The 127,630-nt window shown below is 39.1% G+C and overlaps 3 protein-coding genes across 7 annotated transcripts in view; 1 reads left to right on the forward strand and 2 right to left on the reverse strand.

The window, feature by feature from the left end:
• Nucleotides 1-24,176, forward strand: part of ST7 (suppression of tumorigenicity 7) — a 300,688-nt gene extending 276,512 nt beyond the window's left edge. For 3 of the 5 annotated variants that reach the window (XM_049771031.1, XM_049771032.1, XM_049771033.1), the window contains 4 exons: nucleotides 3,172-3,322; nucleotides 13,884-13,976; nucleotides 16,641-16,780; nucleotides 23,826-24,176. In XM_049771031.1, coding sequence (XP_049626988.1) covers nucleotides 3,172-3,322; nucleotides 13,884-13,976; nucleotides 16,641-16,780; nucleotides 23,826-23,921 — 480 coding nt within the window. In that variant the 3' untranslated portion in view covers nucleotides 23,922-24,176. Of the gene's footprint in view, nucleotides 1-3,171; nucleotides 3,323-13,883; nucleotides 13,977-16,640; nucleotides 16,781-17,484; nucleotides 17,708-23,825 lie in introns of those variants that run through there. The other 2 variants (XM_049771034.1, XM_049771035.1) reach the window with 1 other exon arrangement.
• A 35,425-nt stretch (nucleotides 24,177-59,601) lies between these two features.
• On the reverse strand, nucleotides 59,602-109,490 carry WNT2 (Wnt family member 2). The gene is made up of 5 exons (XM_049771036.1): nucleotides 109,270-109,490; nucleotides 106,912-107,138; nucleotides 100,136-100,413; nucleotides 82,127-82,391; nucleotides 59,602-62,443 (listed from the first exon to the last, which is right to left on the reverse strand). The coding sequence occupies exons 1-5, from the start codon at nucleotides 109,353-109,355 to the stop codon at nucleotides 62,214-62,216; spliced, it is 1,086 nt and encodes a 361-aa protein (XP_049626993.1). The 5' UTR covers nucleotides 109,356-109,490; the 3' UTR covers nucleotides 59,602-62,213.
• A 797-nt stretch (nucleotides 109,491-110,287) lies between these two features.
• On the reverse strand, nucleotides 110,288-120,956 carry LOC126016170 (basic proline-rich protein-like). Its single transcript, XM_049778763.1, has 2 exons — nucleotides 120,916-120,956; nucleotides 110,288-111,164 (listed from the first exon to the last, which is right to left on the reverse strand). Exons 1-2 carry the CDS (start codon nucleotides 120,954-120,956, stop codon nucleotides 110,288-110,290), a joined length of 918 nt encoding a protein of 305 aa, XP_049634720.1.
• Nucleotides 120,957-127,630: the final 6,674 nt, after the last annotated feature.

The following is a 127,630-nucleotide window of genomic DNA, read 5'->3' on the forward strand; positions in this document are numbered from 1 at the left end:
TGCCCCAAGTCAGGAGCAATTTCTGAGTGCATAGCCAGGAGTAACCCCTGAGAGTCACCAGGTTTGGCCAAAACCAAAAAAAAAAAAAAAAATAGTATTCATGTAAATCACAATGGTTTCAATAAAATAAAACTTTTTAAAGTTGTCTTCATTACTTGAAGATTGAGAATTTCTGTTACCTACAACAGTGCTATCTAATGGAACATTTTGTAATGTTGGAAATACACTCTTCATTATTGAGTATAATTGTCACTTTTGTAGCTCTCTTGAGGACTTGAAATATGACTCGGTGAACCAATGAACTTTTTATTTTATATTAACTGACGAAAGTGTAGTACTTGAAGTGCACAACCTGTGGCTGAGGATTTCAGATATGATAACACAAACTTATATTGTCCTATAGTTAATTCTCTAATATCTTCCTCATCTCCTGATACATACATACACATGCACACCACACAGTTCTTCTCTCTGTCTCTCTCTCACACACACACACCATCCTAATTTTCTTGACTTCAGCATATAGATAGCAGGCTGATATTTTCACAGATATTAGTTCTAAAAGTTTCTGAAGTCAAGAGAAGGCTTGTGTGTGTAAATACTTAATTGAAATTATTATATTTAATAGTCTTTCCTAATTATACAAACAGAGGCATTGTAATACACAATTTTGTTCCAGCCACTGATCCTTAGGAGCCTTGAAGGCTGTTCTCTGAATCCTAGATACATGTGTTAGTGATCTTCATATTGAGTTGGTGTCAACATTTATATATGATCCTTATTTAATAGCTGACCATTTGAGACCAAAGAAACTATAGGAATTAAGGCACTTGCCTTGCATATAGCCATCTCCTGTTCCTTCTCTGGCACCATATATGGTACCCTGAACATCACCGCGAGTGATCTTCCAGCACAGAACCAGGATTAAACCCTGGTGTGACCCAACCTAAATAGATAACTTGGCAGGAGGTATGAATCTAGTAATTTTTAGAAACTCAGAAATAAAAATATTACTCTAGGACTGTCTAGAGGGAAAAAAAAGTTCCATTTCTTGCCTGATGATTCTTAAAAGTAACAGAAAGTTATTCTTTCTCTAATTCTCTCCCTCTTTCTCTCTGAAACAATTAAAAGAGCCCATAGTACTGTATAAGTTCTATGTCTTTCTCATGACTCATAGCCTTGAAGTCTCTTGTGATCGTCATGTGCAATAACAACATATATTGTATTGGTTTCTGTTAAGGGACCAAAATTGCAATAGGATCTAGGTATAAATTCCATCTTTCTAATTATGATTGATATTTATTGTAAATATAATGGTAGTGGCTTTACTGAAATAATTCAAAAGTGGTGATTTTCCCCACCATATTTTTTTGTCTTTTATTGTTTTAAAAGGAGATGTAGGAGGAAACTAATAACTTGTAGCAACCAAAACAATCATATAACCTTAAAGTTTTTTTAGAGTGCATGCCTGCAGAGTTCTCATCCAGATCATAAACTCCTTTCATGGACTGTGGCTGGGGAGAGAGAAGAGTTCTTTCTGGACAGATCACCCATTGGGAAGTCCTTTTCTGCCGCTCACTTCCACATGCGTGGGCCGTGTCACAGTTCTTCTACACTCTGGGTTGTTTCTTTCTCTTCCCAACTCTTTCTGCTTTGAAAACAGATGTTTAGACATTTAAACATGAAACCCAGAGTGAGGGAAGCTTGTTTTTGAACCATATTATCAGAATGTGTCCTCCAGATCCTTCCTGACTCCCAAATGTGTCAACTGGAGAGGAGCTCCAGTTGTATTAAGTGTATTAAGTCCACTACTGAACAGTGCAATGTCCTTTGTGTCTTGGATATCAAGGCTCTCCGTTCCTCACAATCTTTCTTAAGCTTCCAGTCAAATTGGCTCTACAAACAGTGATTTCTCTCTGGCTGTTTCTTTTCATAGCACTTTTGTCTGGTTTTATTAAACTTGTCGCTTATCACCTGCTAAATTTCATTGTAAAGGAAAAGTGGTGGTGACTGTTGGTGGTGTAATCTATGTATGTGTTGAGGATATATCAGGGAGATAATGAGGAATAGGGAGGAAAAGAAATGCCAGCAACAAAGGATAGGTATTTTCAAATATAAAAAGCAATCCTACAGGCCAGAGCAGTGGCTCAGGGCATAAGGTGTCTGCCTTGCCTGTGCTAGCCTAGGATGGACCTCAGTTCAATCCCCTGGTGTCCCCCAAGCCAGGAGCGATTTCTGAACGCATAGCCAAGCATAATCCCTGAGTGTCACTAGGTGTGGCCCAAAAACCAAAAAAAGGAGGGCAAACCTAAATTAGTTTTATTTTTTTTTAAAGAGGTAGGTGCATATGGGGGCCACCCTCAGAAAATTCATGGCTTACTCCTGGTTCTGTGCTCAGGGATCAGTGCTTGATGGACTGTGTATAGGTAGGTGGCAGGGTTCAAACTAGATCACTGTTATGTTTGGGATGCTCTTCACCTGCTGTACTAGTTCTCCCTAATTTCCCTTTGAATTCTATGGAAAGACATATTCTCGCCTTATACTACCATGTCTACAATAGTTAAGAATAAAGAGCTAGCAATTGAAATATTCTCTGGTTAATGGAAAAGCATCTGAAAGAACTTTGTGATTTGATTCTCCATGAATCCCTCTCTCATGTCTTTCTGTGCTCAGGCTTCTTCCTCCTGCTCTTTTCAGAGAAGTTGGTCCTTTTCCTTGATAACTTGCTATAGAAAAGAAACAGTGGCTGGGATAGTAAATATGCAATATCTATAGTGCTGCTGATTTAGTTATAAGATTTCTTAACCTTCTTAATTTTGCATAGTTTGTATATCTTCATTATACTTATAAAATGTCACATTAATGTGCTCTACAGTTTCTTTTGCTCTGTGTATATGTATAAGTATATAAATGTATGTTATCATTTATAGTGTCACTATATTATATAATTACATATATATATCTTTGATCAGAGTATCTTTACCTAAAAACATCAGATCATCACAATAGGAAATTATACTATCATCAGTGATCAGGCCAAACAGTAGATTTCTGGGTGACTTAGGAATTGCCTTGTATAGTTGCAGGCTTGATGAGTGGTAGCTTCAGGGAAATCAGCCTCTATTTTTATTACTATGTATTAATGAATCTCTCCTCTGTAATTTGTTCCAGTATCTACTAGAAATGAAAAGCTTAATCCTACCCCCAGAACATATCCTGAAGAGAGGGGACAGTGAAGCAATAGCATATGCGTTCTTCCATCTGGCACACTGGAAGCGGGTAGAAGGAGCTTTGAATCTTTTGCATTGTACGTGGGAAGGCAGTAAGTAATTTTCCTTTTTTTGAAACAGTTTTTTAAGAGCATGAAAAGATACTGAGACTGTTCTCATCTGAGTGTTCATGATGAATAATGAAGATTTGCCAATTTATAGTGCTTCTCTGTGAAGTTCATCCCTGAAAACTGGGTACTTACTTAAATATTCCATCCTGCTTCCCAGTTGTGGTAGTTTTTGCTGTGATGATGCAATTGCTACAGCTCAAAAAGACATATTTAAACATGGATGGGATTAATCTGGACTGTTCAAACTAAGGGGCACTTTGCAGTTTTAAACCTTTGAGAATTGGACTGGAACTGGCTTGGAATTAGACTTTACCTGAGCTCTGATTACCCCCTCTTGATAGTTTTCTGAGAGGGTTGGCAGGTAAACTACAATATTCTCTACTAGAGGAGCTAGATTAGCTAGGTACAAAGGAACATAGTTATTCTTCCAAACAAGTGCAAATGATAAGAAACCTTTGGAATTCATATTCATGTTCAGTATAGGTATAGATCATATTTTGTTTGTTTGTTTTTGGGCCATACCCATTTGATGCTCAGGGGTTACTCCTGGCTTGGTGCTCAGAAATTGCCCCTGGCTTGGGGGGACCATATGGAATGCCGGGGGATCGAACTGCGGTCCTTCTTGGCTAGCGCTTGCAAGGCAAACAACTTACCTCTAGCGCCACCTCATCGGCCCCTAAATCATATTTTTGAAGTAAATAACTTTGATGAATATAATAATAAGTCTATCCAAGTACATGCTTTTTATAAGGGCCATCATTGTTTGTAGGAAGAGGTTCACATGGCAGGTAAGACATGTTTCCTTTCCTGTATAGGCACCTCCTCTAGTTCAGAGAAATAACCAATAGCACGTAGCAGCTGCCCAGTGATTTTTTTCTATAGGTGATAAATCTACAGGGTAGAGTAATTATGAGTCATCATATGAGTAATAGGAAATTCAAGCCATGCCCTGAAGAACTCAGTATTATAAGCGAGTGTACATATGTGACAATATGCTACCTTATGGATTTTTTCGGGAAAATGTAAATTGAAGTAAGATCCAAAAGATCTTTGGACACCATGTGCATAGACACTGTTATCATGGATTTAAACTGAACAAGCATAACATGTAGCATGGGCGTTATTTTTCCTCTCCTTGGGAAACAAAGCAATAAATGTTAGGAATCTTCTGACATTTTCTTCCTTAGCTCACCCTTATTCTGGTCAGCCTCACAAATGAATGTCTTTTTAATCCTTTAACTCTTATTTATCTTTGCTGCTTCCATTTTCATTTTGATAATATTTAGCTCCTCCCTTTTCCTGCCCTTCCCTAATCCAGCAGGAATCCAAATTGGTGCAGGAAGGGAGCAAGGGTAGCCAAAAGGGATGGGGTAAAAGTAAGTTGACAGAGGTGGGACCCGAGCTGATTAAGTTTTTTGTTTCTTTGTTTCAAAAGTATTTCTCCAGCAAGTTAGTAGTGGGTCTGCTTAAATCACTGTAACTGAAGTAGTTGATTTGATCAGGATTTCTACCCCCACCCAATGAATGTAAGAACATCCTCCAGGTGTCTTAGGCCTGGTATTTGGAAATGTTGAGACACACATACACTGCTCAGGGCATGTATGGGCGTGTGTACAAACCCCTCTGGCTTGGGTTTATTGTTGGGTTTAAGGTGTTCTTCAAATGAGACAAAAGGACTTTTTTTATTTAAACATAAGAAAAAGACAGAAATGGCCCAGCAAGATGGAACACGAGAAGCCTTACCTAAGAATAGTTATGGAAAGAATCAAATAAACAGATTGGCTCACCTCATAAGAACATACTTATAGATTGACGTCTTAGAAACATAGCTGTAGAAACTTATCAACAGTTGATCTGATTGAAAGTTATCAGACTCTTAGGAAGATTCAAAATATGAAGGCCCTGGGAGGGGGGGAGAGAGGGAGAGAAAAAAAGAGATAGATCAAGTATTTGGAATAGGAGAACATGAAATAAATACACAAGGAATGTATTATGAGGAATAGTTGGAAATAGTGCATAGAAATACAGTAATATAAACCAACAACAATGGGAATAGTGCTCCCAAAATTGGGAAGGAGAATAAGATTTCTGAAAAATGTAAAGTGGCAGAGTGGGCTCGCAAATCAAGTAGGGTGTGGTAGTATTGGGGTGGGAATAGGAATAATTACTTTAGATGGGCAGCAAGCTTTACAGGGATTAAGAAAAAAGGGAGGTGGCTTTTGGGATATAAAACAGTTGAGTTGGAAAATTCTGATTTGATCTGTCCAGATAAATAGGAACCACTCTGGGAACATTACATTAGTTGTTCAGGTTGACAAAGAGAGCCAGGCCATCCCATTTTAGACAGGAGCACTAGAAAGAGTGCTTATAGATATCAGAGCCTGGGATAAACCAAGATCCATGCCTTGTACTTGCCCTGCTGATTAGGTTTTCTGAGGGTTTTCCCTTCCCATTTGCTCCCATATAGGCCTGATAGAGTTGGCGCTCTTCCTTAAGAGCTGAAGAGATGCATCATGATAAGCAACTGAGTGGTGGGTAGCCCTCTGTTGGTAGCTCCCACCCAGAAATACTTGTTTGCTTTTTCCTCCTTGTTCTTTTCTGCAACACCATCTGCTTAGCCTTTGCAGAGTAGGTTTTCTCTTTTTGTTTTTGTTGTGTTGTGTGGGGGGTACACCTGGATGTGCACAAAAATAACTTCTGGTTCTACAGTCAGGAATCACTCCTGGTGAACTTGGGAGACCATATGGGATGCCGGAAATGGAACCTCAGGTTGGCCATATGCAAGGCAAATACTCTACCCCTTGTGCTGTCACTCAGCCCCACTTTGCTGAGTAGTTTAAACATAAGTAGATCTGTCATTTCTGAGGCATTTGCTTTGATGGCCCAGTACATACCACAGCCTACAAGTAAAGGTATTACATTTGGTCTCTTTCTAATGTTTAGAAAGCAAATCATGTTATCTGAGACTACTTTTGTTACTATTGACTTGAACATTTAAAAAATAGAACGAGCCTGTTTCTCTTTTCTAAAATTCTCTGTAGAAGCAATGCGACTAGAACTAGACCTTTATTATAACACAGGGGCCGGAGCGATAATGCAGCTGTAGGGCGTTTGTCTTGCATGCGGCTGACCCAGGATGGACTTGTGTTTGATCCCTAGCACCCCATTCGGTCCCACAAGCCAGGAGCAATTTTTTTGTTTTGTTTTTGGGCCACACCCGGCGGTGCTCAGGGGTTACTCCTGGCTGTCTGCTCAGAAATAGCTCCTGGCAGGCACGGGGGACCATATGGGACACCGGGATTCAAACCAACCACCTTTGGTCCTGGATCGGCTGCTTGCAAGGCAAACGCCGCTGTGCTATCTCCTGCCCGAGCCAGGAGCAATTTCTGAGTGCATAGCCAGGAGTAAACCCAGAGCGTCACTGGTTGTGGCCCAGAAACCAAAAATTAAAAAAAAATTAATAACATACATTCATAATCTATATGTTTGTATTAATATATATATTTCTACAGACAAATATCTGCAGACAAATATCTGAATATGTGTCCCACTTGTGAGAAAAGGCATCCCTCATTAACATTTTGAGCCTTTCTTAAAAAGAAAGCCATTTTAAGAAAGAGCTAGCATGCTAACTTCAGACAGTTGTGTGCAGTCCTTGACATCCACTCTAGTTCTATTTTCATGTAACTTAAATGAAACAGGCATCAGAGCTCTGGCTTTTAAATCGAAGACTTGGACCATTAGATTGACCCAGTTATGTTCGAGTGCAGTTTATGTCACTAAAACAGATTTTTGAAAACTGCAAGATTCCGGTGCTATATCACTGTCCTTTCCCGGGTTGATGGGCTTCAGAGCTGGTTCAGGGAGAAGAGTAGGGACAGGACCGGAATCCTCCCCTGTCCCAGAAGCCTCCAGGCCTGATTCCCCAATGCTGTGCTTATGCACAGGGACTGCACTTTCATCACTATACCACTTGGTGGCGCCTTTTCACATCTGCAGCTTCAAGGTTTAGGTTTTCTCCTTTAAATCATTTTTGTCATTCCAAAATTTAAGGCCATTTCCCAACTCCCTTCCAGCTATTCTTTTTTCATTGGAAAGGAAATTCAGGTGAGGAAAGTAATTGTGCCTAATTTTACCTTATGCTTACCAAGCTTACCAGGTTATATGTAAAAAATGATTATTCCTTTTGTTTGTCCTTTGGAGATTAAACAATGTACCTTATATCTGGCAAGAGTTAGTCTTAAGGCTGGAGACGAAGGTGGATTTTTTCCTGGATTTTTCGATGAGTTTTTTATGTTGGAGCATTACTCATATCATGGAATTAAGTGAATTTCCCACCAATCAGACCGAAATAATGCACTTTTTTTTTTTAATAAAACCCCAAACTCCAGCTGATGCATAGAAGATATTGTTTGGGTTTGAAACATATGGTGGTTCAAGGAAAAAAAAGTTCTCAACAAATACATCAGCATTTCAAAGGTTTCTAAAATGTTTGATTCATCACTGCCCCAGCCCTGAAATTACACAATATGTTCTTCAAAGGCAAGATAATCAAGAAAGGGGAAAAGTTTTAATTTACACAATTTCAAAATAAGCTTTTTAGTATATTACAGACTTGCTGCCTTATCTGAATTATATTTAAACACTGTAGGCTCTGGTTATCCTCATACACACATATATACACCAGCACACATCTGAGTAGAATATAAAAAACATATATGAATTAGGAATTCACTTGATCTGGATCTTATTTACAACAGTATTGTGCCTTATTGGGCACTATTTTAAATGGCACATTTTCTGTTTACCTGCATTAAATACTGATGTGGTCTTACCTCCCTCCTACCTTGATTTTTACAGAGCTCTCTTTTGCCTGTATTTATTTTATAAAGTGGCTCGTCTGCTGACCGAAACCATGAACTTTGAGATTTAATTCTCAACTTCTATATATCAGAGGGTCGGTATTCCATGGGGTAAATCACTTAGCCTTTCTTTGTTTCCATTTTTTTTTCCATTTGACCAAGTAAAACTCTTTATTTTCTTTTTGGAGATTCCCCACCACCACTACCATCCCCCACCCACCCCAAGAACTTACTACATAATGTATAAGATTTGAAGATGGTATTTTTTAGTGGGTCACAAAGTATTTCATTTAAGAATAGAAAATGGGCCATTGTTACAGCAAAGGCTGAAATTCTGATTCTAATTTATTCTCTTTGAACCTAATGATAAAGGCTACTCGCTGTAAGAGAGGTGATCCTTTGGGCATTTCCTCTAACCAAACCTTCCCTCCAAAAGACTGGCATCATTTGGACAGCTAAAGAGAAATTCCTACCCTCACACCAGAATCCCATAGATTTAAGTCTGAATTTTACAACTTGGAAAAAAGCAATGGTTGCCTAATTGTGATTCTGGTCATAGCTAATGTACATAATTTTTATTTATGGTCCAATGATGCTTCCATGCTGACTGCCTAGTAGAACCAACTAGCTTCTTTTATTGATTTGGTCTTGGTGATTGACCACAGTTTGAAATTTTTATTTATTCCTGATTGTACTTTAATCAATAAGCTTGCATTGATTCTTCTGTATGACAAAACATGGCATTGTTTTGGAAATACCAAAATTAATAAGATCCTGAAGTGCTGTGGAAGAAACATGTGTTTGTCTACACTCTCATAAACCTGCAAACACACAAACATATATTTACATATATTCATACATGTGTGCATGTAGTATGGAGAGAATCAGCACTGTTGTGGAAGGACAGAACGTTAGAGCATTGAGAGTCTGAAAGTCAATGACAAAAATTATCGAATCTTCTACAAAACTCTAGAATTTCTTTGTAGAATTGGAATGGAATGTCATGTAGACTAACCAAGAGAAAGCAATTTTCCAATAACCCAAAACTAGATAGTGAAAGCATAGATCACCCAAGCTTTTGCCTTCTGAAATATCACCACTGTTGCACTCAGATATTTCACTGAAGACAAATAATCTTCACCTGTAGTTACCGGCAGTGCACTCACAAATGGGAATGTAAAATTTGTTCCTTTTTTTATTTTAGTTTTTGGCCCACACCCAGAAGTCCTCTGGGATTGCTCCTGGCTCTGCACTCAGAAATCACACCTGGCAGGCACAGGGGACCAAATAGGATGCTGGGACTAGAACCCGGTTCGTCCCAGATTGGCTGCACTCTGGCCCCAATATGTTATCTTTTATCATTATTTTCTGTGCTATTATTTACATTTCTAATAGTTTAGGAAAGCACAGCATTTTTTAAATAAGAGGATTAAATAGGAAGTTTAAATTGAGTCTAAAGAGAAGATAAAGGGAAAACTTTTTGTGCCATCAGATACTGTGTTTGGACACCTGGATCTGTGCTGTCACACCTTTGATGATCTCTCCACCTCTCTAGCATTCTCGTTGGCCCTGACTCAGAGACTGGACACAGATTAATGACTTGCTGAAAGTCATAGATGTCCTTAGCTTGTCTCTGTTCTACTTCTTCTCCAGCTGTCACCTCTGCTCTCCCACTCATTGATGGGCACAGCCCCAGGCAGTCTCCTTGAGTGAACTGCTTCAGGTATTTTTGTGATTATTGAACCAGCTCTATTGTTTGTTAGGGTAGAACCCTGCTGGGTATAGACTATATCAGAACAGAGACTATGTGTGTTCAGCTCTCCTTCCCAACTCTGGTGCCATTGGAACACCTTCCTATCTTGATGAGTTAGAGTTAAGATTCAGACTCAGTTTTTGTTGTTGTTGTTGTTGTTATTTTCTTTTTTTTTTTTTTTCATTTTTTGATCACATACATGGCATTGTTTTGGGCTTACTCCTGGCTCTATTCTCAGGCATCACTCCTGGTAGCTCTCAAGGAACCATATAGAATGCCAGGGATGGATGGAACCCAGGTTGACCATGTGCAAAACAAGCACCCTGTCTGCTGTACTATTAACCTACCCCTCAAACTCATTTCTTATGGCAAAGTGACCAGTCTATAAAGTTCTCTGTGATCCTCTTTGAAGAGGGAGAATAAAATTAAAATTTCATTTAAAAATAAAATATCAATTAAAAGAAAATACCAACATCACCTCCTATCCTTGTTTCTAGTAGTATGTTCCTTAAGATGACAGATCTTTAGTGGTCTGTGAGGAGAGATAGGGAAATCATTTATTAATGCATCCATTCTGTCAGTTCTTCCTTTAGTTTAGTTGATTCTTTCTCCATTATTTGTAGCCAGTTTCTGCAGGACATGGCACTGTTGGTATTGGAACAGGTGCCTGATCAGGAACAGAAGATACTTTTCATTAACTAGATCATCCAAGTTTCATTTTGACCATTGAATGAAACATACCAAAGATCAGGATTGGGGGGGGGGGGGCGGTGGACCATAAAGGAAAAAGTAGAAATGGCATTTCTTTACCAGAGAGTAGCTATTAGTAGGCAAATCTTTTCGTTAATTTGCTGCATTTCTAACCCAATGCATTAATATTTTAAGTTTCATTGAAATATTTGGGTATTTTTTTTCATTTGGAGGAAGTTTATAATCATTTAGATTATTTTATATAATTTATCAGGTGAAATTCACAAAATAATGAAATCACCTTTTTCCATCGTATTTGCACTGTCAAGTCTGTGGGTTCATACTGGCTCTTGCAAGTTTTCAGCCCAAGTCCTAGATTCTCTGGGAAAGGCCACATGTCTCTGCATTGAGAGGAACCAGGAGTTGGGTGGTGAAGCTGGCAAGACCTTCTTCTGATCTCTCCAGCTTCTGCTTATCTCACACTTTGCTGGAACCTACACAGCAGGGTGGGTAAAGGATAGAATTGCCAACAGAAATTATATTTACTTTTGTTTAGTGATGCCAGAAGTCTTAATATTTTTAAGAACTAAATGTAAATGACAACTGATATGAAATATTTCAAAAGCATCATAATAAGCATATTTTTCATTTGAGGGTGGAAGTTATGCAGTATGTGGAGTGCATGTTCTCTTTAAATTCATAAATAATCAAAATCTCCCTCCACCCTCTTCAAATGAACTGATTAGAAAAAGAGAAAGACTTAATTTCACACACAAAATTCTGTCTGCAAATCAAATACTGGAGTAAGAAAATGTTGGGATCTAATAAAACAAACAAACAAAACAAACAGCCATTTGGTGTCTATACAAGATTCACAAGATCTTGTATTCCTTTATTTTATTTCAAAATTTGCTCCCTGACATGCAGACTTATATCCATTTTGAACAAAGTTTAGCATTCAACATTTAAAACTTTGAAAATGGGTGGTTTTCTTCTGTCCTTGAAATCTAGTTTTTTGTTTGTTTGTTTGTTTTTGGTTTTTGGGCCACACCCAGTGATGCCCAGGGGTTACTCCAGGCTATGTGCTCAGAAATCACTCCTGGCTCACGGGACCATATGGGACACCGGGGATTGAACCTAGGGCCATCTTGGGTCAGCCATGTGCAAGGCAAACGCCCTGCCACTGTTTTATCGTTCCGGCCCCTTACTAGATTCTTAATGACAGCATCCCGGTTGCACTTGGAGAAAATGGTTTAAAAACAAACAACAACTTCCACATAAGTATTTTCATATTAGAGGGGTGCTTTCATAGTGCCATCATTTATGACAGCGGTATTAACCCCCACCAGGTTGCAGTTCAAATATGTCATGATTCATAGGGGAGATTTTAACTTTACCCTATAAAGGCACTGCAAATATTGGGGGGAGGGTTGTTTTATTGTGTATTCTGTCTTGTTTTTCTTTCTCTTGAAAACCTCCTTCTACTGAAACTGGGTAGTGTTCTTGGAGGGCTGAAAACCAGTGCAGGGGGTTCTTTTCTTATTCTCAATGGTGGGCAAAAGTCATCTTTGTTTGCATAAAAGCAAAGTGCTGATGAACTAGGGTGAGCCCTTCATTTTAAGACGGGTAAGTCCCGGGTGTTTTTAATGTTTTAATCTGTGTTTAAGAGGTTTCTGTAATGAGAGGAAAATTGATAACACTTTTACCTCAGCAAACTGCCAGCAAACTAGCTCTGCTCTAATCCCACGTTTCTAGTGATTTATATTCTCCGTGGCAATGTGCTGTAACCTCAGAGTGATACCGCTGTGGTGCAGATTGACTGCATTCCAAATGCTGGAATCACATACATAATGTTTTTACTTTTAAATAATATTCAGACACCAGAATAAATACCATATGTGCACTGATGCCTGGTTACAATAGAACCTTGTCATTTCTTGGGAGGGAGAACATTCTTTGTTTCGAATTCCTGTTTGAAATGAGTATGCAAAAGATAAATATGGACAGTGACAACATTTGGAGACGGGCTTAGGTTAATCACACATTCAAGGAGGTAGTGGCTAGTCCTTGAAGGGGAGCATTTACCACAGCAAAGATTGCTGTGCTGCCTAACTCTTGGACGCCAGGAAGATAAGGGTTGTTACCCAGCCTTCCCAAGGCAAGGGCACAACTCTATGTTTTCTATCTACAGTGTGCTGCCATGAAGGGTGTCTGTGGAAGAAAAATCACCTCCCTAACGCTGTTCTTAGGAACAGTGAGACTTACATGCTGATGACATTGTACCAGGGAGAGAAAGGACCGTGAGAATGGGAAGAGATGGAGTGATGGGAATTCCTTCATTCAGTGTGAGACTGAATGTTATCTGATGCCACCAAAGCAGAGTTTAGGTGCCCTGACACCATCAAAATTCAGATAATCAATCTCTCCAGAACCGCTTTTTGTCCCACATGATAGTGAAGATTCAAATGTTTCATAAGGTTTAGAAATACCTCCTAAGCCCTATGTTTTTTAGGTTTCTGTTTTTATCCATGTCTGTTGGAATTCTAACCCAACTAGATGCAATTTTTAAAAAATGAAAAACATGGGGCCGGAGAGATAGCATGGAGGTTAGACGTTTGCCTTGCATGCAGAAGTATGGTGGTTCGAATCCCGGCATTCCTTATGGTGCCCCTAGCCTGCCAGGAGCGATTTCTGAGCGTAGAGCCAGGAGTAACCCATGAGCACTGCCGGGTGTGACCCAAAAACCAAAAATAAAAATAAAAAAACAGACATGCTAGAGTGCTTTTCTTATTTCTACATCTGTATCAAGCTCCAAGAAGTCAATCTGTATTTGCTTCTTGAGGGAGCGTTCCCATCCAGCCTTGTGTTATTACCGTCAACTAAGCTCTACTGAATTAGTGCTTGTAACATTTTAATAATATTTTGTAAATGAGGGAACCCTGGGCATTGGAATTGATGGCTTTCCTATTCCTTTGCACCCCCAACCCCACCCAATTCTGTGAGGTTTGCCCAGAATATATAGTGTGAGATTAATGTGTGAGTCATTCATCCTAATGCATCTCTCACAGTTTATCTGGAACATGACTCAGGATTTGGGTAAGCTCTGCATCCTTCCCAGGAGTTATTGGTAGAAGTCTTTTCCATTACTAAAAAATTGCTGCAAAGCCTCCTTTTTTTTGAAGTTAAGAAATTACAAGGCAAATATTGAATCTCTAACCTTATTGTCTTTCCTCTTCAGCTTTCCGGATGATCCCTTATCCTTTGGAAAAGGGACACCTTTTTTATCCTTATCCAATCTGTACAGAAACAGCAGACCGAGAGTTGCTTCCATGTAAGTCCCACTTCACTGTTCTCCTCACTACAGCCTGCTGGATGGTGTGTGTGCCTGAAGGTGGGGCTGGGGAGAGGTGGGAATGATAAATGTTTATAATGTTCCTTGTCTTTTATTGCTCTTCTCCCAGTCCTGTCCTCATTTGATAGCCTGTGCATTAAAGTGAATTATGTGAGTGGGTTTGGCTTCCTGCTCCTCCAAGTCTCTCTAGCTTCATAAAAGGAAAGGCCCCAGAGGCCTCAAGTGTAGATGAAGAGGCATCACGTCCTGCTTGGCCTAAATGCAGAGTTCTGATTGTGGGGAGTGGAGGGTAAGGGGGAGGTTGTGGAGAAGATAGTTGCAGGGGGCTGGTCGAAAGACAGAGCTCAGCCTCATCTCCAGCTGATGCACAGATTGGCACTGGAGAAGCATGAGCTAACTGCAATGGGGAGCTGCAGATGAGTCTAGAATTGGAAGGGGGGCAGCCCCAGGAAGCTGGCATCATAGCCTGAGGTGGCAGCATGTGGCCAGTCTGCTCTCTCTGGTGCAGCATTGCTCTTGGCCAGAGGAGTTTCTCAAGGGCATGAAGGGAACTGTGTGGTCTGTGCAGGGAGAACCCTGCATTCAAGGTCCTCATAATGGAGTGGTCGATGCCCCTCACCACATGTGGAAAGTGTGATTTCTTCGACTCTGAGACAACCGTGTTTGGGCAATTGTAGCTAAATAGTCATTATCAAATCAGACTGTGTAAAGGATCATGTCCAGGCTTTTCATGTGGCCATGACTTAGTACATAGTTTTCTCCCTCAAATAATAAGCTCCAAACTTTGTTCTGTCATCACTGTCTTCTCCTTCTCTCACATTCCCTCCCTCATAGCAGCCTCAGTTATGGCCATAATATATAGAAATATTTTACTCAGAGCAAAAGAGTAACTTTGGAGTTCTGGGACCTAGTGAATTAGTTGGCCAGTTGTAAATCACCAATATGGTGAGGCTCTGTGTACAAAAGGAGTTGTAGCCTGGGAGTAGTAGGAGGCAGTGATGTCTGGTTAGTGAGTCCTAGTATGACATGTCCAAAGAAGGGACAGGGAACTAAAAAGACCCAAAACAGTCATGTACTGTTTCTCACAAAGCTTGATAGGAGTCTAGTACCTCCCACTGCCCTGCGGATGATTCCAGAAATCCCTTTTTATGGAACTTAACTTGAACTTCGGATATCTCCTTCCCACCCACCCCTACTTCCAGTGAACTCTTGGAGAAGTTGGAGTTATTTTGGAAAAATGTACCCTTTCTGATGGTTTAATGGAGTCTACTCAAGTTTGCATAAGGATAGAGAGGAAATGATTATAATTATTCAAAGAAACTGTAGGAATAACCTGCATAAACCTGAAATAGAAAATTATAAAATGCAGTGAGCCATGTCTAAGCACCCCTTCAACTCTCTCAGATTGGGGCTTGGCTCTTTCACAGCCATGCACTTTTGCAACTGCTAGATCTGAATACTATTCAGGGGTCTGCATATACTGCTGAATCCCAGTGGGCTGAGTTCCCTGGATATTTGCTTTCTTGAGTTGTATGACTTCTGGCCCAATGCATCTCAGTTCAAAGCTTGGGTGATTGGTTAGGATTCCACATAACAGGAGCTTAGTGATGAGGAAAGCTCATTAGATCTTTGATCTCCTGAGGGAAAGAAAACTTTTGGATTCTTTTGGTTTAGGTGGCAGAATCCTCACTTATAGACAGAGAAACAGACACACAGGTATATATAGTGCCTCAGTCTTGCCTCCCCTACTTGACACTTCCAGAGTCTGAGTGAGCAGAGAGTCAGAACACTTGGCTTTTATAAAGGAATATTTTCTTCTCAATTTTGTATCTGAAACATCAAATTATGAAAGACATTCTAAAGAGAACCAGCTCTTTATTTTGGGGGAGTGGTTATACATTGATCATTAAGAGTTTCCCTGGGCTGGGGATAGAGCAAGATAGTATAGTGGACAGGCATTTGCCTTGCCCACTGCTCATCCTGGTTCATTTCTCAGTATCCCATATGGTCCCCTGAACTCCACTAGGAGTGATCGCTGAGCTCAGAGCTAGAGTAAGCCCTGAGCATTGTTAGGTGTGGCCCATAAAAAGGAAAAAAGGCATTTCCCTGTTTTTTTCCAGATAATGCTCACAGTCCTGTTCCCAGCCCTTGGTCACTGACCAGGCCAGCATAGAGGTCCTGGCAGAAGGATTTTCTATCAGGGCTGTACCCTTCACTGTCATTCTTAGATAAACAAGGAAAAGATAGAAGATAAACTCAGAGCACCTCATTAAAAAATGATAGGACGTGAAAATCTGGAGAGAGGGTTTTCCTACAACCCCCTTTGGTTTGCTGGTTTGTCTGTTTGTTTTTTCAGATTTGTGGTCAGTTAAATGAAGTTGCATTTTATTATTATTCACTTTGAAGTAAGGCTATTGCTTAGAATAGACATGATTACTGGCCCTGCCAGGACTGTGCAACTGTTCTAGTCAGTCTGTGCCTTCCTTGCTTAGAGCGCAATGTTGGACATAGGCTCAGGACAAGCAGAGAGGCAGCCAGGGCTGTTTTCTCTCCTGTTTTATTTTTCCTGGGGAGCTCAGGATGTTCTGTCCCTGAGAAAACACTGGTCCTCCCACCCTAATAGTTCCCCTTTTTTCTTCACAGCTTTCCATGAAGTCTCAGTTTACCCAAAGAAGGAGCTTCCCTTCTTTATTCTCTTTACTGCTGGACTGTGTTCCTTCACAGCTATGCTGGCCCTCTTGACACACCAGTTTCCAGAACTTATGGGGGTCTTCGCAAAAGCTGTGAGTATTTGCCCAGGTGGCGTAAGTTCATGGAGGGGCAGAAGAGGCTATGGGAATGGAGGGAGCATCAGAGAATTGGGAGTTGTTACATAAAAATGGAAGTGCCTCTGTGATCACTGTTCAGTATCATTCTCAATGGAATCAGAGGGTTGAAGGGCGAATGAGAAATGGAGGAGGGTTGTTAACGCACGTCTTGCCTCATTTCATTCACACACAAGGTTTTTAGGCATTTCTCCAAATGCTTGAGGTCCAAAAGGATTAAAGAAATAATTAGGGGACTCCTGGAAAATGTAAAATATGTGAGGAATTACTTAATTTTGGATACATCTAACAACATCTGACTTTTAGATATCTGAGGTCTTTCCTTCCAAAAGGGTGAGATTTACATTTTCAAAGAGAATTCAAGAGTTTTTTTTAATAGATTGTTTGGGAAATAAACTGAGATAGTATAAAGGCTGATAGTGTTAAGAAGATGCACTTACACTTAGACATATATTAATATGGAGTTTCTTTAAGAGTCTTAAAGGAAGATTGTGGAAAGGAACTTTAATAAGAAAAGAAATCTGCACTGACAGCCAAGATCCACTGTTTCCTTGTTGAAAACTGTACCTTTGAGCCTGCTTGTGCCGTGAGGATGATTCAAGAAGAGTAGAGTTAGAAAGGATGATTTCTAACTTGGCTGAGTTGATTTAATCCCTTTCCAGATGATTGACATTTTCTGCTCGGCAGAGTTCAGGGACTGGAATTGCAAGAGTATTTTCATGCGTGTTGAAGATGAATTGAAAATCCCACCGGACTCTCAATCTCAACATTCCCAAAACTGAACTCATCACCCTTCCCCTACCACCAAAACTACTCCTCTTCCTGTAGGTCCGACCTCTGCCAGTGGCATTGCCTGCCATCCACCCAATCGCTCCAACCAGAAACTCTGAAATTTATATATATTCCCTTTCACATCCCCATATTCCCATATCTGTGGGTTCTAACCTCCAAGCCTCTAAGCATTCAGTAAGTGTCATTTTTCTCTTCTTCCACTCTCTTTTCTTATGATCTCTCTCTTAGTTTATGTTTTTGTTTTCTCTTGCCTGGGTTCCTACAAGTGTATTTATTAGCCACTTTACATCTAGTCTTAGCCACTGTTGATTTTCCTTACTTTCATAACTGACTCAAATATGGTCTTTCTAAATTGTAAATCTGAGCATGTTACTCCCCTGTTTAAATCTCTCCATCGGTGTCCCCACCAACTTCATTAGCCTATCCCAACTCTTCAGCATGCCAGGTCCTTAAATAATCTGACCCGTACTTGTCTTTTTAACCTCATCTCGCCCAACTCTTACAGAGCCTCTCCTTAGTGGATTGCTCACCAGTCTCAGATGCACCAGGCCTTTAGACAGCACTGTCCCTTGGCACCTGCTTTTTACTCTGCATGGAATGCCTTCTCCATCACCAATCTACCTGCCCACTCTACTAATTCTTCTTTATTCTCTTATACTTGACTTTATTTCTAGAATTCCCCTGAGTTGAGTTAGATGTCTCTCCCCACAATAAGCCCACTGTATTCCATGAATACCTATATTACATTTATTGTACTGTACTATAAATGTTGAAAAGTTGCCTTGCCCTTTTAGAATGTAAGCTCTTAGAGAGCAGGACTGTGTCCTCCTCATCTCTGTACCCCTGAGGCTTTGCACATGGTAGGTTTTTCAATAAATGATTATTAAATAAATAAATGGTAATGGTTTCTGCAGAAAGAATTCCTATAAAATCAGGTATAGCTTAGTATTGCTTTTCTTCTTTCCTACTTTGAATCATAGACTCTTGAATTTACTCTCGTTTACCTTCAACAGTGACATAAAGAAGGTCAGAAATACTGCTTTGAATACTTGTAACCTTGGGAACCTGACTATTGTAACATCGAAACCCATCTTGTTGAATCAGAACTTTTATTCTGTTCTGATAGACTCTGACTCCCTTTAAGTTCCTCTTAATGTTCAGTTCTACTCATTGAAACTACACTGAAAGCATTTACAGCTACTTCTGACTCTTTTTTCTATAACTTTTTTCTTTTCTTAACTTCCCTTAAGATTTTTATATATGATATGACTTCGAAACCTAGGTTTAGTCAAATTGTTTCCTTGTATTACTGCCTGTTTTATGGTTCTTTGTGACTTATTGTCCTCTATCCCAATTCCAAGCTGTTAGCAAAATTAGCTGCCAAAAAATTGAGAATAATGATTAAATAATTATATACTTACATATATAATTTTTCTTCTTCCTTTTACCTTCCTAGTTTGTGTGTGTGTGTATGTGTGTGTGTGTGTGTGTGTGTGTGTGTGTGTGTGTGTATTGGTTCTGTATCCACTAAATGAGCATAGTGTACTTGGTAGCAGTTTGGAGGAAGAATAGATCTTCAACCAAACACTGTCTCTGTCAGCAAATTCTTGAGTGCCCCCCGAAATTCATTTAGTCTCTACACCACTGCATTCAAGGAAGCTGAACCTTTGAGCAGCCATAGAAAATAGTGGTCTGTGAGATGTGAGGGAAATGCTTCTACCCCGTCTGAATCTTGGGATCATCTGGGAGTTTAAAGATCATTGCTGCCTACCTTCCTCTTCCCCAATACTGACTTGGCTGATTTGGGGAGGCAGCATGGTCATTGGGTTTTTTCAGAGTGTCCCCAATGGTGTGGGCCTATAAACCAAGACATTGAGAACCCATGCAAGATCATGATTAAGGGCTTAAAACACTTTCTCCAGGAAAGTTAGGGGGAGTGGGGCTCAGTAACAGAATACAAGTGGAGGTGTTTACTCAGAAAACCTACACAGTTTCCAGAACTTCCAAAAGAGATGTTTCTTATGGATATTATACAAGGGCCCACTCTCCATTTATTATTTCCAAAACCTTATTCATTGACATAAAAAAAGATACATTAGCTTTTATGATCTTCCTATTTGACATTCCTCCAAGGAGTAGTAGTTTGGTCTGCTAAATGCAATTTTTCAAATGTTATTTAGAAAGATTTTCTTTTAAACCTCTGTCTGAAGGTTCACATTGATTTTGCCCTTCATTAAGATTTAGCAGTTCCCAAAATGTCTAGAGAGACTTGGTGGGAAGGAAGATAAATGCCCTCTTCAGCTCTTCTCCACACCAGCCCTCCCACATTTTCACCCTCATCACTTCATCACATCATCCCTTCATCTAGCCCTTTTCCAATCCCTCCATCACCCCACCTCCAGCCCCCACAGTTTATCACTGTGACATGGTAGGCTGCCTGCAGCCATTTTCAACTTGTGAAAGTGATTTTCTCAGCCATTGCCTGAGATAAATAAGGTCCCGGAGATAGGAGATAATGACTTACTCAGTGAAGAGAGTTCCTAGTCCCTACCTGTACCACTGTGCAGCTTGGGAACCCTGTGAATGTTTACATATTGCCTATAAAGCAGCCCACAGTGAAGTAAAAGCCACTGGGAAACTAAAATGCAATGTGTCCATTACCTTCACCCCTCTAATCTAATCTACCTCAATGATTTGGGACTAGCTCTTCCTAGAATGTTTGGCTAGCAAGATAAGCTTGCTCATATAAATAGATTATCATTTGAAATCCAGCCCCTCACAGAATGTGGGAAGGTTGGCGCCCTAACCTCTTTGGCCATCAGGGGCCCTGTCTTGACTCCTCTAGCCTCCTGTCCTTTCCTGGGCTGATCCTTTTGACTTCTGACTCTCATCTTTGGAGTCTGATATTGATTTCAGTGAAATGTCAATTTTCTGGTTGCAATAGTACACCTGGAACTTATACAGATAAGCAGAGGTGTTATACATGGTATTGAAGGCCCTTGGGAGCCATGACCCTCTTTTTAGTGATGGAGTTTCTGAAAGAGGTACATCAAGCTATTGAAATGTCACTCTTGCCTTTTTTTTTTTTTATACTACTTTCGGTGCTTTTTTCTCATCCCAAGACAGTGATTGAACAGGGGTGCATTGTAGACCACATTTCTGTGACCCCTGGGCAGAAGTTTTGTACATGGAGATAGATGAGTTCAGGGTTGCCTGGTGTTTCTCATTCAGACTTAACTTCTTAGATAATCAGTGTCTAAAAATTTGCATGTTATTTCTCTTCAAGCCTTGATTGGATTTCTGGCCACAGAGAAATACAACTAGGCATCACCAAGTATGGTGAATTTCATGAAATGTTATTTGTTTTAATACCTTCTGATAAGAAGAAGCCACTGACCTTTATCTGATTCCTAAATAAAATGACTTAATGGTTTCTGGCACCTAATTACACTGTCTGCTTCTTCCATAGAGACAAGGGGATGGGAAAGCAAGAGATGCTAAAGAAGAAAGTAACACAGTGATAAAGAGTAAACATCTCAACTGGGATCCTAGGAGAGAATTAGGCTCTATAGGAAAAGATTCAAGAAATTCTTTTATAATCCTCCCAAGAATATAATACTGAAGATGCAACTCAGAACTATAAACAGAGACTTGCTTCTCTTACTGGTTGTGAAGGGTAGGTGTGATCCAGGGAGCCAGTGCAATGAAGGAATGGGACCAATTCCACACATCCAGCTAGACTGATTTCCAGAGGTCTGAGCTTTTTATTAAAGTCAGGTCAGGACTGAAAACAAAGCAGACGAGCAAGCAAATAGACCTTTGTGTTCAGCCAACTTGGCCACAGCATCTTCACTCATCCTGCTAACCAAAGTGGCATTCCCTGATACCCCATGTTCTAGAGCATGAAGCCACCCAGAGTTTGTACACATGCTTTCCTCCTAATTGCATTCATTCAGCCCACACATAAAAGGTCCTTCTTCCCTCTGAAATGCAGCAGGCAGGGAATCCAAAGCAGCCTGGGATCAAGGTCTTTAAAGATTTGATCACTGTTGCAATATTACCTTAATTCATGACCCCTATCTTCCAAGCCTTGTCAGAATTTCTGTTTAACCAGAACAGTGATTTAACTTCTAATTCCTCTTTATAGAACTGAGTATTAGAGATAAATGCTGTGTTTCATGGTTAGCTGCGGTGATACATGAATAAGTAAATAATAATGTGTATATTATTTCAACATGTTGAATTAATGCAATCAGTAGACTTACTTCATATTCTCTTATAAACTGGATTTTTTTCAAGTCCATTCAGAAGCAAAGAGACAGTCATTCATTCATTCATTCATTCATTCATTGGTGTGCCCAGTCTCTTACAAGGCTTTCTTACTAGATGTATAGGTGGCACCCAATACAGTTCTATATGGAAAAGGCAGGTAACCTGTTCTGTGGGTGCACATTCTATATTCTATCCTCTCTGAATGGGCCATTTCAGAAGCTTATAGAAACCTTAATTCTGAATAGAAAGAGCAGGGAAATCATCTGACCAACTCCCACTTGAAAGAAAGACTCATCTACTGTTGCTTAAGTATTCTTATGACCGTTTATTAACTGTGACTCTAGCCTGGCATTTGAGGCCCTCCTTAGAGTTATCCTAGTCACTTTTAGCTCTAGCTCCATCTCATCCAGCTCACTTCATGTCCTAGTTTCTAGTCAGCCAAGGTACTTATCCATTGATGTTCCATCTATTATAGTAGAGTCTAAAGGACTCACTTGCTTATATTTTTTCTCTTACCACTCTAACTTCATTTCTGTCTTTTAATTTCCAGTCATCCAGTAGGGTCTCTTTGTGTTACCCCAGTTCAAGTTTTTCCTCATCCTTTTCTCCCTTTTCTGATTCCCTCTGCTATGGATGATTCCAAATCTTATCATTATCTTGAATTTCCTTTATACACATCTTACACTTGATGGTCTGGATGAATTCTGTTCTTCTCAGGCCTTCTCAGTTTGCATTTGACTGATTCTTAACAAAAAAAAAAAAAGAAGAAGAAAAAGAAGAAGAAGGAGGAAATACGATTCTGAGCTCAAATGACTGAGTTGTGGGTCCACAGTTTATAAAACAAACAGTAGGGGAGTCTTCTTTAGCTTCTTTAAATGTACAGTCCATCAATTACTTGAACTCAAAACAGTATTCTTCCTCTGAAAAGAAGTTTAGTGTATTCACATCCTTCACTACACTTTGGAAAATTGCTGCTGGTGTATAAGGAACAGGTATTGAGCATTAGCCAGAAGATACCTCAGTTCTAAACAGGCAGAGCAGAGAAAACATCACTGCACAACAAGGTTGGGACATAACCTTTTCCAGTTGAGTGGTTAGTGGTAGGAAACCAATTTTTCATAAGAACATAATCAGAATAGATTTGAGATTATCCTAAAATGATCTCAAACTAGGTATTAGTCTTTCTTAAGAGGTACAGTTCATGGTATTTTTCTCTACCTGAAAAGCACAAAATAATTTAGAGACCAAGTGAAGTTCTCACAGATCTCTGAGCAGTTCTTGTCAATCTATGGAGTGGCCACTTACTGCTTTCCTCCAGCCTCCAATGATGCTCTCCTTTCCCTACTAATTAGGTAGTATAGAAATCAATATGGACTGCCTAGGTGTTTAGTTAAACAATAGGACCCCAAGGCAGTTTACAGTTATATTTAAAGTACTTTTATTTCAATTATTTTCCTTTTGTACTTACAATTCTGTGGGCGATGGAAGGCTTATCAGGCAAACAGATGAGCTAAGTTGTCATCATTTTTTTTAAATCATTTTTTTAAACTAACTACTTACCACCCTCTGTCAGTCTTTCTAAGGTCATTAGTCTTCTGCAGAGGCTGCCAGCAGCTCCTGAAGATTATGGTTAGACTTAGAACTGAAGGCTGACTGTCAAAAGGGGAAGGAGACTGTCTGCAGACATGTCACCTTATCAATACAAGCTCTAGTGGGTGGGTGCTGGAATCCAGGTACCTTCTTCTGTTGATGTTTTCTGCAAACTTAAATATGACATTGTATATAGGAGCTCTTTGAGACTTTTATAGTGTAGAAGCTTAAGACATAAGCCAGGGTTGGAGAGGGTCATGGTATAGTCTTGAATGAGATATCACCTGACTTCTATGCCTTTCTGTTTTTGTCCTTTTGTTGTTGTTGTTGTTGTTTTGTCTTTTTGCAGTTTCTTAGCACTTTGTTTGCCCCCTTAAACTTTGTCATGGATAAAGTGGAAAGCATACTGCCATCCAGTTTGTGGCACCAGCTGACGCGGATCTAGGGAAGCTGCGCATCCTTCTACTCACATCACCCAGTGGGCTGCTGCCGCCTCTTCTGTGCCAATGCGTCATGGACGAGAGAAAGCATGACTTTGAAAAAGGGAAGCCATTCCGAGGTTTTAAGATGTTCATGGACAGTCTATTCCATATTAAAAGCGGTTTTTGTTGTACAAAATCCATTGATGTTCAGTTCTATTATATTTTGCCTTCAGAAAAGACAAAAAAATTAAAAATAAACATTTTGTGTATTGCAGCAACTAGTTGTGTTTTCCTGAGTCTTTCAGTTCTAAAGAGTTGCTGGCCTAAATACGCTGGTGGGTTTATGTTTAAGCTAAGTGGGACCCAGGCCTGCCAATTGCCCCGTTAGGTTTTCTTTGAGGATGGATCTCATTTCAGCATACCCCGAGTTACTGCTAACACTGGTAGCTTAGAAAATGGCATCTTCATGCCCCCCAAAAGTACTATCTTGTGTGTGTGTGTGTGTGTGTGTGTGTGTGTGTGTATGTGTGTGTGTGGTTTTTGGGTCATACCCGGCAGTGCTCAGGGGTTATTCCTGGCTCCATGTTTAGAAATTGCTCCTGGCAGGCACGGGGGACCATATGGGGCACTGGGATTCGAACCGATGACCTTTTGCATGAAAGGCAAATGCCTTACCTCCATGCTATCTCTCTGGCCCCCAAAAGTACTATCTTTTAAAGCTCCCAAACACATCTTCAAATACTCAAAAAATGTTTGCAAAATGAATCCCAGTAAGCAAAATGATTGAGATGAAATATATGTGCCATTGTAAGTTGTTCTAGTTCAGAGACTCAACTCACTGACTAAACTATAGTTCTGGGAGTCAATTAGCTTTATGTTTTGAAATTTTGTTGTGAGAACTTTTTAAATTTTAATTTGGTTACTATAACTTAGGTTACATGATTACAATACTATTAATGTTATGTTTTGATATACCTAGATACCACACCTCATAACCAGCAAAATATCCAAGACACCTGCCCCCCCCCACACACACATGCATACACACACACTCCCCCAATTGTTGATTTTCTCATTTTTGTAATCAGGGGTAAGGGTTTGTCATCATTTGATACTATTTTGTGAGAACTTTGATAAAATGCTGTATACCCCCAACACTCTGTGAAGAAACCTACTATTTTTAAATGCTGCTATTGGGGGGGGGGGGATGGAGTCAGATTGCCCTTTTAGTGCTTGAATGGATGAGCATTCTTTGAGTATTTTAATTATCTGATCCAAAATGATCATTTGTTCTACCTCCTTTGAAAGTCTGATGAATATGTGGCTTAAACAAAAGATAAAAAGTTATTATCTTTAATTCTCTATGAAGTGAATTCTCTGTAAAATGAATTCTCTATGGGTTCTCTATGAAGTACCTTTACTTAAAAATCTCAGCATTTAAAAATGTAGGATGGGGCTGGAGAGATAGCACAGCGGTAGGGCATTTGCCTTGCATGCAGAAGGACTGTGGTTCGAATCCCAACATCCCATATGGTCCCCCAACCTGCCGGGGGCGATTGCTGAGCGTAGTGCCAGGAATAGCCCCTGAGCGCTGCCAGGTGTGACCCAAAAACAAAAAAAAAAGAAAAAAATGTAGGACTGTCCTTTACCTGGTTTGTTTGCCTTTTAATTTAGAATCTTAAAGTAGGCTTTGTGCAAGAAAAGCACAGTTCTGTATCTCCTTCCTGGTTGCACTTTCTGAAGTATCTCAGGGGTCTCAAACTCGCGGCCCTCTGTACAACATTTTGTGGCCCTGCCCTAGAGGAATCTTTTTTTGTTTTATTTTGTTTTAGTTGTTTGGGTCACACTCCCCAATGTTCAAGGCTTACAACTGACTTTGAACTCAAGGATCATCCCGACTTTGCCTCCTGTGGCCCCCAGGTAAATTGAGTTTGAGTCTTTGTCCAGAGCAAAATCATATGGGCAGGTAATGCTTAGGCATACTAGATGTTTTTATGTCTTGGGAAGCTTTATATCACCTTTGTTTAAAGCTCATATAGGAATATGTTGCTGACTCCTACTCTTTAGAAATCATGGTAATGTCTTAAATAAGTGGGATAAGGGAGAGATTAAGCCCCTTATTCATACCAGTAGGGCTGCTTTTGATAGTAGAGGTCATAACTGTCTTATTTGCCTCTTAACTTTTTTCCTTGGTGGGATTGCATTAAACCTGTACAATGCTTTGGTCAGTTTTTACCATTTTAAATAATGTTAATCCTTCCAATCCATGAACAGGGTATATATCTCCATTTCCTAGTGTCCTCTTATTTTCTGAAGCAGCATTTTGTAGTTTTCTTTGCAAAGGTTTTTTTTTTTTTTTACCTCTTTAATTAAGTTGTCTCCAAAGTATTTGAGTTTCTGTGGTACTATTATGAATGGGATATTTTAATGTCTATTTCTTCTCTATCGTTATTTGTATATAAGGCCATTGATTTTTGTGTGTTAATTTTGTAACTGCCACTTTGTGTAAATCTATTGTTTCTAGAAGCTTTTTGTAGAGTCTTTAGTATTTTCTAAATATAGTATCCTGTCATCTACGAACAGTGAGAACTTGACTTCTTCTTTTTCTATCTGGATGCCCTTAATAGCTTTTTCTTGTCTGATTGCTATGGCAAGAACTTTGAGTACTGTGTTGAGATCTGGCAAGAGGGGGAAACCTTGTCTTGTGTCAAATTTTAGAGAAAAGGCTTTTCGTTTTTCCCCATTGAGTATAATATTTGCCATGGACTTGTGGTAAATAGCCTTGATTATAATATTTGCCATGGACTTGTGGTAAATAGCCTTGATTATACTGAGAAAAGTTCCTTCTATTCCCATCTTCTTGAGAGCTTTTGTCCTGAGTGGGTGTTGGACCTTATCAGATACTTTCTTTGCATCTAGTGATATGATCATATGATTTTTATTTTTCCCTTTGCTGATATGGTGCTTTATGTTGATAGACTTACATATGTTAAACTATCTTTGCATCCTTGGAAGTCTACGTAGTCATGGTGTATGACCTTCTTGATGAGCCATTGAATCCTATTTACTAGAAATTTTATTGAAGATCTTTGCATCTGGGATGTTCATCTGGGATGTTGATCTGTAATTTTCTTTTCTTTTCTTTTCTTTTTTTTTGTGACATCTCTGTCTGCTCTTGGTATCAGGGTGATATTAGCTTTGCAAAAAAAAAAAAACTATTTGGGTGTGTTTCTGTTTCTTCAATTTTTTTGGAAGAGCCTGAAAAGGACTGGAAGTAGGTTCTCTTTAAAGGTTTGAAAGAATTTGCTTTCATCTGGTTCATCTGGGTCTGGGCTTTTGTTTTTGGAAAGACATTATTATTTTAATTTCCTCAATAGCAAGGTGTCTGTTTAGATATGGTAGATTATCTTGATTCAACCTTGGGAGGTTATAAGAGTCCAAGAATTTACCCATTTCTTTTCCTCTTAGCACCGTTTTTGCCGTATTCCACAATTTCTGATAATGTGTGTCTTTGTTCTTGTTTGTTTACAGGAATCTTTTGATTTCCTCTTTAATTTTGTCTCTGATCCACTGGTTGTTCAGTAGTGAGCTGTTTAATATTCAGGTGTCAAAGTTTCCTCTGTGACTGTTTGTAATTCACTTCTAATTTCAGTACATTATGATCTGAGAAGGTAGTTTGTACAATTTCTATCCTCTTGATTTTTTTATGGAGTTATGTTTTATGGGCCAGCATGTTTATCTTAGAGAGTGACTGATTTGCATTGGGGAAGATGTTATCCAGTTTTCTGGGAATGGAGAGCCCTATATATATTTACTAAGCCACTCTCTTTTATTTCTCCCTTTAGAGACAGTACATTCTTGTTGGGTTTTAGCCTGGTTGACTATTGAGGGTCATATTAAGCTACTAATGTCTTCTTTCAAATTTATCAGCAATCATTTTAAATATTTTGCTGGTCCCTCATTGGGAACATATATGTTTTAGGGGTTGAATTCTGCCAAGTTTAGTATATTCCTTGATTTTTAAGAAATGTCTAGCTCTATCCCTTATAACCTTTTTAAGTCTAAAGGCTGTGTAATCTGTTAACAGTATAGCCACCCTAGACTTTTTAAGGGAGTTGATTGCTTAATAATTGTTCTCTAACCTTTGACTTTGAGTCTATGTTTTCTCTATTTATTCAGTGGTATTTATTGTAGGCAATAAAACATTGGATTCAACTTTTTTTGGGGGGTGGGTCACATGCGGTGATACACAGGAGTTATTCCTGGCTCTATGCTCAGAAATCGCTCCTGGAAGGCTCAGGGGGACCAGATGCTGGGATGCGAACCACCGTCCTTCTGCATGCAAGGCAAACGCCCTACCTCCCATTCTATCTCACCGGCCCTGGGATTCAATTTTTTGACCATTTTGCCATTCTGTATCTTTAACTGGGCATATTTAGTCCATTGACATTGAGAGAGATATTGTCATGGGATTTAGTGTCATCTTTTGGTGTGTCTGTTGGGTCCTGTTTTGTCCTTAAAGTAGAATTTTCAATTCTTCTCTTAAGACTGGGTGAGTCTGTAAAGTTATTGACTGTGTTTATCCATGAATCTGTGTATCCTTCCTTTAAACCTAAATGTAAGTATGACTGGTTGAAGTACTCTTTGTGAAGCATCCATTTCACTGAGTTTTGTCAGGCCTTGAGAGTTGCTTGTGACAAAACCACTATATATCTTAAGGATGCTACTCTGAATGAAATTTTCCTTTCTGGGGTTCATTGACTAGAGGATATGCATGCTATGGAATGGAGCAGCTGCAGTGTTTTTGATGCACAGGTCTTGCTGGGTCCCATCTGGGTTGCGGGCCATGTCCTTCGCTGCCACCTCTGGGACCAGAAGGAGCTCACTAAGCCCTTCTGGTCAGCCCTCCTGCTGGTTCCCTTCAGGACCACCTGCTAGTTCCAGTTTTTGCTGCCATCAGTGACTGGGAGAACTCATCACTCCGCTTGCTGGTCAGCCTTCTTACTGCTTCCATTCTGAACTCCAGACTGGGCACTGGTCACTGCCACCTCTGGGGGAGCTCACCACACCACTGATTAGCCTTCCTGCTGGTTTCCTTCAGGGCCAAGGGTCAGACACTAGTTGCTGCCACCTCTGAGCTCCAGTGGAGCTTACCATGTCTCTGTAGGCAGAATATCGAGGTTCATTTTCACTGACTGTTTATTCCTTTGGGTTTTAATTAATATAAAGGAAAAAACCACATTCATGAGATAATCTGGTATTTGTCCTCCTTATGACTTAATTTAGCATGCTGCCCTCCAAATATATTTAATCTCAATGAACAGTAAGTTTCATTGTTTCTCCCCATATACAGATACACTTTTTTTTTTTTTTTTTTTGGTTTTTGGGCCACACCCAGCTGAGCTCAGGGATTACTCCTGGCTCTGCTCTCAGGCTGGGAACCATTTGGGATGCCAGGAATTGAACCCGGGCTGGCCACATGCAAGGCAAATGCCCTACCTCTGTGCCATCTCTATGGCCCCACACACACCCATTTTTATTGAGGTACCATAAATACTACTAATGCAGTTTTTTTTTTTGTTTTTTGTTTTTTTTTTTTTTGGTTTTTGGGCCACACCCGGTGACGCTCAGGGGTTACTCCTGGCTATGCGCTCAGAAGTCGCTCCTGGCTTGGGGGACCATATGGGACGCCGGGGGATCGAACCGAGGTCCGTCTCCTAGGCTAGCGCAGGTAAGGCAGGCACCTTATCTCGAGCGCCACCGCCCGGCCCCTACTAATGCAGTTTTACAAATATATCATTTGTGATATGTTCCATCAGTATGCCCACCAACATAGTATCTTCTGTTCTCCACCATTGTTCCAGGGACCCCTCCCACACCAGGTAAGCTCAGCTTTGTGAAACTTCATCTAGCCCAATGACTTGGTGAATTTTTCTTTACATTATAAAAATGAGAGATAAAATTCTGTATCTGCCCCTCTCCTGACTTCACTCAGCATGATTCCTGTAAGTTTGTCCATGTAATGCATTTTGAATGTCATTATCTTTCTTCATAACTGAGGTGTATTACACTGTACACGTAGATCACTATTTTTCTACTTAGTCATCTGTGACCCAACATAAATCTTGACCTAGAATTGGTATGCAAATGATTTATTGAAGGGATTGTTTCATAGATAATAGGTGCAAATAAACTACTATTCACTCTCAGAGAAGGGAGACTCTCTCTCAGCAGAGAAGGACCAGGCTTAGAATTATAATATTGGTCTGAGGGGCCAGAGTAGTAGAGCAAGTGTAGGGCATTTGCCTTGCACGTGCTAACCTAGGACAGATTGTGGTTTGATCCCCCAATATCCCATATGGTCCCCCGAGCCAGGAACAATTGCTGAGCACATAGCCAGGAATGGTACCCGAGCATCGTCAGGTGTGGCCCCAAAATAAAAACAAACAAAAATAATGATATTGGTCTGAAAGAAAAATAGTATTTAATATAATTATATGATTTAATTAATGGGAAAACTGGGGTTGTATAGTACAGCAAGTAAAATGTTTACCTTGTACGTGGCCAATCTGAGTTCAATCCCTGAACCCCATGTGATCCCCTGAGCTTGCCAGCAATGATCCCTGAGAACAGAGCCTGGAATAAGCCCTGAGAAATTGCATCTTGAATTGAAGCAGTTAGCACACTATATTTCACTTGTATAAGCAAGTGCCTGTCTTCCACTAAACCACCAGGAATCTGAACTTCACATTATAGTCTTATCAACACTGACTAGTCTACATTTAAGAATATTAAATAAATGTTGGTAGGAATGGCAGACTAGAAGAGAAGACGTCACTAAACCATCAGCATTGTTGTACAAATCAAGGAAAGATTACTAAAATGAAATCAAATCTATTATCAGAAGAGCAGCTAAATGTGTTCTGTGTGTTTTCCTGAAATCTTGACCAAATTATGTTATATAGCTTAAGATATTTCAGCGATTAAGGTACTTATTTTGTATGCAGCTGAATCCAGTTTGGTCACTTATACTGCATGTATTGGAGGTTATTTCTGAGCATTGAGCCAGGAGTAATCCCTGAGATTACTGGGTGTGACCAAAGAAAGACCCCCCCCCAAATTAATAAAGTTAGAAAAATATATAAAGAAACTATTCTTAAAAAAGAAAAAGTTGCCAAATTAATACTTTATCTAGGGAAATATTATTTGTAACCTGTACATTCTCTAAGAAATCATAAAAGTTATGTTTGAGTAAAGAAGCATGAGCAAATGAATATATTTTGAGAAAGATTATCTGTGATAGAGGGGCAACATATTGTTGAAATGTTAATTTGTATTTTCTCCCCACATCTTCCTTTGTCATTTCACTGGTAGTCCAGATTTTGTCCTTCATACTCCACTATGTGCCAGATACTACCCAGTTACTTAATGTGTATTGCCTTTATAAGTCTCCAAACCATCCTGGAAACAATCCAGATATCATTATCTTTGAGAGCTATGGGAGTAAGGAACTAGGTTTGAACACCAACTATCAAGCACTCAGCCATAGGGTACAAGCTCATCTGCTCATTACTCCACACTCATATTGTCTTTTCAGTAGAAACTGATCAAGGCATCAGCTGACATTTAGGCCTGTGCAGCTGTCCACCAGTAGACCCTGCCTCTCAAAATACTCCTGAAAAGTCAACAGGTTTCAAAAGGCAAGTCAGACCTCACACTCTTCAGCAAACTCCATTCATTTAGGTAAAAATAAGAGACAGTAAACGAATGATTCTCCATAAGATCATGGCAGCATAAATATAAGTTCAATGCTGTGTGTGGACTTGAAAAAAGAAGAATAACCCCAAAACTAATTCCACATTAGGAAGCACAGGTCCAGAAAAATGGCTTGGTGAGAGATAAATGGCAACCCTTACTCTTTTCTTGGAAATCCTATGTCAGAAACCCTAAGAAATCCCATAAAAATTGTTTAACGAAGTACTTAAAATCATACGATATCATCCCTTCTATAAAGAATCCTCCCCAACATTACACAACAGTCCTTTTGGAAGGCTTTGGACCAGACCAATGCCGAGCCAGTAGGAAGGTTGCACAAACAAGTTGCATGTTCTCATCTATCATGACCAAGAGAATTCCTAATTCCTGTCAGAGAGGATTCCAAGAGAAATCAGACTCATTCAACCATGGAACTCAGCTGTGCTCCTAACAGGGCACCAATGCCCTAGGTCCACTCCAAGACTGCTTAGAAGTTCCATTTGGTGATTATTGTGGACCCCCAGGAGGATCTCCCTAGACCCTGTCCATTGATAGCAACAGATGAACAAAGTGAAAAAATGAAGATTGGGAGCAGCTGTCTTAATTCAAGTCTTCTATTTTCTCTTTGGTCATCCAAGAAAAATGATAATCCATCAAGATGCAGTGACAATGCCTGAGAGAGCCTATTAGGAGCTGGTTTCAGATTGTGGTAGCCAGACAGCAACTAATATTCTATGAGTGCCCCCGTGGCACTGACCCCCACAAGTTAAATTTTCAACCATCTCAGACCTATGGATCTTCTTTTGAATCAGCTTTATTTTACTTTATATATATATATAAAGCTGGTTAGTAACAAGCAAAATGGTCCTCCTACTATCAGAATCTGATGTCAGAGTGAGAAAATCCCCTGTTTGCTGTAAACTCCCATGTCCCTCATTCTCTATCAATGATATTTATTCTCCTCATTGTTCTATTCTTAAAAAATAGCTCCCCTGGTTGCAATGTTATGTTAAGCATATTACATATTACTCCAAAATCAGTTCATATATTACAGCTCGTTACACTCTTGGGCATATGTTTCAGAATAGCTCTGATTCCACAGTTAGAATTCCATGTTAAATATGGGCTGCCATAAGTTGGCCTAAAAGAGTTATCTGTTCCTTCCTGGCTCCATGTTTTTCCTAGAAGTTTGCTTCCCTTTCTATTCTATACCCTGTAACTAGGACATGGCTTTCAGTAAGAAAGGCTACCTGGGCAAGGGAAATAATATTGGCATTCTCTTAGAGTAGAGAGAGAGAGAGAGAGAGATCTAGAAGGTACAGCTGTTTGGAACTATTTGTAACCTGCGGGTGATAATTTAGAACACGCGTAGCCTCCTTGACCAGGGAAGGTGATTTGGAATTGGGAAAAAGGACAATGGTATCAGAATCTATCAATGGTACCACAATCCATGGACAAAACACCATAACCTCCTTCATTTTGAAATGTTCAAAGAAATTTGTTCTCTACACTCATTTATTTCTGTCTTCATGGCTAGTGTGCTCTTAAACATCTATTTTTTAGTATCATGAATAGAACAGTTTAGAAATTTCACATGACAGTCATTTCAATAAGACCTACAATGATGATTATTTTTATTTCTAATTGTTTGAAGACCCATGCACAAAGTTGAGCCACAAGCTTTTTTCTTTGCTCAAATTACTCATTTAGTAATTTATCCAACATATACCATATATTCCCTTTCATTAAGAAGGAAAAATCAAGTTTATTTCTAGCCTTTGGTGAAGGATAAAATCTTCTGGGAGAAAAGGTCATATAGGTAGTTCCTAGACTGGGATTCTCAAGTAGCATCTGATATGAGGTATCACCAGTAACTCCTTCGCATTAACTGTTTCAGGGAGTAAATACAATTGGACATACAGTATTGTTATACCCTAGCGGCCTTATAATAGTATTCCCAGAGGTGAATGTGCCAAGAGCCACTTTTCTCCTCTTCAATTTTGCCAGCTCTGTTATCCTCTTATGTCTCTTTCAGAGTCTCTTTGCCATGACCCAACACAGTGTGACAAGCACCAGACACTTCTGTTCCCTCAGATAAGGAGGAATATTCAGTGGAAAAGGGACTGCACTGGACAGGGCACTGCCACCTCCCTCTGCTGCAAAGGCAAAAGCCTGGGACCCTTGAGAAATGAGAAGGAGATTGTGTCCAAAATACATCTCAATCTCTGGGGTTGTCTTGTAGCCATTTTAGGAGCTGGTCAAGAGCTATTTATCAGAAAAGTTCTTGAGGGCAAAGAGAACCTACAGGGCACTTCAGTTAGCTGAACAGTACCTGGCTCAGCTCTGATGTGTCTACAGCTGTCACCAGGAGGGGTATCAGCTATTCAAATGACACTATTGCAACTTCATATATAAGGATTCCTTTTTTTATTTCTTCACTCCTGCGAGCATCTTTTCCCATATTTGTCCTAAGTCCTGGACTCTAGGAAAAGATAAGTTCCAAAAGTAAACAAATTACAAGCAAGTTGGTATTTTGATCACCCATTTTATCAAAGTGTCAAATGTGACACTTAATGGTATCTTAATGGTCACGGATCATCATAGTCAGAGACATATCTCAAAAAGATCATTCAATGGGGCCGGAGCAATAGCGCATCAGTAGGGTGTTTACCTTGCACACGGCAAGGATGGACCTGGGTTCAATCAATCTCCGGCATCCCATATGGTCCCCCAAGCCAGGAGCGATTTCTAAGTGAAAAGCCAGGAGTAACCCCAGAGTGTCAGGTGATCCACCTGCTTTATCCAATGATCCAAACAAAAACAGAGTGAGCTAATGTCACCAGCTCCTAATATCTCTGACTGGTTCTAGGTTTATGTTTATAAGAACAGATCTAAATCACGGGCCCTTTAATATGTACAGCAAGACTACTAAATTTCATTTGGGTCACAATTTTTATATTTGTATACTTTGGACTTAAATATGTTTGCCTTCAAAATTATATTTATGGCCAGAGAAATAGCACAGGGAGTTAAGTTTCTTGTTTTACATGCAAATAAGCAAAGTTCAATCCTCAGCACACAAATGGCTCATTTCCTGAACACTGCCAAGAGTAAGCTCTGAATGGCTAAAATATATATGTGTCTATATATGTATGTATGCATATATATGTATTTTAAATTGAAAATATCTTACCAGATACTTATAAATAACACTGAAATTCTTAAATAGGTTTATATTATAACAGCCAGTTTTTTCTACCATAAAAATAGATGTCTAGACCAAATTTTGTGAAATTTATTTATATCTAATCCAAGTTGTTTTCTTATTTCTTCTATAAAATATCTGAACCCTAAAATCTAATGTGATGTCCTCTGTTATGTGTAGGAAAATTTTTCAAAATTTTTTCCTTCCATTAAAAGAAGTTAAAATTCTATCTGTTAATGTAAAGTGATCAATGTTAATATAGCTCTATCGTCCTCACCACTTATGGCCTCATGATTGTATATCTTTTTGTAATCGTTTCATTGGTGGTGGTTGGTAAGTATTGAGCAAATAGAGGGAGGGGAGAGGGAAGAGGGAATGTATCTTATAACTTCTAAGCTTCAGGTGAGATTTTAACTTCCTAGGGTTTAACTGGGTACCAATACATTTGTAAATGTAGTTTGGTTATTGGCATTAAAATATTTTCCTAGAACTATTCACAGCCAATTCATAGTTCCACATGAAAAATCTCTTCATGTGTGTATTTATTAATACTTGAGAGAATTAATGAGTTCCTATTAAGTTCAATAGGCTATAAACTCTGGTCATCCTTGATTTCAATGCTCAAACTGTACCACATTTTGCTAGAATGAATCCATTCAGTCTGGTTTATGTCATTTTGACATATCCTCATAATTTTTAGATCATTTTCTTGCTTTCTGGCAAAACAAGATAGTCTGTTTATTTTGTACTTTCTTTGCACCTGAAAGGGGCTCTGGTTCCTTTTAGTAGAAAATATAGTATTTTTAGAACCAGCATGTTTGTTCTTGCATATGGTCCAGACTGTTGTGACCATGTCTCTCTTCTACTTCTCTCAATCTGTCCATATGCTTTGTTATTACCAACACATACCATCTCTATTTTTGCTTTGCCTTCACATGACCATTCTGTTTCTGTGTTGCTATCTGGAAGCAGTAACATTGTAAAACAAGCAGCTACCACATGATAGCAGTCCCGTGTCCTGCATACTTTCATAGTTTCACAGGCCAGCCTGGAATAGGCAGATAAAATGACTAGTTTGGGAAACCAGACCCAGGGAAGGTAATATAAATGGGTGTAAATATCTGAAACTGTATGAATCATTCCCTGGAAGAAGGGAGGGTCAGGACCACTGGTTGAGTTGAGAGGTCATACTGTGTCAAATCATTTTCTAGTTTGTCAACACTTTTATTTTGGGAAGTTTTTTTTTTTTTTTACCAGATCTTGCATTTATTCTCTTTTTTTTTTTTTTTTTTGGTTTTTGGGCCACACCCTGTGACGCTCAGGGGTTACTCCTGGCTATGCGCTCAGAAGTTGCTCCTGGCTTCTTGGGGGACCATATGGGACGCCGGGGGATCGAACCGCGGTCCGTCCTAGGCTAGCGCAGGCAAGGCAGGCACCTTACCTCCAGCGCCACCGCCCGGCCCCGCATTTATTCTCTTTAAGGAAAACATTGAAAGAACTTTCATCTTAACTTTACCCTTGGACAAGGATGCTCATTTCCTTCAAAGTTGTGAATGGATCTGTAGGCAGTCCTGGTTAGATATCAGACATAATTGCCTCCATACAGTTCACCATTCCCTCTCCAGCCCAGTCCCCATGACAATTGCAGAAGTAGAATCACCATCCAGATGATATTTTTTTTCCTCTCTGACTCCCTGTCCCTTGAAAATCTTCCCTTGAATCTATTTCATTACGCACTTCCTGGATATGCTTTTAATACCTGCTCTACCCCAGAATTGAATTAAGTTTTGACTTTTGAATAACACGTAACCACGTTTCTGTTATCAAATATAGTCTCTAGGTTGTGGACTTGGGTCCTATGGAATTTCCCGGAGGGTAAACACCTGACAATCAGATTGTCAACCAGGCCCTTGATATGCCTAATACAAAAGCTTAGCTCTTTTCTTTCATTAAACAAGATGGAAGAGAAGGAGAGCAACGAAAGTGTAAATCCAGGATAAAGAATTGGTTTCCACAGTTAGGTGAGACCATATGAAATTTAAAGGAGTTAAGGGAGAGGCTAAGGTGGAGTAAAAGGTGATGTGTGGAAAGAAACAGAGAAGCCATCAAAGTGAAAGAAACAAATCAAGAGTTGATATAATAATCACCCTTTTCATTTTCATTTTTCTCTTTATATCTCTCTTTGCTTCCAATGTTGTGCTTAGTATTTCTAGGACTACTATGGGGAATATTTCACAGTGGCTATGCAGATACAATGGTTCAAAATTCCACCCTAGAGTACAAGGGTCAAAATTGAAACTTTGTCCATGCCAGGCCATTTGAACTATTTCTTTCTCTTTCCTATGCAATCAACATTTGTGTTGAAATGTCAGTTCATCTGAATCAGTTACACTTTGTTTCCTTTTTGTTTTGTTTTTGGATCACAACCGGCAGAGCTCAGGGGTCACTCCTGGCTCTATGCTCAGAAATCGCCCCTAGCAGACTCGGCGGGATTTGAACCACCGTCCTTCTGCATGCAAGGCAAACACTTTACCATCATGCTATTTCTGCAGCCCTTGTCCAGAATTTTTGAATGAATTTCTACTTGTTGTCACCAAAACAGTCTTTGTTTGTTTGTTTGTTTTGTTTTTGGATCACACACATCTGGCAGCGCTCAGGGGTTACTCCTGGTTCTGTGCTCAGAAATCACTCCTGGCTGGCTCCGGGAACAATATGGGATGTCAGGATTCGAACCACTATCCTTCTGCATGCAAGGCAAACGCCCTACCTCCATACTATCTCTCCAGCCTTTTTTTGTTTGTTGTTTTTGTTTTTGTTTTGGGGTCACACCAGCATTGCTCAGGTGTTACTCCTGGCTCTATGCTCAGAAATCACTCCTGGCAGGTTCAGGGGACCATATAGGATGCCGGAATTCAAACCACCGACCTTCTGCATGAAAGGCAAATGCCTTACCTCTATGCTATCTCTCCGGCCCCTAAAACAGCCTTTTTAAAACATTATTGATGACAGCTTTTTCTTTGTGATCCATCATGTGGAGATTGTTCTTGTCCAAGGAAAAGGACCCATATTCCCCTTAGTCTACAGCGCCGTTTCCCAAATATTTATGCAACACTTTTGTGAACAAACCAATTGAAACAAATTTAGGTTCATGTGCATCATTCTCTTTTCTATAATATTGGATAGTTTTTCATGTTCTCCAATAAACAGAGAAAGTTCTCTCATCCCTTCCTTTGTCATCATTCTGAACTAACTCACTATATGTACCAAACGAACCCTCCAGTTTCTTGACCTGCCAATTTTTTAAATAATGATGAAAACAACACATAAAACATTTAAGATTTTCCCAGATAGATCTGAATTAGCTTTTATTTCTAAACCCTCAAAGTATAGTCAGAGAGTCATAACCATTTAATCACTTCATTTCCAAAGACTGGAAACTTATTTTACTTTTAATAGCAGAGGCCTTAGCTATCTACAAATTTCCTTTTTAGTTCTGCTGGGACCCCAGGCTTGGCCATTAAAATACTACACTAAGGGGCCGGAGAGATAGTACAGTGTTAGGGGGTTTGACTTGCATGCAGCAGACCCAGGACGGATGGTGATTCGAATCCCGGCATCCCATATTGTCCCTTGAGCCTGCCAGGAGCAATTCCTGAGCACAAAGCCAAGAGTAACCCCTAAGTGCCACCGGGTGTGACCCCAAAACAATCAAAAAATGCGACACTAAGGGCCAGAAAGAACAGTTAGGGTGCTTATATTGTATACAGTCAACCCTAGATCAGTTCATCGTATGGCCCCATGCGCACCATAAGGGATCACTCTTGAGCACAGAGTGAGGAATATTCCCTAAGCACTGCTGGGTATATCCCACCCTTTCCAAAATAAATAAATAAGATAAAATATTACATGACCAGTTATAGGACCTTCTATTTTCAGTCTCCAGGAAGTCATTGCTTTAAAAATATTTATTTTTTTATGTATTTATTTCCCTATTTCAAGTCTAATTTCTTCTTTTACTTGCACTCTTAATCTCCTTGTTCCAGTCTCCTCCAGGAAATGAGAATGTTCGTATTTCCCTTTTTTCTATTTTATTTATTTGCAGATCTTCATTTTATTGAATAGTCAAGTGAGTTTTTATGCTGAAAATAAATGAACCCATCTTCAATATCTCTTCTCCCCAATTGTTATACTTTGCTTTTTCCCTACACTCTTCCTGGAATTTGTATGCATCTCTCTTTTCTTTCTGTCTCCTCTCTTTCTCTTTCTCTCTCTCTCGCTCTTTCATTTCATATCTTCTCACAGATTCTCTCTTTAGCCTTCCATATAATTCTAACAGATTTATTTTATTTATTTATTTATTTTTTTTTTTTAGTTTTTGGGCCACACCCTGTGACGCTCAGGGGTTACTCCTGGCTATGTGCTCAGAAGTTGCTCCTGGCTTCTTGGGGGACCATATGGGACGCCGGGGGATCGAACCGCGGTCCGTCCTAGGCTAGCGCAGGCAAGGCAGGCACCTTACCTCCAGCGCCACCGCCCGGCCCCAACAGATTTATTTTAAACTGGGAATGAATTCTAATTGCAATTTTATAACATAAACCTGGAAACTTTCTTCTTTTGACCATGATGACCCCTATACCCTGATTCTTTTTATTATTTGTTCCTCCAATATTGGTTCCTTCAGCTTAGAAGATATTTTGCTTTATCTTCTGCTAATCTGAATATTCCCATATATCAAAGCTTAGATCATTGACCCTCTCTTTTGTGAAACTTCTTTAATCTTCCCTGGACAGAATTAGTCCTTCTGGTGTTCCTTAGAGCATTGTTTTTATGGGATCTGCCTTGAATAATAAATTTGTATTGCTATCTCTGCCCAGAAGTAGTTTATTCACAACAATTAAAACAAGTGTAACTTATGCTCTTTACCATAACTGTTTTCCTTGGCATTGCTGTTTTCCTTTGCCAAGGAGGGAATTGTGGATAAAAGATCACACAACTGGAATGTAGAAGATATAAAACAGGAATCTGGATCAAGAGTTTACTGAGGGGCTGGAGAGATAGCACAGCAGTAAGGCGTTTGCCTTGCATGTAGAAGGTCGCTGGTTCGAATCCCGGTATCCCATGTGGTCCCCCTAGCCTTCCGGGGGTGATTTCTGAGCATAGAGCCAGGAATAACCCCTGAGCATTGCTGGGTGTGACCCCCCCCAAAAAAGTGTGTTTTGGGGCCGGGAAGGTGGCGCTAGAGGTAAGGTGTCTGCCTTGCAAGTGGACGGACCGCGGTTCGATCCCCCAGTGTCCCATATGGTCCCCCCAAGCCTGGGGCAATTTCTGAGTGCATAGCCAGTAGTAACCCCTGAGCGTCAAACGGGTGTGGCCCAAAAACCAAAAAAAAAAAAAAGAGTTTACTGTAAAACTCGTCTCCTTTATGTGAGTTCATTGTTCCCTAATCTTCACAGTATGCTGAAATCACTTGTGGGGATGCCCAATTATTTTCTGATTGAAGTCATATATATAAAATTATAATAATGTAATCAGGGTTCTTCATTTAACTTGTAAAATTTCTGAGGTGATTCAACCTCAGAGTTTAAGTGCTCTGGGTCAGAAGATCCTTCAGTGTCAGGCAAACATTATGCTGAAAACATGTTTTTCACTGTCCATTTTTATTATTTTATTATTTTATTTTTTCCTTTTTTTTTTTTTTTTTGGTTTTTGAGCCACACCCAGTGACGCTCAGGGGTTACTAACTCTGGTTATGCACTCAGAAATCAATAGAATATTACTATACTATAAGAGAAGATGAACTCATACAATTTGATACTACATAATGGATCTAGAGAGTATTCTGCAGAGTGAGGTAGTCTGGAGGAAAGAGACAAATATAGAATGATCTCTCTCATCTGTTAGATATAAAGAAACAATATGGAAAAAACAAATTCCCAAAATTCAAAACTGGTTGTCAGTAGGAAGCTAGTAGTGGAGAAAGGGGGCATTCAGATGGGAAGCAGGATGGCAGGGGATAATGGAAAAATGGTGCTGAAATGGTTTATTCATGAAAGCCTTTTATTATTAATATTATTATTATATTGTGTATATGTACTTTAGCTTTTTTATTCAGTCATTGGTTCTTGGATACGTTAGTTTTCATATTTGCCTGTTGTGAATAGTGTTGCAGTGAACGTAGGAATGTGGACATCTTTTCTAAATGGAAGTTTGGGGTCCTTGAGGTAGAAGCCAAGTAGAATTGCTGAGTCATGTTCAATTCCTATTAGTTTGAAGTGTGCTCATATTGTTCTACCAAAAGTTTGGGCCAATCAATATTCTAACTAGTAACAAATAAAGGACTTTTTCCCCCTCTCCCACCACCATCATGCCAACACTGGTTTTGTTATTTGTGATATGTGACAATATCACTGGTGTAAGATGATATCTCATTGTTTTGATTGCATTTTCTTAATGATAACTGATGCATATCACTTTTTCATATACTTTTTTTTTTACCATCTTTGTGTCTTCTTCAAGGAAGTTTTTATTCATCACTTTTCTTTCTCATTTTTAATGTTTTTCTTTTAAGGTTCTATCAGTGCTTTATAGATCTTGTCCTTTAACACTTTACCATTAATAGTAGGCAGATATTCTCTCCCTACCTGTACGTCTTTTTATTCGAATCATGTTTCTTTTGCGGTACAAAAACATTTTTCTTGAGTTAGTCTGGTTGCTTCTGTTAGCTTGACTAATGGCACTGAATCAATAAAACTGCCTCTAGTTTCAATGTCATGAAGAGTTCTATGATTGTCTTCCTTAAAATTGTCTTCCTCAATGACTCACAAATTCAGGTATAATTGATGTTATTAGTCCATTTTGATTTGGCTTTTATACATATGTCAGAAAGGAATTTGAATTCATTTTTTAAATGTGGCTGACCAGTTTTTTTTGTTGAAGAGGTTTTTCTTGCTCCACTTTATATTGCTTGCCTCTTTATCAAAGATAAATTATTAATGATGATTTGACTCTGGAATCCCAAGTCGACTCCATTGGTCTGAGAGTATGTCCTTATTCTAATATCATGCTATTTTGTTTATTACAATTTTAATTACAAAATTAATTATAATTTGAAGTTGGGTAAAGAAGTTTCCCATCTTATTTTTTCCTAAGATTGCTTTGGGGGTTTTATTATGCCATATAAATTTCAACAGTGTTTTATATTTGTCTTTAGAAAAATGTCATGGGTATTGTTTTGTTTGAGGAGGCTATACTCAGTAATGCTCAGGGTTCTGTGCTCAAGGATCAGACCTAGTAGATTTGGTGGGCTGTATGGGATTCCAGTGATCTAATCCATGTCAGCCACATGCAAGGCAAACACCCCACACACTGCTCTATTGCTCTGGCCCCAGTCATAGGTATTTTTGTAGGGCAAATATTGGATCTGTATAATTCTTTGGGCAACATTGTCAATTTGTCTATATTAATCCATCCAATCTATGCACAGGGGATGTGTTAAGGAACCATAGTTTACAAAGTTATTTATAATAAAAATTTAAGTTACCATAGTTCAACACCAATTCTATCTACCAGTGGTCAATTTGGTACCAAGTGGCTCCCTAAGAGTACCAAAGTTCTATGATACGATAAACATACTACTCATATGGAGCACGCGCACAGAATACTACATGGGAACTACATGGAAGAACAGACACATTATGTTGAAGTGATCCAAACCCTAGTTAAGCTCATTTTACAGAAAAGATATTAAGTAGTAAGCCACCTCTAAGACAAATCGAAACTTGCCCCTAGAATTTCCCTATAAAGATCTGAAGATAGTGGAACTCTACTTTCACTGTTCAACAGACGTTCTACTAGACTGGAAACAGATGGCTGATTCTCCGTGGAGCCTTTATTGTGGGTAGTTAATTTATTTTTAAAAGGTGATTTGTACTACAGATCAAATCTTTAAATAGGAAGTGTGGAGAGCTGAGAAGATCATAAGAAGAGGCAAGAAGGACAAGGTTCTGAGTTGTCATCTAGTGAGCTCTCCTTTGAAAGTAGAAGGCACAGAATAGCCTTTTTTAAACTAATTTGTCTGTATATGGTATAGACATTTAAGTATAGAAAAAAGAAGAGCGCAATGAGTTTGGAGCAGAATTTTATCAGTACTACATGTACACCCTGTCTTACTTATGCTAATATAAGGACCTCTCCCCTCTCTTGCCCAAGGGATGAAAATGTAACAGCATTATTTAAAAAATTCTTGTGGTTCCTGGTTTGCAAAAAGCCCCAAAGACTGTCAGGAAAGAGTGTGAGACTCTGTTGAAATGGAGAGAAACCTGTTACTAAGAGTATGGCACTAACAAATGCCTGCGGGCAGAGGGTATTCCAGAGCTCCAAAGGGGAATTCTTTTTGAGGAATCTGCCAGTGAACTTGAGATGTCTTCAGCAAAATCTGTAGTGACACAGAAATCACCACACATAGCTACCAAAACCGTCAGTCTCTCACAATGGCCAAATATGGCAACTGTACATTGGAACCCCAAGTATGAGGCATTGCGTGGTCTGGACCAGAAGGCTCTCTATCTCCTGATCTCTGACCCAGAGTCCTCATGACTTTATAGGATTTATATTCAAGGATGGCAGATAACTATCTATAAAAGTCACAGAAGTGGGTCCAGAGCAATAGAACAGTGTTTGTCTTGCATGAGGCCAACCTGGATTCCATCCCCCAAATTCCATATGGTCTTCTGAACCTACTAGGAGTGATTCCTGAGCTCAGAGCCAGGAATAACCTCTGAGAGCAGCTGGGTGTGGCCCCAAAACAAAACCAAAAATAAACAAAAAAAGTGTTACATAAATGTTGATGTAAACAAGAAGAACATTTCCAGCTAGTTTCTTTACAAGTACTGAGCCATCTGAGATTAGTAAATCCTGGGATGTTTTGACAATGGAATCCTTTCAAATGGGAGTGGAGAGAGAGGGTGCGGGGAGAGAAGAGAGGGAGAGAGAAGAGAGAGGGAGAGAAAGAGAGGGAGAGAAAGAAAGAAAGAGAGGGAGAAAGAGAAAGAGAGGGAGAGAGAAGAGAGGGAGAGAGAAGAAGGAGGGAGAAAGAGAAGAGGAGGAGGAGAGAGAGAAGAGAATAGAGAGTGGAGGGAGGAAGAAAGAGTACGTGCTTTGCAAGCAAGAGACCTGGATTTGATACCTGGAAACACATTATAACCTGAACACCACAGGAAATATATCTCTAAACACCAGCAGTTGTGACCCCAAAACAAACAAGCAAATAGAAACTTTAAGTGTGAGACATAGAGAGAAACTCAATTACTGCTAATTAGAATATTATACACAAGCAGTAACTTGGAGGAAAAGCTAGCATAGAATTGTACTATCTTTGATATTTCCTACTTATGTTGTAATAGACGTTGGGACAAAGATGAGGGGAACAAATATCTTAGTAATACATTTATCTATTTAAAAGACAACTAGTCCTCAGGAACCATGATATCTTTAAGATTTTGCTTAAGTATCTGCAGGATTACTTTTTAAATAGAGGCTAGCTTTTGCTAAGTAGGGAGGGGACCTGGGGCCTACATTCCATGATGCTCCTTATTTTGTAGCTCTCAACTTCTGCTCGGGACCCTATGGACCCTCTAGACTCTACGCTTATGATTGTGCTCAGGAGTCTATTAAGGGATAGGGATTTAACCAGAATCTGACACATGCTGAGCAGTTCAACCATTTGCACTTATCTACTACCAAATCTATAAGAAATTTTATCCAACTTAAATTTCTGACACTTTCATGAGTGAATCATTATATCTATACTGATTTTATGTATGTAGATTTGTGTATATATACACATATATATGCCTAAAGATCACCTGATAATTTCAGCCACATGACAAATGAGAAGATACTAGAAGTTTATTGGCCTTGAGAGGTATTTAGAAAGTAAAAATAGTAGTCTGATCTTATATTTTTATTTGTGTGGATTATTTTAATCAGATTAGCAGTAAGGTTCAATATTGTCATCTATTTGCATTTCTCAGGAATACTTTTACAGTATTTTCCAATTGCAATCAAACCCTACAATGTCCTTGGCAAGAACTCTGTTTACATACTTATACAAAAATTCATAGCTGAGGATTACTTTTATGTACTGTGTATCATACTTGGTGAGAATTTTTGAGAGCACAATATGAATTGTTCACAGAACACTTGAATCATTTATTTATTCATTATTTTCTTTTTTAATAGGGGCCATGCCCAACAGAATTCCAGGAACCCAGGGACCATTCTGAGTGGGGTGCTCAGTGACTACCAGGGCTACACCCAGTGGTTTAGGGGAGGCCACGTGATGCCTGGGATTGAACTCATATCCTGGAACATGTTAGGTATGTGTTCTTGCCACTTGAGCTATCTCCCCAACCACTACTCATTCCTCTATTTTAAGAGTATATTATTATTGAATATTTGCTGCTTGACTGGTACTCTAGTTGAACACTTAGTGAAATGGGGATAGAGATACTGGTGTAGAAAAAGGAAAAGACAGTCTACTTAAGGGAAGCAATTACCATCATCTTTGGTTGTCTTGAATTGGACTTGTAACTTTATAAATCATTTTTAGTAAAAAGCTGACATTTTACAATAGATCTTTCTATCATAGTTCCTCTATTCAAAATATTTTTATCTCTGTTTAAAAACATCTGTATCATTTTGTGTATATGCATATTGCTTATTTCTAGATATTTTACTTTTTATAATAAACAGTAGAATCATAACCAATTTATTTGAATTTTTTCATTTTACATTTATTTTATTTAAAGACAGTTCATCTGGATATAATGGTATATTGTTTATATTGTTCAAGGTTTTAAAAATAGTCCATTGTTAAGATTTTATCATTAACTTGGAGAAATTTGCCTTTTTGCTATTTTTCAGCTTTGGACCATATCAAGCTGTGCTCAGGTTTTACTCTCGGTTCTATATTTTGGAATCACTCTTAGAAGGACACAGGGGAACACATGTGATGCCAGGGATATAATGGACTTAGCTGCCTTTGAGACAAGTGCCTTACTTCTTATACTATTTTTCTGGCCTCTCTGACTTTTTTGGGGGGAGGGGACTAAATATGTTTGCTCTCTGGTAGCTTTGATACCTATCAGTACTTTCCTTATGATATACTTTGGTATAGTTTTTTTTACACTATTTTGAATTTGTACTTATTGAGATTAAAGCTTCATTTATACATTCTTTGTTTATTCTGGATGTGAAACTTTTCCCTTTATTTTTCCTTTCTTTTTGGAATTCTTATTGTAAGATTATGACAATTTTATAATATACTTCATGTTTCTTAACTTTATTCCCTTTTCTGCTTCTTATATTTTATGCATAATTAAGGATAATTTTCTTAGATTAATTTTCCAATTCACTAGCTGTGCCTATTGTTTTCTTTATTATCATGTTTAGCAATAAACATGTGACAAAAAGAACCTACATTAAAGCCTTGAATTTGCACAGAACAAATCAAAAATGCCTATTTTTTCATTAGTCACATATATTATTCTAATCACTCCCCTTTCCCACAGTAGTTTCTAAAGCATTTCTTTCTTAAAGAGGCTCAGTGCAGTGCTGGAGCTATAGTATAGCCAGTAAGGCATTTGCCTTGTTTGCTGCCAACCCTGGTTCAATCTCCAGCATCCCATAAATTCCCCAGACCCTGCCAGGAGTAATTTCTGAGAACAGAGCCAAGAGTAAGTCCTGAGCACCACCAGGTGTGACCCCAAAACAAAAAAAGTTAGGAGCTCAGTGCATAAAACAAAACAAAAGTCTATAACAAATGGTGCTAAGGAAACTGGCCAGTTAAGGAAGGAAGGAAGGAAGGAAGGAAGGAAGGAAGGAAGGAAGGAAGGAAGGAAGGAAGGAAGGAAGGAGGAAGGAAGGAAAAGAGAGAGAGAAAGGAAGGAAGGAGGAAGGAAGGGAGAATGAAAGAAAGAGAGAAAAAGAAAGAAGAAAGAAAGAAAGAAAGCAAGAAAGAAAGAAAGAGAAAGAAAGAAAGAGGAAGAGAAAGAAAGAAGAAAGAAAGAAAGAAAGAAAGAAAGAAAGAAAGAAAGAAAAGGAAAGAAAGAAAGAAAGAAAGAAAGAAAGAAAGAAAGAAAGAAAAAAAAAAAGAAAGAAAAAAAGAAAGAAAGAAAGAGAAAAAGAAAGAAAGAAATAAAGAAAGGAAAAGAAAGAAAGAAGAAAGAAATAAAGAAAGAAAGAGGAGAAAGAAAGAAAGAAGAAAGAAAGAAAGAAAGAAAGAAAGAAAGAAAGAAAGAAAGAAAGAAAGAAAGAAAGAAAGAAAGAAAGAAAGAAAGAAAGAAAGAAAGAAAGAAAGAAAGAAAGAAGAAACTAGAGTCTTCTTATATCATACATATGTACCTTCCTCAAAGGGGTTTAACACATGAAGTGGAGCAAAGAAAGTCTTTTCCAATGGTGCTGGGAAAAATATATTATCAATATCATCTCCTATATGATATTCACTATTATCCTCCTTAACACCAGCAGACATCTTTTTTATAGGTCACAGGGCAGATGGTCTTTGAAATCTTGAGATAGTCCTATTTGGTTCCACAATTCTTCATGACTGTATCTCTTTAGAGTATATGACAAACCCAAAGCTTCTTGGGTGTTTAGTGTTTGGATTTTGTGTTACCAAACAATCTATGTTCATTCCCTATGGCTCAAAATGGCTGCTATGTTTCAACATGTGAGTTTTACAATCCATGAGCATGAAATATTTTCCCATATCTTTTTGCTTTTTCTTTTGCTTCTTTTTTTTTCTATTTTCTTTTTTTTTTTAATTTTTTATTTTTTTAGCCATGGCCAAGTTTATTGAGCACCATCTATATCCCCAGCCTTGGCAGAGATATACCCAGTTAATATGCATAATTTCAAGGCAAAAAATTCACCATTTTTCTAAAGGAGGAGTGTGATATTAAATGATAGCATACCATAAGAAAACAAAAACAATGCAAAAATGCCTTCTGCACACCTATATTCATTGCAGCACTATATATAATAGCCAGAATCTGGAAACAACCCAGATGTTCTTCAACAGATGAATGGCTAAACTGTGGTACATATACACAGTGGCATACCATGCAGCTGTCAGGAGAGATGACGTTATGAAATTTTTCTATACATGGACATACATGGAAATTATTATGCTGAGTGAAATAAGTCAGAGGGAGAGAAACACAGAATAGTCCCACTCATCTATGGTATTTAAAAAAATAAGACATTAAAAAAACAGCAGTAAGTGGCAGGTCAAGAATTAAATCCAGGTCTACTTGATTCCAGAATCTGTGATCTTAGCCATACACATACCAAAGGCCTACAAGTCAAGAGGTAATAAGTGGGAGTGGTGTAGGTCACAAGGCTCATAAGAAAATGAAAATAGGGGCTGGAGTGGTAGCATAGTGCTTCTTTTAATTATAATTGTTTTTTTTTTTCAATAAATTAGCCTTTTGCCTTCTTTGCTAAGTTGATTCCTACATAATGATTTTTTAAATGATTTTTATTGTGACTAAAGTGAATAACAAATCTTTCACAGTAATATTTAAGGTACATAGTGACAATGAATCAGGGCCAATCCCACCACCAAGGTTGTCCTCCCTCCACCCTTTTTCCAGCATGTGTCCCATATCTCCCTCTTTTGCCCCCAGCCCGGAGTGCTAGTGTAACTAGCACTCTATGTATAGCACTCTATGTATAGCTTGTTTGAAGATTGGCTATCGATTCTGTTGTCTTTGACTTTGGGTTTGGTGTTTAAGTCTGATCATTTTTTATTTCCACTCAGTGTTTATATGGCTGTTTGGTCCTGGTACCATTCATTTTTATTTCCCCCTCAATTCATAAGGCAGAACAAGATGATTCAAGTTGTGTGGTTTTGTTGGAAGAAGATAGGAAAAAAAGATAGAAAAAAAAGAAGAAAAACAACAAAAACCAACAAACAACAATAAAAAAAATTGAAAAAGTAACTACCAAAACCCAACAAACAACAATAAAAAATAAAAAAAGTAACTACCAAAAAAAAAAAAAAAGCACCCAGCAACGAAAAATTATCACCAAATAATAACCACAAGAGTGAAAAAGATAAAAATAAGAAGAAAAAAGAAATAAATAAAAGGAGAAAAGAAAAAAGAAAAAAGTGCTGGTGTGCAAGGTTTTGTGCTTCCTTTTTTTTTTTTTTGCATAGGCACAGTAAGTATTAGGGAAATAAGAAAGGGAATTCTCTTGGCCTAAGAAATTCAGGTTTTCTCCATCATTGTTTGCATGTAAAAGTGTAACAGACTTTTTATGCTTTAATTTTGTAGTTTACCACTTTGCTGTGTAGTTTTATTGTTTTTAGGAACATTTATTTTGGAGTCTGTAAATGTTATGTATTATATTATTATTGCAAGTCGTGCTAATTTGACTTCTTTTTCTAATTTGAATTTCTTCATTTGCTTCTCCTTGACTCATTTCTTTGAAGTAATGAGTTAAATTCAAATACTCTGTTGGGTGATGATACTAAAGTGAACATTGTATTAAAACGAATCTTAGAGGAAAGGCTTTCAGTTTATTTTCTGTTTGTTTTTATTGGCTTTCTGTTTTTCATAACTGAATAGAGTGGGTTTATTGAAATAAGTTCCTTCTATTTTTTTATTTGCATATTTTTTGGTCGTGGCTGTTTATAAGCCTCACCAAGAAGTGTTTAAGGCTTACTTCTTTTTTTTTTTTTTTGTGGTTTTTGGGTCACACCCGGCAGTGCTCAGGGGTTACTCCTGGCTCCATGCTCAGAAATTGCTCCTGGCAGGCACGGGGGACCATATGGGACGCTGGGATTCGAACCGATGACCTCTTGCATGAAAGGCAAACACCTTACCTCCATGCTATCTCTCCAGCCCCAAGGCTTACTTCTGGTTCTGTGACCAGGGATCACTCTTGGCTGTTCTCAGAGAACCACGTGTGATGTTGGGGAGCAAATCCAAATAACTATCTCTCCAGCCCAAGTTTTTTTCTTTCTTTATTTTAGAGTTGTAACAATTATTATAAATGAATAATAAATCTCACCCAAAGCTTTCTAAATTGAGATGATCATTTAAAATTTTAATTTATTTTATTTTATTTATATTATATATCACACTAATTGCACATATTGAACCATCATTGCATCCTTAAAATAAATCCTTCCTGATAGCAATGTATGATTCTTTGAATGCATTCATTTAATGCATACATTAATTTTAATGCATATACTTAAATGCATATATTTTATATTTTTGGGTGTTCTTTTTGTATATTTTTAAAATATAATTTATATTGATAATTTTACTTTAAGAATTATGAATATTTTTTACATTTTATTCATTTTCAATTTTATCATTCCTAAACATCTAAGTATAAAATGATATTTAATTATACTATCTTATGTTTGGGTTTTGTTGTTGTTATTTTGGGCCACTTTGTGATGCTCAGGGGTTACTTCTGGCTATGACCTCAGGAATCGCTCCTGGCTCGGGGTGGCGGGGGGACCATATGGATCGTGGGGAATCAAATCACAGTTTGTCCTAGGTCAGCTACGTGAAAGGCAAATGCCCTACTGCTGCACCACCACTCCGGCCCCTATTATATTATGTTCTAAGAACCAAGCAAATATTAATTTTGTGGTATGTTTTGTGTTTTTAGATTATGAACTCAGGTTTTGTTTTGATTTGTTTTGATTTTGGGACCTCACCCGGCAGCACTCAGGGGTTACTCCTGGCTCTGTGCTCAGAAATCACTCCTGGCCAGCTCAGGGGACCATATGGGATACCGGGATTGAACCCAGGCCCGTTCCGGGTTGGCCATGTTAAAGGCCATGTTAAATACTGCTGTGCTATCACTCCAGCCCCGAACTCAGGTTTTATTAAGCTTTCTCTGTAAGAATCTTTAGTTATCTTTTGAGTATCTCAAAGATCTATTTATTATTATATCTGCTAGGCACCTATTTTTTGCTTGTTTTTCAATTGGGTGTTGATTAATTGATTAGGAAATTCCTGGAACATAAAATTTATGTACATTGTAAACTGAGGTGAGGAGATGCTAGTCAGAGATGCTAGTCAGAGCTGTAAATTATTTTTTAAAAAATTTGTCCTGCTTAATTCAATTTCGTAATAGTTTAGATCTGAGTTGATTCCTTGTGCTAGTCATCAGTTATTTTTTCTTTAATGATTTGTTAGCCCTTTGGATGTTCTAACTTTATGTGGGAAGGAATAGAAATTTTGTCTTCATTCTAATTCCTTCTTTCTGGAAGGCTTAAGACATTATTTTGTGGCTGGACATGGACTTAAATCCTAAATTTCCACACTGGGTGATTAGTCATTCTCTACTAGGGTTCTAAAACTTGAGCTTACATAGTTCTCTTTATTTTTGGACATTCAAGATTACTGTCATTTGAGAGTAATAATGAGTTATGTAAGACAGAGATTGCTAATTTTATCTTAAAGTAAATTTTTGGGCATTTTTGTCACAGGAACCTTATTTTTTTCTTTTTAAAGATATGCAATCTGCCATATTAGCAAAAAGAGGAGTTTCATTTACTTCATTTGCCTTATTCAATCTGTTTCCCCAACACATAAATACTTTCCCCCAATCACGTGATAAATTGTAAACTTTGCCAAATATTTTAATATAATTAATTTTTGATTTAAGGAATTTGAAAACAAGATAGATAAATTTGAAAACGAACTTTCAGAAGACATTTTATTAATTCCCATATAACATTGGTAAGGATGAGGATTTTATGTGTCTTCAAAGATAGTTGAAGGAAAGTTATATTTGGAGATAAATTCTCTCTTATTGTTGTCAATATAATCTACCTAGGGATCTGATTCTACCACACTTTTCTTAAAGAAAAATATTTATGTTACAGGAAAATTGTCTTTGCTCATTGTCACTTTCTATTTATTGCTTCAAAGGAATGACTCACATTCTAAATGGGATTAGCTTCGCTAGATTTTTTTTTAAATATATTTATCTTAATGATCACCTTTCTGTGAGCTCATTTTGGCAGCTTTATCCCAAATTAAACTGGATATTTTTTTCATTATGAATAAACATGAATATAATGTATTTCATACACTCAGAATAATTGTAAACTGATAAGAAATCACTCCACCTTCTCCCTTGACCTAACATTTAAGACTCCATTTAGGCAAAGATTTTTCTCTTAATCTCCTACATTCCTCACCTAGTCATGTCAAGACGTGTCATGCCTTCTTTTCATTTTGAAAGACTTTGCTTTGGCTAATATGACCGCCATTTGAAATAGTCTTAATCACAAGGTGGTACTGAGAAGTCATATAAAGACCAAGTGGGGTCAGTCCTAGCCATGTGTATGGATTAGATCCTCTGAGAAAGTATTTCTAATTTAGAATAGAGAGGAACCATCAGTTTTGGCTCCTAGAACACCACTGAATAACCTACATTATTTAATAATCTAGGATTATACAAAGACAACCCTACTTTATGATAAATGATGAGAAATTCTGTTTTTACTAATAATATACTCATTTAGCTAAATGTTAATTTATAGGACTTTTGGGAGTTATTTTGGGGGTTTGGGGAGAGTTTTGGTTGTTGTTATTTTGTTTTGCTTTTATTTTGGGGTCACCCTGCACTCAGGTATTACTTTTTTGCTCTGCACTCAAAAATCACTCATGACAGACTCAAAGACCATATGGGATGTCCATGTTCAAAGTCAGATTGTCTGCTTGCTGGTCAAATGCCTTCCTACTGTGTTATTGCTTTAGCCTCATTTTAAAGGTTTTAAAATAGTTGAAAGGCCAGAGAGATAACTCAAGTGGTCTTGAGATCTTACTCAAGCAGATGCCTAGCATATACCATATTTTTTGCTATATAAGATGCACCTGACCATAAGATGCACATATTTTTTAGATGCTTCCCCCCAATCCCTGCATCAAGCTTCAGTTCCTGGTGGCATTAGCTCCATAGGATGCATCTTTTGGGGTAAAAAAAAAAGTGTGTCTTGTGGTACAAAAAATACAGTACATACGTGTAAGAGCCTGGGTTTGATCCCTTGCACCAAAAGTCCCCTATTACCTGACCCCAAAACTATTAAGGGAAATTCTGGTAGTTCCCCGCTATCATCCCAGCCAGAGCCTTGTTGACCACTCAAGCTGAGTTCTGTTGAAAGTGGCTCTTATGGAAGAATCTAAGTAAAAATATTTAAGAAGCTATTGTCACATTTGAACACAAACCTGCAAAATATTTTTGTAAGTATTGATGCTAAGAAGATTTTCACTGACTTCCCTCTTTCGTTAAGAAAGGAGGGCATTATAAAAATGATTTCCCCCGGGATTGGAGTGATAGCACAGTGGGTAAGGCATTTGCATCCCATCTGGTCCTATTTTACCACCACCACCACCCAGCATCGCCATAATGACCCCTGAGTTCAGAGCCAGGAGTAACCCCTAAGCATCGCTGGGTGTGCCTCAAAACCAAAAGAAAAAATTATTAACCCCTTTCCTTTTCAGTGATGGTCTCACACTGGAACTGCACTGCACTGTAGATTACCAGGGATCTCAGTGACACTGATGCTCACATTCAATCATGTGGAAAACGGACAAGAATTAAGCTCTTTAATCTTTGGCCTCATGTCATTAAGGCAAATGAGCTGCCATTGAACTTCAACTCCAGGTCCTCCTTATTTTTGTTTGTTTGTTTTAACACAAACATAATCAGGGCCAAAGTGAGACTACAGTGGGGAGGATACTTGCCTTGCAAGTGCCTGCCCAGAATTTGATCCCCAGATGGCCTCCTGAACCCTGCAGGAGTGATTCCTATGCACAAGACTCAGGAGTAGCCCTAGAGCATCTTGGGTATGGCCCAAAAATCTAAATAAAGAAAAAAAAGAAAAGAAAAATATTCATATAACCCTGAGCAATTAATAGATAGAAATTAGTATTACACCCCCTCACCCCAGATACTGGGATCAAAACCATGGTGTAAAACATGCAAGGGAAGTGTACTACTGTTGAGCTCCATCCCTGGCCCAAAACTCATAAATTGTGTTTCATACCATGTTTGAATGGATACATACTGTATTAAACTATTTTCAATTGTGGATGGAATCTTCATATGGCAGTGGAAGTACATTTTTTATGATTAAAAAGTTCAGATATTCTACGAGCATCTCGTCTATTTTTATTTTAAATAAAAGTGCTTTGTAAAATGTGTATCTACACATAATTTGCTATCTGGATCACATATAAATAAAAGCTGGAATCACTGACATTCTTTGGCAATCCACAGCTGCACTGTCATTTGGAAAATATGGTCATGGAACCAGCTAAGTCATTTCCAATAGCCTACTGGCCAGAACACTTCTCATTGGGTTTTAATCAGAAGGAGTTCTGGCATACTGGACAGGACACTGGAATGCACACTGGAAGACAAAGATGGGCTTGGGTGAATTATTAAATATCTCTGAAACTTGCCTTATATTCAAGAAGAATAATCATATTTACATTTAAAGCTGGTTCTGAGCACCAATTACCAGCACCAATTATGAACGTTGAAATACTTGTAAGATACACATGTTTGGTGTTAGCCCTCCCAGAAGTCTCTGAGCAAGAGGGCCATCTTTCTTAATCACTATTGCATTTCCAGTATGTAGTACAACACTTGAGTCATAGGAGATATTCAATACAGACTGATTGAATGAATAATAACTGTTCGTCCCTAAAAATGATTCAGAATGCCTTGCTTACATCAGAGTCTGAACGATGAAATGTCTTTGTTTTCCCATGAATAGTATGTGGATGTTGAGATAAATTATGTGTATTGTTCCTTTCAAGTGTGACAATCTGTGAATCCATAAATATTCACTGTCAAGATCCTTGAAGTGTCGCACAACCTCATTGCTCTATTGAAGCACCATGTACATATGGCTGAACACCTTGAACTGCTTAATTGCATGTCTGTCATATGAAAATGAGGGGATCATCTTGATGCATTCTGCCAGTTGAAGGAAGAAGAAAGATTGAATGAATAGCTGGAGGAAACATTCAAATGCACTTGTCTAGATAAACAGAAATTCTAATTCTAGTTATTAAACCACGTACATGAGGAAAATTTCTCATCTGTGATTCATGCATCTAATAAAAATCTCTAAGGACCCTTGTACACGCTTTATAAAATATGACTGCTTATTATTTCATGAGAGTTTTCTCATGAAATGCTGAGAAGATAAGGCATTGTTTATAGTTACAACAACATATAGGAAAATTAAATCTGTACTCAGTTCTAGTCATGCTCTTCAGTTGGAAATATTTGTCTCGATTAAACACTATTCCACAATGACGGCTCAGAGTTCAAGGCCTTTCATGAAGTCTTTATTTCTATTGGAGTATAATGAACAAGGGACACACACAAACACACACACATATACATACATATATGTAAGCTTCAATGCTTTTGGAGATGACAATTCTTTTTTCTTGCTTTCTACATTTTTCTGCTTTTTTTTTTAATATTTACAGATAGGATTTTCAGTGTTTTCTCTGCTGAAACAATGGAAATGAGCAGTCCGTTGATGCTGAGAGGAGGCTGGATCTATCTTTGTCATTTTTTAAATTATTTGAATTGGGCTTATGGGCAGTAATGTGATTGTTCTAATCTGTGGAACCAAGGACATCCCACACAATGCTATTAAAATAGAATAGGGAGAAATTTAGAGGCTGAGTTTCAGCTACAAAGGTCAGAACTCAAAATTACGTAATGAGTTAAAAGTCCAAAAGGAGTCTACATGTTAAAATGAGCATGTTTGTCAGATTTTATCCCAGAGATGTTATCCAGAACTAGAAAATAACATGAAGTAAAAAGGAAGAAATACTTGTTTATCCAAGTAATTTCTATCTGCTCATTTTTAAAAAAGCATTTCATCAATGTAAAATTACAAAGTTATTTATGATTGAGTTTAAAGCATACATTGTTGTAGTACTGTCCCTTCACCAATCTCCTCTTCCAACTACCAATCCTCACTCCCATTACCCTCCTACACACCAGTCTGCCTATAAGAAGGGCATTATGTTGTGTGTGTGTGTGTGTGTGTGTGTGTGTGTGTTGGTACTGTGCTTTACAGTAGTTTTGCTGATAGGTTTTATGCATAACACTTTACCATCTTTCAGTACCATCTCCTCCTCCTTTTGATTGAATTATTTCCTACACCATGGCATTTCCCTCCCTTTCCTATCCAATGGTCCCCTCAGGTGGCATGTATACTATACCATACCAGTTTTCATGGTGTTTGTTCCATTGTTTTAGGGCATTTATTATTCCATTGTAATATTTCTTTATATATCCCACATATGAGAGAGATCATTCTATATATCATCCACATATGAGAGAGGTCTCTCTCCCTCTGACTAACCACTCAGCATTATGTTCTCCAGGTCCCTCCATATAGCAGCAAATTGCATGATTCTATCTTTTCTTAACCTATCTACTTTTTTAAAGGAAACCTGAAATATTAATTATTTGGTCCATGAAAATTTGTCAATTAATAGAAGACAGGCTTTTGTATTTCTTCTTTCACCAAGTGTCATTAAGCCTCAAGTTCTCCAGCCAGCTAGAATTACATTTATCTATCTCTTCTCTTTTTCTTCACTTCATCTTCTGTCCATGTCCCTTCCTATTCAGTACTTTGTGCCACTCTTTAAAACACAAGTTGCTGATTTTGTGTGTGTGTGTGTGTGGTGTGTGTGTGTGTGTGTGTGTGTAAAAAAGTACATATGAAAGAGTTACCTTACTACTCCTTCCTTCCTTCCTTCCTTCCTTCCTTCCTTCCTTCCTTCCTTCCTTCCTTCCTTCCTTCCTTCCTTCCTTCCTTCCTTCCTTCCTTCCTTCCTTCCTCTCTCATCAATTAATACCTGATCTGGCATTACAGTTCAAGTTCTGTCTTCATGTTAACTTGAAAACTTGGACTTTCTATGTTTTGCAATGGTCCTTCCTGTCTATTGTGACTCTATTCTGTTCCAAGAAACTCAAAATTGCTCAGCTCTTTTGTGCAGACTCAAAATGTTCTAACTCTTTGTCTTGTGCAGACCATAGCCTGAGGTTCCTGCCCAACCCACAATGAATGTGGTGATATTCTGGAGTTCCTAAAAGAACTTCTGTCTTTAGCTTGTATGATCACATTACAGTTTCTTTTTGCTAACTCCTCTGCCTTTGGGCTCCCAGTTGATTCCTATATCCAAAATTCAGGAGAGCCAGCTTTCCCACAGTCAGGTTACAGTACACAATGTGGACACCAGAATGAGGGTCAAGACTAAGCCTTTCTCATCCAGCTTCTTTCCATGATAAAAAGGTATCCTATGACCTTAATATTTCCCAGATATTTCTTCCTAACTGCTCTAAAAAGTGCATACTAAAAATATAGACCTTAGGAGCTTCAGGACAGAAACGTCTTATATTCCCAGTCTGGTGCAGCTCACTGAAAATGACAGGAATTAGAGATATAGATATGCATACAAGAACTCAATTGGTTTTTTCATTAATGATTTTTTTCAGTGATTTGTCAGGGTTTATACTATTAAGGAGTTTACTTATTGCACTCAGTGTTCATACATGTAATTATCACCACCCCATCACTGAAGTTTTGTATTCTAATGACTCACTCCTCAAAGGTAGGTTGTGGTTCTCAACAAATATCACCATCACTCCTTGTCTCACAGGGACAAATGGTCCAGTCTAAGGACACATCTGGGTGGTAGGGAAATTGCTTCTGTCAACTAGGGAATAGAGAAATATCAGAGTTGTCTCTGAAGTATTGAGAGCTCTCTCACACAAAGGGATAGGTAAAGGGAAATTTCATTGACACTCTTTGGGATGAAATATTTGGTGGGAAATTTTGAAGCAAATTCTCTTGAAAGACACAGAGGCATAAGCTACTATGTCTTCTTCAGCACCATCAAGTATGGAAATTTCTAATGGAAGGCCAAAATACCCAAAGATAAGGAGCTTGACTATGGGGTCACTTGGGTATCTTTAGGTCAGAGTCAGTATATCCTCTACTCAGGTTGCCCTGAATCATAGAAGAAAATGGGGGGTGGGGTGTATTTCCTGTGGGAGGTTATTTTCATTTTGTGAGCTTTTGATGCTAGTCTATAAATAGTACATACAATTAGGAAGACAATCTCATTAAAGAGGTGAAGGATGTTATATGCTTCTAATCAAGCTAAGAAGTACCATTTCAGGCAAGAGAAGGCATTTACATGGAAAGCAGTAATTTGAAGAAGTTGGTGGGAGTGTCTGTCTAGTGTTATAGGGAAGAATTTGAATTCATATAAACTGCCAAGCATGCTGGCAATGGGAGAGGGCATACACAGAGATGGTAACCCCAAAGTAGATAAGCTAAAAGTTGGAAATAATTTCTCAAAAAGTGATTCCTGTACGTCTGCCTAATGATATAACAGTAGTAATTAGGATGGTAAGACAGTTGTCTTCTTGCCTTCCCTGCAAATTGTTACAAACATGAAGATACTTCTTATTCAAGCTGTGTTAAGTGTGATCTTTAGAAAAGACAAGGGAATAGTTCTCATAATCTACAGGGATTTCTTTTTACCAGATGCTTTGGCAAGATCATCACAAGTTTAAAATAATAAAGTCAACACTGAAAACTCACTTTATTATGTTTTGATTTAACAGAAAATGTAGACTTGTAAATAACAATAGTTCTTTGTAACAATCTGCTGTGACACTTTTATTAGTTTGTGGAGGTGGGAGGTTTGGTTAAACAGGAATTCATGTGAACATCATGAAAAAGAAAAAAACAAAACAAGAGTTGGAACAACTACGGTTTAGAAAAATAATGATCATGTTGAGCTTTGCAATCTACCTGTCACCTCACTGATCCTCAGAAAAAAAAGTAAAGAACATTCTCATGGATGAGTGAAAATTTTCTCTGACTAGGTAAGGAGAAGGTCAAAATAAGTATATCTGAGCTGTCAGCTCATACTGGCAGATTGCTTTTCAGAAGGTCAGCACACACCTGACAAAAGCAACTTACCAGCTTGGGAGCTGGTGAGGTCTATTTGTTAAGAATACAACTCTTGTTCTTAAGACAAAGAAACCCAGATTGTAATACAGTAAATATTCACAAAATAGTGGTTCTGGTCCATTGGACACCCTTCTGAGTCTTTATTTTGAGAGCAGGTAAGAGGAGAGATGTGTATTTTTCACCAAGCAAGACAGCAGCAGCCCCAGGCTGGCCTTCAAGAAAATGAAAACAACAAAATCCTGGCCTTCGAATGTCATCCATTACACAAGCCTGCATAGTCATGCTGCTGCTCCTGGGAGAAAGGACTACATTGGGTCTTGTAGAGCCAATGCAGGATTTTTTAATAGATGAGTAAAACCATGAAATGGCCATGCGAGGCTGGATGATCTAAGTGTGGAATGGACACTGGGGGCTTTTGTGCATGAGCTGAAGCTGTTGGTAGGAATACAAAGGAATACAAAACCCAAGGCAGGGTTTTGACTTGTTCCAAGCCCAAAAGGCTACCCAGGCTGCAGTGATAAGGATGCAGCCTAACAAAGCCTGGTTACAGGATCCAGAAAATACCTAATGGCACTTCAGAGTAATTTAAGAAGATGGATCTGTTGAGGCAAACAACCCATTCACTATGACTCAAAGTCACAGAAAGATCATGTCTTTATTATAGAAAATGCTAGTCAAGATCTCCTATTGTGTGGAACTACTTCAAATATCACAGAAAATAAATGAATATTACCTGTGCCTATGTTTATCTTTATCTTTTTATTTCTTCTGAGAGGAACTTTACAAGAGAATTTGACCTGAGTGTATTCTCTCATTCTCTAATTTTGAATCATTAGTGCCATATATTCTTTTAAAAGACCCAGATAATCAAGGGCCTAGCTATAGAATCATGGGTTACTGAGCCGCTACCAAACTCTAAAGAGGATGAGTTAAAAATGATCTTCACAAAATGTGTATTTCCACTAACAAAGAGATCCTGTTTCAGAAGTAGAAGTAGAAACTAATAACTCACTTTCTTCCCTTGCCTTTCACAGTGCTTGCTCCCACTACCCCTTGAGATGGTTGCCATAGGCTCCCTTATCCAGCAGATAGTCTGTGCAAGTTTCTGCATGGATATATCTGGTCCCCTAGTTCCTTATCAGGAATGATAAATTCAGTGTAAAAGAGAAATAAGATCTGAACTGACCTAGGAATAAAAGGAAGAGACAGAAAAGAGAAAACAATGAACATCCCATTGGAAGCTAATATTATTTAGAAGCGTTGTGTTAATTCTGAAACAAACTCATTTCTTTACTATATTAAAGTGCTTCACTGTTGGAGACAGAGCATGGGATCATGGGGTGATGGGGTCATGGTGGCTATCTGCTTAGATTCCTCCACCTCCCAGTATCAGTTTCCTTAGATATGAACTGAGAGCTGAGGTGTCCTCTGAATGTTTCTTTATCTCACTATCTCCATTAATTTATTACAGCTGATGGCTTTGGGACCCAAGGAGAAACTATCATCCCGAAGCAAAATTCAGTGTGACTCAGGCTAAACCCACAAGCCAGGCCTCCACTTTTCCCCCACTTCCTCACCATGGGCCTACACTGAGCTCAGAGCAGCGACTCACCCTCCACTGTTCCCACACTCCAACTCTACAGAATCGAAAGAGGAAAGAGCCACTTTGGAATTATTAGACAGCTAATTCTGAGGTCTGGAGTGGGAAAGAAGAATAATCTGCCGTTTTTTAAGAGAACAGATGAGAAGGCAAATATGATAAGAAAGTACTTCAGCAAGATGTTTCCTGCAAGCCTCTGTCTTGATGTCCTGCTATAAAGCAAGGGAGAGAGATAGCAAAGACTCAAGAATTAAGAGAATGAGCTAGCATCAAGAGGTTGAAACCAGACACATATTATGAAGGAGACTGTTAGCTCTGTAAGGAATCACATTGAGAACAAGAGCCTATTTTGGTGAGGGGATAAGAACTAAGTATCCACTTCACCTTTCTCTCATTAAATCTACAGAATGAGGCGGCAGCTTCTCTGTTCTCCCTAGATGTCATCTTTTGGCTCAAGACAGAGGCTGACCACAATTTGTATACTGAGTTCTCATAATTACAGCTGGATCTTTTAATGATAGTCTCCCTCTCATGATGTGCTTGTAACACAATATGCTGGGGTTCCTAACTTTATACACAAAGCTCTGTGCCATTTGCTTGAGCCACAGTATCTTGTCATCTTATAAGCAACAGATGAACACAATTAACTATGACAGGACTTTATAATGTGCTGGAAGGGTAATGGGTACTAGCTGATGCTCCTCTACCCATGTGGCCAACTTCTTTTAGGCCTCTGCTTATGGGACAGTTTCCAGGCCTCAACTCAGCTTAGGAAATGTCTCTATCAGCTTTCAGTTTCCCTGATCATGCCCAGTGTTTGCATTCTCAGTTTCAGTTACAGAATTCCACAGGTCACCTGCATAGTTCTGTAAAGACACATTTTCTACTTTTTCACAAAGTAATTTTCCTCTATATTCTTGAGAGAAATAGAGAAAACTGCCAGCTCATCAATCTTCTGTTTAAATGCCCTTCAGATCCTAAGCAAGAAGGAAGTTTCACTCCTCAAGGTTTTTCCTATCGAAAAGGAAGCAATGCCAATAATCACTTCCTGGCATTTCTACTATTACATTGATTCAAAACTGTTCCAGAGGGTAACGGTCCTGCTTTGTGACATCAAATTACTATGGAAGTAAACTTTGGGTCTTGAAAAAGATACATTCCTAAGCTATAGCTTTTTCAAAGATATCATTCTTGAGGCAATTACCAACTACTCCTGGAGGTTGTTCAGGCAAAAGCTTTGCTGGCTCTTTTTAAGAATTTAATTTCATTTAATGGTAACAACTACTTCCTTTTCTCTGCCCTCCAGATAAAGGAAGAGTTTCTGAAGTGTAAGCATTTGTTGGAAGACCCCGAGAGAGCTCCATTGATGTGTTCTCCCTCTGGTCAACAGCTCTAGAAAGAGAAAACTTCTGGGGTGGGGTAAGGGTGGAGTCAGAGATTTGGTCCCACCCTTCATCTCTCTAACAGCCTATCAGGACCCTAGAATGCCGAAAGTCAGAGAGACAGGGCAGGCATTGCATACCACATGTGGCATCAGTCTTGGGCCCACAGGAAGGGAGAGGCTTTCTGCAGACAAAGGTCATATGCTTTGGAAATATCTCCCTAGACAACCCAAAGGCCCAGTGTCCTTGCAGATCCATTGGCGTCCTTTTGGGAGGAGGAATGGTGGATGATGACCTTCACTGGGATCATGTGGGAGTTGCCCACTCAGCGCTCTTGGGGGCCTTACATGTGTGCACATCCAGGGACTCTAGGCAGTCCTGGCAGCGCACGGCACAGCACCAGTGGAACTTGCACTCGCACTTGGTCATCCGGGTGACTCGGGAGGTGTCATAGCCTCTCCCGCAGCACATAACTTCACAGCTGTCCATGCCTCGGGAAGTCAGGTTGCACACACGGCCTGCGGTACCCAGGGAGCCTGGAAGACAAGCCAGGGAGTTGTCACTAATACTTGTAGGTGATATACAGTAGATCATGGAAAAGAATCATGCCTACTACTCTGGTGCAAGGCACCTCTTCTGAGGAGACACTCAGGATGGGTCATCTCTGGGAGTCAGCTGCAGCCATCCTACTAATGCCTAGGAAATCAAGTCCAGGAAGGCTCCAGCTTGGCCTTTGCCACCTGACTCCAGTATGCCCATTACTAAGTTGTTTAACCTTTTGAACTGAACCTTGCCCAGCCTTGAACTGATAGATCATTGGGAAATAGATAGATCATTCTAGCAAGACCAGATCAGAATTAAAGAGGTATCTCCCATTTCTTCCAACCTTGAACCATTCAGAAAGCAGTAAAGCCAAAGTAGAGTCTCAAAATGTGTCAGGGTGTGAATACCTCAGAGGGAAGTTATGCTGTATCTTCAGACATGACTTCACTGAAAAAGAACAATTCTAGTGGTGAAGGGGTGATGTGGTAATCATTTAGATAACCCCTGAGGAAGGAACAACATTCAGCTATTTACCCCCCTCATGCCTTGGGCCATACAGATAGATATGTTGGAGACTCCTGCTGAAGCCAAAATAGACTTTGAATGAACAAGACTATCATTAAACACATCTTAGAAATGACCACCAGACACCACCTTAGTTACCAAGGGTTTGCTCAGTAGCAATATATATCATGTGTTTGTTTCTGAAAAAGAAGCTCAAAGATGTTCTAGACCTAGAGAAGTGCTCAAAATTCTTCTATAAACACGTTATCTGATTACGAAAAGAAGTGTAGTCAACGTTGTTGAAGAGTCAGCTTGGCTTGCAATGATTGTGCTTTCCCTCCTGCTCAGAGAGGTGCTTGTAGCCCTGAAGAGCAAAAACACCCAGCTGGGCAGGTAGTTGCGATTGGACCAAGGGTGGATACCTGACTCATACTGGGAGAATTAGATTTCCTTGGAGATGTGTGGTTTTAATGAAGAATATCACTCTCAAATATAAGCTCCTTCATAGTCATCTGCAGCCACACTGAAATCTGAGGACTAGAGGAAATACAGAAAGAGACCAGAACAAGGCATGGGTGCAGAGAGGGTACCAAGACATAGAAGACAAAAGTCGCCCAGTTTCCAACTATTTAAATGATGATTTGGTCCTGCTTCCAATTCTTCCTGAGGCCTATCTGCATTCCAACATTGGGGATTCTTTACCTCCTGAATAAACTTCTGTTTTTAGGTTAAATCACTCCAAGTTCTATTACTAACAATCAACAATTTGCAGTAATTTACAAACCTAGATTAACTAAAGTCTTTATTAAAACAAGAGTAATTTCTCTCAGTGGGAAAAATAGTGATTAATTAATCGATCAATTAATTAATAAGTCACTTAATTTATTTCCAGTTCTGCAATCATTTAACTAGGAATTTACGCCACTTCAAATTCCTTACTTGCCTCGTGACTGCATTTATCACAATCCACAGTGTGTTGGAATTATTTATATAATTGCCATGCTGCCTTGCCTGTCAAGAAGGACCAGGGAAGCAGCCAGGTTCAAGAGGAACAAGGGGTCAAAAAGAACAGAGGGTTAGGCAGAAACTTCTCCGCATGATCAGGCCATCGACAGCAGGAAGGCAGGCAAGGGAATATCATGAAGACAGGAAGGATGGCAAAGGTCAGGGGTCAGGGTAGAGGGTGGGTCAGCCAGGGATGGCTCTGAGTCTGTGATGTGCTGAAGAAGCAAAGGGCTAGAGGAGACAGCAGCAGGGAAGCATACATGGAGGGCAACTATCAGAATAGTTCAGAGGATGATTGCACAAAAACACTCACTGCCAAATGCTGCCTCTTAACAGCACACCCATTATTTCATTCTATAAACATCTGGTGAACACAAACATGTTGCAAATAAATCATTGTTTGGGGTTTGGGTGGTGGGGAAATAAGATAGCTAGGATTCAGTTCCTCTTCTCAGCGAACTCAATAAATATAATGAATAAGTAAATATGTAAAGAGATTACCATTGCTTTGAAATAATGGTTCTATTTGATGTATATCTATTGTAACCAACAGTAGTTTTGTGGCAAATTCTATTGCAGACCAAGCATAAAGATAGTAATGAAATATGGTTGTTTAGAACTTGGACAAATTTGGGTTCAAATCCCACTTTTACCACCTATTAAATGTGTGACCTTGGGGAAGCTACTTAATCTCATTAAGCTTCAGCTTCCTTTCATGAAAAATTTGATTAAAAAAAACAGTTCCTTCCTCATAAGCTGCCACGAGGATAGAATAAGATAATGAACGGAAACGTGAGGAGTAATAAGTGCTCAATAAATGTTAACCACTTATGAACATAACAAGAACTCCTTGAATACTTACTATATGCAGAAAACAGTGTAGGGAACTTGGAATTTATCTGTGAAAAAAACAAAGGTTCTTCCCTAAAAGCTTGTTTTTGTTTTCTGGGGGGGGGCAGTGGTTAAACAAAAGAAAGTTTTAAATAGTGAGGCTTAAGAGAGGAGATGGCATTAGAGAAATGACATAAAGGGTGAGCAGAAGGGACCAGAGCAATAGCACAGCAGTAGGGTGTTTACTTTGCATGCGGCCGATCCAGCACAGACATTAATTTGATCCCCGGCATCCCATATGGTCCTGCAAGCCAGGAATAATTTCTGAGTACATAGCCAGAAGTAATTCCTGAGCATCACCAGGGTAAGTAAGTAAATAGACAAATAAAAATGCTGAACAAAATCTTTGAGGGGAGAATGGAATGGCAGGCATTCAGGTCAGGACCTGGTAGAGATGTTTGGAGGACAGTTTCATTAGTCAATGTAGAGTCTGCCCATGAAAGGGAGGCAGCAGCAAAAGGAGGTTCAGAAATCTTCCTTTCTTGCTACAGTTGAGATCTTTAATTTCACAGCAGGAGTTGGGCCAGTCCAGATTTCTAGTGAAGGAAAACAGTGGAAATGATCAATATGGAAGAGTCTTAGAGCAGAGAGGTATCCTGGATGAGTTCAGGTCAGAGATAATGCATATGGTAGAATCAGGGCAAACACAGGGCAAGCTGAAGAAAGAGAATAAAGGGCCTGAGAGATAGAACAATGACAAGGTGCTTGCCTTGTACATGGCCAAGCTGGATACAATTTCTTGCACAATGCAGAATTCTCTGAGCTCACCAAGAGTGATCCCTGAGTACTGTAGAGTATGGTCCAAAATCCAGAAAGATTTGAAAAAGTAAAGAGGACTTGGTGTTTCACTGACTTAGAGGATGTGTCAAATTATAGAAGATAAAATGGTTTATATTTGGGTCCTGAGTAAAAATGAACTTCTTTGGAGGATAGGGGTCAGTGAATTGCCTATTGACTAGAAGGTAGGGAAGCACTGTAAGTGAGAATGATTTTCCACTGTATGTGAGAAGAAGTTTAAGGAGGTCTGAAGCCCATGATGGGGGTGTGTATGTGTTTTTATTTCTGTAGGTCTCATGGAACTAGATGGGTGGTTTGTTATGGAGCCAGAGATAGCCAGCATGATTCTGCAGGCTTTATTTAGCAGGTTAAAAATGAATCAATGGCATGAATGCTTTAAAAGGCAATGATTTATTTTGGGGGTAGCAGTAATAAAGGCATGATAAGGAAGCTTTTAGTAGTCTGATCATCTTCAGGTTCTTAATCAGGGCCAGGTTAAATGGGTGTGCTAATTTGAGACAATTCACTGAAGGAGATACATATGTCCTTGAACTTTTCTGAATGTCCTTTCTATCTTCATTTTTTTTTGTTGTTTTGTTTGGGAGACACCCAGCTTTGCTCAGGAATTACTTCTGTTCGTGCAATCAGGGATCACTTCTGGCAGGGTTTAGAGGGGACCATATGGGATGGCAGGAATTTTACCCATATTGTCCATGTGCAAGGCAAGCACCCTTTTCACTGTGGTATAAAACTCTCTGTATACCTTTTATTTATCTCAAGAAGAAAAGGGAGAAAGAGGAGGAATGCAACATGTAAAAAGATAAGGCAATCTAGAGGAGCAGAAAGCTGTTCAATGTAGCTTGAATGTAATGTTCAAAGGAGCAAATGGTAAAAGATAAGCTGTTATAAAGAGATGAAGGGGTCTAACATTTAACCCAAGGACAATGGAAAACTATTTGGTTTTGTCCCAAAAGGGCTATATAACTTGATTTGAGTTTCAGGAAACTTTTACATGTGTTGTCCTGGGGTTGAAGGAATTGAAGCCAAGGAGTCAAGTTGAAAACCAAAGAGTGATTTGGGCAGGGCAGATTGTGGCTGGCTGCAGACAGTGGTGGGGGAATGGGAAAAGTGAATGAATTCCAGAAAAAAGGAGGCAGGAATGATAGTACCCAGTGATATCTGACTTCTTGGGTGAGTGGGTGAGAACAGTGGGACTGAGTGGCTGGATCAGTATTGGTGTTATTCTCTGTGTTTGGGAATTTCTGGTTAGGACTTTGAGAAAAGAGAAGTATTTTAGATCTCAGTATGTATAGTTTTATGTGGCCTGGGTTATCAAGGAGGAAATTTTCAGATATCCTCTGACACTCAGGAGAGAGGACAAGAAGATGATGCCAAATATGAAATCTTTTGGCCAAAAGTGGGCACTGATGTCACAAGTGTGAATGAGACACCCTTCCACACCCACACTCCCAATCATTTTCTCTAGATACCTGAAGCTTAAAGAGGGTTATGCTCACCATCTTTCTCAGCCTTGAGTAACCATTGAATGCAAAAATCTGAACTAGAGCAGAAAAGACTAATTGAAGTAGAGATCATCAGGCAATGAGATGTCTCAAAGGTTCAATGTACAGTTATAAAATACTGGACAGCATGATTAATCTGGGCACATACACTCCACATTCTACTCAAAAAAAAAAAAAAGAATGAAGGTCCACAGGAAGCGAGATGAGTAAGAATATTTGAAGGTTGCGAGTCAGTGATATGAGTGCCTGGAAGGGTTGTGAGCACCTCTGAAGTATCACCAGCATCTGGAATGTGTCAACTGAGAGGGGAAGGGTAGGCTCTAAGGTCTAGAAATAGGATAAGGCTGCACTATGAGAGATAACACTTTGGCCCTCTTTTGGGGCAGATCCATTAGATTCCATTAGATCTCACTAGATATAATGACAAGAAGGATAGTTTTGACTACTTTTGTCATTTGCTGTGATTTGAGCAGAACAGTTATTTCATCAAAGCCCCGAAAAGATTCTTTTTAGAGTGCAAATAAAATTTGTTAGCATATTTCCTTCATCAAAATTCTAGTAAAGAATAATTTACTAGAGAAATGAATCAGAGAGAGAAAGATAGACATAAAATGACTGCATATGTTTGTGGAATATGAAAAAAAGATAGTATAATAGTAATATTTAGAGACAGTAGAGATGAGGGCCAGGAGGAACATGGTAGTAAGCTTGCCACAAAGAGCAGGGTAGTGCAGTTAGGGCAGAGAAGAGAGCACTATGACAGTGATAGTTGAAAAATGATCACTCTGCCACTCTGGACAAGAACTGAGTGCTGAAAGGAGAGAAGGTGATGTGCATGATACCCTTCATTAACAATATTGTAAACTACAGTGTCAAAAAGGAAAAATAAAGAGAAAGAAAGAGAGAGTGATAGAGAAGAAAAACGTCTGCCACAGAGTCAGGCAGGGTAGGCGGGGGGGGGGGGGGGGGGGGAAGGGAGGGAAACTGGGGTCATTGGTGGTGGAAATTATGCACTTGAGAATGATGTTGCGTGTGTATATGTGTGTGTGTATATGTGTGTGTATGAAGTATATAGCCAAAATTCAACTCAATCATGAGCAACTTTATAATTGTGAAAAAATGTATTATGAACAGCCTTGTAAATCACAGTATTTAAATAAAGTAATTTTAAAAATTAAAAAGATCATTTGCTTGTTTTAATTGGGGGATCACACCCAACGAGGCTCAGGGCTACTCCAAGCATGTAGTTCTTGGATGAAGGTGTATACCTGATAGTGTGCCAGCCCTTTGAGCTATCTTCCTGACCCATGAAGGCACATTCTTTTTGAGAGGTTTAGGGTTGGACTGTTTTAGGGCCCATCAATCAGCCTTTCCTAAACAAACATCTCCATTATTCTTAAAAGATAAGAATCAAGATTATGCATATGTGTGCACACTCACACATCATTTTTGTTGTGGTGCCACAATGAGTGGTGCTTGGGTCAAGTTGGTACTCCTGGTAAGCTCAGAGGACCATATGGGCTGCAGAGAATCAAACCCAGGTCAGCCACATGCAAGGCAAGAGCCCTATCCACTGTACTATCATCTGGCCCAACACCCACACATCTTTTATAGAAGGAGTCATTAATTTTAAGATATGTATGTTTGCTTTTTTCTGAATAGCTGGGTCACATTCTTATAGGTAGATTATAGAGATAATATACCAGCTATTTATCACTAATGAGTCATAAATTGTAAATCACAATGGGGACCATAGGGCTATAAAAGCGGCTCCCACATCAGCCATAATAAATTTATAAGCACCAGTTTTCAAAATTAGATAGAAATGAAGAGCACCGGGGCCAGAGAGATAGCACAGCGGCGCTTGCCTTGCAAGCAGCCGATCCAGGACCAAAGGTGGTTGGTTCAAATCCCGGTGTCCCATATGGTCCCCCGTGCCTGCCAGGAGCTATTTCTGAGCAGACAGCCAGGAGTAACCCCTGAGCACCGCCGGGTGTGACCCAAAAAAAACAAACAAAAAAAAAGAAATGAAGAGCACCATCTCTGCTTTTACTTTTTCCCTCTTCCATTCTCCCCATTTTTTATCTTATTTTTTTAATTTTATTGTATGGTTCATCCTTAGAGAATCAGTATTTATGGATTAAGTCTTGTGACAAGCATTTTGAACATTCTGTCAGTTGATTCTCATAAGTTTATAAGGTAGGTTCTTTTATTTTCCCTATTTTGGAAACAAGAAAATAGAATTTCAGAGAGTTGCCCAATGAGAGGCAATTCTGGGATGTGAAGCCAGCTTGTCTAACTACAAAGTTTGACTGTGAGGATATTGGATATTCAGCAAGTGCTCAGGTCCAGAGCTCTACTAGGCTGCCGACAGCAGGCTCACAGGCGTGTCATCAGCTCATTAGCATCTTTCTTGCTCTCTCCCTTAATCATTTTATCAGGTGAAAAACTTGCCAAGATCCTGACACAGAACTTTGGGGAAAGAGACCTTTTTGTCCTGCTCCTGTTCTGCCATAAGCAATGAAGTCAACTACAGTTATGTGAGAAAAGGAAGATAGTATTCATTAATATGGTCTTAATGGTGCTCATTATACTCTTGCTGTACAGATATTCCTGTTGAATTCCTGATATCTGTATGAAGAGTAAAATTCAAATTCTTTCTTTAAATTCTTTTTAATTTAATTAAAAATTTTATATAGTCATCATGAAATTACAAAGTTATTAATGACTAGGTTTCAGCCATAATGTTTCAACACAGATCCCTTCACTAGTCTTGATAGGGTTTAAAATTTTAATTTTAAAATTTAATGAAAAAGCTATCGTTTACAAAGTTATTGATAGTCAAGTTAAAGTATATACTATGTCAACACCACTCCCATCACCAGTGCTCCCATAGTCCATCATCCCCCACCCCACAACCAACCTCCCCAACTTCCTACCTGCCACCATAGTAAGCACATTAAAATTTGGTGGTTTCAACTTAGATCTCATGTTTTCAGTGTTGTGGAGTCCAAGCTTTGGATATATTGCTATTCTCATTCTTCCACATCTCCAGTATAACCCAATATAATGCTCATCCATTATTTTCCTTTCTCTTCTTTTCTGCTTTGCTTTTTTTCTTCTCTATCCTTTTCTATAGGCTCTGGAGTCTTAGGCATTCACTCCTTACTACATTATATTTCCTAATACAATTATTTTATACATCACAGGTTAGTGAGATCATCCTGTGTTTGTCTTTCTTATTCTGGCTTACTACATTCAACATGATGTCTTCCAGTTCCATGAAATTAAATTCTTTACAAGACCAGAATGTATACCTCCATGAGTACTCCCAGGGTGGGTTAAGTGTATGTCACACACAAATGAACAGACTTGGAATTGGTAAGAACCAAGAACTTTTTGGTTCAGGAAAGCAGTAGTCATGCATATTTCCATATAAAAGAAATTATTTGAGCGCAAGAGCAATAGTAGAGGTGGTAGGGCACTTGTCTTGCACACAGCTGACCTAGGTTCAATCCCTGGAATCCCATATGATCCCCCAAGCCCTGTCAGGAGTTATTCCTGAGCACAGAGTCAGGTGTAAGTCCTATTTTGACGTGATCCCCAAAACAAATACAAACAAAAAGAAATGACTTGAGCTTACTCGTTACTGATCTACCTACAGGATTTTATTTTAAGGTCCTCTTAGCCATATGCAAAAGCCAGACAGATTCTGATCAGTCAAATATTCTCATTATTCAGTAGCCATTAAAATGTGTCTAGTCCTAAAAGAAATCATCTAAAGAAAATGACCATATAATCATTTTCCTCAATATTTTCAAAAAATACACACAATGTTGGAATATTTTGGAATATTACACATAACATTTACCTAAAAAATGATCCCCCTATTGCTTTATATTGTTTCCTTTTACTGTTCTTTGGCTTACACAGTGCATCTGAGAGAGGAGTGACGGGTTGATGCTCATTTAACTTTTAGTTGGAAAATGTGTCCCTATGTGTGGCACACATGAAAAAATCACAGTCTCAAGAATGTGACAGATTTAGGCCCAATGAGCCCAAACTTCTTTGTCATCTTCACTTCATACTGCCATGAGTTCTCAGCCTGAAACCAGTGGTGATGGGCAATGCAGGATCCATACCAACTCAACCCCTCAATGTAAGTGCTTTTCTCACACTAATTATCATGGGAACCCACATATGTAGAAGAAAAAGGAGTCACTAAATAGCCTAAGTTTGGGGCCACATAACCCACTGGTGGAATCAGGCTGAGGGACTTGACAGACATGAGCATCCCATCCCCAGAGTTATAAAATTAATAGTGGAGTCAGGTTCCCAGTGCCAAAACATTTCTGTCTCCAGCAACATGCATCTTCCTGACAGCAGAGGAGGAATAAGGGCTTTTGTTAATAGTTCCCAGATCCATTCTTCTGGGACCTGGAGGGAGAGCGCTCTCTCTTTCTTTCTCTTTCTCCTTTGTTTTCTTCTTTCTATCTCTTTCTTCTTTCTATCTCTTCTTTCTTTCTTTCTTTCTTTTTCTTTCTTTCTTTCTTTCTTTCTTTCTTTCTTTCTTTCTTTCTTTCTTTCTTTCTTTCTTTCTTTCTTTCTTTCTTTCTTTCTTTCTTTCTTTCTTTCTTTCTTTCTTTCTTTCTTTCTTTCCTTCTTTTCTTCTCTCCTCTCCTTCTTTCCTTCCTTCCTTCCTTCCTTCCTTCCTTCCTTCCTTCCTTCCTTCCTTCCTTCCTTCCTTCCTTCTTTCTTTCTTTCTTTCTTTCTTTCTTTCTTTCTTTCTTTCTTTCTTTCTTTCTTTCTTTCTTTCTTTCTTTCTTTCTTTCTTTCTTTCTTTCTTTCTTTTTCTTTATTCTCTCTCTCTCTCTCTCTCTCTCTCTCTCAAAATAGACCTGTATCTTTGAAACTCTTGCCACTCAAGGCTGACAGAAGCCCATATGTTTACCATTAGGGCAAAAAACAAGATTCATTTGAACTTGGCATCAAATATGCTGTTTCTCTTCTACTTGACTTATATGTTGTCACAAATGACACCAATTTATCTGGAGGACAAAAAAATTTAAGAACTAATGTCAGGACCTACACATTCATCTAGCTGGAGGGTCAATCTCTTCTTCACAGAATGGACTGAAAAATTAAAACTAGGAAAGACAGTATTTCCACTTATCTCAAATGGTTCCACATCAAGTTTGGTATTAGAAAAGTCTTATTTCTATTAGCAAATTCAATCATAGAATTAAATTTGTTGAAGGCAAACTCTTCTAGGTTTTCTCTATCGGGCATTTTGAGTCTACTCGAATTTATTTCCCATTGTTCTCAATCCATGCCCCCATAATAAGGCTTCTCCATACTACTCCCAGTAAAATGACTTTTATTTGTTTGTTTTTTAGGCCACATTTGGTTCTGCTCAGAGTATACTTCTGACTCTGTGCTTAGGGATCACTCCTGGCAGGGCTCAGGAGACCATATGGGTTACCAGGGATTGAATATGGAATGACTATGTGTAAGGCAAACTACTCTACTCTAGCTTTGAAGTGACTTTTTTTTTAAACATCACAATTATGTAGACTGTTTTCTCATGACCGTTACTTTCATTGCTATACTAGACTTTTCTCTTACTTCTTTAGATAAAATTTCCCTATTCCTCCTTAATCTGGCTTACTTGAAGACCTTCCCTAGACCATCTTTATTTGTTCAAGGCCAGCTAACCTCTTTCTTCAGCTTCCTAGTGTATGTTATATTATCTGTGTATTGAATGGTTGGCTGTTTTTTATACACATGACTTCTTCAGGCAACTGCTTGGGTCATGGAAGCTTAGTTATGACCTGGTGAAAGGCACTTTCCCTTCACATGGCTGACCCGATTTCTGGATCCCCGTTGGTCCTATGATCCCTGCCAGAAGAGTGATTCCTAGGTTCAGAGCTAGGAGTAAGCTCTGAGCATGGTCAGTGTGGTTCAAAGCCCAACATAAATGAAAAAGAAAAATTGTTTAAAGGCTAAAAGAAAGAAATGAACCATTAAATACTCACATCTTGAGACCCAGAGAAATTTTGTATTTGACTATTCAATTAGTAATCAGTAAAAATAGTAATTTCCCAATCCTCAATGCAGCACTCTTGAATCTTAGAAATACAGAATCTGTATAGATTTCTTATTTGTTTGTTTTGAAGCACACCTAATGGTGCTCAGGAGTTACACCTGGCTCTGCATTCAAGAATTATTTCTGGTGCTACTGGGGGACAATATGGGGTTCCAGAGATAGAACATGGGTTAGCTGTAAGGCAAATGCCCTATGTGCTATACTATCCCTCTAGCACTGAGTCTGTATAGATTTGAAGAAGAGATTTATTACACCAACACAAACTGGGTTTCTTACAGAAAGCTTAAATAAAATAAGTAAATGTATTATTTTTAAAGTACTTTAGAAAGTGCCTTTTTATAACACATTAACAAGGTATCTATAAAAATTAATAAAATGTTTTTGATTTTTATAAAGAGGATTTAATTTTGGTAAACTCTGCCTAAGTTCAAATTACTTTGATGTTCAAAGATTTCAGAATAAAAAAATAAAATTTATTTTATTTTTCTGAACTTTTATTTTTTTAATCAGCTCTGTCACTTAAAATAAGGTGTTTCCTAAAAATGTGGTATTTCTAACAAGTTTATATTCTGGAAGTTTTTCAGATCATTCCCATAACAAAAAACAGCTTTGATATGAAAAGTAATTTTGCTTATATTAACAATGAAATAAGATGAACTATATAACAATTTTGCTGACATTAGTAAATAATAAAGATCTTACAAAGAGTAAAAGAACTGAATAATCAGTGGTAATTTAAAAGCAACACATAGAGTTTGTTGCTATGTTTATTTGAGACCTTTTAATCATATCCAAGAAAATCTGCCACTAAGAATTTAAATAGTTCATTAATGAATTTGAATATGAAGCAAAATTTAATCTAACACTCAGCTTGAGCTTAAAGGGGGATTTTCATAGGTTGTGTATCATAAAGTGGTCAATGATGAGGAAGGGTAGGCTTAGTAATTACCTGTCAAAGTTGTCCTTTAGCCTGGAAATTTTACCACTATAAATAAGAATTTCACTCAAATACCAAACCTACTTTATATTGTTTAAAACTTGTCCTTCAGTTCAATTCAATACAACCTAACACAGATTTATACGCTATGGGCTGGGTATACAGTGTGAACAGAGAAATATCATTCCTTTCATCATGGAATCACAGTTTAGCATGGCAGAGAAATTACAAATAAATACTTAATGAAGTTCACTTTAATTGTAACAGGAAATATTACATGCAAAAATAAAGAAGAATGCTGAAGCATTTTGTATTCCTGATACATTTGTTCAAATGAAGTAAAATACACTTATATAAAGAAATTTACTCAGAGAAATGAGAAATGTGAGAAGAGAGAGAGACAGAGAAAATAATCTGCCCTCTGGTCCACAGGTCTCAGCAGAGGTTTGGAAAGGAGAGAAAAGCCCAGGTAATGTGTCTATTTCAGAGTAAATCCCTCCATGACCCTTTCAGCCCAAACTAGTTGGTGCCTTTCACAAAACAGAGACCTACACTGGCCTGGGTTCTGCATTTCAGGAATCTCTGCACTCCCCCATCCTATCCCTACAATGGGGTCAGTGGTGGAGCCTGAGCATGGTCAGCAGCATGATTTTGAGTTAATTATCCACCAAGATGTATACTCATAGGGGTTTTCTAATACATTTTAAGGAGAACCAGTGATGTCTTGAGTGTGGCCATGTGTCAGTACTATAACCAATGACTAGTGGGCTCATGACTGAAGCAGTAGAACGATTGGCAGTGTTTTCTTTTTTTCTTTTTTCTTTTGTTGTTGTTTTGTTTTGGGGCTACACCCAATGACCCTCAGGGGTTACTCCTAGCTCTGTGCTCAGAAATTGCTACTGGCTTGGGGGACCATATGTTACGCCGGGGGATCGAACTGTAGTCCATCCTAGGTCAGCCACCTGCAAGACAAACACCGTATTACTGGGCCACTGCTCTGGCCCCCAGTGTTATTTTCTTTTCTGAGAGGGGAACCTGTGGAAGATAGGTTACAAGGATACATAGATCAACAGTTCAGTTTTGAAAAGAAGTAAATGGAGAGAAATGTGGGAGATCCGAGCTGAGCTGTTATTTTTATGGATGGAGTTTGCAATCAGAATGAGGAGTGAAGGTATGAAGGAGAGCTGAGATATCACATACAAAGCCAAAGCAGTGGAAAAGACCACCCATGGTGAAGAGCCAGAGAAGACCTGACCAAATCCTGAAGCTCTTTAAAATTTGGGACATTAAAAAAAAAAAGAAAGAAAGAAACCAGCAACTCAAACTTAAAGAGACCAGTTAAGGAGGCAGAAAGAAAATTGGGAGAAAGTAAAATGAGAAAGATGAAGGAAATAAAGAATTTTAAGAAGAAGGAATCTCATTGTATCATGGTCATTAAGAGATGGCATGAGAATCCTAAATAGTACTTACTATTTTTACAACACAATCCTCATGTCATGGAAAAGATGACTTATACATTTCACTGACAGATTTTTCATATTTTGTCCTGGCTTGTCAGTTTTAGCACTTTGTGGATATCAATTTTATGAATGTCTACAGTAAGTCTCAAAGCAGAGAATGAGGAATACATTTTATTTTACACATTAAAAATGACAGAGAAGGTGAGACCTAATAATGGAATAAGGATTGAACCTCAAGAACCACAACATTCCTGGCCAGGCTCAAGGATGCCTTATACCTTGCTTGTGTCTCATGGTGACTGATCCTTGGCTCATCTACAAGGACCAGTAGGCGTATGTAGCCCCAGGCCAAGGACTAAGAAGTCTTCCTCATCTGTGCATTCCTGGAGCTTATCATAGTGTCTGGAATATAGGAGAGGCTCAATAAATATTTTTTCTATGAAGAAACGAGGGACTTCGGATGGACTGGTGGGAATTGGACATGCAGTATCAAAATAAGATCCACCCATTACTATTGGCTGACATGTTGTTCCCTTGTTTTTAATCAGGTCACAATCACCACATTCAAAATTTTCTGTAAGCAAGGCCCCACCACAGGGCATGTCTAGAACACGAATCTCTGTAAAACGTGGCTGGGATTATGTTGCCATGGGTGACTAGCAGTTTTCCAAATATCATTTTCTGTGGGAAAAACCAGCGAAAACTGAGCATTACACTCATGGAGTCAGCGGCTGGCAGCCAGGTAGCTGTGAAGCTTTCAACAGACAACTGCTCAAGCCACCACAGAAGTGCATTTGTTTTGTGAACTTGACGGCAGAAGAGGAGGTGAGTTGCTTCTTTCCCACCCGTTGGAGAGGGAGACCTCAGAGTGACCTCTGGCCCAGGTCAGTGTTTTTACATCAGAACTAGTGAAAGTGGCCTATGATTAGGTGCAGATGCATCTCTGGAGAGGATGGCAGCATTCCTTAGTCAGAGATGAAACTATCTCAAAGTTAAGGACTTCTTTGATTTACAGATGCCTGGGGCAATAACCCGAGTAGATAACCACAGAACCACCAGAATACTCATCCCAGAAAGCCTGTCTTCCAATACCCAGCCTCCAATTTGGTCTGCAAAATGTCACATGCACAACATCACATGGCTGTACCCTGAATTGGAGCTCTGTAAGTATTTATAGTTGAACCTCAAAGCACTCCACTTTCATCAACCGCAGACTAGGGGCAATGTCTTTTGTTCTTTTTCTTGGGGGTGGTGGTGAGAGACATACCCAATGTGTTCAGGCCATACTCCTGGCTCTGCACTCAGAAATCACTCCTGGTGGTGTTTAGGGACCATACGAGATGCTGGGGATCAAAACCAGGCCTGCTACAAGCAAGACAAGTGCCTTATGTACTACGTCTCCAGCCCCAAATATCTTTCTTAATGGATTTCTTAGTGCTTCATTTCTTATGAATAATTAAGTATAGCAATTTTCTTGAAGACTTGAAAAGGATCTCTAAGCAACCTGAGCTAAATATGGCAGAAGCGTAGTCTGACCACTTGAATTCCCACAACTTTGTGGCTTAAGCATTCTATGATGCTCCCACGACTTCACACACTTGTTTGCACATGTCACGCTCTCTCACTAGCTATTACTTCTTCCATATTTTAAGATGTAAAGTAGGACAGTGAGAAAAATATAGATTTTTGTTCTGAGTTTTTCTTTGTTACTTACAGCCCATGAATATCTTGGACAAGTTAAGTGACTTTCAGAATTGGAGTTTCTTTTTCTATAAATGCGTGACAAGATAGGGAAAGGGTACACCAGGACCTGAGTAAAAACCCTATGCTCAGTTGTAACTCCCTTCTGCCCTATCTGGCATGTGGCTCTGTTCTTACCCAGAAAACCCCGAATCTTGACTGACACTTCCACAAATCTTATCAAAACCTTTCTACCCTGGCACCACTATTCAAACAAATCACTTTGTTGAAAGTGATTTGAAAGTCTTCGTTCAGTAATCCCAGTTAAAATGTTGATGGCTAAGAGACACTAAGGTACTTTCTCAGAGGAAAAGAGGGCACCTGAAAATCTCAAAAAGATTTTGGCATGTTTCTACACATAGGAAGACACTTTTTATTCTGGGTAAGCCAGAGTGAAAGAATGTTGGTGGTGATATATTCAATAGGCCTCAAATACAAAACTTTTTTTACTTTTTAAAAAAGAATAAGCTCAAAAAAAAAAAAAGAGTAAGCCTTCCTGGAGTGTTGTTGCTTTTGTTTATTTTTACTCAATACTAATTTTAGAAATGAAGATAGTTAAAGAAGTAATTTTTTAAGTTTCAGTGTGCTTAAGTTAGAGAAGCTACAGAATCACTAGAATAGTCACCCGAGATTCTGACTCAATTGATCTCTGACGTGAGAAAAACAGTTTGGAAAACAGTGGGCGAGAACTCTTAATTTCTCTATATCACAAACCCAACATTCAGAACAAACCATTAATTTCAGTCAAATGGGTTCATTTAAACAGGAGACAGGTGCTGACCAGGAAGAGATATTTGTCAAGTCCAAATATGTATAGCTTGACAATGTTTAACATCATTATTTTTCTCGTGTGAGTAAGTTGAAAGTGTTCCATAAACCATTGTACATAACATTGAACAAATGACATCAGCAGGGGATTCAGAATGGTGCAGCTGTTGGGAGGCCCGAGGCCTGAAGTTCCATCCTGGGCACACTTGCCCCACAAGAGAGTGTGATCCTGGGAGCACTGACTCTCAGGTTTCCCAGTCATTTAACAGTGTGTGACATCCACTGAACACTTCAAACCAGGGTGCTAGTCTCTGCATGGCAATAGGAGGCTACAGTGACAGGAAGGGTGTAAATGATAGCAACAAAGCCAAATGGCAGGTATGAGAGGTATGATTTAAGAAAATTGGGCCCGGAGAGGTAGCACAGTGGTGTTTGCCTTGCAAGCAGCCGATCCAGGACCAAAGGTGGTTGGTTCGAATCCCGGTGTCCCATATGGTCCCCCGTGCCTGCCAGGAGCTATTTCTGAGCAGACAGCCAGGAGTAACCCCTGAGCACCGCCTGGTGTGACCCAAAAACCAAAAACCAAAAAAAAAATTTAATGTCATTTTTATAATATCAAGAAAAATACCTGTTATTTGGTTTAAACTAGACTGTAGACTTCTAACTTATTTTCAAGCCAGGATTCATGTGATGGTAATACATTTCAAGCATGTGTGCATTCTACTGAGAAGAAAGCAGGCCCTTCCTCGAGAAGAGTCTTTCTATGAAGAATTCCTGTGGGACATTCACAGGCTGAAAGGGTGTTTAGCACCGAATCACTGTTTTTGTCTATGCTAAGATAACAGGGCTCACAGAAGGATGGCACATAAGTCAATGCACAAATTTTCCCATTTGAGGGGTTCATATTCTGTCTTCTCTCTCTGATCCTCTGAACAAACATTAGATGCTACTCAGAAGTTTCTGGTAGAAAATAGTAAGGATATGTAATCCTCCTGGCCCCGTGCACCCGTAAAACTGAGCAATACTGCAGAGGCTGCAAAGGCAGGCCTGGACTCTTTCTTAATCATCAGAGTGGAAGGCTTGGAGTGAGGAGGGGGGGAGGGAGGGAGGGAGGGAGGGAGAGAGAAGTGAGAATAAAAAAGGTTGTCTTTAGAGAACTATACATGATTCAAACAGGCAAACAATGGGAAGACCCATGTAGGATTACATACTAACGGAGCAGATAGCTGCCCAGATTACCTGCTATTTTAGGATCAGGAAACAAAGCAGACCCAGAGAGATAGTGCAGTGGCTAGAATATTTGCCACATATGAGGCTGACGAGCACCTCACATGGTCCCTGAGTCTATCAGAAGAGTGATTCCTAATAGAGCTAGGAGTAGGCTAAGTGTGCCCCCAAAACCACCTCCCTCAAGTTAAAAGAAAAACAGAATGGTGTTCTTTGACAGGGAGGAGAAAAAAGGCAAATGTGTAAAAATAACTGAGAGTCCCAAGAAGGTATTAGAAATGAGGCTCGGAATCTCCATGGTGGGAAAAAGGAAGATATCAATTTCTTGTACTACATATGAGGCAATTAAATATGCTTTGTCCATACCTATTTGCTTCACTTAGGCAATATGCTTCAATTGGAAAAACTAGAAGAGATGTCCTGAAGCAGCAGGCTTTGTAGCATTTGTAATAAGGTCTCACAAGATCTTTTCACAACACATGTCTTCGAAAATTTGGAAGGGCAAGTGTCAGGGTCCAAAGTACCAGCCACCAGGCCAGTTATACACCTCCCTACACACACCCAAAACCAATAAAATGTTGAGTATTGAATCTGCCATTATTTTGCTCAACTCATCTCAAGTAAGATAAGCCCTGATAAGAACCAGGGCTGTGTATCTTTCAGAAAAGAAGATACCAATGTAGTTCATGTAGATCAACCAGGAGCCACCCTCTTCTTATTTATGTTTTCTCAAAAACCATTTTCAAGGCATTGATATCATAGGGCGGCCCTCAGGATTAAATAAGAACATGTGTGCAATGATCTTAGTCCAGTATTGGGCACTGGGAGTTCAAACAGAATTGCTAAAATGGATCCTGATATCATTATCTCTGCTTCTGAGCTACTGAGGAGACTAAAGGCTCAACAGCTGGTTACAGCAGAGGGGCAGCCACACCCTTGGGCCAATCTTGTCTCAAAACACAATTTTCATGGTGATTTGGCTGAAACTTTGGCTTGACAGGTAAGATGACTTGTTAGAGTTCCCAAAGCATGTCAGGAATGTAGCAGGGCACAGAATCTGGCCCTTTCACTCAGGAGTTATTAATCCATCGGCTGCATGTAAAAACCTGCTCCAATGCTGCAGAGAACTAGCTCATCAAAGCAGAAAGCAAGGACAAAGGAAAAGCTTTGGAGTTCTTGTGACTCTCCCTGGTGACTGTGCCTCTTGGCCAATCTAATGTTATGGGCTGGCTGCCAGTTGCTCTATTTGACAGGTACCTTTGCAATTATTTGGAAATGGAAAAACAACTATAAATATAAAGCCTAGTATGTTTTGTTCCTGGTAACAAATTCCCTTACTTTTTAGGAAGTCTGAGAAGCTGGTTTGAGCCTCCATTAGCTGTAGACTCCTCTGTTACCTATTAAATGAGACTCATACTCATTCTTGTTTTGGTGCCTCCAGTCTTTGCAAAGACTGTCTAACATCTGGAGTACCCGGCTGATTAGGAAGCATGAGAGGCGGAGAAGAGCGCCTGTGTGTTCCCAGCAGGCAGGCAGAGACAGCTGTGTGCAACCGGCTGTTGTGTGACTTCAAGAGGGAGAAGATGCAGGCTGCAAAGGGCAGGGAGTGTCTTTGATAAATGAAGTGCTTCTGACAGCAGCCCTCATCCAGTCCTTATCCAGTGCCTCTGGATAGCCACTCTAAGATGCTTTTTTTGCTTTCTAGCATTTGGCAACCTCTGTGCATACCCCATACAGCAATGAAGCATGCTAAGGCAGATTCAAAATATATTGACTGTAATGCCCTGGGACCCTCTTCCATCAGCCACTTTTCTAGGACCTGTGATGAACAAAGGTACATAGCAAAGCTGGCCACTCAGCCTTGGATTGCAGGTAGGATGTCAGGTTGGTAATCAGATGTACTTTTTTTTTTATAATTTTTCGTTTTTGGTTTACATCCAGCAGTGCTCAGGGGTTGCTCCTGTCTCTGTGGTCAGGAATTGCTCCTGGCAGGTTTGGGGGACCATATGGGATGCTGGGGACCAAACCTGGATCTGTCTCAGGTCGGCCGCGTTCAAGGCATACACCCTACTACTGTACTATCACTCCAGCTCCCAGATGTACATTTAATCTATAAGAGTTTTTTTTCTCCAGGTTTAATTTCTTTCTAGGAAACAGTTATATAGCAAAGAAGGTAAGATGCTTGCCTTGTGCACAGGTGCATGAACTACAATCCTGGTTTGAATTCTCTGTACCACATATGGTCCCCTGAGCATACCAGGTGAGTCAGGAAAAGACAAAAACAAACACACAAAAAAGAATTTTCTAACACTGTGATGGAGAGATAATATAGCAGGAAGGGCACTTGCCTTGAACATAGCTAACCCAAATTTAATTCCTGGCACTATGTATGACCCCCACCCCACCCCAACACTTCCAGGAGTAACTCCTGAGTATTACCAGGTGGGGTTTAATTAAAAAAAAAAACAGAATTTCTGATCTACAGATTTTGACTTTTCCACATAAATTCTTGTTGGGAATCCTATTTATTTCTCTAGAATCTCTACATTATAAGTTCTCCTGTTATTGAAGAAAGTCCTCTTGTATCCTTTAAATCTATATTCAAGAATGTGGGTATTAAATCCAAGAGCAGCAGGCAAAACTAACAAGGGTGGGCAACGAGTGAGGAACTTGAGGAGAGTATTCAATGCCCATAAGGATTGTGGGGCTGGGGAAAGTACCAAATATTCTTGACCTACCTGCATCTCGGTCCCGGATACAGTAGTCAGGAGAGTTCTCAAAGTACACGAGATCATTTTTCGTGGGTTTCTTAAAGCGTTTGTTAGCCACAGTGAAGCCAGTGCCATCCTGGTCCATGACGACCTGAATTGCCCCATTGTACTTCCTCCAGAGATAATCGCCTGTTTTTCTGAAGTCGGCCATGGCCAGCCAGCACGTCCTCAGAGTGCAGGAACCACTCACACCATGACACTTACACTCCTGCTTCAAGAAGCGCTTCACAGCCTGTAAGAAAGGAAAGAAGGGCAAAGTCACCGTCAGCTGGTTCAGAAGGAGTGGTCAGATTCAGTCTCTGAGCAGGTAATTAGTGAGTGACTCCAATCGAGGAGGAGAAGGAAGTCACTTGCATGTCACATCAGTTTTCCCTGCCCAAACAAGGAGGGTAGCTGCAAAAACTGGAGAGCTTAGAGCCTAACAGCAAATGCTTTTTACCCCTTTTGTTAGTTCAACTTTTCCACTAATTTACATTTCATAGGGCATAGGGTCTGGTTTCAGAGTGAGGGAATAAATCAGAGAAATTTCTAAATAATCAGTGATGCTATTCTAAAAATGTGCTTGATGATTGTCATTGGACTAACAAAGGGGTTGCTAAGAGACATCTTTCAATAACCCAATAATAATGGTTATCATTTAAAATATGCTCAGCCTATGCCATCCATTGCTTTATACACATTGTCTGCATGACTTTGATCTTCCCAGCAATCCTGTGTTCTCCTATTTATATTGCAGAGGAGCAGCAGTCAATGAGGCTGAAGCACTCGCCCAAAGTTACACAGCTGGTAAAGGACAGAGTCACAGACATGCTAGAGAATCAGTCTGTGACCTTAAGGATGATAGCGAAATTGGGAGATTTTTCCACTCAGTTCTGGTTGGGCTACATCTTTAACTCAGTTTAGATGACAAGTACCACTGATGTTCTTTGGTAGAGCTGAAGCAAAGAAGAATGTGACAAGTGTATGTTTCCAAGATCCTTATTCAAGCCTGTGGACCCCAAATTGTTCAAGTGAGTTTCTGCTTTATTCAAGAATTGTTAAGAGTGACTTGGTGAGAGCTGGCCCACATTGAGCTTTTTCTCCTAGAAGTGACTGGGAGAAGAATTACAAACACTCAGATTCCTGATTCATCCTGAGAAACTGTGCCAATTTCACAGATGTAAAATCTAAGGATCAGGCAAGTAAGACAGCTTCTCCCAGCTCTTAGGCCAGGATGTGAATGGTCAGAAGCAAACTTTGGCTCTGAAGTCTTTTCAGGCCATAGACAGATTGTACAAATTAGTGAAGTTCCAAAAGCATGCTTTCTAAAAAAATTTTTCTTGCTTCCTTTTTCCTATAATTCACATTAACTCTCATTTCTCCTCCCCCAACAATGAGCAATAACTTCTTCCTAATTGGTTTTCAAATTATAATATTAAATGAGCTTTGTGACTCTGAAGAGATTATTAGTGACTGCCCCATCAGGCACACAAAGCAATGACATACTCTGAAAGAGACATGTGGACTGTATATTCTAACAAGACTGCATCTTCCATAGAGATACCTTAAAGAGAGCTCTGTCTCTGAGAGTAGCAGATTTAATCCTGCTCTGCCCACTCCAGGGGATTCTTATAGAAACGCCCTGAGGTGTTTGGGGTTGTATGTGGTTTCCACTCACAGCTCAGGTGGAGATCCCTATAGCACCCAGCAACCCCTTCCCCACCTGCACCAAGCACATACAGACACAATATCCCAGGTTCTAGTCTCACAGCCTCGCCTCAGGCACTCCATCCTGGTTGTCAGATTGGCTTTGCCTCTCCTGTTTAAGCCAGTTCTAACTAATGCTATAGTAGAACAAAATGAAAAGAAAGATTCCCAACTCTAAAAAGGCAGGTCCAATCTATTCACATTCTTGAACATGTGTCAAAAGCATCTAGGTGCCAGAGAGATAGTCCAGGGACAAAAGGCACATGACTTGAACATAGATGACCCTGAATTCCCAAGACCACATGGTTACGCCAAGTATTTCTAGGTGTGACCCTGGAAACTCTAGTACTTCTGATATCGCCTAGATAATACCTGCATTGCAGGGTCTGAGCAGTCTTACTGTATTGAACATAGGCCCAGTTAGCTGGGAGGGGCCTACAGGATCCCCTGAGCACCACCTAGAACTCCCTCCTCTGCCCCAAAAGTTTCCTAGAGCTGATGAAGACAAGAACTTCTGGTCACTCTCTGACTGCTCACAGGGATATTCTTTCCAGATTGAGCCTTTGCCCTTCTTAATGGACTGGTCCGGTTGGATTAGAAATCTGTCCTCTGGACTGAGTAAACTTTGTAGAGCTATGCCAGTGAGCTTCATGAGATAGTCCTTCAAGTTGTAGGAATCTGAGCATATTGAAAATATGTCATTATGAGTTCCTTTTATGAACAATGTTTCCCATGCTGCCAATTATTATGTGTGAGGCACATAAAATATATTTATGTGTGACATAGTAGGTATAAAGCTTATTAGGTATCTGTCAGACACAGACAAAAAGGGCTTCTGGGATTGCCAACTCTGCCAAGTGGTACTCCAATGTCTTTTCCTAAGACAGCAGTAAGTTCTTGCAGAACTCACTTCATTTTAAGTAGGCTGTAATTCTGAATGCTCATTCCTCAAGTCTAGTTCTTAAAGAAAACTGAGTTATCAGTTTTCAGTTATCAGTTATCAGCCAAAAATACTGTATAGGGGTTAAGACATTTGTCTTGCATATGAAAGACCCCATTCAATCCCTGGCACCACTGGCACTCCCTGCCAGGAGTGATCCCTGAGCACTTCTAGATGGGGTAACCAAACCTTATCAAACCATAAAAAAAAAAACGGGTTATTTAATCAGAAGATTCTTAGCTTCAAAAGTGAAAGGAACCATCTATGCTTTCCTTTGACATGAAAGTTTCCAAGTGAAAACTTCCAAGTTGATATTTATATAATTAAATTAAAATATGTGCATAATCAATTTCATATTAAACTTTAAAATGCACTTTCTGGAGCCAGGGAGAGAATTCAAAGGACTAAGCACATGACTTCTATACTGGGCTCTGGCTCCTTCCAGGCAGCACATGGTCCACCAGCACTGCCAGGAGGAGCCTCAAGCACAAAACCATTAAGTTTACTATAACCATTAAGTACTGCTAGACCTGACGCTCAAATAAGAAAAAAAAAAGTCTTTATAAGTACATGTGATCTTCCTTCACTGTTGAAAGGCAGTGGCCAGTTCCCTTTTTTCATCTTCAGCTTTTTTAGCTGCTGGCAGTCATGTGCTTCAGAAATAGCCCAACAGCCCCAATCAGTAATAGGCATTTCATTGTCCAACCACTGATTTATTTTCAGCAGAAGGTAATAGCTGATTCAATTTGAGTCAATATTCTGTGTATTCTGCTAAGGGACGTGCAAGAAACATTTCTTTACCCATGGAAAGGGACACAAGAGGAGAATGACTTTTTTCCTTCCTCTGGATGCAGTTCTCAGTGACAGTCCCCACGGGGCATGAGGCTTTCAGTGCAGGACAAGCACTAAGCTGTGTCTTGAAAGACAGGATGAACTGAGTTCTGATAGAATGTGTGGAATTGCTTGAATGAACCCACCCTGTCCCATCTGTTTGGGATCCAAGATAGTAAATTTTTCTCATGATTTAGTTCACTCTCCACTGAATCTGTTACTTGTAACTGGAAGAATTTCCATCAGTACCATGGTCAGTTCTTGATAGAAAATTAATCATAAACTGACAGTGAACTTTGGGGAAATGTGTCACACCTCTGGAAATTGTTTGGTCCCCCTTTAAGCCTCCTTCTATTAATAGCTGTTCAGTTCTTACTCACAGGCTGGGGCCTCCTTCCGTCTTCTAAACAGAAGTTGAGGAGATAGAGGATACACAAAGGGATCTCTCTGAGAATTCCAGTATTCCAATATCATAATAATATGACAATAATTAATATTTATCAAATATTGAGCTATGTGCCAAGGTTGGTGACTATTTACAGACATTATTTTATCACAATCACAATTAGGCAAACTCGTTATTCCATTTTAAAGGTATACAATTGCAAAACTGTTGTGGAAAACAAAATCCATGATTACCCAGCTATACTGAAGCAAGGAGTTAAGTGTGATTCACATTTTTATTTCTAAAATGTTCTAAGAATATTCTTATTGCATGAAGTGTTCTAAAAATACTAAGCATGAACTATCATAATATAAAACACATTGTTTTATATCTTTCTTGCATTTTGAACTTTTTGTATTTTGTATTTTCTGATTATGCTCAGAGGACCATACACAAGACCGGGGATTGAACTGAGCTGTCCAGGGTCAGCTACATGCAAGGCTTACTGTTGTGCTATCACTTCAGTCCCAACATTGTTATTTTTTCACCATAAGGCTATAAAATAGTAAAAAGGAGAATATTTGATTTTAGAAGGAGCATGGGGGAAGATGTTTTAACAAGTTGTAGGTGGAAGAGTAAAGATATAGACCAATTGAAACACATTTTTGCAATACTTGTCAAAAATTTTAATTTATCTATCTTCTGACCTTGATGATTATATTCTGGAAATATGTGCAGCAGGTTTAAAGGATACACACCCATGTGGATGCTTATTGCAGTATACTTTGCAATAGCAAAATATTAGGAAAAGAAACCAAATGGCATCAATAGGAAAATGGTTTAGTAAATTATGCTATTTGATAATAATGGAATCTTACGTAGTTTTGGAACAATGAGGTAGATCTTTCTTATAGACTTGAAAAAAAAGTCAAGTGGTAAAAGCAAAGTGCAAAACAACACCTAAATTATGATCTGCTTTTGAGACCTGCCTATGTACATATACATCTGCAGATACAGAGGACAAAGAGCAGAATCTGGCTGCAGTCTGAAGCAGGGAGGAAGATTGCATGGTGTGGGAAGAAGCAAAAAAGGAGCTGAACTGTTTTGCATGGAAAAATATTAGAGATCTGATGATTGTCCCCTAACCTTAAAGAGAACAGAGCAGAAGTTTTTTTCTGGGAATATTCTGGTCATCTGGCAATCTTTCCAGGATGCAGCTCCAGTTTCTTTCCAGATTGAATAATTCAAGGAATGAGTGTGGGTATAGGGTGTGGCCTTGATGGCAGGTATTTTTTTTAATGTTTTACTTATTTTATATCTCATGTCATTTTAAAATACTTATTTACTTATTTTTATTTATTCTGTTACTTCTTATTTAAAAATCCCTACAATAGGACTAATGTTGCTTAATACTTACAGTGTTGCTATCCACTTAGCACTTCTTGAGTGCAAAGATTCCTTTGCCATTATGCCAAAGTCCTTCCCTTCTCTGCTCTCCACAGGTACTCTGATCATCTAATGCACAGGATTAAGAAGATATAGCTCAAAAGGCTGAAGCACATGCTTTGTATGTAGGAGGCCTAATTTGATCCCAAATTATGTATGGTTCTCTGAACACTTTGAGGCCTTCCTCCTTGATCTGAGAGCTAGGAGTAATACTTGAGCACCTTAGGGTGTAGCCCCAAACCTCAAAAAATTTAAAAAGATAAAAGAAAAAAATGTAAAAGAACCTCACCCAAACTCAGGAATGCAGTAGATGGGAAATGCAAGAACTACAGTCTAGGACTTGGGTCAGAGCTGGCTAAAAATGGAGAGCGACTCCCATTTTGAAGCACATTTCTAAGAGCAGAAATATATAAATCTGGAATCAGTCCTGGTGTCCTGCTCTAAGTTTCCAAACATCCTTGCCTTCAGGAAACATTTGACACCAGCAACTATCTGTGCTACAACTGCACATGATTTAAAATAAATTTAATAATCCAGAAAAGATCCTAGTGAAAAGTTACATCATTTACTTCCCTCTTTCTCCTGCCTCTCCTCCCAGTTTGAACAGCACAGTCTGGAGGTGGGTACTGTCAATGAATTCTGACTTTAGCCTGTCCTGTATGTACTCATAAGCTTATACCATGAGTTCTGTTCGTATTAATACACTAATTTTTTTAAAGTGGAGACACACTTTCCACTCAAATAGACATCTTATTTTAGAAGGTGAGAACTTAACTCAGTCATCATTTCTCTGACTCCCTCCAAGGCCATGTACGACTTTGGTGATCATTGGAATGTCTCTGTAGATCTTTGCTCTTCAAAGTTACTTACACCCCCTGCAAAAGTCAATATGACCACTTTTATTTTGTTTGCTTTTTGTTTTTGCTTCTTGGGCCACACCCAGTGATGCACAGGGGTAGTATACTCCTGGCTATGTGCTCAGAAACCGATCCTGGCTTGGGGGACCATATGGGACACTGGGGGATCTAACCGTGGTCCGTCCTATGTCAGCCGCATGCATGCTGCGCCACCACTTTGGCCCTGAATATGACCACTTTTGATGAGACAAGATATTTTCAGTCCTTCCTCACTCCTTCCTTCCATGTCCCAGTCTCCTGTTAGGAAGTCTATCCTTTCAAGATTGTCCTTTCATAGCTAAAAAGATGATAGCATTAAATTTCTGTTCAAGAGTTATGTCACACACATCAGTCTAGTCATTAAAAATAAAAATGGAAAACAACCAAAGTCAAGGTGATAGCTAATTGTCCCATCCAATGCCAGGGCTATATTTCATAGTCTTTGATCAGTATCACAACAATATCTACACCAAAGCAAAATGTCTCTCATTTGAAGTTTGTTGTTTTCTCATTTCACTTACGACCAACTATGTTTACTGAAATTGAATATTTCCATTCTCACCAACTCTATAACTTATTTCTGTGGATTCTCTAGATTTTTATTCCAACCTGGACTGGATACATAGCTTTAGCTCAATAGATTGGCAGAGAGTGAGAGCTGTGTAGAACACATGCTAGAAGCCATGCCTCCCCCCATGGTTTCTTCTTGAATAATTCCTTCAAGGTACATAGAAGACACATTTCAGAACTTCTCATGTGTCTGACATGTCTTTAGCCAGCTTTCACATTTGATGAATAGTTTAGTTGGGTATAAAATTTGGGGGTAAAAACACTTTTTTCTTAATGGTAGGCATTACTTCAAAGCTTTGATCTTTAGTGTGGCCGATGGAAAGTTTGATGTCTGTTCTTATTCTCATTTCACTCTATAATTGGCTATCTACATAAAAGCTTTTAGAAAGTTTATTCTTGGCATTCTAAAGTAATGATAAAATTAAAAAAATTCATTAACAATTATTCTCAGCACTGAGTGGGTAATTAAATAAAAATTTAACTTCTCTCAATTTTTTGGGGGGGTCACACCTGGCAGCACGCAAGGGTTACTCCTGGCTCTAAGCTCAGAAATCACTCCTGGCAGGCTCAGCAAACCATATGGGACTCCGGGATTTGAACCACAGTCCTTCTGCATGCAAGGCAAATGCCTTACCTCCATGCTATCTCTCTGGCCCCAAACTTCTCTCAATATTTAAATAGTTCCTTAATAGTTCCTTCACTTTTTTTTTGATGTCTAATTAATGTTGCTGAATCAATTCTCTATTTCTCATACTTTCTTGCTTATATATTAAATACTTTCTTTCTGGCTTCTTAAGACAAAATTCCATTACAGTAATACTCCAAATTTTTCTCCACCTCCTTACTCATTTCTCCCCTGGGGAGGAAAAGGGACTTGTCCAACTGGTGAGTTCAAGGAAAGAGCAGGACTTTAGGGCCTGGTTTCTTTTCTCTGGCCATCTTTCTACTTGTGGAGAATATGAGTGATAGTCAGCTCTGCCAGCAAGGGGCTCTCCTGCAGGGGATCTTCTGCAGTGTGAGTAAGACTGCTTGTTAGGGGTGGAGTTCTGGGGACCATCTTCCAGTGCAGCTTTTCCCATAGCACAGCAGGCATTTATGTTTTGCCTATTCACCTTCCTTGTTCACTTTCTAATTAGTTTCAAAGTCAGGCGGAAAACAGGGAGCTCTTGAAGCTCTTGAAGTCAGGGAGCTCTTGGATTATTAAATTTTTTATTGTATACTTCCTAGGAGATTTCTCTGGTGTATTTCTCCAGAGTTCAGTATTGGTCTGTAAGATGTCATTTTTCTAAAGCATTTTTTTCTTATATATGAATGTGAAAAATGTTAAATCTTTATAAAGTGTTAATAAGACTTAAAAAACTCACCCATAAATTATTGTTTTTTTTTCTTTTAAATTTTATATCATTTTAGTTGATAGAGGAAAGGTTCCTAAGCAATGCTTTGAGAGCCCAGGGACTACTCCTGATGATATTTGGCCATGTGTATTGGACAGTATAGATGCTTCAATGCTCAGGTTTGGTGATGTGATGCTATTTAGATCAAGAGATGCTGAGGACTGCCATGGCTATACCCAGTACTGTGCAAGGGATTGCTGGTTATCAAACTTGGAGCCTTATGCAGGCAAGGCATGTACCCCATTCCTTTGTACTTTTTCTCTTCAGGTTAATTTTAATTTGGTGTCTATTTCTTTCATATCATCAAATTTAATTATGCATGTGATAATCCTTAATATCTTTATATTTAAGAATAAAGTCAAGAAAAGGGATTGTTAGGAAATCTGGTTGTGCTAATGGGACATATGGAGCAAGGAGATTTGATTTCTGTGGAAGAAAAAAGAACTGGTTGCTTAGACACCAGATATGTGGAGGCATTCTGCTCACAAGTGGAGCAGAGTGGATGGGCACATTATTCCATTTCTTGATTTTCAGTTGAACACAATCATAAGGCCAATACTTGTCCTAATTCTTATATGTATTTGAAGCTCATTCAGGTAGTCTTGGTTCCATTTTGGCTACTGACCCATCTGTTTTGTTTTTACTCAACTGCTTTTACTCTTCCAGATCCTTTCCCCATTCTTTATTTTTTATAAGATCATTACTTGCTTTTAACCTTCCTCCTTATTGTGGGCTGAAAGTATATTTTTAATGAATATCTTTAATTTATTTTACTCCTTTGCAGTTTCAGTTTTAGAACTCAAGGTCACATCTATTTGGCATATATTCTAGGTTCCAAGATTGTAACAATGGATTTTGGGAAAAAGAGGTGAAGTTTTACCTTCCCATAGCCTTGAATCTTGCACTATGAAATGGTGTGCAAGGACATAAAGATTGTGCGAGGATAAAACATTATCCTTTTATGACATAGATCTCACAACTCAATTTGTTACTTTGGTTTATGCTGGTATTATTTTTATAACAAAGGAGCATATAAAATATGTTAATTTTTATAGAGTTATAGAGATTTACTGTCTCTCTCCAGTGTGTGATGATGAGGTTTCTTCCAAAAGTATATCCTATAGTCTATGAAAACACAGGTACTGTTTTTAATCTTCTCTTTTAAATTTAAAATAATACCCTTGTTCTATTTTCTTTGGTTATTCATGTAGACTTTTAACAAGATCAATTTTTGATGTTCTTTAGCTTGTCCCTTCACATACTCCTATCTCTACTGGCCTTTTCTAATTTAAATTGGTCAACACAATGCTTATCAATCGCTTTTTCCTCATAATCTACTTACTTCCATCAAACTTATTTTCTGTGAATTCCATAAAAATGTGCTAATTTAAAATGATTGTATAAAGATAGATTTAATGATTCCCAAGGATGCCAGCACTTAGTAGGTTTTAGTCTCAAACATTTTTTTTCCTTCACATATAACATTTCTCAATAACAATTCTTCCGTAAGTTAATAATGTCTTCACTGCTAAAATCATGTAGGCATATGTGGTCTTTAGGTCTTTGATTCTGAGAATTTAAGCCTTCAATCTATATAGGCTATTTTATGCCTTTAGAATTTAAGTGGTGCTTAAATATTAGCATAAATAAAAATTGTTAAAGGCTATGGTGGGATGGAAGGAAATGCATACACTGTGCAGATTAGCACAATTCTATATTTACACATCACAAATAATGTCAGAAAATAATTATAGAATTAAAACTGAGCTATCACCATAGACCAAGCCAGGCTAAGTACTTTATATCCATCATTAATTCATAAAATCACTATCAAATCTATTCTATTTCACCCATATTTTCAGATGTGAATGTTGAAATACCTACAAGCCAAGAATTATGTCTAACTTCACAGACAGTATGGCCCAGGCAGAGCATAGCCCAAGTCTGCACTTGAAATCATTCTACCATATTACCTATACTGGGGTTGCTAATCCAGAGGGGTTCATGCTCTTTGGTTCAGTTTAGAAGTATTTCCACTTATGAATTTACATGTGACATCACAGCATACAAGGAATTACTTAATAAATTAAAACTACAAACTTCTCCCTTTAAAAGACACACTGAGTGTATCTTTGTAAAAACCTTTTTGTGTCAAACATAAAACTTTTTTTTTTCTTATAGGCACCAGCAGTTTGCTAAGTTTTTGATCTCTATATTGAACCATATTGATTCTTTTCCTGTTTGAAAAAGTTCTACTTTATATTTTGTCAAATGTTTGCCATCAAAACAATTGAACTTAACTTAGAAATTCTATTGAAAATTTATTTTAGTCATAGGTCCTAGGCTTTCATTAAACTATTCAGTCAAAGGATCATCTGAGGAAGTGCTTGTATTTTACATTTTAGTTGGGTGTATGCCATAAAGCAACTAAGATTTCTGGTCCTATATTAATATTCCTGAGAGAAAAATGCATTTAAAACATATTTAATTTTTCATATGCTGGCTTAAAACCAAATACATTCATTAACAAATCTTTTTGACGGGTCTACATATCTCAGATAAGAGTTGCTGAAAATTAACCAGCTTATAAATTTTCAAACATCTATGTCTGTAACTAGAAAACAAGGAATATTTATTAGCAAGTTTTGCAGTTTATTTGCCTCTGTAATCATTTATTACTTTAAGTAAGACACTGTTATTTCTTGAACACTGTCATTCTTTAAAAACAGTAACTGCGGGTGGGCTTAGTTAGAAAATACAAGGTGTAGAATTCAAGAACCTTACTGTTGACTGACCATATATAATAATTCTTATTGACTAATGAGGTCAGTCTGACAAATATTTTCTATGAATAATAGAACTTTACATGGCACTGTAACAATTTTTCTGAGTTATTTCCTGCTTTGGGACTTTAATTCTGCTTAGTTTGGGATTTATATGCTAAAGAAAGATCTACGGTATCGAACACATACTATTTTGGGGTCCAACAAGACAGAGGTGAACCTGGAAAACTTCTAATTTTTAAAAAATGTATTTAACTTTATGAACTAAGGAAACCAAACAGAAAACAGAGATCGATCTAAGAGTGATATTTGTGCATTAGAAAGATGCTCAACCTTATTTCTAGGAGGGTTCAGGTGAATAGGGCAAAGCAATCAGAATCTGTACTTCAGTTCTATTTTATAAGGTTCCTTTCTAATGCTATTCCTTAGTTCTGGAGACTGTGATTTCTTTTTAATCATTACACTACTTTTATTTTTTCGGTTCTCACCCTTGGTTTAATTGGCTTAGACAGGACTTAAATCTTAGACATCTTTTCAGGTCTTAGTTTTTTGGAGGTTTGGTTTTTTTTCTTTTGTTTTTTTTTTTTTTGTTTTTTGTTTTTTTTTTTGTTTTTTTTTTTTTGCCTGTAATCCTGGGATGAGGTTTTGTGCAATATTCAATTCTACTGGTTGGGAGGTTTTCTATGGACAGAAAGTTTTCCAAATACTTGCTTTGCCTAGGGGCACTGGTCTAGGGGATAGGGTTAGTGCTCTGCCATCCTGACCCTGAGTAGTGCTGGTTGTAGAAGAACATGGGAACAAATACTGGATCCTTCTGACCCTCTGAATTCTCCCCATGTAAAATGCATGCATGCAAGTTTAAACTCATCTAATTTCAGTTAGTGGGTTCAATGTCCACAACTCCCGGAATTTCAACCCTAACTTAAGACCTTAGTTTCTTCATTGGCAAAATATGAGTAATCAGCAATGAATTTTGGGCATAGGTATATTGGTTTTCTTCCCTATAAGTAATACAAGTTAGGCAACCTATGCTTAGCTGTATCAGAGTCAGTTCTGTTTGCAGAGTTGCAGTCTCTAGGCTGCCTCAGTCAAGATGATGCTGATAGCTAAGAACCCCTTAAGAGTGAAGTAGTCCATAATAACATACTGTGTCCAGTATATATTTGTTTTGGGGGCTACATCCAGTGGTGCTCAGGTTTTACTCTTGGCTTTTTTCTCAGGCAGCAGTCCTCACAGTGCTCAGGGTATTGTATGTGATGCCATGGATTGAACCCAAGCCAGCTTCATGCAAGGCAGGTCTCTTATCCACTGTAGTCTCTCTCCAAACTCATATGACAACATGAAATTGATAAACACTAATACTATAACTATATGCCATCATATCTATATTTAATGCAAAAATACTATTTCTGGTTGGGAAAATGGATCAAAGAGCTGGAGTACATGCTTTTGCTTTCAGGAGCCCTGAGTTCATCTCAGGCATTATGTGGGTCCTGAGCGCTACCAAGAGCAGCCCCCTAGCATTGTCAGGTATGGTCCTCCCTAGAAAAGAAGAATCCAGAGGTGGAATCTTTTCACCTTTCCTTGTGTGTGTTTTTTATTTGTTTATTTTTTTGTTTTGATTTTGGTTTGGAGCACACTCAGCAGCATTCAGAGCTGACTCCTGGCTCTAAACTCAGGGATCACTACTCGTGTGCTCTGGAAACCAAGCAGAGCAGCAATGATGGAACCTGATGCAACTGTGTAGAAGGTAACTATCTACTATACTATACATTATATATTATATATACTATACATTCTGGATCCCTTTTCTAGTATTTTTTAATAAGTAAAAAGTATTACAGAAGATATGGGATCAGCATGTGTTAATATTACAGATTTATTTTGATGGGATCAGACATTCTTTAAAGATAGATTCAATAAATTAATGGTGGGGCCGGGTAGGTGGTGCTGGAGGTAAGGTGACTGCCTTGCAAGCGCTAGCCAAGGAAGGACTGCGGTTCGATCCCCCGGCGTCCCATATGGTCCCCCCAAGCCAGGGGCGATTTCTGAGCACATAGCCAGGAGTAACCCCTGAGCGTCAAACGGGTGTGGCCCAAAAACCAAAAAAATAAATAAATAAATAAATTAATTAATGGTGCATAATAATTAGAACTAAGAAAGATAATTATAGGTGGTAAGGTATGTGCCTTGCATGTGCTGCTGTTGTTCCAATTCTGGCTTAAATTCCCAAATATGGTCCCTGGAGCACTACCACTCCTGAGGAAAGAATAAGGAACAAGCACTTGATCACCATCAAGTATGATCCCCCGATTGCACAAATATAAACTGAATCTACAGGTATTTATGAGCACTTTGGTGGTGATGAGGTGCAGTAACTATCAAGACCATAAACATTAACAGTGTTGTAAATTGTCACCTTAACTATAACAATAAAATTATAAAAATAATCAAAAAATAAAAAAGACTGGATTTTTTTTCTCCCTGAATCAGCCTCCTCATTGATACAGTGATGTCCTCCTATAGCTCAGCATAGCATTAAAGGCTCTTCCAGACCTGGTCAAAACTTGTTTTTGCAGCCTTTTATTGCTGAGTCATAAACTTCACCCCCCAAGTCTTCATCACCCCAGAATCTGAGGAGGTTCTTCCTCCCGTGTATTTTGCTTTTTAGAGCATTCATCCTAGAGTGTTTCCCAATCTCAACCGTGGAGACTCAACATTCCTAGTTGACACACTTGGTTCTTTTAGGCTACAACCTAGCTTTTCTCAGCTAATTGGCCCTCTGACTAAATTACTTCACAAAATGCACAGCCTTTAAAATGCATTTCACTATCTCTCAGTCTTGAATTTTATTTCTCTTGCTCTGGGGTATCTTGTCCTTCTACCCTACAGCTAGCTTACTTAGTAATGGCTTTCCCAAAGTAATTCCTCAATTATCTGTTGAACTAAATTTTGTTTAATGACACGATTGTTACTCTCAAAACTGCAATACCATTAACTAAAATTTTGTGCATCCATAAATTAAATTGTGTTGCTACAGGCATACTGATTATTACTAACAATTATGTTTTGGTATTTCAAATCATCTTTTTCTTCCTGTTAAAGAACAAATATATGTTCACTTTGTAATATATCTGAGACACACATACAAAGATTAAAAAAACTGTCAGAAAACTGGACACAAGCTATAGCACAATTAATAGGGCTTTTGCCTTGTGTGTGGCCAACCCTGGTTTGATTTTCGGCATCTTATATGATCCACTGAGCCTGCCAGGACTAATTTCTGAGTGCAAAGCCAGGAATAACCCCTGAATGCCACTGAGTGTGGCCCCAAAGCAATCAAACAAACAAAAACCTTACCTAACCAATCAAACAAAAAAAAAAAAACTGTCCAAAAACTAATTTCTAAGAACTAACACCATTACTTTTTTTTTAAATGAAGATGCACTGCTTGCTATTTTCAAATTCTCAATAGATATGTCAAGGTAAATAAGGACAAAGTAGGTTGTATACAACTGAGTTTTAATCACAAACACAACACAATATGAATGTGTGACCCTGATTTAGCTCCTTCATTCCTAAGGCCCAAAGTCTCACTCATCTAAAATGGAAGGTTTTTTACTGTTTTTTACATAAAAAGACATAACTGTTTTTTACTACTAAAATAATTTGGAAGGTCAAATTATAAAGCATTTGACAATATTTTTATATTAGAAAATACTATTTGCCTGTTTTCATTAGTACATTGGACTGCTAAAAAAGTAAAGTCAATAGAGACAGTGAACAACCAAAAGAAATTAAAGAAATACTTCAAAAAACTAGATCTGTGTTTAAGTCTACAGGCAAGTTAAGTTTCAGATAATTTTCCTTCATGCAAGAAGAGTGGGTTTCATTTTTACTGAATACGTACTACAAGCCAGACTCTGTTGTATGTGTCTTATCCTTAAATTCCTAGAGCACTATACAAAACCTCTTTTATATGAGAACAACTGAACCTCAGTTACCAAAGCAACAGGTAATACAAAATTAAAACTAAGGAAAGCTGATTCGAAGTCCTACATTCTATTTTCACTGTAGTTTGAACATATTTAGGAAAAGAAATTTTGTGAAATCTTATTTTATTATGGAAATTTTCAGAAAAGAAGTATTTGATGAGATATATTATTATTTTTGTGTGTGTGGTTTTTGGGTCACACCCGGCAGTGCTCAGGGGTTATTCCTGGATCCAGCCTCAGAAATTGCTCCTAGCAGGCACGGGGGACCATATGGGGTGCCAGGATTCAAACCAATGACCTCCTGCATGAAAGGCAAATGCCTTACCTCCATGCTATCTCTCCGGCCCCGAGATATATTATTTTGATAGATATTCTCTTAAAAAAAAAAAAGTAATTCAGGGGCCAGGGCAATGACACAGCAAGTAGGGTGTTTGCCTTGCATGTGGCTGACCTCAGTTCAATCCCTGGCATCCGATATGATCCCCCACGCCTGCCAGGAGTAATTTCTGAGCGTAGAGCCAGGAGTACCCTTGAGTGCCACAAGGTGTGACCCAAAAACCAAAAAAATAAAATAAAATAAAAAAGTAGTTCAAAGATGTAGTGATTTCATCTAGGAGGAAAGAATGAACAATTTAAGGGCCATTTTTAAGTTGATGAAAGAGAAAAAACAGTGGATATAAATCAAGTACACTATGTACTATAATTTAAACTTTTCATAGCATTGCTTCTTTAGACCTAGAACTGATGAGAGAAGCCACAGAATATCCAGCATGATAAGATGGCTGCTTTGACAAAAATAGATTTATCATCTTAGGACTTTCTAATGGTCTTAATTGGAAGAGGAAAATTCGATCCATCAAGAATGAATTGCAAGTAAATCTGAAGGTGAGAAACAGTACAAACTGTTGACTGAGGCTATAATTAAGAATAGCCCATGATCCAACATGATATTACAGTTCAAAGACACATGAGGGTGCTCTAACCAACTGCGAAAGTAAATGAATTCAATGGTTCAAATACTAGGGAAGAGTTAAAGGCTAGTTATGAATGATAAATATCAAGCACTGGTAGTATTAACGAAACCAAACAACCCCGAAATGCATGCTTTTAAGTTTAAAATCTATTTTCTCAATTACAAAAAGCAGAACATGTCCACATTGGACAGAGTAGAAAATACTGAAAAGTACAAAGAAGAAAAGAAAGGAGAGAGTGATGTCGCTGTCAGTCTTGGGAGACTGTAGATTTTGAGACTCAGATCTGTGGAATCAAATGAAAACAGGCTGGGCTTATGTTTGAAAGCAGGCCTCCTGAGCTCAGGCTCCAGCCAACTTGATTCTCAAAATCTACAGCCTCCCAAGACTGGGGTCTATGACTGCAAGAAAAGAATTAGAGACGCATGTTTATCTCAATACATTTACTCTCATTAAAGTTCAGATTCACTGACATCATGCATCTCCTTGAAAAACTCTGCCCACCCACCATTAATTAAAGCCACATTTGAAAAACTCAGCAAATGCACTTTTATTTCAATCAAAAGTAGCCTCCTAAGTTTTGCAGAGTAGGCAGGAGAATATCTGAGGCCTACAGCTGTTCACCTTTACAGAGCGAGGAATCATGTGATTTACATTAAAAGTAATGTTTATTCAAGGCCTACCACATAATAGCTAAGATCTATTGTCTTGCAGAGTTAAAACATGCAATATCTAATAAGCTATTGAACAAAACAAGCATTTATTTTGATAGGTCACATTCTTTTGGATACAGTGTATAACATTATGCCTTTACAAATAGTCTGAGAGAACTATCTACAGCTTGAATAATTAAGCAGCATATTCCTATCAAAGACACCACACTTTATAACTTATGCATGTGGTATCAATGTGAAAACAAAGGTCAATGTAAATATTTTTAATCTAAAACATTGCACAAACAGTAATTACCAATAGTTGCCGGATTGCACAACCATAGTCTATATTCTTGGCAGTCGTCATTGTAAGTTCATAAATTCATGAAAATAAGGAATGTTGATTTTTAAAGTTCAAGTAAGTTACTATTTGTAAACAGTTCAGGTCACACTCATCTTTTTCTGTGTGCTAAGCAAGAGTTCTTCCAACTTTATTTAAATGAGAGAGTCTTTTAATGAGCTTGGTAAAAGAGTTTCATCCAAACAGATATGCATTTTTTTTCTATTTTATCCCATTTAAAACCCTCTTTTCCCTTCCACCCTCAGAGGATCTTTAAATTTTATGCTGATCTTTAAATGATTAGCCTTATCAGTTTATATGCTTTTGATAGAAAGGGCAGTGTATGGCATCGGTGTATTCCTAGCTCGCAGCTGCTCTGAGCTGGAAACTGAAATTTGAGTTCTATTCTAACTTTTCTACTACCAGCCCTCCATGATACTTTGAACTCCAGAGGGCCTGTTTTCCTCATTTAACAAAAAGTAGATAGTGGATTCATACTGACCAGATACTCATAGATCAGCAGGATTGTGAAAACTACAGAGTAAAGTAAAACTAGAGAGTCAGAGTACCCTTTGTTGGTACTGCCTTCTCTTGGCCCAGTTAACTCATCCACTACCAGAAACCACAAAATGAAATTTTAGGAGAGCTGAGTTTAAAGGGCTTACCTGAGAATAGAACTAACAAGCCATTCCCTGTTGCTTTCATAATAAGTTTTAGAGACAAGTCGTTGAGTCCTGATACCCTTAGATACAAACATTCAATGCATCATAGACGTGCAGAATGGAGCACTAACCGAACTTAGAGCTTCTGCTTTGCTCTCCATGATGGAGTCCAAAGGGACCATACAACCCTTGACCATGCACAATGCCAAAACCAATGGGTGGATTCCTTTGCTCAGCTGTGGGAAGGAAGGTGGAGTGAGGTGGAGAAATTTCCACTCAGTGGGTGTTAATCCTTAGAACAATCAGCTCTGGGTTGGGAGACAGTGGGAAGTTGTGATAAACTCTTGCAAAGTGTTAGATAAGCTTGCCTAAAGTGACTCATTAGGTCATCAGTATAGAAAACTAGCCCCGGTGTAGTCCATACCTTCCTGCCAGCTCTGTTGTTGTGGAGATTCATCAGGGCCCTGGCATCCTTTCCTTTTCTTTCCTTGGCATCCACAAATGCTCGGGCAAACTTGATCCCATAGTCTATGTTATCACTGCAGCCACCCCAGTCGAAAGTGCCTTTGCTGTCCTTGGCTGTTCCTTTCTTCTTTGGATCACAGGAACAGGATTTTAATTCTCCTTGGCTACAGGCCCTGGTGATGGCAAATACAACTCCAGCTGAGGAGATGGCGTAAACAAAGGCAGATTCCCGACTACCTGAAACAAAAATGCTTTTCTTAAAAGTGGTCTAATGTTGCTAGTGCTGAGTAACTTTCACACAATGGCTATTTAACATTTGCTCTGTCTGGGGTATGCTTTACCACTAGATAAAGAGGTATTGGGAGTTGTTTGTTTGTTTGTTTGTTTGAGTATGTTTTAATTTAAACATCATGGTTACAAGGTTGTTCATACTAGAGTTTTTATTTTTTCCAAAGGTAAAATTGTTCATGATTGAGTTACTGTTGTGCAATGGATAACAGCCTTCACCAGTATGTATTTCCCACCACTATTGTCAACAGCTTCTCACCCTCTCTGATGTCCTCTTTGCTTCTACCCACCATCCAGGCATTTTACTCCAATCTTTCTCTCTTTTCTTTTTTGACACTGTAATTTAAACAACTGTTAATGAAGAAGGCCCATGAATGTCCCTTTCATAGTAGACCCTTCTCTACTCTAACTACACTCTCTGCTCTTTGTGGCAAGCTTCCTGTTATGGAGTAGCCCTCCTAATCCTCATTTCTACTGTCTCTGGGTATCATTCCTAAACTCTTTTATTTTCCTTATATCCCACAGAAGAGTGAGTTTATACCTCTTAATACTGGGATAGTGAGATTAGTTTAGTTTAGTTGTTTTTGTTTGTGAGCCTTATCCAGTGGTATTTGGAGGATCATGCAGTGTCAGGGATCCAACCCAAGAGTTCATACATGCAAGGCAAGTATTCTGTAACTGAGTCACATTCCTGGCGTAGGATTTGTAATTTTAAAGTGTGCTTTATTACAGTCAAGGTGCTTTCTTTAATATAACTCAACTCTATCTTATATAAGTTCTGTCAGTTTAGGTAATGACAATGATCCTGAAATAATGTGCTAGCCCAGGTCCTGGTTTCATGTCTGCATTTACCTAGAATCATACATTCCTCTGAAGAGAAAAATATAATATCTCTACACCCTCATCTATAACATAAAGTCTGGATTCTACAATCATATCACTCCATAGTGTATTCTGATATTGAATTTTTCTGAATGAATAAAGGCATCCAAGCCTCTCGCATTACTACAAACACTTATATGACTTTAAATGGTTGAGGAGGAAATACTGAATTCACAGAAGTTTAGGGAGTGAGGTGGGAAGAGAATTCAGGAAGTAACCAACCTGCACATTAACACTGGAAAGTGTTGGTTTGGCATCAACTTTCAAAAGTAATTGAGAGATTGTTAAAGGTAAAATGCAATAACCTCAAGTTACACAAGTATGTCTAACTATTAAGGTGAATTTACGTTTTTCTGGAACACCTGCACTAATCACTGTTATTGGGTAAAAGGACAGTGAAAAGCTTTTCTTTGGGTTTTCTGCAAGGAAACAAATTTACCGCCTATAATTAGACTTGGGCAAGGCCCTTTGGGGGGGCTATATTAGAATTGTTCTTTATTAGAACTCAGGCTACTTTCACTTAGAGACTGAAAGGCACATATTTCAGTGCAATAACTACATTAAATTATTTTAATAATCTGTAGTAACTCATAACATGGCGTTGTGTTATAGTGACAGATATAAGGCTCTTTAGGGTACATGCACACCTCATTTTTCAAGTAGAGCTGTATTTCATTGTTATTAGCATGGGTTTTTATTAATGGTTGCTGCAGCAAATATATTAAGAATCAAAATAGAAGTTGAACAGCCTAATGCCAATGCAAAGCAGAAAGTAGAGAGTCATTTGGCCAGTCAATATGTCAAGACAAGTGTGACATTTTGAACCACACAGCTGGGAGAACAAACTACCTTTTCGCATCATAGTTCTGCTTGTTTCCGTTTGTCATTCAGTGCAAAAATTTATTATACATAGTTTGCAATATTTGTTCTGCTGGCCTCATTATTAAAAATAAGGGAAACATATCTACACCATATTAAATGGCACTTACCTCAGCCTTCAAAAACATATCTCCCCCTAAAGCTCTACCATCAAAATAGAAATCAATCATGCCTTTTAAGGAGGTGAAATCAATTATATGAATATTTGCCACAGGTAGCAGGTAGCATGTAGCATTCTCTAGAGAGTGATGTGATGGTCATGGGAACTGTTTATAAAGAGTTCCAGACTAAAAGGATCACAAACTTTCTAAGATGAACACTGCTTTATAAAAGAAGGTGGCTAATAGATGCTAATGTGGTATATTCTCTAGTAGCAGTTTTTGGGTAGATAAAATTTTATGATACTTATTTTAGAGTTTAGAGTCTGTGTTAGTGTTTTAGAGTTCTTAGAGTTTTAGATGTAACTGTGTATGTAACAGTGTATTACTGTTTTAGAGTTTAGAGTGTGGGGATTTATATCTGGCCCAAGGTCATCTCATTAATTTGCTCAATCTTGGGTATGGATTTGAAGTTCATTATTACACATAGAGGGCTGGAGAGATACATCATGTAGGTCAATTGCCTTGCACATGGCCAACCCTGGTTGAAGTCTCAGCATTCGATTTGGTCCCCTGAACCTGCTAGGAGTTATTCCTGGGTGCAGAGGCAGGAGTAACCCCTGAAAATTACTATGCGTGGGCCCAAATAAAAAAATCAAATAGCCGGCAAGGTGGTGCTAGAGGTAAGGTGTCTGCCTTGCAAGCGCTAGCCAAGGAAAGGACCACAGTTCTATCTCCCGGAGGCGTCCCATATTGTCCCTCCAAGCCAGGGGCAATTTCTGAGTGCTTAGCCAGGAGTAACCCCTGAGCATCAAATGGGTGTGGCCCGAAAAAATTAAATAAATAAAAGATATTGCATAGGGAGAAAAGTCTCAAATGCTCAATGTTTGTAAGTAAGAGGTTAATTTTTACTGAAAATAAATTTTATGAGGTGATCTTTTATAGAAGAGCCCTGGAAGATGTGAATGCAGGAATATGAGTGACCTGACAATGTTTTGAAAGCAGTTGAGAAAGACACTGTTTAGTCACAAAATCTATCCACGCATAACTTACAAATAATTATGTTGACTTGCTAATTGAAAGAAAAAATGTAGTGCTTAAAATCTGATATCTTTCAGATGTTACTTACAAAGCAAAATTATAACCTTTGTAAATGTTACTTATTAAAACATAGAAGTACATAGATATTTATTTAAATAGAAAACTTAGCACATCGACTGATACTTTTACCTCCAGATGTTTTGGTATCATGCAGATATGGTCTTAAGATGTTTTCAGTTAAATGTCTTAGATGAATCACTAAAATGCTATGTGTGAAATAGTAGTACATTTCAAGAACTGGCGCTTTCACAAAACAAATTTTGATCTTGGGACTCTTGTTAGAAAAACTTAATTCTTTTAAAGTCATCACCAAAAGAAACAAAGCTGTCATTTCAATAGAAATGATTATACTTCCTAATGTCTGACTATTAAAGTTTCTAATTTTTGGAATAATTAAGTTAAGTAATGTCTACTAAATTTTTGTTTGGGAAAGGGGATGGTTGCCTGGGTGGGTAAAGTTCAAAGCAAAGCTTTCTAGGAGGTCGTGGGTTACTCAAGGCTAGTGTGCTACTTGTTCAATATTATTTCTTGATGAATAGAAGGATAAAATCTAGTAACCTTTTTGTCTTTTTAAGCTTCTTCCAAAATTTTGGACATAATTTGTATTTTCCTATTTCTGAGTGTGTAGAGTCTACTAAATGAGTAGATAATGAATGTTTCTAAAACTTATTCTGGCTTCCTACAGTTCATAAAGCTAAAGGGGCAAATATTTCAAATATACTCAAAATATATTCCAAATATATTCAAATATATTCCAAAATGTTCCTCCATTTCTCTATAGAATTTATTAATAGTTTTTATTGTTTTCACCATAAAGAGTTTTGTCCTCTTAAATAACTAGGTCAATTCATCTCCAAGATGAATTTAGATGTTCAAGAAAGCGTTTTTTTTTTTTCACAACTTTAAATGTAAATTTCCCTCCAAGCAATTAATTATAAAAGTCTTTGAATAACTTCATTGGAATTTCACAGTTATTTCCAGGATAAGCTATTTTAGGCCAAAATTATCCCTCCTAGAACCAATAAAAATCATCCCTGATAGTCACAGGAGTTTACACAAAAGTCCAGGAAGAAATCTGGCCTTCTGTGAAGAATGAAAAGAAATGGTGTAGTATGAGTGTTTTAAGGTTTGAGCACCTTGGCTAAGCATTCACATTCATGTTCAAGAACTCTAAGTTCCAGACTCTCTTAGTTTTTTCTCCTATTTAATCCTGTTTCTAATCTATTATTAGACTCTCTTATTTACCCAAGGATAATAAAGGAAAGTGGTTCAGCTTTTCTAGTTCTAGCCTCTTTTCACTAGTCTACTGTACAGTTATGAATAAACATGGCCAAGATTAAGAAAAAACATTTTATGAATGAATACCCAGTTTGGGCAGATAAACTTCTTTAGCATCAGTAGTCCAAATTGCTTTATTGGATTCGTGATCACATGAGCTTTTTTTTTTTTAACTTGACGACATCTTAGTGGATTTTCATAAGACACAAATGATAATTATATTAGTTATGGTGAGCACTTTTAAAAGACAATGGGAGGCAATTCAATACCTAGAATCTGTGCATAGTATATAAAAAGTTACTGTATTTAGATATTTGCAATCTCTTTTTGACAAGACCCAGTACTTTAATTGATTCATTGGTGAAGTCTGAAAATCTAGGTGTAGCTGAAAATTTACTATTACACTTTCCAAAATGTTCAACGTAATATTGAAACTCTAAAAGGAATGCAGAAGAATATGGTTCTTAAACTAGAGAATAAAATTGCAGAATATTGCAGTAAATTAACTTTAGGAATACACTAAGAGTGAGAGTACTACGCCCTTGGGGGATTTTAGAGACATTCAGTTATGCATTTGGCCTCATAAAACCCTAGGGTTGTGATGATTACATGATAGAAACACCCTCTGTTAAGCATTACCAAGTGCACAGCCTGGATGATTTTCTTAGGAACAGGGAGCGTGGGGGGTTGCAAAAACAAGGGTAAAGTTTCCTGTTTCTGGGGTTTGCACATACATTGCTATTTTCAGTCAGATCTCCCAGTAGCTAATAGGCCATGCCTATTACCTATTCGAGGTAATGCCAGGTTAATTAATTATGCTAAAAATTGCAGGCTAAGAATGATTACTGCTTTACAAATATAATTTTAGTTTTAATTCTCTTTCTATACTGTGAGCTATTTGCATATTCAACCATTTAAGAGGCTTGTTATGTAATTAGATAATGTTTAATGCTCTTTTGAATAAGAATAAAAGGAGATTCATGATTCCTTTATAAAAATACTACCCAGAATGTACTGGGGAACAGGACCACTGATGTGAAGTTTATCTATGTATTTGTTCAATACACTTAATGAATAAAATGTGACTACGAAACACAAGGTCCTAAGTAAAGCATTGGGGAGCTAGTCTAGGCCCTATCTTAAATATGGATTTTAGAAAGTGCTCTAAGGTTTAGGAGTTGAAAGGGAGGGCAAAGATGCTGATCAAAGAACTGTGTCAGTTTCTTAATTCTTAAATGAGGTTTAATAATAATGACGAGCTAGTGTTGAAGAGATAGTTCAGGAGTCAAGGAAGTTCCCCTGTATGCAGTCAATTCAAATTTCATTCTGGCACCAAGTCCTGCCAGGAACAATCCCTGAGCTCAAAGTCAGAAGTATACCCTGAGAATAGTGTGACTCTCCACAACCCTAAATCTCACCTATGATTACCAATAACCAATAAATATTTGGGTGTCTTTACACACATTGTTCTGGAGTCACCAGCTGGGGGTGTGTGATTTCTCTTCTCTCAGAGGGTCCCCATGAGTGAGACATCCTCTAACTTGGATTTTCCCCTTTACTTTATCTGGGGTCACCACATGACAGTTTCACCACATCACAACTTGGGGAAATGTAAATTTCTCTATTTTATGGAGTGCTTTCTTTTGCTCTTTAGATAATCCTTAGATATTTTTAAATATCTTAGATACCTTAGATAATTCTCCTTAGAATAAGTATCCTCCCTCAGAACTATTTTACTACACTAAAAAAGAAAAATAGACAAACATAAACAGAAACTAGACACACAGAAATGTGGGTGTTCTATCCTGATCTTTTGCTCAAACCATTCTGGAAAGTTCAAGTCCCAGAAAGAAAAATATAAAACCGAAACAAGTGAAAAGGACCCATGGGTGGCTTTTGTTTTTCCTCCTAGAGTTCAAATCTGTACCTGAGGGAAAGACAGAGAGGATCTTGACTGCCACCATCCCATTGAATGCAGGGGAAAGAACAGAATGAAAAAATCATTAGCCTGGGCACTATATCCTCATCTGTGACTGGCTTCTGAAAAACTTTCAGCCAGTTCCTTAATGTCTCCATTGCTTCTACCTAAAACAAAGGATCAAAGGGATCCAACAGATCAAGCTTCCCACTGATTGCAATGCAGGAAAAGCTGAACAGAGGCTCTGAGGAACCAGTGAATGAAGTTATGGGAGGGAAGCAGATGACTTACTTCGGAGCAGGACCCTGCCAAAGAGGCTGTGATCCCGGTCCAGGGTATTGCAGTTCCAGCGGTGCTGGCGGAACTGGTGCTGGCACTCAGCTGTCCACTCAGCCACGCCCAGGCCAATGGCACGCATCACATCTGGGTGTCGGTGGCACAGCTGCCTCTGTCGGCTCACCAGGCCTGGCACATTGTCACACATCACCCTGGAAGAGCCACCTGTAGCTCTCATATACCTGTGAAGGACAGACATAGAGGTGAGAGCACCAGAAACAGGGTGGCCTGGCCCCTTCTCCAAGGAGTTGGAGTTCAAAGCACTCTATAAATGCAAATTTCCTTTTCCTTTAGGAGACAAAGGGAAAGCAGAGGGCATTTTAGTTTTGTAAGGTGGCAAGGCAAAAACGATGTCTTGGAGAAGTCACCCCACGGACATGAAGCCACCAGATGATGCTTTTGAAAGGGTGAGCAGGGTTGGTAAAGGCAATGTCACTGGTAATCAGGAGCTGAATGGTGTGTGTGTGTGTGTGTGTGTGTGTGTGTGTGTGTGTGTGTGTAGGGGGGGAAGAAAGCTTGGGACAAGCTGACCTTTAGAACTTCCTTTCATTTGCCCTAACACTGAGGTGCTTAAGACACTGTCCATATCTGTCCAATCAGCACCTGCTGGTAGCTGATGTTATATTCTCCTCACAGACATGCCATTCTCCTACTAAAAAATCCTTTAAATCCATCCATTCTCCAGCTCTTCTTTGGCTTTTATAGAAAAATCTTTGAGAAAAACTCTATTGTTATTAAGGACACTAAATGTTTGGAAGAATCAAACAGTGTTAGAGCTCCATAAAGTACTTTTGAAAAGCAACTTTAACAAAAAAAAATTACATCATCATCTCTACCCAGATGTTCTCTATTAGTTGTGAACTGTTTAGAAAGGTACCTTTTATATAACCCAAGCTGCCATAGGTGTCTTTTGAAGCAATCAAACAAGGAGAATGTCTTTTTCTTGTATTTTTCATTATTTTATATGATCATAAAATCGTTACAGCTGTGATTTTCAAAATATATACTTAAGTGACAGCTGAGAGACAATGTGACAAAAAGTCGGAGCAATAAATAATATTTATACACCTCTGAAAACAGATATAGTCATTTTATTGAAAAACAGTCACTTGGATAAATCAAACTTTGATTCTGTGTCAGCTGTTAAGGGTAAGTGGCTTTGTGGAAAACACCAAATTCCTTCTCATCAGTTGCCCTATCGAAGAGCAGCAGTGTCTTCCTTAAGTTCCCTGCTCAAGTCTTTGATTTGATTTTACTCCTTACTTTCACCAGGTTTGGAAGGAGAACATTCACAAACACACACATGAACACAACACAACACAAACACTCACACACACCTACCCAACATAGTCACTGGTCTTTCTAAATCAATACTTGAGTATCTCATTGGAAACGTGGACACGCAGAATCATGCTGCCAAAGGGAAACTACAGTTCATCTTTAAAATGCTTCTCTTCCACATCAGAAGGTGAAGAATGGAAAAAGGACCCCTGAGTGGGGAGAGAATCTCTTTGGGATATATAATGAGGCAAAAACCTGTTTCTTTTCAACTGGCATTCTGCACATCGAAGAAATGAATAGCCACACCAACATACAAAGGACAGCAAAAAGTTTTGCGTGTGACTTGCGTTTTGAACTGGGTAACCTCTTAGAGCCCGCAAATTTTGCATCAAGGCGGTGGTCTTTACCTGGAGGCAGCTAATTCTCTTCAACTCCACTTAGGTGAAGAATTAGGAATGCGGAAGGACGGGAAATAAGAAAATGGCATGCTTCGGGGGGCTACAAGGCAGGACTGCCTGAATTAGTCCCCTTAGGCTTATCTTAAAGCAGTTTGGGGTGGAAGTAGTGGGTGGTGGTAAGAACTGTCGTTTAAAACACACACAGGACAGACAGACAGACGACAGACAGACAGACAGACAGACAGACAGACACACACACACACACACACACACACACACACACACATTCATGCTACAAACCCGGCCGGCCAGTGCACCTCTAAAAGGGTGGGTCACAGGGATAAGAAAATTGGCTGATTTTGCAGTCGCTCGAGCTGGATCCAAATAACCCCCCACTCCCATTTGGGGGAGGGGGCAATGTGGCCTTATATCCACCCTGAGTTGTCCAACCTGCAATGGGGACTGGGGAAACGGGGGTGTTTTGGATGGCGCGATAAGCTAGCCGCAAAGGGAGACCTCGAAGAAGCGGCTACCAAGCAGAGGGGGTCTGGGTGGCCAGTGCGGTCCTCGCCCGGGTCCCCCCACCCCCCACCTAGCGCTTCCCTCAGCCGCTTGCATGAGTGCGAGGACTTACCACCATGAAGAGCTGACCTCCTCCGGGCTGAGCCAGGTCCAGAACAGAGGGAGCCAGAGCCAGATCCCAGCGACGGGGGCGTTCATAGTAACCCCCTCGCGTCCGCATCAGGTCACACTGCCGGTGCGGGCGCCATGCGTGCCCGAGCAGAAGCGCACAGCGCCGGGAGCACCTCGTCACGGCTGGCTGCCGGCGCCGCGCCCCCGTCCCCCCACCCTACACCCCCAGATCTGGTCTCCGGAGAGTAGAAAGACGCGCTGATAAAAGTTTGCACGGAGCAGCGGCGCGGGGGGATCCGGGGCAGCGCCTCGCCCACTGCCAGGGCCCCCCTTCGCGTACGCGCGCGCCCTTGCGGGCAGCTCCGCGCTCCTCCCGCGCGCCCCTGGCCGCTGCGTGCGCTCCCCGCGCGGGCGCCGCCAGGAGAGGGGGCCTGGGCCGGGCGGCGGCGGGGTGGTGGTGGTGGTGGGGGGGTGGCGGTGGGTGGGAGGGCTGTGGGCTTTTTTTTATGCCTTTTTTTTTTTTTTTTTTTTGAAAATCAGAGGGTGGATGCTCTGATGGCAGGAACTGTCGGGGGGGGCGGGGTGCCACGGAGGGGGCGCTTGGGGGAGGTGCGTACCTTTCAGGGATGCACCAGAGCTGGAAGCATCACCCGGGGCGGGGTGAGGGGGCCCGGTTTCGGCAGCGGCAGCAGCTGGACGCATTCTGCAAAGGCGAAGCTTCCCCCACGCCTGCAAAGCATGCGTCCCCCTAAAACCCGGTCGGGCAATGTTTCGGAGTGTGTGTGTGCATGGGAGGGGATGGCACGAAGCCGGGAAGCCACGGGAGGCGTTTGGGGGACCGTGAGCGACGGCAGAAAATCCTGCCAGGGGTCGCCCCGTAGCGCACCCCTGAACGCGCCAGGGAAGGGAAGCGCTTGCGGAGCTGGGACTGGCGGCCGAGACCCCAAGGAGGCTGGGGGGAGCTTGGGGGAAAACGGGGGAAATGGGGGGACCTGGAGCCTCCATTCCTAGGAGATTCCCTAGGGGAGTGGAGGCGGGGAGCGCTTTCCGTGGGGCGCCCCGGGCGGGATAGGGGTCAGGGGACCTTGCAGGACCCTCGATCCCCGAGTTTCCGAGCACCCCGCGCTGCCCGGAGGGAGTCCGAGCGAGCGCGAGGTTCGGGCCCGCGGGTGGAGCATCTCGAGCAGCCACTGGCCTGCAGCCCCGCGTTTTATCACCGGAAAGGAAGAGCAGGAACTCGCTATGGCCCTGAACTGTTCCATGGCTTCCCCCCCGTGGGGTGGAGGGACCTGCCACCCGCCCGGGGAACGTGCCTGGGGAAATGCGGCAAGTGGGCGCGGCGTGCGTTTTGCGGGGCGCAGAGGGCGGCCCGTGCACCCCCCTCCCGGCTCATCCCAACCGCACCCACTCCTCCAGGGCCTGGGACGGCGGGAGCGCTCGCCCTTGCCTGGCCGTGGGAGTCCACCGAGAGGCTGCAAGTGGGGTGGGGGTGGGCGGCTGAGCAAGGCCGAACCCTGAACGATGCTGTCATCGCCTCTCCGCACCCCCCCCCACCGGTCCCCGGCAGGCAGGTCCGGGCCCCTCCCAGGCTGACCCAGAGACATTCCCCGCTCGGGTCCGGAAAGGGAGGGGAGGGAAACGAGCACCGCGCCACCCACGACTCGGGAAGAGCAGGGCACGGCGCCAGGGCCGCTCCGTATCGCTGGGCCACGACCCAGGGGGAAGTTCTGGTCGGGCTGTACCGGCCGGCCAGGGAGGAGCTGGGAGCGCCTTGGGGAAGGGGGCGTCTCTGCGCAAGATGGGCCAGCGGGTGGGGGTGGGCACGCGGAGTCGTGACAGGCACCCCGGAGCTGCAAATAGCTTTTTCTGCTAGAAGTCTGCTCCTGGCCCTCTTTGCTTGCCAGAAGGAGAAGGCGCTACGACACGCTCGCTCACCCGCAATCCACAGCAAAACGCAGGCGCGTGGGTCATGGAGGAAAGATGGGGTGGCCTTCGAGAAATCTATATTATTAAAACGTCACTCTGTTGAAAACAAATTGGGGCGTTTATGTGTTTGTTGAGAAAGGTGGGTGATTCTCTGTAGATGAAGGGACCTGAAAACTATCTAAAAATTCCCTCCATTCTGAGCTCCACCCAACTCAGTACTCCAGGGAATTAGAAATACACTGCGATCCCTGGTTTAAAGGCCATTCCTCTCCACCCAGAGGAATGGAGGGGATGCCAGAAGATCTATCTGTTGGTAGGGAGGTCAGGGGTCCAGCTAAATCCAAACCCCCACCCCTCCTGGGAAAAGAAAGGATCAACCCCTTAAGGAATTCAGTCCTTTCCAAGGACCTCATTCAGGGAGCAGGGATGTGCCCCAGGAAAGACAGCAAAGAAAACAGACCTGGGGAAAAGCAAAAGGCTTAAAGAAGTTTCTTGGAAGCTGCATCCAAATGCTAATAAAGGCCCACCCAAACACCCAAACACCCCTTCCTGACCTGTGGGGAGGCAAACTTCTCTTTCAGGCAGGTCTGTGATTCAGGGTCCCTCACATTCTTCAGTCCTATTCACTTGGTCCTGTACAACTTCTGTTCTTCCTGGAGAGTCTCAATTTCCTTCCTCCTCAAGAGTACCTATGCTTTTCCAGGACCCTATTTTGAAGACAGATAGATCAGACTACTAGAGGAAACGTAGGAATGCTTAAGAAAATTAGGAGGAAAAGACGGTTAACTGCAAACTCTCTTCTCTTGCAATGAAAACTACCATCCCAAGAAGAGTTAATAAATAATGAAGTAAGTTGCATATGACATCAGCCTTGCTAGAGCAGATGATGAGGTAAGGAAAGACTGGGTTCAAAGTGGCCTTCAGATCCTTGAGTTTAATATAGAGTTTTAAATACTTCACTGAATTAACTGTAAAACTCACTTACAGTATGCAGAACCCAAATCTTTTTCTAAAGATTAATGTGAGTTTGCCTGTAACTTCAGTACAGTATTGTAGCCAAATGAGTCAGTCTATTTTTTTAGTTACATCCATTGTTTGTCTAATCTCCCAGAGCAGAAAGAGAACTAATTTACTACCAAACCATCTCCACCCTTTAGAAATGGAGTTACTTCTTCAATCAAATAGTCATTTGTCTTTCAATGTGAACTGGCTTATTCCTAGGGCCAATTTAGCTACTCACTAACCAATGATTCAAAAATCAAGTAACTCGGGGCCGGAGAGATAGCATGGAGGTAAGGCGTTTGCCTTTCATGCAGGAGGTCATCGGTTCGAATCCCGGCGCCCCATATGGTCCCCTGTGCCTGCCAGGAGCAATTTCTGAGCCTGGAGCCAGGAATAACCCCTGAGCACTGCCAGGTGTGACCCAAAAACCAAAAAAAAAAAAAAAAATCAAGTAACTCTGTTAGATTTGGTGACCTTAAGACAACATATTAACAGGATAGGATAAGGATAGAAAAGGGAGGAATGTTTGATCTTTTTAACCTTCAATATTTAATAGTTTATATATACATAATAATAGAATAACTGTGGTAAGAACAGATATGTATAATAAAGTTTATAATACACAACATCAAAACTAAATCTATCCATACAGAATGATCTCTCTCAAACGCGATGAAAAGCAAGGTATCAGCAAGAAGCCAAAGACAACACAAAGAGAGGGAGAACTGATTGATTCACCAATTGAGATGTTGATGGGGTTGAGGTATTGAAAGAAAAGGGCACTGAGGTCCCTGGGGGAAGGTGGTAGTCTCGATGGTGTGGGTGTGAGGTTGGAATTATCTGATAAGAGACCACCATTGTATATTATACATGATTATCAATATATGATAGTCACTATACTAATATAGAGTTAATATAATTATCAATGTGAAGACTGATTATATGTTTTATATTATATATCATAATCACTATATCATGTATAATCACTGTATAATTATATATTATAATTATATATCATATAATTATATATAGAATGAGAAATGAGAATATGTAGAATGAGAAATATATAAAATATATATAGTTATACATAATTATGTATGACTATATCATACATAATCATTTATGATGATTAATATTATATATTAGAGAGCCTTTAAGACTACAAAATTCAGAAATTAGTTAATAGGCAGTATGCAGCTGTGATTCTTGAGAGAAGGGAAACTATTCCATAAGTTCTCAGTTGTTGTTTTTCGGCTGAAGGGTAGGTAGTTTTTTGGGATGCAGAAAAATGGAACCCAAGCAAAGAAGTAATCTGACTTGGAAAAGAGAGAGATCGGAATTTTGAGTTGTTGTAAAAGGTAATATATTGCAAAAGTAATATATCTGAAAATATTTTTGCAAAGTAATATATCTGAAAATATTCAGCTGCAAAATACAGGGTCCACAAGCCTATAATGGTTCATCAATGGCCCATCAATAGTTCATCATAGGTTCATGGGAGAGAGCGGATCTGATAATATAGACATGACATATGTACAATGCTGGGCAGAGACTGCCTGCTGCATATCATGCAGTGCTGATAATGGTGTTCCAGTTCTGTGTGTATGTGAGTGTGTGTGTGTGTGTGTGTGTGTGTGAGTGTGTGTGTGTAGATACCTCATTCAAAGCACTTAAAAAATTCAGTTGTGATTCATTAAAGGCTATCCCGTTAGAGTAAGTGTAATATTCACAAATTAGTTTTATCCTATTACATGGTCTATCAAAGAATAAAAAGAAGTAGGATTCAGACATGTCAAGAGGGATTTACAAGAACAAACCAACACCAATTAAAGGAAGACAACATATTATTAACAACATCAAGCATAAAAATAATAAACAAGTGAAACACTAGAAATTGTGACCCTCACTCAAGACAAAAGCAGTCAGAGCAATTGTCTGAGATCAGCAAGATGACGAAATGAGAAACATAAGATATTAAATAAAATATGAAATCATATATTTTCATTATGTTCGAGTATTTAAAGATAACAAATAAAAATCCAAAACAATGGCACAATGTTGGAACTGAAGTTTTTACTTATTGGGCATAAGATGGAATAGAATGGTAAGAAAAATGAATATCTAACTTAAAGACAGAACTTATCTAATCTGAAGAACAAAGAAAAAGATTATTGAAAATGAAAGAAATACAATCTCATGTATCTGAGGATATCACTCCTACATACATCATGTTCAAATAGTTTAAAGATAAAGAGGAAATGCTGTAGAGAATCAATAAGACAAAATACAATAAATACATACAGGTGAACAGGAATATGAATTGCAACATTTTATTTGGGGGTTTGGTTTTTCTTTTAATTTGTTTTTGTTTGGGGGCCACTTCCAGCAGTGCTCAGGTCTTAGTCCTGGCTCTGCACTCTGAAATAATTCCTGGCAGGCTCAGGGGACCATATGGAATGCCAGGGATCGAATTTGGGTCAATTCTTGCAAGACAAATGACCTACCTGCTGTGCTATCACTCCAGCCCCACAACAAAATTTGTCTTAAGAATAATTGAGGTTAAAAAAAAAAAGAACAACATTTTTAAATACTAAGAGCAGAAAACATTCACACAGAATTCTATCATTGTGGCATTAAATTTAAATTTAATTAAATTAGAAAGAGTAGCATTTTCTGTTTTGTCTTTTCCATAATTTGGAAATAAGAAATACATAAGTAAGAGTAAACTGAAATAGAAAAATAATAAGGTCTAAAACCAGTTCTTGACAGGATTAAAATAAGCCATGAGTACTCTTTTGGAAAGCCAAAAGGAAACTCAACTCTGAAAACAGAAACTAATGGTCGTTGAGACTTTCCAAGTAGTCTGGTCATGATTCCTCTGTGACATTCTCAAAAAAGGGTGGGATAGATACCTCTTTCTACATGAACTGTAGCAGCCCAGCACCATTCCCTATATCCTCTGACGAAATGAAATAATATGAGCAGCTAAAACCTCTCAGGTGAGATCAGGCTGCAGGGCTGAAAACTCTGGGTCTTTCCAAATGAAATGGGGTTGGGCCAAGCCCCCTCTACTACAGGAAAACCTAGCAACCTCTGCCCACTGCCATCATCTTCCTGGCAGAAAAACATTCCTGCTCTCCACCAAACTCCAAAAGAAAATAATGGTTGCTGATGCATCCCAGGTAGTCTGGTCCTCACTGATACCTCTGTGGCATTATAGAAGATGGGGGGGGGGGGTCAGGTTTCCTATTCTGTATGAACTACAGCAGCCCAATGCCATCCTTTCACCCTTCAATAGAAATGTCCCAGATCTACAACTTAACCTTAATCTAAATGTCCACCTAATTTGTTTAAGATTTCTAAATCTTGAACCTTGAGGCCAAGTGACACCTCAGTATCTTGCAGTAGTGTCATCGCAGTAGTGTCATAGAAAGTCTGATGAGATAGTGACTTGGCTTAGGCTTCAGAAGATTGGCCATTGGCCATTCAGCCCTGAACCTTGGATCCCATGTATGGAACCATCATGGTTTTCTACACCAGAACCAGAAATCAGACTTCTACCAGGGAAGGCCCTAATGCTGCCCTGACATTGATTTTCTTCAGAATGGGTTCATATGACACTCTGACTACTTGGTAACAGCAACTAAAAGCTGATTTCTCTGCATTGCCACCTATGGTGAGATGAAATTAGAAGATATTCTGCACCTAAATCAGGATCTCTAACTACAGAAACCTGATTGTAACAACCGTGATTGCAAAGAACTTTTCCTGGAACCACAGAGAAAGACTTTGGAGTTGGACAACTTAGTATGTCTAGAGCTTCACAAATGCTTCATGGCTAAGTTTTCCCTGTTTTTAGGCCAAAGGTTTTTCCTTTCTATTTTCCCCCTATGTTGTGGTGCCCATGCAAAAACAAAACAAAACAAATAAACAAAAAATCTGCCACACACACACACACACACACACACCTTTTTATTGTATTTTTTTTCTCTTATCTTTTAAATTGGGCTCCTGCCTTTTTCATAGAGCATTGGGACACGGATTACTTAATTTTACCACATTTTTCTGTAAAACTAAGTAAAAAGGAATAAAAAAAAAGTTGGAGGCCAGGGGCCAAGAAGTCTCGGATACATTGGCAAGGAAATAAATAAAGATATAACTAAATATCCAAGACAAAGTCAACTATAATAAAATCAAGGGACCTAAACTTTAACAATCTAAACTTAAAGGGGCCTGTTATACTGGCAAACCAGGGGACAGAGTGGTGGTATAGTATGCACTCTGGGTCCACTGGTGAAGGGAGGTTGACACTAGTGGTGGCAAGGGTTCTGACTCATTATACATCTGAAATTTGACATCTATGATGGATTCTGTAGATCACATTTGTTTCAATAAGATAAAATTTAAAAAAGAAAGTTTGATGAGAAAGTTACAGAGTAATATACCAACTTCAGTGAACCTAAACAGTAATGCAGAACTTTCAACTAGCACTAACCTTAACTACTGAAATTAGTAACCTTATCAAGTGATATAACAATCATTTCAAATTGACCTGTGCTGATCTAAGTTTTGATAATTTCATTTTTTGTGTTGTGCTTTGTGTTTTAACAAGTAGTGTAAAGTAAATTTGTGCCTGCAAGGAGGTAGGTAATGATGGTAGGTGGGAGATTAGGGACACTGGTAAATGGAAGGTCACACTGGTGTGGTTGATTTGGTGTTTGAACATTTATTTCCTAAAATAACTGACATTATTAAAAAATTGGTAAATGACTATGCTATAATATCAATTAGAAAAACAAAAAAATTCAGCCCTCTTTGGAGAAATACAGTATTACTATATTTCACAAATACAGTATTGCACACAATCACAAATACAAGTTTGTATTTGTAAATCACAAATACATTATTACTGTCCTTACATGTTTTCATATAGCATGAATTCTTATAATAAAAATACCAAAATAACACCTAGCAAGCAAATAGATCACAGAAACAGACTTATGAGATGTTGATAGTTATAGTTTATCAAAACAACTAAAATAAAAATGTTAAAACAAACCAGGTAATTTCAACAGGAAACTGGGCCCATACAGGAGACTTAGGTAAGTTTTTAAAACTGAAGGGTAAAGAGGGAACTGATAAAAAATTAATAGTTAGAAAGATGTATTAAAATATTTCAAATATGAAGAATAATAAAATAGTAAACCAGAAAAGAGGTCAACATGAAGTATTTAGATTAATACAGAAAAAATGAAAAGAGTATGCCACAGAAAACAACATAAATACAGAGTAAAATCTTCTAATCAAATTGTACTTAAGACTTAAATTAAAAAAGAGAATGAGACAAAGAAAGATTTCAACTAAATCTTTATATAATGCTACATATTCAATATATCTTCAGATATGAAGTGAGATAAATAAAAAGAAAACCACCCTTAGAATTATTCACTTAAATCACTGACAAAGACCAGGAGGCAATATTAAAGTGGCATGAAAACATACATAATCATTTTATGGGATAAACTAAAAGCTGTAATTGTCTTTTCAAGTGGAATTATTGAAATTAGAATATGATAGAAGGAACTCTTTAAAAAGGGTAGATGTGTCTGCCAAAGTAAAATTCTATGATCACTGTAAGATATCTCTTTTCAAAACTGAACCAGGGAAATATTACAGGGGTTGGGCTATCTGTCTTGTATTCATGTGAGCTGGGTACCAATGAGCTCATGAGTATTGCTGGGTATAGGTCTGGAGGTCCCTGAAAAATATAAGGTCAGAGTATTGCTGCATCCCTAGCACTGAGTATTATTGGTAATGGCCCCTGACCCTCATGAGTGTTGGTGGGGAGGCTCTCATCAAAAACAAAACCAAAAAACCCCAAAACAAAAGATATTGTGAAAATAAGCTAAGAAAGAAAATATTAAGAAATTTTTATGTATCTATATCTAATCTAGAAAAAAATATTAGCCTCTTGGAAAAATATAGTCTAATGGAATTTATAGGATTATAGAAATTTTTTCCAGATAGTAATATGGAATTTCAGGAAAGAATGAACATTGAGAAGGGTAAATTTGTAGAATATATAATATTTAAAATTAATAAAATTGCAATATCTTATGAGGTTTGAAACATATAGAAGTAAAATTCATGATATTACTAAGCTCAGAAAGAATTAAGGTTCTTTAATTCCAGGTAAGATGGAGGATGTATGCTTTTCTTTTTCACCAAATATGAAGAGAATACAGAATACAGGAACAAATTATGTAAAGCACAAAAAAATAACTATAGCTGGTGAATGGGGGGAGAACAACATTTCATTTATTCACTTTATTTTTGAGCAACACCTGGCAGGGTGTTTACTCCTGACTGTGCTCAGTGACCACTCTGGTGGGAATCAGGGGATCAATTATAAGTGGTACCTGGAATTGAACTTGGATCAGCTTTGTGTAAATGCAAGTGCCTTGTCCTTTATGCTATCTATGTGCCCCTGAAAGTCAAAATTTTAAGAACCACTAAATTATAATGAATTTCTTTTTTATGACTCCTTTGGTAATCTCCATCCTGGACACAAGAGAACAAAATCTTGAATGGGACACCTTGGATGAACAGAGATACTTATAGGTAAAGCCCTCTCACAATGATACAAGGAGCCTGTAGTGAATATATCAGAAACTTTGGGGAAACATCTCTCTTTCTCCCTCACTCAATTTCTTTCACATTTCAGTTCCCTGAAAAAAGTGCTATGGTCATGTTGACAGTAATGACAGCAATAACAGTGCAAGTCACATGTGCCTTACACACAGAGGTGAGAAATTTTCTCTCCAAACAGATACTGTAGTTGCAAAAAGACTGGATTAATTCTATAGGTTTTTCTCTTTGTTGTTTTGTTCTATGGATTCAGACATGGGTGGATAATAGGTGAAGTAACTTAGAGTCATAATTTTTGGCAAGAATACTAAAAAAGGAGAGTTGTTGAGAACTAGAAAGTGTCTGGGAAATTATGGATAATAAAAGACTTAGGAAGGTGATCTATAAAACTGTATGGCAACCCTTCCTGCTTGGTCTCCAAGCTATGCACATATAGAAATGACTCTCAAAAAATATCAAAGAATTTTGAAAGCAGAACTATGTGATAGGCTATCTCCCTGGTACCAGTCAAACTATTTTATTTTATGTGTGAGACAAGCATACAAACATTTGAAAACTGGGGTAACCTAAAATATGAGCCCACAGAGAGTTGGTCTGAATTTGGTGTGAACTCAACAAGTAGAAGATACACTAACATAAAAAATTTAACAATCGGGGCGGAGAGATAGCATGGAGGTAGGGCATTTGCCTTGCATGCAGAAGGATGGTTGTTCAAATCCTGGCATCCCATATGGTCCCCTGAGCCTGCCAGGAGTGATTTCTGAGCATAGGGCCAGGAGTAACTCCTGAGCATTGCCAAGTGTGACCCCAAAACAAACAAACAAAACAACAGCAACAACAACAAAAAAAGAATTTAATATCTTCATAAGATTTAAACATATTCAAAAATGCATAAACAATAAAAATTCTTACTATATAGAGAACTAGAAAAACTACAACTCAAAGAAAAAAAGATCATCTAATTCTAAGATGATAGATGCTGAAATGGTCACAAACTTTAAAACTACACAAACTAGAAAAACTACACTCGAAGAAGAAAAGATCATCTAATTCTAAGATGACAGATGCTGAAATGGTCACAAACTTTAAAACTTCACAAACTTGAAAAACTACAACTCAAAGAAGAAAAGATCATCTAATTCTAAGATGACAGATGCTAAAATGGTCACAAAATTTATTATTAAAATGCTTCTAGAGGTGAATACTATTTTTTATGATCTGGGCCCTATTTCTCTGACCCATATATATGCATATATACACTTATATATACCATATATATATGGGTCAGAGAATATATATACTTATGATACATATGAACTACAGAAAAAAAAGCAAAGAAACAGAAATTGGAAGGATAATCATTACAAGTTTTCAAACTAAAAAATGTATTAAAGACAAAAATGCGTAAAAGAGTTGAGACATCTAACAGCCACCATCATGTAGTAAACTCATTGGGAAAGCCCCACTGACTCACACTATTCTCAGAAGAGAAGCAAGTCTAGCTGATAAAATTCATGGGTACACTGGCTTGCTTCTTTTCCAGAATCTGTAGATCTAGGCTTATGAGTTTACATGGTGGCTACTGTGGAATATGGGTGTGGCTTCTGAGGCTTCAATAAGTGCAGCTGAAAACTCTGGGAGCATCCTTGAGAGGGTGGGAGGCCAGCCCAAGTTTCCACCCTGAGGAAGCCCCAGAACTCATACTTATGCCTCACTGTTGCTGTCACACCAATGACCCAACTTCATTGCCTCAGGACTAATCTCTTTAGAGACGCCTAATTGACAAAATACCAGGTACACTGGGATCAGGCTGAAAATTCTGGAGACTTCTTGAAATTGGGTAGGGGCAGTCTCCTGTACTTCTGGAAGCCTAAGCAGCCACACCCACATCCCACAGTAGTCACCATGTAAACTCATAAGCCCAATTCCACAGATCCTGGAGTTTCTGGAGCATACCACCACCAAATTCCTCAATATGAACACCCAGTAGGAGCAAACAGAATGAAATGCAAAAGTAGCATAGAAGCTGCTCAAGCTTGACGAACAAAATTGTGAACATAAGAATGTTTACCTAGCAATAAACACTTTCAGAAAATGACTTGGAGACCCCATTGTGAGATATAGTAATTTTCACAAATTTTCTTTTACTAAACTTTTTTAGATAATTCCATTAACATGTATTTGTAATAACAATATAAATTAAATTATGTAGAGCATGGCAAGGAGGCAGAATTGGGGGGGGGGGGGAAACCTGTGGAGGAAATGTTACACTAGGGGTGAGACTGGTGTTAGAACACTGAATGCCAGAAACAACTGTATTATGAAGCCTACGGTAAAGTTTTTCTTTATGGTCCCAGAAAAAGTTCTGCTCAGTTGTGATTGTTGCAGTCGTCTTTGGTAATTGGAGATCTTGATTTTTTGCACAGATCTTGTAATGAGTGTCTTCTGATTTCATCTTACTGTTAGGTGGTGAGGTAGGACAACCTGCTCTTAGATCGAGTTGTTGTTTCCTCGTGATCAGGGTGTCATCAGGGTGCCAAAAGTGATATTAGGGCTTCCCCCAGAGGGAGTTTGATTCATGGCGCTGGTGCAGGAAACTGTAAGTTCTAATGTTGGGATTAGGAGTTTGGGGTGGATGGTCAATGTCTGATTGATTGAGGCCTAAGTCAAGTCCCCATGACTAATGTTCAAGGTGGGAGGTGCCTCCACACCATAAAGTTTATGAGTTCTTATTCCTGTAGAATATAAGCCCTTTGGATGGGCTTGGGTGGTGGTGGATAGTGATGGAGGGATGCAAGGCCTTTCTCCTCCAGCCCAGAACCACGTGTTTCTAACCCCTTCCAGCCAGTGGATCTGCAAGTTCAGGATAGCGGCTGGGAGAAAACTCACAGGCAGGCTTCTTCAGGAGATATCATCTTTATTCTGCCCTGGCCAACATGTATGGCCTAAATTTTGAACCTATTTAAGCATGCTCTCCTCATCAGCTTGCCCAGCATCTTAGCTTCTTTTAGTCAACTCTCCTCCTGCTGCCTCTATCCTCCAAAACCTTCTAATCCCCTGGTGGCCTACGAGCCAAACCTTTTGTAACCCACCAAAGACCCCGCCCAGAAATGGGCAGATCTTTCTTGTAGGTAAGGTTACACAGGAAGAATGGGGGTGGGGTAACAATTCCTATTGGGTAAGAACTTCTTTCTTTTTGGGGGGACCATACCTGGTGATGCTCAGGGGTTACTCCTGGCAATGTGCTCAGAAATCACTTACGGCTTGGGGGACCATATGGTTTGCTGGGGGATCGAACCACAGTCCATCCTAGGCTAGCGCCAGCAAGGTAGATGCTTTACCGCTCTGTGCTACCATGCAGGCCCCTACAAACTTCTTTTTATACATAAGATTTCCCCATTTTAGTGTGCCTATGCAAAAAACAACAAAAAAAACCCTTAAAAATAAAATCAATGCCACATTATATTACTGATGCATTTGTGGTTAAAATAATGAGCTATATAGTCTCTATGTGGTGGATTTGGCCTGAGCTCGTGTCCCAGGCAAGATTTTCTACTAAAATTTCCTACTAAGCAGATAAAAAAGAAGGGATGGGAGAGGCTACCTCTACATATGGAGATAAATACTATGAGTTATAAGTATTAATGAAATGCATCTACAGAAACATACAAAGACAATATAGATATCCCTTTTAAGTCTTTTCAGATAGTCTTTGTGGGGAATAAAATCCAGGGCACATTTTCATCCTGTTCTGTGGTCTTGTGCAGACTGAGAAATGGTTTATAGCAGTCAGGAATCAGGTAGTGTCCTCAAGCTGGGGGTCCCTCTGAAGCCGAATCTGATTGCAAGAAACTGTCCACAGTGAAGGGAAGTGGGAGAAAAAGGGCAGCATAGAATGCATCAGCTGGGGCTATAGCTGCAGCTTATTGCTTGATGAGAGATGGGGCGCTGAGAGGGTGTCTTTTCGCTTTGGGAGTTGGGTGGCAGCTTGCTGGGAGATGGGGGAAAGGTCTTGGTTCCTGAGGAGTTAAAAACTGAGGGTAAAGAGGGTGAAATAGGAAGAGACAACGGATCAGGGTTGAGGTGGTGAGCAGATAGAAGGGGTTTTGTAAGGTGGTGGTGGTATAATATAGAACAAGGACTATATAAATAGAGGAAGGGATTATGTACAATAGAGATTAGACAAATATAGAGGAGTGTAGAAAAACAGCCCTTAGGATGGGCTTGGATAGTGGAGATGGAGGCCTTTGTCCTTAGGCCCCGGCCACATGGCTCCATCCCCCATTAACTGGCAGATCATTATCTTCAGGAGGTCGCAGTGAGAATCTGATTCACTCAGACAGGCTTCATGAGAGATAACATCTTTATTGGCCCTGGCCCACGTGTGTGGCCTGTACATAACCAATTATGCTGTATATCTATTCAGCCCTGCATTGTACTTGTCTCTCAGCCATCTCTGCTTCTGCTACCTCTCCATGTTGGCAAAAAACCCTAATCCCTTGGGTTCAAGGCCTTATCTAACCTTCCCAAGACCCCCTCCCAGGAATTTGCGGGGTCTTGCAGGTAAGATCAAGTTGCACAGGAAGAATGGGGGATGGGGCCACATCCTGATGCCTGAACGTGGATCTGAATCCTGGACCCAACAAAACAGCAATTATGGTGATATTTCTGCTTTTCAGTTTGATTTTGGCTCTTTTTGGATGTACTGAGCCAAAATCCTGGGCCACGTGCAACCATGTTCAAAGATGGCCGTGATCCCTTCTGGGGACACAAAGGCCAATGAAACATGGGAAATGGAAGCTTGTATCACTCCCATCCGAGGCCCAAAACTTAAACTTTGTTACAATAAACAAAAACCTCAGCCTCCTCGAAGACTGATGAAAAGCCTAGATTGGAAACAGAGGAGAAAAAAGACTGAAAGCGAACTGATTTTCTGAGAATGACCTTCAGCTTGAATTTGGACTTCGACTTTGAAAATTTTGGACTGAACTTTTAGTTTGAATCACCTTGAACTCAACGTCCAAACGTGCCCTGTGGAAAAAAGCTGTGAACAAGTTGCGTTGCGGCAGCAGAGCCAGCTTCCAAAATGCAGCTGGGAAAAAAAGGCAGCTGTGATCAGCAAACAATGCCCGTCCTGCAGCAAAAAAGCAGCAAAAAGCAGCAAAAAGCTCCTAATCAGCCCAAAAGTGGAAACACATACAGCTCTGTTCAGCTCGGCTCAGCTCTGCTCTGCTCTGCTCTGCTCTGGGAAACAGCGCATGGAAAAGACAAAAGTGGCTAGCCTGGAATCCGCCCTCCAGATCAGAAAGGTGAAATGGCCCGAGCCAACCGGCCTGCAGGGGGCTTAAACTCCATAGCAGTGAAACCACGTGGTGAGAGCAACGTGGGACAAACCAGCGTCTGGACTTATGGTTTTAGGTGAAGGAATTAAGTGGTTAGCCACATGTTTTACACATAGTTGGTGATGGGATAAGAGTTTGTGGTGTAAAAAATTTAAGAAAAGGGGAGTAATACAGTTTAGCCCAACTAAAAGATCTGATTTCTAACCGCCTGCATCTAACTTTAATCTAAGTCATGTTCTTGCTAACTTAATGTGCTTTATTGTTTTCCATAGTTAATGTTTCCATTGGTATAATGTGTTACTGTGTATTTTAATATATTTAGCCTGCTTTTTAAAATGAATGTTCTGCAATTATGCTTTTGTGCTTGTGTGTAGGGAAGGTTAATAGGAACAGAAAGTTCCCTCAAAATAGTTTAAGGTATAGGAACAAAAATAAGTTCCAGGATAGTGCTTGGTAAAAAACATTAAGAGAATTTTAAGTTACAAATGTATGGTGTATTTTGCAGAAATGTTATTTTTAAGATAGGCTGACATATTGATTTTAAACTTTAAAGATGTTTGCTATGGAAATATTAACCACTTTTGGCTATAGGCAGAAGCCACATAACTTATGCCTTTTGTCTTTATGTTAAAAAAAAGGGGGCAGATGTGGCCCCATCCCCCTATTCTTCCTGTGATCTTACCTACAAGACCCCGCCCATTCCTGGGAGGGGTCTTGGGAAGGTTAGATAAGGCCTTTGACCCAGGGAATTAAAGTTTTTTGCCAGGACGGAGAGGAATTTGCATTTACCTGGATTGGAGAGCTTTGGCTGAGGGAGAAGCGAGAATGCAGGGCTGAATGCATAAATGGTTAGCAGCCACATCTGTTGGCTGGGGCTAAATAAAAATGTTATCTCTCTTGAAGCCTGCCTGTGAGTGAGTTCAATACCCGTTGCTTTCCTGGACCCAGACCCACTGGTTAATGGGGGATGGAGCCATATGGCCAGAGCCTAAGAACAAAGGCCTTCATCCACCATCCAAGCCCATCCTAAGGCTGTAAGTCTACAGTCTCATACCCACTTGTAGACAGGTATTGAGATATATTTGTAGTTTGTAGTTGGAGAACTGATCCGTATGGTTTGGGTCAAAGTGCTTTAAAAAAGGGTGGGCACATCAGAGGGAAAGGTTTTTCAATTTCTGAGCACTTCAATGGTGGGGGTAAACTTTGTTAAATAGAGCTTTGGGGGTTAGATTATGCATGGAGAATTTCAGGATAGATATAATTTTCACATCTAGAGTATTAAGTAATATGGTAGTGAGCACTGTGAGAAGAGTTTACCCCATGTAATATTGTTTACTGTGTCTTGTGTGTCCAAGCTCTTTACCTTTCCAGAAATTGACAGCGTGGGCATTATGATAAAATAGTAACATAGTTTGCATTGAAAGAAAAGAGAGAAAGAGAAGAGAAAAACAAAGAAAAATGAAAAGATAGAAGAGATAATAATTTGTTAAAACATACTCAACGAATGGGAAGTCTATGGTGTGCAGTTGCCTATTTCAGTGGTCTCTATGGACATAAGCAATAGATCATAATAGCTTATATAATCAAAAGGAAATGGACCATTTGAAGTATTTTATCAAGACTTTGTCATACTGAGTCTAATATGATAAAGCACTGAAATGCAAAAATTAGGGTGACCAATATATACCTCCAAGTACCTCTGTGGGCAGAGAAATTGAAGAGTTATTTTATATATAATAAAGTTAAGGCACTAAAACATACTGATAGTGAGCACTGCGGTGGGAGTCTGACTTCCAATCACATTCTGCACCTATTTCTCTCCTGGTGGAGACCCAGTTGGCCTGCTGGTGGAACATCCTGCAATGAGAAAGGTTGTGGTGAGGTTGGGCCTGGTTTGTTCGCTGAGGCTTTTAAATTAGTTCTGTGCTCTATCCCTGATCCCCCCACTCCACCGCCTATGATCCTCGAGGTTTTGGTGGGGGGACTTGGCCCCCCAGGCACCTTTCTCTGGTGGAGGTGTGATTGTTGACTGATAGTTTATTTTATCAGATATTAATAACACCTTGTTCCAGTCATTTACTAAAACTGTGTTCGTAGTTACATACAATGTAGAAGTAGTATGTGCATAATATGGATGGATATTGCTTTTATAGCCATCCAGCTACTTTATCTTTTATTTTTTAAATAATTTTTATTGTGACCAAAGTGAATCACGAATCTTTCACAGTAATATTTAAGGTACACAGTGAAATTGAATCAGGGGTATTCCCACCACCAGTGCTGTCCTTCCTCCACCTGTTTCCAGTATCCCCCACCTTTGCCCCCGTACTGATAGTGTAACTGCTCCCCTCTGTGTATAGCTTGTTGTAGATTGGGTATTGATTCTGTGATTCTGTTGTTGTTGACTTTGGGTTTGGTGTTTAAGTTTGATCATTTTTCATTTCATTTTATTTCATACCACTGTTTGGTCCTGGTACCATCCTTTTTTTGGGGGGGCACTTTATCTTTTTATTGTTAAGTCAAGACTATACATATTTAGGGTGAAAACTGATATATGAACTTAATTTTGGTCATTCAGTCTTATTTTGCATTTGTTTTAGATTCTGTGTTTCTTTTTTTTTTTTTCCATTTGTTCCTGTCTGCTTTGTAATTTAGATAGTTTTCCTTGGTGATTTCCTCTTTATTCATTTTTTCCCTCCAAGTATCTTTGTTCTAGATTTTTGTTTTGTAGTTACTATGAGATTTTATTAAACTTTGTTTAGTTTTTTCTTTTGTTTTGTTATTGATTCATTATTTAACTATGCAGTCCTTCCTTTTCCCCTTCCCTTTTATTCTTGTCTCATTTAAAAAATTTTGATTCTGTATTACTATCATCTTGGTCAAGGATTATTTCCTTTTGTTTATTTCTATGTGGAAGAACTCTTTTTAGCAATTTTTGTAGGGCAGGTTCATGATAAACTTCATGAGTTTATGCTTGTTTGAAAGTTTTCTTTCTCCATTATATCTAATGTCTTAGGTTAAAATATTCTTGGTTAGAATTTTTTTTTGTATATTGAATGTTTCTAACTCTCAGCATAAGACTTTCTTCCAAGAAAGCTGATGAAATTCTGATAGAAATACCTTTGAAGATCACATGATTTTCTACAGAATCCTTCTATACATTTTAAGATTGACTTTTGATAATTTTTCAGTGATATATTTTGGTACAAAACATTGTATATTCAGAGTTATGGGTATTCTCTCAATTCCTTGTTCATTTATAATTAGTTTTCTAAGTTGATAGAAAAGTGCTCAACTATTAATTTTCTGAATATGTTTCTCTGCTCCCTTCTTTTTTACCCCCACCTCAATAATGCCCATTACCCATAAGTATTCTCTTCTGCTAGATTTTGCTTTATTAAAAAAACCTTACTTATTTCTCTATTTTTAATTTTTGAGTTTTGG

Source organism: Suncus etruscus, chromosome 1, assembly GCF_024139225.1.
Source record: "Suncus etruscus isolate mSunEtr1 chromosome 1, mSunEtr1.pri.cur, whole genome shotgun sequence".
Taxonomy (NCBI): domain Eukaryota; kingdom Metazoa; phylum Chordata; class Mammalia; order Eulipotyphla; family Soricidae; genus Suncus; species Suncus etruscus.

Coding starts and splice junctions, on each gene's coding strand:
- LOC126016170 (XM_049778763.1), bottom strand. CDS start 120,956: ATGGGGTCTCCAAGTCATTTTCTGAAAGTGTTTATTGCTAG. Junction 111,165..120,915: donor CTGAAAGTGTTTATTGCTAG/GTAAACATTCTT, acceptor CCTTCTGGCAAG/CAAAGAGGGCCAGGAGCAGA.
- WNT2 (XM_049771036.1), bottom strand. CDS start 109,355: ATGAACGCCCCCGTCGCTGGGATCTGGCTCTGGCTCCCTCTGTTCTGG. Junction 100,414..106,911: donor TGGCAGGGTCCTGCTCCGAA/GTAAGTCATCTG, acceptor TTTTTGTTTCAG/GTAGTCGGGAATCTGCCTTT. Junction 62,444..82,126: donor TATCCGGGACCGAGATGCAG/GTAGGTCAAGAA, acceptor CTTGTCTTCCAG/GCTCCCTGGGTACCGCAGGC.